The sequence below is a fragment of the Channa argus genome, chromosome 13, assembly GCF_033026475.1.
Source record: "Channa argus isolate prfri chromosome 13, Channa argus male v1.0, whole genome shotgun sequence".
NCBI classification, from domain to species: domain Eukaryota; kingdom Metazoa; phylum Chordata; class Actinopteri; order Anabantiformes; family Channidae; genus Channa; species Channa argus.
Window position 1 is genome coordinate 9,948,817 of NC_090209.1, and position 118,124 is coordinate 10,066,940.

The 118,124-nt window shown below is 39.4% G+C and overlaps 4 protein-coding genes across 19 annotated transcripts; 2 read left to right on the top strand and 2 right to left on the bottom strand.

Annotated features, from left to right (window-relative positions):
- Positions 1 to 437: 437 nt before the first annotated feature.
- LOC137139443 (membrane-associated guanylate kinase, WW and PDZ domain-containing protein 1-like) lies at positions 438 to 84,319 on the bottom strand. Of its 13 annotated transcripts, XM_067526688.1 has the most exons (25): positions 83,562 to 84,319; positions 54,450 to 54,566; positions 33,749 to 33,868; positions 32,120 to 32,308; positions 30,843 to 31,110; positions 30,493 to 30,540; positions 30,161 to 30,240; positions 29,549 to 29,587; positions 28,033 to 28,090; positions 27,703 to 27,815; positions 25,014 to 25,136; positions 24,103 to 24,288; positions 23,117 to 23,728; positions 16,614 to 16,648; positions 13,515 to 13,770; positions 11,617 to 11,708; positions 10,607 to 10,802; positions 10,148 to 10,450; positions 7,652 to 7,855; positions 6,359 to 6,446; positions 6,177 to 6,237; positions 5,292 to 5,435; positions 4,993 to 5,131; positions 4,333 to 4,424; positions 3,358 to 3,562 (listed from the first exon to the last, which is right to left on the bottom strand). In XM_067526688.1, the coding sequence occupies exons 1-25, from the start codon at positions 83,857 to 83,859 to the stop codon at positions 3,506 to 3,508; spliced, it is 3,918 nt and encodes a 1,305-aa protein (XP_067382789.1). In that variant the 5' UTR covers positions 83,860 to 84,319; the 3' UTR covers positions 3,358 to 3,505. The 13 variants fall into 13 exon arrangements, with proteins under 13 accessions (XP_067382780.1, XP_067382777.1, XP_067382778.1 ...); XM_067526679.1 differs by lacking the exon at positions 4,333 to 4,424 and having other exon boundaries at positions 438 to 3,562; positions 30,843 to 31,065; XM_067526676.1 differs by lacking the exon at positions 4,333 to 4,424 and having other exon boundaries at positions 438 to 3,562; positions 29,549 to 29,584.
- Positions 84,320 to 97,759: 13,440 nt separating this feature from the next.
- On the top strand, positions 97,760 to 102,424 carry ren (renin). The gene is made up of 9 exons (XM_067528513.1): positions 97,760 to 98,004; positions 98,419 to 98,566; positions 98,920 to 99,043; positions 99,414 to 99,532; positions 99,646 to 99,842; positions 100,156 to 100,278; positions 100,437 to 100,578; positions 100,686 to 100,784; positions 101,336 to 102,424. Exons 1-9 carry the CDS (start codon positions 97,928 to 97,930, stop codon positions 101,495 to 101,497), a joined length of 1,191 nt encoding a protein of 396 aa, XP_067384614.1. The 5' UTR covers positions 97,760 to 97,927; the 3' UTR covers positions 101,498 to 102,424.
- Positions 102,425 to 104,881: 2,457 nt separating this feature from the next.
- Positions 104,882 to 111,201, top strand: csf1b (colony stimulating factor 1b (macrophage)). Of its 4 annotated transcripts, none has more exons than XM_067528333.1 (9): positions 104,882 to 105,130; positions 106,648 to 106,761; positions 106,869 to 106,931; positions 107,078 to 107,248; positions 107,401 to 107,602; positions 107,684 to 107,820; positions 110,580 to 110,617; positions 110,709 to 110,743; positions 110,923 to 111,201. In XM_067528333.1, exons 2-8 carry the CDS (start codon positions 106,669 to 106,671, stop codon positions 110,740 to 110,742), a joined length of 738 nt encoding a protein of 245 aa, XP_067384434.1. In that variant the 5' UTR covers positions 104,882 to 105,130; positions 106,648 to 106,668; the 3' UTR covers position 110,743; positions 110,923 to 111,201. The 4 variants fall into 4 exon arrangements, with proteins under 4 accessions (XP_067384434.1, XP_067384432.1, XP_067384430.1 ...); XM_067528331.1 differs by having other exon boundaries at positions 104,882 to 105,126; positions 106,587 to 106,761; XM_067528329.1 differs by having other exon boundaries at positions 104,882 to 105,126; positions 106,642 to 106,761.
- A 334-nt stretch (positions 111,202 to 111,535) lies between these two features.
- fmodb (fibromodulin b) lies at positions 111,536 to 116,206 on the bottom strand. Its single transcript, XM_067528328.1, has 3 exons — positions 116,096 to 116,206; positions 115,045 to 115,938; positions 111,536 to 113,629 (listed from the first exon to the last, which is right to left on the bottom strand). The coding sequence occupies exons 1-3, from the start codon at positions 116,124 to 116,126 to the stop codon at positions 113,478 to 113,480; spliced, it is 1,077 nt and encodes a 358-aa protein (XP_067384429.1). The 5' UTR covers positions 116,127 to 116,206; the 3' UTR covers positions 111,536 to 113,477.
- Between the last annotated feature and the right edge of the window lie 1,918 nt (positions 116,207 to 118,124).

Sequence of the window (118,124 nt, forward strand, 5' to 3'; positions counted from 1 at the left end):
TTTTGGTCATTTCGTTTCTCTTCTGAATAATTAAATTTCATTGTAATTTGTTGTTCATCTAATTTTATATCTTTTACCTAAGCCATTTCTAACTAAATTATGAACAATAAATTCAGAGGCTCTGGCCGTCATTACTCCATTGATTATTTAAATGGGTGAAGCCGCAGTGCTTGTAATGCAGTACCTCAATAGTATGTTGTACCAACTTAGCTCTAATGCGGTTATATTTGTTATTTTGCTGAATGTTGTAAATATGTGAACGAGTGACAGATAGTCTCCAGTCCTCAGTAATGTCACACTAAACAAAAAAAGAAAAAAAAATGTGTAGAAAGCTACACAATTAAGTGTGACCATGTCTGGCAAAAAAAGAGTGAAGAAACTCAAGAGCCTCTTGTGAGACATTACTGGAAAATGGCTGTGCAGAAATATGAAAGCCCTTTGAATTTATATGGAAAACTTTATTTGATAATAAAAATAGCATTCACAGACTTCTTTTGATAGCTACATATACATTGTAATCCATCTCAAGGAAAGAAGCTGGATAAGTTCACATCTACTTGTACTTAGACTAATGTTATGTATAGCTTCATGGGTCAAATAAAGCTATGAACAATGTAGTATTTATATATGCATAGTTTTATAAAAAAAAAAAAAAAAAAAGATTGGCCCATATACATGTACTGCTTTCATCAACACAGAGACATATGTCCGGAGCACATTGCAAGAAATAATGCTTGAAGAACACAGACTGCATACAAGTGCTTTATAATACAAAGGCAGGCTAACCATCAAGAGAGACTCAGACCATCAAGCTGTTTCTGATTGACTAAATACAGTCTTTCATTTTAAAATGTCTTTACATACCTGATCCAGGGTAAATCAACATATTCATCAGGTCCATTTCAGATATATAAACACAATATCACATTCCTCACTGCTGAGTTTTTTCATAAATTTCTCTTTTGTACAAGAAAAAGGCAACATTTTATTCCTTGACAGGTTCCTAATGGTTACGTTGGAAAAATTCTTTACAGGTGATGGCCAACAGGTTAACTTCTTAAATGTGTTTTTTTCTTCTTTTTTTAATACAGTACCATGGTGACAACAGTGACCAAACAATGCATTTGTAGTGGCTTACCCAATATATTTTTTGTTCTTTAATGAAACATAAAACAGAGAATACACACAAAACACATTATAAAGCAGCAGTCAGACTCCAGTGGCATGACAGCATGGCTCAGCATGGCAGATTAGTTGAGTTGTCTCCTGTACCAGGACTCTCCATATGTTACCAACAAAACAAACCACATTGGCTCCTTGTGTCAGGACCCAGGAAGGGGTCAGTGCGCAAATGTGGGTATCTTCAACATGAGGACAGGCCTGACAATTAGTGTGGGATTATAGTGCACATTCTTTACTCATTATTCTCACCAACACCTATCAGATAAAGTGATGAAACTACACTTTAATTACACATGCATCTTGCACTGGAATAATTTACATGTTTTTTTTTTTGGTTCTGGTTCGGGTATAATGCAGTCTCATATAAAATACTAAATGGAATTTTTGATGAGTAATAAATTTATATGACTCTCATTTTCCTGTAACTGAGAATCTACCAGAGCAGTTTCACCTATAGTTGAAAGTGAGCTAGACAGTGAGGTACAAAGGACCAGAGTATTCAAGTTATTTTTACACCTTTGCCAATTTTCACACCAGTTATCTGATTTCAGTGTGTGGGTATATTTAGCCAAATGAAGGGGAGCTGCCACATATTTCAAGGATGCAACACAAGTAAGGGTACAGCATGCTTGCTCACTTACAGTGTGCACTTTTACCTTTGTCCTTAAAGGTTTAATGAACTTGCTTAAGATATGTGCCAAATTAAAAATAAATAGTCAGGCAATACAACAAAGTCATATTATTAATAGAAGTTCTAGCTTTACCATCAGAACTTAAATTTAGATTTTTGCCTTAAGTCAAACATTTTTACAGTTCTTGTGAACAATCAGTGTTTTGTGCTATTGTATATTCAGTAAAGCAATTCAGAACGGATAAGACATCTAGAAACAAGTTGAAAACAAGCTTAGTAATTAGAAGTTACCACAACTGGAAGCATGTTTCATACCTCTGAGGGAACAAAGATTTAGGTTCAGCAATGCCTATAAAAAGCAATATCACCGATTTCATATGCAGGCACATACAATACCTTTACTATAGTACAACAACCTCTGTTATGTTCAAAATAACTATAACAATGACAAAACAACCAGTGTGAGCTGACAGAAGGATTGTACTCCTGCTGACTAATGAATCTCTGGATGGAATCACAAGTAGTTAAGTCAATTAAACCAATCAGCGAATCAGTCAACCAAATAAAGCACAAGAGTTAGTATCCTCAGAAGTCAGATTCCAGTGTATGGTACATAGTTTGCACAGATAGAGTAGAGAGTGGCGAGGGGGATCTCTGCTCTGCTCTAGATGCTGAGGTCTTTGGGGCTCTCTTTGTACAGCCTTCTCTTGGGCTCAGGGATCTGGTTTGGGCCATGGCCTACTGCATTATTTTTATGGCCTGTGTTATTATAGGCAGGATTGTTCTTCATCATGCTGTAGTAGTCCTTCAGTCTGGGTGCTGCTGCATAGTTCAGCTCATCCCGGCTGTAGTTGCTGTCAGGGGAAGAGTCCCGCTCCACTCTGTACCTTCTTTCCGGTGTCCCGTTCATCTGATGTCTCTCCTCTCTCCTCTCTGAGGAAGAGTCTCTCAGGAGGTTGCCATTCTTTGTGGTTCTGTCGTATCTACGGCCCCTGGACAGAGATAATGAATCCCCGTTGTTGTTGCTGCGCTCGGGGGTTGTGGCCTCCCTGACTTGCCCAGCCATCTGTGAGTCCTTGAGAAGCCTCCGCTCATAGAGCTTACGTTCGGGAGTGACTGCGAGGAAACCTCCATCATCGTACTCCTGCTCAGGTGTACGATCCCGATTCCCTCGATCTGCTCTGCGGTCCATGGACTTTGCCCGTCGACGATCAGGAGACGAGGTGTGCTTTCGGGTTGGTGAGCGGTCAAGGGAGCCGCGACGCTGCATACGAGATCTCCCATCCAAGGTAGAACTGCTGCTTGACAGCTCACATCCCCTCAGTTTCTCAGCAGCTGCAGCCTTCTTCCCCGAGCTGTCTTTCCTCAGAGTCTTTAGGAGTTTAGAGATGCCGCTCTCCGACTCGGACTTCTTGACTTTGCGGTCTCTGCTCTTCTTGTTAGCACTGCTACTGCTGTTACTGTTGTCTGGAGACCGCTGTCTGGGGGTACTTTGACTGTGATTGTTATTCCAGGTGTGATGATGGTGGGGGTTAAATTGCTGGCCTTGGCAGTCCATCTGATCTGACCCAGCCCTGTCCCTGTTCCTGTCTCGGCCACGCGCAGCCTCCTCCTGGCGTGATGGTTTGTGAAGGTCTGGTGGATAACTGGACTCCAATGAGGTGTGATATCGGCTGTTGGGTGGCAGCGTTGTCACTTCCGGAGTGTTTTGTGCCCCGGGTGTGGGAGGGTGCCCGTCACTGCTGCCGTCTGCAGGAAAGGAGAAGGAAGAGGGAGCTTGTTGACCAGAAACACTTTTATAGGAGGAATTAGGTTTAAGGATAATTACATTTAAATCACGTGTGACATTTATTGCGCTCAGTGGACATGAATTTCCTTGGTGGTTCATGTGAGCTCTTGCATTGACCTGACAGAGGGTCAATACAGAGATTTATGTAAATCATGCATCCCTGTGCTGTTTACTGTGTATCCCTACAAACAATCATGCTGAACTAAGTAGATATCTACACAGAAAGTGCATTGAAGCAACAAATCTCACTTCAATATGTATTCTCTATAGGGCTGTGGGTTGAAACACAAGGTGATGTCAACAACAGAAGTGGGTTAAACACACTGGCAAGTGTGGGGCAGAGACTGTCAATGACACAGCAGGCTCCGAGGAAATAATTCAAAACAACATGTTGAACAACTCAAAGTGCATCATTGGGAAGAAAAAACTAATAAATGGGGTCATTTTGGCTGCAGGTAGCATGTGATGAGCAGTGGCATTAAATTAGTCCAAGTTAAAATGTTTGGTCTGATGCTGGCAGCTGCAGGGGGATTGTACACACTTGGATTCACAGAAGTAAAGTTTAATTCAGGCAAAATGAGACAAAAAGCATGTACACAATGTAAAGACACTGACACGCAAACACAAAGTGGGATGCAGGTAGGGATGAGCTGGAAGGAAGCGTGGATAAAATTTAAAGGGAAAAAAAATGACCGGGAAAGTGGACTGGGACAGACTTTTGGCTACAAACCGTGGTCTGATTTTGGCCCATTAGGTAGAAACAGGGCTCTCCCATCTTGTCATTCCTCACTGTACCAACAGCGAGATGAGGAGCCATCATCGCTGGAGAGAGGAGGAAGAGCCCAGCAACAAGGGACAAATAAGAGAGAAAGAAGGAGGGATAGAGAGAAGACAAATAAAACAGACAAAAGGCTGTTTTACAGTGTGTCGTTATAGAGAGAAGAAAGGGTTTGTCATGAATGACTAGAAAGTTTTATACATTTTACAGAATCAAAAAACATCAGAGGGGGAAACTATCAGAAAAGTAAACCCCAGATAAACCAGAAAATAATGTCCAACAACAAAATGACTAAAATTGTGAGGAGTATAATCCATTAGCAGAACATACAGATCTTGGGAGGGAACATTATTTCACCTATAAAAAACATACTAATACTATGACACTGAGCAATTGTACAGCTTGATCTTCCAGGAAACTATGACAGGTTGCTTTATATTAAAGGATAAGAAAATGTCTACTTGGAGCAACATTCCTGTGGCGCGCTACGCAGATAATAAGCTTTAATCCAGTCTGCAGTTTGTACAGGTGGAAAACAATAAGATGTCAATGTTTGCATCTGCAGTGTCATTTATAGGAAGAGGAGAGAAACATTGCATCATGGTTACATACCATATTCAGGTACAGATCCATCACCCCGTTTGAGGACCAGCCGCGCCCTCCGTCCACCGTTCTTGATCAGTTCAATGGCACGTGAATGCTTCATGTTCTTTGTGCTCTCCCCATTAATCTCCAGGATCTCATCTCCCACCTTTTAAAACAGAGAGGCCATGGTATTATCCCAGCCAATTAGTGATGACTTTTCATTAACAGGGTGTAATAAGGAAACCTATAGACTATCAACCTGCCAAGGTCGACAGAGAAACTAGATGTCCTGTAGTCACATGTTCAGCTTTTAATAGTTTTATTACCCTCATTTTGCCATTTCTGACAGCAGCCCCATCCTCAGCTAGTCTTAACACATACAGGTCCATGTTGTACTCCCGTCCTCCTCTCAGACTAAAGCCAAACCCTTTGTTGTCCCGCTCCAGATCCACAGAGTAGAACTCAGCATCCTGAGACAGAAGGAGAGAGAACAAGAGGAATCCATGGTCAAAGGGGAGTCAAAAGGGGAGTCCAAACTTTAGGACTAATCAAGCCATGTCCCACAAAATCTCCCAAAATGTCAATAGCAATACAGTACTGTGGAAAGCATGAATAATTAATGATACATCAGCCTGTGAGCAGGGTACAGATCACCAAGCAAGGGCAGCACAAAGGCTAGAGCCGAAACTTATATTATATACCATTATTACATTAATAAAAACAAAAGTATGGAAAACCTTATATTAGACAGTACACGTCGAGGGGAGCAACATATTTCTTTGCGTAAAAAAGCAGAGGTAAAATTCAACGTATGACCCCCACCTTAATGGGAAACTGTTATATACTTTCAAAAATATGTACACAAGTCTAGCTTGACAACAATGCTCACTGTAGGTTTAATCCTTCCCCTGACCATCCTGATGCCAGAATAAAGGGGAATTGTGTTCAACACTTTTTGTATATTTTCTTACCTGACAAGCCAACATGTAAAAAATTTATTTAACTTCTCAGTGTAGCTCTCTTTTTATATTCTTCCCAGTATTTCTTCGGGAACTTTCAGGACCAAATACATTCTATTATTTGGTACCTTGGGTTAAAAGAGTTTTGTATAGATCTGATCAGAAGCTTTCCAGTGTATCATGTGTTATGTAACTGATAGTTGCTCATTGCTGTGTTGATGGAAAACCTGTTTTCATTAAAACTGTTCTCACCTGTATTGCCTGAGTTTGTGTTGGAGGGGGGGGAGGTGCTCCTTTGGACTTTGGGTTATTCCTTGAAAAAAGAGAAAATGTATCTATACACGATGCGCTGCATTAAACAATATGTTATAAATAGAGAGCCTAATCGATGCATATTGAAAAAAAAAAAAGAATAAAGATGCTTCATCACTTACCGCAACTCTGCAGACTGTTGAGGTGTGTGTGTGGTGGTGATGGTAGCTATCTTCTCAGCATTGGTCAACAGAGAAGCATTGGAAGATTCTTGTGATAAACAAATACAGAAAAATGTATTGAAAAGAAACAGCAATTAAATAAACTAAAATAAAGAAGCTGCTTTTGGTAAATGTATTTGCCAGTAGCCCTGTTTTCAAAAGCCAAATGTTATTCTCCACAAGACCGCCCACAGGCTGTTCAACCTGATGCTAACAGCCTGTGATGTTGTCACTTGCCATTTGCTCATGCCCAACACTGGCCCCACTGCACAAAAGAAACACAACAGTAAAAAAAAACAAACTATAAAACACAACTTGCATCATTGTTTCACCCATTATTCCAGGAGGATGAAAAACAAGGACAACTGTCTTTTATTGCCTTTCTTTAAGTCCATCTCAGCACTAGCAAGAAAATGGCAGCACACATTAGTTTCCAATGGCACTGGCAGCAGAAGAGCCCTGACTGTTTTTAGCTACAGTAGGTTGACTCAGTCGTCTCAGGCTCCTTACTCACTCAGCCCTCATTACTTGAAGAAATATGACTTCCTTAAGGCCACCTCTCTGTCTTCCTGAGGTGAACAATTTGCTCTTGCCACACACATCTTTCAAGCTATTTAAAATGAGAAAACGGTGGAACAGTAAAAGCCATCTTTCATTCACATTAAAAGATGTTTTCTAGCAGCGAAGCTTGCATTGTGCATGTACACACACAGGCCTGGAAGTTAGTGGACATGTGTGTGTGGGAGTGTGTTCCCACCTCTCTCACCTCGAGTCTTAATTAAGCTTCATTTTCTGTTTCTATGGATGGTTATGCAGCACGACTATGCTCAGTGTGTTATTAGTTATGTAAAAAGGAAATTCACTTTAAAAAGTGTGTAACCTAAAAAACTTCTGTGCTGAGATAGGCATTTCTATTTTATTTCCTATGCTACGCTGAAAAATTAATACAACAGGAGGCACTTGGTTTTTAATCCTTTCAAATGGACAAAATATTGCATATGGGAGGACATCTGGTAAAGAAAATAATTAAAAAGCACATAGTGTAAAGGAGTTGTGGCTAGAGTAGTTTCTGGGGAAAACCTCACCTTACTCCTACTCAGTGACTCATTTTGAGACACTAGGGTTCACACCCTGATGAAAAGTGCTCTTGTCTGTAAAGAGAAGTGGTGCCCTTTTCTTCCCACTACATCCATGAATAAGTCACATCATGCTGCATTATGAAACAGACATGAGACTAGGAGCAAAAAGCCTTACCATCACCCGGGATGATCCTGAGCGAGACTGTATTCCCGGCTTCCTTGATCAGGTTGACGATGTCCGAGTGCGACTTGTTGGTGATGGAGCAACCGTTAACAGCCAATATTCGGTCCCCGACTTTTAGCTTCCCACAGCGGTCTGCCGGGCTGCCCTCAATGATGCGTCCTATTTTGTGAGGCATGGCCACACAAGCATTCCCAACTTTTTTGTTAACATACATGTTTGTTTGAGTTCATATGGTGATGATTTGATTGGCATTTGTTGACGATTTGATTGGTATTTGTTTGATTGGGATTCATTTTTGTTTATTAAAAGGAAAGAAAACAGAAAGGGAAAAAGAGAATAAAAGATAGGTTAATAATCCAAATCACCATATCCCTATTCATCCAAGAAAATCAAGGTGCACATATCCAGGATTAACATGCGCGATAGTGTGTTTCCTAGAAAATGTGGATGTGTTAGCAACATAATTCATTGGTTCTTTTGGGAAATTGTGCAGCCTCTAGCCAATATATGCAGACATGTAGTCGATACAAGCACTGCAAGAAATACAGTATGCATCTGACTGACAGTTTTCAATAGTGCACATCGTGTTTACACAGAAGCTCCAAAAAGACTCTGGGGACCTCCAGTTCACTTCACCCTCCTTCCATTTCACTCCCTGTATTTCTACTCCTTCCTCCACTGCCCATTGGATCTAGTGTTTTTTACAGCATCCATATTTATTACATCACCTCACTTCGCATCTACCTCCCTCTGTCTTGATTGAAAAATGCATAAGCTAAGCACAATACCAACCCCAGGTCAGAGTAGGAGGGGAGAAGAGAGGGGGATGGGGACTGGAGCAAAATGTTTTATGCATCCATGGTGTGTGAGATATTGAATCAGCTAAAGTAATGTTTTTCTCAGGAATGAAAACCATCTACCACTCCTGTAGGAATCCTCAGAGCCATGTGTGTGTCTTTCTTTTTTCTAAAATACACATTCCCCTGTCAGATTTCAGCTCATGTCCCATATGGTTTGAATCCATTAGGAAAGTGAGCACAGGATGCTACAGCACGATCCCAGATCAGCACATGAAAGCACAAAGCCCATTCATCTCATCCACCCAAGGGGAATAATGACGGTGCAGAGCAGGGGAGCAGAGTGAGGCAACAGCAAAAACAACTTCAAAAAACTAGAAGACACTTAGGCAAGGTTGTTGACTAGCACTGTCACTAGTGTCATTATAAATATTACATTAATTGTTGCAATGCATTTTGCAGAGCAACACCATTAGCCCATGCGATCAATGAAACTTTCCCTGGGCAGTCAGTGGTGGTCATGTCTCATCCATTCTTGTGTTTTTGCCTGTGACACACCACAGTACATCATCATAATGACTCACTATACAAGGGACCTTGGCATGACTTTGGTGTTGGAAATTCATCACTTGGAGGTTAATACCAAATTTGTACAAAGAGGACATCTACAAGTCCTCATCAGTGCTTGAGCAACTTTAATGCATGCAATTTTGCTGTTTTGCTCTGATATGTGAACGGTATAGACAGCTATGAACTCTGCTGAGTAGACTTCAATTACATCCTAAATGAACTGTTGAGGGCAGTTGCGAGGCATGAATCTGTGATAAAGCGGATCCTGAAGGAATGTGACCTGTACATGAATGTCATTTTCCCTAAACTCATGATAGCAGGCTTGTGACCTCGGCCTGTTGCATGAAGTACACTGCTATCAAACGGCATCCTCCTGCTATTCACAACATGAAGAAAACTCAGTGGGGGGTTAACTAAAACAATATTGTACTGTGCATTTGTACTCTCCCTGAATGTGTGTCTTTACTGGAGATATCCTTTGGAAACTGTGGCTACTTCATGCGCTGACTATGAGATCAAACATTTGGTGTGTCTGCAAGTCTTGGAATGCACTGTATTTACCGCTTGGAAGACATTGTAAAGACTATTTATAAGCTAAAGGCTTAAGACATTTTTTCTTGCCATTGGTGGTAATGGAGGTTAAAAAAAGTTTTTATATACGACTGCAGGCTTACATGATGTGGATTGTGTGTGCAAGAGTCTGTGCCAACTTGTATTCTGCATTTCATTGCAGTATTCATTTGCATTCAATATGAAATTAAAAGAGTCAAAAAATGTTTTTAAGTTGAGCCTCTATGAAGTGGGTTTTAAAACTGCTTTCAGCACAGTATTATCATCAGTGTTATACGGCAACCTTTGAAGAATATTGCTTTAGTGATTTTGTCATGCTGCTCACAGACAGAGAGTAAATTAATCACAAACAACAGTGTTTTCATGACACTTGCACTCATACAGATTACAAATGCCCAAGCAATCAAAGTGTTGAGTCAGATTAAATTGAATCATATTGATCTTTTTAAGTCAAACATAGTCATCACATAGTAAACAAAATAAATTATTATGTCACACTGAATAGACATCCCTGTCAATCTCTAGCTCTGGCACCATCTGTGTCACTTACCGAAGGTGGTGCCAGCATCAGGCCTTGAAACAGATGACACAATGACAAAACCGAAGCCCTCGTTCTCTCCACGCTGGATCTCCACGTCGTACGGCTGCAGGGAGGCAGGCACCACTGCACTCCCGCTGCCACCTCCCCCACCGCTGCCTATACCACTGGTAGATCCGCTGCCAGAGCTGACAGTGTTGAGCGAGTTCTGGCTCCCCTGGGGTGTCCGTTTACCCTCTGTCAGACTGGGTGCCTGGGTGCTGCTGTGGTGGGAGGAGGCTGGTGATGGAGGAACATCACCTTCTCCTTTTGACACTGGAAGAAGAGAAATGTTTAATTAGACAATTATTTGCACATTGTCTTCACTTTCAACTGGGTAAGTGGCCAGGAGAGAAACTGTGTGCATTAGGCTTGTATTACTTATGTGACAGTGCAAGCACATGCATAACTTTTATTTAAAATTGCCATCACCTCCATATCCGGGGGTCTTGCGTCTGACAGTGAGGTTGACATGGCCCTGTTTGGCAGCTTGTTGCATCAGCTGCACCACCAGCTGGTGAGACTTTCCAACCACTGCTGTCCCATCCACACAGATGAGCTCATCACCCGACCGCAGGCGCCCATCCTCATCTGCAGCCCCGTACTTCACTATGTGCCCTATGTAGATCTGGAAAAAGCAGACCAATGCAATACATGATGTAAGAGATTTGTGTTAATGATGGTATATGATTATGAGATTATGGCTAATTAAACTGCTGTAAAAGAAACCACCAACTAAGAGATAGTGCTGGAACTCAGTGTGACTTATCCCCTTCTGAATTTTAAATTAATCTCTTAAACACAGCAGCATTTCAGAGTCTACCTCTGCATTACTTCAAGGGTTTTAGCGGCTGACGTTCGGCGAAACCAAGAAGGCCAGTGCAGCCTACTGGGGCTGCTGAGAAGCGTGCATGCTGTAGGCATTGTGTGGGTGTGTACACACACCACTGACAGAAACAGGCACACAACTACTGTATTTGGCACAAACAACAAGTACTAACTCCTGTGGGGTAAACCTGAAGCCTGCTGCCATTTTATTTCCCTCTATTCCTCACTATCTGCCTTCTACCCTCCCTCTTGCGCCTTCCTTTTAAGACAAATATATAGCGCACAACCAGAGAGATTGGTGGGTAAGGCCTTTGCTTCTCTTAACAAGCTGTCTATATGATCCTCCTGAGAGCAACAGCTCCAGTTAGAGAGAGAGTGATGTGTTAGGACTTTCTGCTACTCTGGTTTTAAAGGGAGAATAAACAGTAAAGCAGGACAAAAAGATCACTTACAAAATACTAACAAAAATAACATCATATAGAAATTGGAACTATACTAGGAAATTACCATTTAGAGAGTAGTATTAATGAGTGTATATTTAGATTTTAAGATTTTAATTAACAGTTTCGGTAATTTAATGCAAAACTGTTGATAAGTTTGAAAGGGATACTTACAGGCTCTCCGGGCTCATTTCCACCCAGGATACGGAAGCCGAAGCCTGTATCCTTCCGCCAGAGAAAAATGTCCTGCTCCTGACAATCTGGCACTGAAAATACACAAGAGAAACAATGAGAGACTACTATAAAGAGGAACCAGCAAACCCACCAAGATCTGCAAGCACTGCTCAGAGTAAACTGATTAGGAGTATTTAGGCTAATCTCTAACAAGTTACAAATCCACATCCAGTTGTGTAATTACTGATCAATACAGTGTTTGTTTTTCTATGAGCAACCCAATGAAAGGAGGCATGATCATCACCCGCTTCTTCCTTCACCTCAGCACTGCCTCTTAGGGAGAGCAGATTGGCTCCTTGTTCTCACATGCAGACACCAAACAAGGCTACAAAGTCTCAAGCTGTGGCCTCATCAGACTCGCAGACATGCGATCTATAAAGTTACAAAATGCCGATCCCTATTATTAGCCCTCATTTATATATCAAACTTTTGTCATTCACATGAACTTACAGCATCGTTCTCCTGTGTATCTCTCCTGCTTGACATAACACACAACTCCCCACACATTTGCATCTCACCATGGACTGAGCAGACTGTGGAGGAGGACACAGGCAATTTGGTGTCAGTCTGTTCAACCCACAGGGCCATTCTGTGCTGCCTGCTGCTTAGACGGCTGCAACGCAAGGCCAGTAGTGAACCCGTGAGCTTTAGCTCTCTGGTTCCCCCGGTAACTCGCTGGGTGGGAATTAAACTGCTGCGGCCAGACTTGTAATTAACCCTCCATTGACCCATGTCTATTGAGTAGTGATCAAAGTAAACTACTGTAACAGTAAGAGGAACAGCTGTGTGCCATATCGAGTGCCAGGTGAAATGAAGCATGCAGGGAAGCTAAATTCCCAACAGCTCACCCTTCAGTCACACTGTCTTGCCACTAAGATAGTGCTCTTTGAGTTCACTCAGTGGATGCACAGACCCACGTAGACACGAATCTAAGAGTGTGTGCTTGTATGTAGCAGGATGCCCATGAATACATATGAAAGCATAGACACAAAATCTAGGCCTCCTTGTCATTCTTAGTCTCCTTCTCTGCTTCTTGTATTGTCGTGTCTTCGCCTCCTCTCCACGACTCAAAAAGGGGCTGCAGCTCCTTCAGGGGTTCTCAAACATATACCAATCAGCCACAGCTTAAAGCAGCTCTCTCTGGGCCCTGTTAATATTTAATCGACAGCAGTCCTAGATTCTAAAGGCTGTTAACAATTATCAACCAGCATTGCAAGTGCACAACCCAAATGTCTAGCTGGCACAAGCGTATGACAAGCAAACACTGCAGACCTGCCATTTATCAATTCTGATGAGTTTTAAAAGATGACATGTGGCTAAATTCTTAAAGAGAAAGACGACACTGCTCAGGGACACTAAAGGGCTTGAAAAAACTTCACAACCTCCACAAATCAAGGAGGTAGGTATATCAGTGGGAACATCATTTATCTGCAAGAGGAGACATTGCCACAGGGACATAGTGAATAGAGAGATATAACATATGCTATTTATTTTTTTGCAAAGCCTCAAAGAAAACCAGCTCGAATTTAAATGGACAGTAACATGAAGCATATTGCAAAAGGGACCAAATATTTTTTATGCAATGAAATGGACTCTTCTGGACTGGCCAAGCCAATGGCCTGATCTGAGTCCAATCCTAAGTATGCATTTCACTTGGTGAAAGCAAACCTAAAAGAAAAAAAGCCCCAAGAGCAAGCATGATATGAGAGTAATGCAGTAAAGGCCTGGCAGAGCATTATCATGGAAGAAACCCAGCATTTGGAGATGTCTACGGTTGCCATACCAGTCAGCAAAAAAAATCCAAAATCTAAAATAAGACTGAAATAAATGCTACTCACATCGACTTTCGTACATGCTCCTGGACTGAGCCCAGATCTTGAAGGGGTCAGGCTTCTTCTGGAGGGTGAAGGTGCCATCTGCATGGTCCTGAGGGGGCAGGCCTGGCAGAGGTTGGGTGGGGGCAGCAGGAGTGGCAGCCACAGCCTCACTGGGCATGGCAGAGGGTGGGTGGCTGGGAGAATCGGTGTGGGTGCTGCGATGGCTGCACACACTGTGCTGGGAGCTGCTCTGGCTGTCTTTCCTCTCTAACTGGTGCTGGGCGGACAGAAAACACAGAGAGAGGTATATGTGTGTCAGGAATGGGGGTGGATATAAGCAGAAAATGGAGGCAGAGGGCAGAAAAAGGAGAACAAAGTGAGTGATAAGTGAGTCAGTGATAAGGGTGAGATAGAGGGGAAACGAGATGAGTGAGAAACGTGTTGATGGAGGACAAAGAGAAAGAAAAACCATTCAAGGTCATCTTTTTTTGACGTTGCAGTAGAACATCTCTCACTGAAAACATCTGCTGTAGTTTAAGGATAAATAACTTGGTTTCCATGGTTGCTAGTCAAAGAACATTTGAAAGGTGAAGGAATTTCAACGAACAAAGATATTTTCTTTATGCATCCCATGGGTTTTTGTTTATTGAAAGAAAAAAGGTCCTGTGAGTGGAAACAAAATCAAGGTTGGTCTGAACAGAAACTAGAATGTTTGAAATCTGAATTACAAATTTCAATAGCAAAGAAAAATCCTGTTGGGTAGGAGAAAAGTACTGAGAGTATTTTGTTGTTATTCAGTTAATTGAAATTGCTGAAAAACTGGCCAATTTAACCGTGAAAACAAAAAGCTGCTGTTTACACTGTGAACACTGCTGTTAAACCAGATCTGTGAAAAGACTTGTGTCTGGTAGATTACTGTACTTTGTAACATTTACGGCATTTCTACTGTTATCTTTCGATCATCCCAATGTAAACAAAAATAACTATGTTATAAATGTGATGGAGTAAGACAAACAACGGCTCAGTATTTTGATGCCTACAAATTCAGTGACCTGCTACCGAAACTGGACTCCCTTAACTGCGTTTTAGTGTCACTGGTGCCTGAAGCAACTAAACCCCATACACAAAAGCCTTTGTGTTATTTTAACAGAGGGGTGTTTTCTTATTAACTCCTGCTAAAACAATATATATATAGGCTTTAGTGTTTCCCATAGGATTTTTTTTCCCAGCAGCTGCGGTGTCCTGTGCATGTCCACGAGCGTAATTAGCTGGACCTGAATTTACACGTCACCAGAGGAACAGCTTAAAACAACCCCAGAATCGCTCTAGATGGGGTTCTGGTTGTTAGAGAGAAGCTTGAGAAATCAGGAAGCTTGCAAATGTTTCAGAAAATTTGCAGGCTGTTATTGTCCTACTATTGTGCTATCATGCTGATCAGCACTTTTTGGTTTTCTGTAATTTTTGTCTCCTGATTTTGTATCTAGAAAACATAGCTGCATATTTTTTGCAGATGCGCATTTCGAAAGAATTTATGCAAAATAAGCCTTACTGAGGTGTGTTTTCTGCCAGTGAAAACGTGCCAAATGACAACTGAATAATTTCTTTTCTCATATAAATAATAAACCAGTGCACGGAACGATAGAGATGTCATGGCAGCGTCTCCAAGACTCTCACTCATCAGACTGTAATAGACGAAGGGTCAAATATTCCAGTAATGCTTCATAATGAGGAGAACAGCCATGCAAAATTGACTTTTCACTTTATCACCAGAGACTTGCTTAATGGATTGGGACAGCACAGTTTCTCTTGTGTATATGAGTTTATTGTGAGCAGCTATTTAGATTCTGAACTGGAGGCAAAATGGTTGTTCTGGGTTGACACAAAGTTGCATGCAGCGTGACATTTCCCTGACATAACACAGGAGGAAAAACTGGCTTTTTCACAGTGGAAAGTTAATCCAAAGTGACAGTCAAGCAGGGCGACTATTGGGTCCCACTCCTCCCCCCCAAACATTTCCAGCGCCCCCTCCTCCTCCATCTGCCATGCCATGTGACCTGAATAGGTAAAACCCATTACTCTGACTGGTACCATTGTAAACTAATGCAAATCTTAATATCAAGTGCGCAGGGGGTGGGGATGGGGTTATTAATGTCAAGTAGGAGACACAGATTTTATTCCACTCAAGTTGTGGCAATGGAACCCGTCGTTGACTTTGGATGAGTCTGTCAAGGGAAAACGTCCTTCTGTTATAACCCGTAGACTCTCAAGGGTTGAATTAGAGTGTCAGTAATTTAAAGCTGCACTGGCGTCACTTTTGAACCTGTATTGATTTTTTTTATCAGGTTGGGATAGGTCATCATAACGGACAGGCAGCTGCTCCTCTAAACTCGTAAATACTGTAACTGCAGTGTCCCCTGAAAATCCCTCACACTGCTCAGACAACTAGTCTTTCTGCTTCTTTGCCCGTTTCCCCATCCTGTCCTAACCATCACTACTACAAACACATAGCAATCTGTTGCAATCTCTCCTCTGGCTTCCCCACTTTCTCTTCGCTTTGTTTTGAGCTCACTCTGTCATCATTGCCCCCTTGTCCCTGCGTTTATCCATGAGTTTTCATAATAATTCACTACTGTGGGACAAGCCATCTCCACACTGGTCTTCTCTACTCCCTCAATCTCATCCCTTTCTCCTTTCCCTGCATCTTGTCTCTCTCCCCACACCGTCTCTCCACTGTGGCTGTCTGCCCTCCACAACAGCTGGTCACTGTTACACTGCTCTGCCTAGGCTATGCTTAATCAGTCACAGGATGGCAGTGTGACAGGAGTGTGTCTGTGTGTTTGTGTGTAGAGAGAAAGAGGGGGAATATAAAACAAAGAGAAATGACAACACAGAGGCAAGAAAAGAAAATGAAAACAATAAAAGAAGCCCGTGGCAAAAGTCAAAGTGGCAGACTGCAAGGAGTGGTGACAGCAGGATAAAACGGGAAGGTTTCTGAAGCTCTGAATATAAAGCAGTCGAGAGAGTTAGATACCACATCTCTGCCTCTTGTTCTTTAAATAGCGCTCTTTTCACTCAGAGCAAACATGCACACACAAAGGAGGACAAGATTATAGTACTCACCACCAGCTTTGGACTCCTCTTGGCAGGCACCACTCCTGCAAAGCATCGGCAGAGAGACAGAGAGAGCATTAATGACCTGCAGGGCTCTTTCCTTGTCCCGTCTAATCAAAAACTCCACAGGACAAACGGATGGACCCGTTTCTTTTCTCAAAGCAGAATGCAACTGGCCCACGCTCTATCTCCTCCTTCTTCTCCTCCCCTCTGTTGCTTTCTCACCCCGAGTAAAACACTGCGCTAGGCTGTGCGCTAATCTGCTCCCCGTGCGTTGGATCCTGCTCCCCTCAGCACTCTCACCCGTGCTGTTAGAAGACCAGTAACGGATCTATCTGCATTAGACAAGCTGACTGATGCTGCAGCAGCCTTGGACGGCTGGACCAAGCTACAGGTCACCCCCGGATTGCTCACCAGCTGTCTCCAACACCAGCATTCCAGCAGCTCAACTATTAACCACTAAGAAGGAGCTCAGCAGCTTGATATCATATCATATCAAGGGAAAGGCTGAGCTTCTGCCTCACCGTGCACATCTTCTAAGAAACTACAGAGCTGGTTCCCCTCCTCTCCACTTGCCCATTTGCTGAAAGCTCACATTGAGATCTTCTCTCTCTGCCTTTTCTTTTTTGGTCCCACCCCTTCTCTTCTTCTGTGCACCATGACTTCCATCTGTCTGTCTTTCTCTTTCTGTCTCGCTCTCTCTTTATATACCAGTTAACATGGTGTAGAGAGTCACCAAGAAGATCAGTCTCATTTGTGCTAATGAAATATTCATACCTGGAGCCAGTTGTCAAGGGAAGAGGTTTCACAGCATACCAGTGCAGGGAATAATTCACTTTCCTACTTAACTGCACTTTTTAACATCCCAAAGAACTCATTCATGGTGGGGGTTCCACTACCTCAATTATATTACCATATGTAATTACATATTCATTCAGACACCACCTGATTGTTTTGGGTAAGATGTGCCACTTGCCAAGAAAACTAATTTCCCTTCCTGAAGCTTCTTTTCCCGCCACTTACCACAGCACACTATGTTGAGACAAAAATAGACAAATGAATGCATGAACTATATAAGGCAGGATTGGGACAAAGAGTTGCTGTTGCCAAGGCAATCAAGTAGTCCTGTATACAGCAGCAGCAGTCTACTTTGTTGAATATGAGGAGTGAGCAGCAGCAGTGCACCACATTTACATGAATTCCCAACTATGATCCATTGCAGCGTCAGTCTGCCTCATTCCCACTATGAAAACCAATGAAGCCATATTCTTTCCTACAAAATCTAAAAGCTAGCATCCACAGGGAAAAACCTATTGGTAGAGTGAATGGAAGGTCCCAGTGACATTAACACATGCAACAACATTCAAGCATCCATCTCAGACTCTTTCTGCTGCATTGGCAAAAAAATCATTAAATGTTAAAACTCTCTGTTGCTGCAAAGCCCCTCTCTCTACACGATTCATAATTTATCCTCTCTATTTTCCCTTCCCCCCTTTATTCCTCTCTCCCTCAGATTATTGGGTGCCAGTTACTGAAGCAAGTGAAACATCACAGCTGTTGACGTGCTGAGGTAGAAGGTCAGATGTCAATAATATGTGATTCCCAATGCAATAGCAGCTTATATGACCCTGAAGCCCTAAATTACATAGCGTGGAAGGTCAACAGAAAACTTTCACTTTGAAATAACCTCTGAAAATCTTCGAAGTATCAAAAAAAAAATTCATATTAACAGGGGCCAGTAATAATGGTCGTTAAAAATATGGGTGTGCAACTGAAAGAGAACTCAAGGAATGGAGTAGTTTGATTCGAACTCTACATTTATCTACTACATGTGTCAGTTAGATCAGCTGATTTACATGCAGCACATTAAACACAGCTCATTTATATGCATGCATGATGCAGACTCACCCTGTCATTGTGATGCTGATGTATACATGTCATTTGGCGTTGATTGAATCTGGATAAATTTAACATTTATGAGCAGCTGAAGTTCAGTGGAAGAAATATGGGAATTGCATGTTCCTGCACACACGCAACTCTGCAGAGGGATCTCTAAATGCATGCACGCTATACACATTCAATATCAGCACCGGCAGATATGCATGAAGGTGAGCTTTTAGTTATACACACAGAATGAGTTTGTAAAAATACTCATATATACACGCCACATTTACATTATGCAGCGCTGCCATAATCCTCATATTTTTTAGCCTGCTGAAGCTGCTGAATGACAGTAAAGCTCTGCTCATAACCCACAACAGAATGCTCCCCATTAAAGACTCTGAAGTGACACTAGCTTAAAAGGGCGGATTTTTTGTATTACTAAGCAACCTTCTGTAAGTATGGCTAAGCCTCTGTCTATTATCATTCTAAAAAGATAGGAAGTAAACAAATTGTAGGTGAAAGCGAGCAATACTAGCACAGTTACGAATAAGTACATGTACGCTACAGGGAAAAATGTAGAACAACACTAAAGACAGAGAGTGTGGATACAGACATGTAGGCTGTACAACATGTGCATTGTATTAATTGGTAATATGAGCACATACCAATCAGTGTTTCTACCAAGAAGCTTGTAAACATTTGTGTGAAATGTCTTAATTATCCTGCTCTAGATTCTGTCCATTTCTTAACATTACAATATCAAAAGAAAACTGAACAGAAATCACAGATGCACACAACTGCTTTCACCGATGAGCAGCAGAAAAAGTGCCATAATTCAATAAAATAGAGAAAAATGTGTGTTTTAGCTTAGTTATATGGGTTGAAAATGTGGGTTTGAGTGTGTGTTTGTGTGTGTTGAGTGACAGAACTGAAAAAGCTTGAACTACACAAATCTGCAGCACAATGAATAGTCCAGTGTTTCAATATGCTGTAGAAACTATGGCCTTGGTGGGTTCAACCAAAGCCCACACATGAGAGCAAACAGTCCTTCCTCCAGGTTTTCTATATACATTGTTGGACGGTGCACAACATGAGTAATGTTCTCTTTTTTTGAAACCTGCAAACACCTGTCCTTGCTCTACTCTTCCTATTATCTGGCACTGCTTCTCTTAGTTACTCTAAATGATATTGTCATGCTCCTTCTCATCACCACTACCTTAATGTCATCCACATTTCACTTCCTTCATTCTTTTCATTTTCTCTCTTGTATCTGTCTGTCTCTCAGGGGACAGGAGCACTGTGCACCATTGTCATAGCAACAACGATGGAAAGACAAGATGGAGGAGTCATAGCTGGCCTGGCCTCCTTTACAGGAGACCATCTTTGTGTTAAAGAACACATAATGGTATCTTGTAAAAAATTAATGCAAAATAACATTTCACACTAGAAACCTTGAAACTAATTGCAACAACAATAAAAAAAGTTAACAGGTAAACATTCACAAATGAAACTGGTTAGATGCAGTTGGAGAAGGTTAAAGAAGGCTAAGCTGAAAAATTCTTAATAATCATGTAAATCCAAACATACAGTAGATACTTACTGTAGCTTGTACTTACTTTTCCTTTTTAACAACTGGCACAACACAGTGCTTTAGCAGCTACTTTTTTTGTTACCACAACAACTTCTGTAGCTCTTGTCTATGCCTATGGCACAAATTACATGTTGCCACTCTTTTCTTCACCAGGTCCACAACTGAAGCTAGAGAGACCATTTGTTACACAATCCAAAAGATAAAATGTGTCTCTGTTCTCACTCTTTGCACTGTTCTGTCATTGCATTAAAGTAATGGCAAAATGAACTAAAGCCTCCTGCAAATGCCCTGTTTAGAAACACATTTGAATTTTTGTTACTTGTGGAGCTTCTAAACTGATTGTGTATCTTTCAGCGATTAGCCACAAGCAAACAACTCTGACACTATTCAGTTCAGAGTGATGCTTTCCCGTGTGCAAAAAAAAAAAAACAAATAAAACAAGCTTTGTTCTTCACATCATAAAATGCAAACAACTGGATCTTATTGAAATGACTGTTTAAAATATGTTTGGTGCAGTTTTTATACTTTGTATATATACTTTGTTTTTCCATAAATGTAACTTCAGTGACACTGCCTGTGAAAAAATCTTTTACAAAATTGGAACATAACAATAGCATTGGGAAAAAATAGCTGCATATTCGAGAGAAAACAATTACTATAGAAAAGTCATTGTATTATGTTATGTTTGATGTTATGTTTTGTGCCCTCTTTTAAAAACAGACTCTGCTGACACTTAGTCACACTGCACAGCTTGATGAGTCACAGATAAAAAGATTAAGGCTTCTTCTCCTCTAGCAGAAGTCCACCTTGTTGCTTGTCCTCCTCCTTCTCCTCCTCGTCTATGCTTCTCTAAGCCAATCCACCCATATTTGTCTCCTTGCTGAATTTTCAGTGCTGTTCAGCAAATATCACACTCTCCTCTAATCCTCCACCTGTACTTTCAAAAAACATGATCCCTGGGCCTCCTATTTCTCATCCTCTGCTCTTTCCTCTTATCTGCTTTACCTTGCTCCTCTTAGTTCCCATAATTGTTGTTTGTGAATGACGATGTGCAAACTAGTAGCGAGGACTAGAAAGGTCACTACATCATTTTCAGACAGAAAGCCAAGCAAAAATCTCAGCCTTTGTTTTGGAGTGCAGCTACAACTAATGACCATTTTTTAATTGATAATCTGTCGTGTATTTTGGATTAATCTATAAGCTGTTTTATCAATAAAGTAATGAAAAAGGGTTGTCACTTTTTCACAGAGCCAAAAAACCCAAGACAAATTGAGTTAAAAACATAATGGTACCTGACATATTAAAGAATTAACAGATTTCAGCCAGTTTTGAGACTTTTTAAATAATAAAGTACCTCAAACTTAGTGTTAAATATTTTACTGTTGATGGCTTCTACTCTGTGCAACAGCGATCATTTAAGTTCATTGGGCTACTAGATTCTTGCAATCTAAGTAAGAAGAACACAAGAGGCACACAGCCCCTTCATTAGCTTGTGTCATCTATATGAGTCAATCCTATGTCTTGGGAATACAGCTCTCAGAAACATGTTTTAGTGTGTGTGCAAACATTATTCTGTTCTTAACTTTATATAAATAATGTCAGTTATACTTTGTTGGACTTACTACCTTCTCTGCCTCCTACACATTCATGGCATATACCTTGACATTTCTGATACTGTCAGAATTTGGTTAATCTGTCACTGGCTCTAAAGAACAGCTTTTTTGGATTGGTGATCAAAGACCTTACCACAATTTGTCATGACTGTCAACTTCATCTTTGGCAGCCCTGACATGCACAGTGTTATTACTGGACCTTGAGGAATGAATCAACCTCACATTTTAGTCAAACTATCAAGCACCTTCATTCAGATTTTCAGAATGCCGCAGATTTTCAACTACTTTATTTTGACATAACGTTTGTAAGGGTGTTAAATGTTGCATTCAGACAGCATGTGTGGTTTGAGATGATGGCTTGTAGAAAAGTGACGTATCATATTTGCACTAGTGAAATGACGAAATATTTTATGCTTTATTCAGCCCCCAATCTAATATGCTTAGATGTTCCTCTATGTTCTAGTATCAGGAACAGCACCTTCCGTATCAGGTCTCTGATGTACGCACATGCACGCACATACACACACACACACACACACACTCACTCAGGTCCATATTGATGATGACATTACAGCAGTGTTTTTTCCGCAGTAGTGCACAAGGTCAGCTTTTTAAAGGGCATAATTGATGCGAGTCACATATCTCAACTTTCCCCTAATACAGACCTTAAATTTAATTTAGTATCTACACGGATACTTGCAAGTGAACAATTTGCATTGTTACGGCATTTCAGTGAGAAAAGCATTTCACTGTAGGCCATTCCTGGCCAAAAGACTCGTCTGTAAGTGTTCATGAATGTGGTAATGAGCGGGTTAAAGCAAAGAAGGATCCACCATCAAATCTGCAAAAAACATATGCACCTGTAAACCACAGAGTAAAAGCCAACATCAATCAAAACATTACCTTGTTTTTTTTCTAGGAGCAGTAATTTGAAGAATATTCACACTCTTCATGATGCCAAATTATCATAAAGGCAACATAAGACAATAGCAAATGGGAAGACTGAGGTCTATTTCAGCTGCATCTGAATTTATATAGAAGTCACTGACCTAATGTGCTCCTCCTCCCCTCCCTTCTCATTCAACTATCTCACCTCTTTACACAGCATCCCACTCCTTTCCACACTCATCTGCTCATCCTCTGCCATGCTACACAGCCCATCATCTCTTTGTCTCTCCTGGTTTCATCCCATCCAGTCCAAGCATTTTCACCATGCCACCCACTCTCTTACTCCCTTTTCTCTCCTGCTTTCTCATTATCTGACTCTTGCTGTGCCAACTATTCAAGCTGTTGTCTGTTCATCAGACAACAATGCATTATTTTGTGCACTTCATCACACTTCCTCTTACATCAAATCTTGACTTTCCTGCGTCTATTTATCTACCACTGCTGACAAATGCTAGACATCAACATGTAATACATACCTCTTTGCACGAGCATAGTGACCTCACTGCCTCTGGGGCATTTGCTTAGCAGGTCCACCACCTGGTTGTGGCTCATATTCTGGACATTTCTCTTGTTGACTTCCATCAAAATGTCCCCCTCTTTTAAACCCCGGCAACGTGGATAGTCCACTATCTGCTTGACTCTCTGCCCTCCTCCAGTAAGGCTGTCAGCAATGGTGAAACCAAATCCTTTGTCCCCCTTTTCCATGTGGATGGTGATCAGCTCAGGCTGGGTGGCTATGGACGAGGCAAGGGTGACTACATCACTCGTATAACTGTGCGAGCCATTAGACGCCACCTCAGCTGAGGGGCTGTGTGGCCGCGGCTCCCTCATGCCGTTAATGGGTCCAACCTGGTTGGAAGGCGAGTCAAACGTCTCCTGTCCATTGACGATTATTGGCTCCTTATCCAAGATTGCCACTGAGGTCACCAGGCTGGTGTTGGGGTCATCGGGGTCAAAGGGCAGTGGGTAGCCCCGGCACAAGGCCAGATCCACCGTGGAACCGATTGGGATGGATTGAAAGATTTTCACCACCTGAGCGTGGGTGTATCCCAGCACAATGGTGTCATTCACACTGACTATCACGTCACCTACACCAGGGAAAATTATACTTTCAGTGATGAAGTTATTTAAACTAATAACAACTACTTTAACCAATCACAGTTTCCCTACCAAACATAGTTAATATTACACTGTTGGTATTATTTGGTGTTATTTGTGTGATTTATATACTGAAGTTTCACTATTCAGTTACATGAAACTAAAACAACAAAGTGCCTGTGACTCGCAACATGACAAAAGTTTATCTGGTCTCTCACCTAGAACGTGCTGAGAAATGCTTCAGCCTCCTGCTGCTCTAGACTGAATAAGTAGCATAGAAAATGGATGGCTGTATTGCAAGAATACTACAGTGTGCTGTTGAATGAAAACACTGCCCCCTGTGGATGGTGGTTATGTACTGCACCTGTCTCCATCTTGCCATCCACAGCCGCAGGCCCGTCCAGAACCAGACTTTTGATCTGTAGAAACTCATCTGGCTCGTCACCTCCAACCACAGTGAAGCCAAAGCCTCGACGACTCTTCTTCAGTTTTGTGTTGATGAAGGTTCCTTTTAACTCTGCTGGGTTTCTTGTGAAGAAAGGCTTCCCTCCTGCAGAGCAGCAGAGAAACAACTAATATTCTCAACATACAGTATTCCTGAATAGTCCTTTGTAGGTGGTAATGTTATCTCTTATATTCAGATCAGAGTTTGTAAACTTAATTATTTTATCTGAACACTTTGCAAGCTGGGGGAGGTGGGCGAAGGACTTAACATTTAAGTCCTTAGCGGTGTTAAAAATGGCTGTGACATGAAACCATTAAACAATTAATTTATTTTTCTGGATATTAAAAGTGTGGCAGTAAGGGAAACTTGAACTGTGTGATATACAGTTTGTCTAATGACATTTTGCTTGCATGTGTTTGCTTGCCATTTCCATACACATGTACATACAGTACATTCTGCATCGTAGGGCCATTTTTATGAGCACATGCTAGAAAATAGTAAATGGTCTGCACTTATATAGTACTTTTCTACCTTTTGGCACTCAAAGTGCTTTACACTGCTTCTTATTCACCCATTCGCACTCCCAATCACACACACACACTCATACACTGATGGGGGAGCTGCTATTGCAGCGGGCGAATGCTCACTGGGAGCAACTAAGTTGGGGTTCATTGTCTTGCTCAAAGACACTTCGACATGTGACTGGAGGAACTGGGAACCAATAACTGCGAGATTAGTGGACAACCGCTCTACTTTCCTGCGCCACAGTCCCCCCCCCCAAAAAATCAAGCAGTATTAATAGAGTATACTAGTGCTATAAGTATAATTACGTTTAACTCCTGCAGGTCCGGGAGGTAGAGTTGGCGGGACCTGTGGGTCCCTGTAGGTTTCCAGGTGATTTGGAGCATAGTTTGTCAATGGAGCCGCTGCTGAGGAGTGCTCCTCTATCCACTCTGTACACGCAATCACACATGTTAATCTGCAGACACTATGCCAACAAGTGTATTTAAATACCACACTTATAAATAGTTAACAGCAACACACGAACACAAAGCTCAAAGCAGATTCTGACTTGTTGCTTTCTCATCAGCTTGTACTAGATACATTTCTTGAATGTAAGATACTTTTGTAACATTTTAGAATATAAACATGTCTGATTTAAATCATTAGATGTAGCAAAGCAAATACATATATGACATCAGAGGTTAAAGATGAGGGTTTTAAACTGTGACACTGTTGGCATCCATCAAACAAGATGACACTGTGACTGGTAAAACTATAAATAATAGAACATGAAAAAAAGTGACTGTGAAGTGGTTTGGTCGCTATTACTATTTTGTGGTTTAGACATAATCTAAGCTTGATAACCACAAAGCCAATTTAGGGGCTTTGGCGACAATATGGTCAAACAATTATTCACTCCAGAGATCTTTGTATGTCGAACATTGAACATGTATTCCACGTTTTTCAACTTAGCCGATAACGGACTTTTTATTTTTGTCCTTTCTCGGCTTATCCCATGAGTTCAGTGTCGCAACACGGATCATTGTCCGCATGTTGATTTGGCACAGTTTTTACACCGGATGCCCTTCCTGACGCAACCCTCCCCAATTTCTACCGGGCTTGGATCATGCAATAGCCTTAAAACATCACGACCAATCTACTACAGTGCTCTTTAGGTTTTTCTATTTTGTCCCCAAAGTAATGGTGCAGTACGAACTGGGATTGTCTGTTTTACAGACTCCACTAGGTCTTTAAACGTAGCCTTACGCTCATTTTTCTCATAAATGGATTCAGCATTAAGCTCTTCCATATATTCCAAATCTGCCAGTGCGTTTGCAAAATTGGTCAGAAAAAGCGTGATTGAGTTGAGCTCTTCACTCTTCAATACCAAAACGCTCCTAATGACCCTAAAAGCTGACTGGCAGCACTTGCTTGGAAATCACAGTGGCGTCTCCGCCTTTGCACTCCCACTGTATCCAGCAGCGAAACATCGGATCTAAGCTTATGGAGTATTTCTCTGACTGAGCTATTCATGTCACAAAACTCACCAAACAGTTGGTTGAGCTCTATCAACAGTTTGGTTTCCACCAGCTCCGCGCAGCAGTCATCCGCCATTAAACGAAGGATCTTTCTGTTTAGTTGCGCCAGCTGGTCCAACTTGACCTTTCTTGCGTCTATCCAACTTTGCACATCGTTCTCTATGGCCTTAAGACTTGGCTTTGCCTGTCCTTTTTCCACTTTAACTGGATACATTTCTCCTTCAATTACTCGCTGAATGGTAATCCACGTGTTTAGTCCGTGTAAAGAAGGTTTCGTACCAATATATAGGCGATCTTACTTGTATCTGATGGTCATCAGTTATCCACTCCAGAGATTGTTTTATGGTGGACAATGAACATTTCTTGTATTCCAAGTTTCACAATTTAGCCGATAACGAAATAATTCTACAATACACGCTCTGTTCCTCTCAACAGCTGAGCTAACTACCTCTCAAGTAACAAACATTGTTATGCATTGTTTCCTTGACAACCAGTTAAAGATACAAGGCAAACTATAAAGGCAGACATTAAAGCCATATGATGTCATTAATGACATCATCAGCACGCTTATACGTATATTTCTTAATCTAATTAACCTTACAATACAATACACAACATAAACAAAACCGAGGAAACACTGGTTGGACCATACAGTTGCCATTTAACATAGTCTGAATTATGTATTAGCATTTTGGCATTACAATTACTCTGAAACAAAAAACATTTTTTAATGTTAAAACTCCAGAGTTTTTTTTCTTATGATTTTTAAGCGAATGAATGTTTGTATTTATAATGACATAGGAGATAAGCATATCCTCAGAAGTGTAAGTCAACACTGAATATAAAATTGTGAGTATCATGTCTGCTCACATTTGACTCCCAGAAGGAGTAGCCTATAAATTTTGATGAAACTCCAGCAATCAGCAGCTCCAACTGCTGACTATGTACAATACGCCAAATCAGTGTTCTCAAAGTCTATTAGGTCCATTCTTTTTAAAACGTCGTCATGCACCTGGCCCTGACACCTCACGCAGAGTCATTTCCTCTAATGTCTCACTCTGGGTTCCCCTGTCAACTCTCATGTTACTGTTTGAAAACCTCTAGGCTGCAGTACAAATCTTTCCCCACCCTTTTATGGCTTTTAAATGAAATGTTCAAATAGAAAATGATATACAGCATTTATGATTTTAATCACATAAATTAAAACCTAAAACACTAAAGACAACACCAGGGATTGGGCCAGATCTGTTTTAGTAAACATACAGTAGATCATATGGTAATCAAAATGTACATTTAGCAAATAAGTCAGTTTTTCCATAATGTGTTGATGACTTGATTTGAAGTTGAAATCAAGTCACAGCCAAGAGAAAAGCTGACTGGCCCAAACCCAGGAGAGCAGTGGACAAACCAGTACAACATGACACTCACAGACATGAAGAAAGAAAGAAATGGTGCCGTGCCAGGGCAGGAAACGAACCTCGAATATACCGCTCACCTTCTGGAGGCTGCGGCTGCTGCTGCTGCTCCAGGATTTTGCGACGCCGCGCCTCCACCACTGGGTTCTCATACTGAGTCTTTCTGTTTATATGGCTAAGAAACACAGGGGAAGAAAACACAAGGTAATAGAGGCAAAGACTGATAAGAAAAACAAATGACAGTGTGAAATTTAAAATGCGCTGTGTGTATGTACTGTACCGTATGCAGTGAAATAGCTACTGTACATGAGGCCGGTAAAAAGACTGAAGATTTGTCAGAGGGCCTTTTGGCCTATTTTGTTTACCTAAAATCAATAAGCTGATTAACTTACTCTACATAGTAGACCCCATACACTGGGTCATCTATTTTCTCCCATCCTGGAGGCAGCTCTGAAATACAGAAGGCACACAGCATTAAACACAGAAAGACCCTTTACCTTTGATCTTGGACATTAAAAGCTCAGTAAATGGATGCAGTAACTCCCCAAACTATCACTATCACAAAAATACACTCATTTTACTACAATTACACAATATAAAGCCTATACAATTGTTCTGGGTCACATTCCTCTCTTATCCAACATCTGATTTCTTCACAGTTCAGTAAGAGATTAGATCTATTGTGTAATATTTATAAGCATGGTTTGCTGGGACTGGCCATCTTAATGGCACTGGCATTTTACTGGGAAAAATTCTCCCATAAATGGCAAGTGGGTTAAAATGCCAAATGGGATTAAATGCCAGGATAAACTAAATTAATCTCAACTTTATACCATTTACTACTGGACAATGAAATCATTTAAGACCACCTTTCTTTAATTTTGAAAACTTGAATTGTGGATCTGTTAAATTTCTGTTTTATTACATAGTAAAATACAACATTTTGTCACCTTGTCAGGTACAGATGATTCTTGCTGTGCCAGTTGTGCATATTTACCAGTCTAGTCAATGTGTTATGAAGTATATCAGTAAGTATTCATAAACTAAATTATGACCTGAATCACTCTACAGCTTCCTACTGTACAATTACATTTATTCTTCTCAAGACATCTCAAGAAATCTCACAGCAACTGTGGGAACCTCACACTTGTGTGTTTTTTTGTTTGGCTAAATATTCCTAAAATGTTCTGAGGGACATCGTCTCATTTCAATCACACATCTACATATTTTACACACACCTAACCACACTATTCATGACAACAGGCAGACAGATGAAGCCTATTAAAATGACACACTACCTTTAAGAGGTTGGCATCTCAGTTCTCCTCCTCACTGTATTTGATTTCAGGCAAAGACATTAGCTCCTTTTGTTACTGTGAGCTTCTCCCAAGTCCAGTAAACACATTTATAAGAGACTGAGTTTCACAATCAATAATCACAGACTGTCTGCATCTGAGCAGTCAGCAATAATAAAGGCTTACAACCAGACATCTAAGACCTAGTTTGAGATTGAGCTGTCATTCCATTACAGGTTTGCGTGTTCTACCATATAATGGGAAGCAAATGGGCAGCCTACCATTTGCCACTCTGGGAAGCAACACCAAGTAAATATACCAACCTCAGCATTAGATTTTTCAAATGTGGATTTTTATAAATCTGAATAAGTGATCGAAAACTAAATACCCAATCTGTGGGTATGGAAATTGCAATTAAAGGCAGTTCGATAATTTGTAACATAAGTAAACCACACCTACAGTAGATTTGGCAGTAATACGCGTGAGGAATTTAGGCAGTTAGGTTTTGGGAAAACAAGTACAGTTTTGTTTACATTTAACCATCGTGGTAAAACACATTGTGTGTATTCTTCAGGTCTATAATAACCAACATTCAAAGATATAAAAGTCTTACCTAAATCATTCTCCAGGTCTTCCGTATGAATCCCTTCTTCTCCAAGGTACAAGCAAGATGAAACAAAGCAAACAAATGACGAATAGAAAAGAAGAAAAAAACAGAGGGGAGGTGGTTTGAGGATGGAAGAATCAAGAGCAAATAAAGAATGAAAAAGGCAAATAGGGAAACAGAAAACGCTTAGTCTCAAATGTGTGATTAACAGGACAACAAAAAACAATAAATAATAACTAATAACTCTGTAGGCAAGCTTAAGACAGTTGCAGTGTGCCGCTTTCAGCTTCACCACTTGATGGTGCAATTCTGCAGTCTGTGGACCAAAAGCTAAAGTTGTCAGCTGTAATTTGGAACTTATCAAACATTTCTTAATCATATGTCACGTTTTATGACAATAGTTGTGAAAGACATGAAATTTAAGTCACGTACCGGATCAACCAATCAAACTCTGAGAAAACATGTTTTTTTTTTCAATTAAGGAATTAACAACGTCAGCACTGAAAACACATGAAGACCTCCATGTCTGAGACTTCAAGCACCACCTACTGATTCTTAAACCACTACACAGAAGTGTGAATTTATATTTTTATATGTAAATTATGTGTAGCAGCTTACCATCATCATCACAGTCTTCCAGAGGCCTGGAGGCTTTGGTACACCGAGGATCCAACCATGATGTGGTCTTTGTGTTGTGGCTAAGGGCAAACAAACGAGTCAACAGAATAATTTAACACAGGCTGTCAAACCAACACATGAAAGCACAGCAGGGGTGCATGAATGCATCAGTAAAAATTAGAAAGTAAACAGCATCAGCAAGTTAACAAGAGGACAGAAGGCATCTGCTGCAGAGAACACAACACAGGCAAGACAACAAAAATAACCTGAGTTTACTCTCTATTGCTAAACATGAAAATGCAGTAATTCAGTGATAGCAGAAATTAACATACAAGCTCTGAAAATACACAGCCATGTCCTGGTGGTGTGTCTTTGCCATGCTGCAGAGAGGACAGAGAGATGGAGGTAGTCAGGTGATCAGGATGTGATCTCCTTTAGAGATCAGGACATGCAGGGATTAACAGGAAAGCAGTGGTACCCAGAGGACTGTGCAGGTTGGCTAGGCAGGCCTAAAAACCAAATCATGGGGAGACAAGCCACTGGACGAACACAAGGGATAATAGTGTAGGTAAAATACAGCAAACAGCAACTACGATATGAGCCATGATGAGAAATGCTTATTCGGACAGTGCAAACAGTGCGCGTGCAGCAGAAGCCACTGTTGTAGGTTACTGATACATACTCTATGAAGTAAAGTTCTCCGTTCTCTGTGTAGGCCATCTCCCAGTTTTCAGGCAGCGGTCCCAGTGGGTCTTCTGGAGAGACCTGCGGTTCTGCGAGGGTCTGCTGCCCACTTTCTGAGGTGGAGGTGGCCGCATTGTTCAGACCACAGGATGGAGCATTGTCACGTGCGGGGTACGGCCGGAGGATGCCACCGCGGCTCTCGTCCTGGTCATTAGGGTTACCTGCACACAACAAAGGAGAGGGGAAGAGACTACGCACTAAGGATCCTGGGTCACACAACGGGCACAACACGGAATGACAACAAAGAAAGAATAAAACACAGTTTATGTTTCATGCAAGCAAGGAAAGAACAGATGAAAAAAAGCTGCCATGCTCACTCTGGATACTCTACAAAATATCATGCAACTTAGACCTCAACAGTCTCCCAGGACTCCCCCTTCCCCCTATAAGTTTGGCTCCCGCCTTTTCCTAGTGTACTGAAAAGGCCCCAGGAATATGCTAATTCTTAGTCTTTCCCAAATTCTTTTTGAACCCCCCCACCTTTTTTTTACCTCTCCACCCATAAACCGCTTTCTCCTAAAGCTAGCAATCCCAACCCCCATCCCCACTTGCTCCTCTTGGCTCACCACCACTTCTGTGGGCCTTTCAAGCTTGGTCAAATGCTAATTTAACACTCAGGCAGCCTGGCCAGGGGACACAGAAAAGGCAAAAATTCACAGCAAAAAACACCATCTATCACACTCTAAAAACAGGATAGAGCTCAAAAGAGGAAGGATAAGATGGAAAACACTGAAGCTTCTGCATAAAAATCTGCTACTGTCACCTATCTTCTTCTATGCCTGTAAGTAATTGAAAGATGTTGAGAAAATCTTGCCTGGAAATAATGAACACACACATGATGAAAGAGAATTTGATAAGACAAAACAAGTGAAATGAAAGAAAAAGATCCCAAACTGTGAATGCTGAGAGTATAGTGTGTAATGTAGTCCTTCCCCCACTACACCCCTCCTCACAGGCAGATGGCAGTGTTTGGAGGCTCATAGTAAAGGAATCAGCATCACAAAGACATGATGTAACTGCCAGACACCGTACACCAGTGGGGAGGATTACAAACATACACACATTATCTCTTTAATCTTGGACACACATATACAGAGAAACTCCTAAGCAAGCGTCCACTTGAGAACAGAGCAGATACAGAACTACCACACATGCATCGACGAAGAGAGCAGAAGTTAGAGGAACTTCAACAGAAAGGTGGTACAAAGCCCTCACCTGTAAAACTGTTGTTCATTTCCGTGGCCTGGTCGTCATCGTCATCGTCAGCAGGCACTACTCGGGCGTTTTGCATGTCATTGTAGGACTTGGTGCGCTTTGGGGTGGATTGCTGGGAGCCCGCATCACTCAGAATCACTGTCCCAATGATGGGCTGCTTTGGAGGCTTGGGGGTCCCATAATAGTTACCTAGGCAACAAGAAGGACATTAGAATGCTTGAGAGAGAGAGAGAGAGAAAGAGAGAGACGAAGAAGGGAGAATTAGAAACCGAGACAGAGCGAGGTAAAACCAAGCACAGTGGGGGATAGAGAGATAGCAGGCATAGGATCTATGAAACCTCCTAATCGTTTGCTGAAAGAAAAAACATAAAGCTGGCTCACAGTGAGACTACAAATCCTGAAATTTGTGTTTGGGGTTTAAGAGCTGAAAAAAAAAGTAAGCTAAAACAATAGACCAGCAGCATCCAAAATACTGTTTACTTGTCAGTAGTGCAAACAAAGACTTTCAATTTGTCATTGTACCAGTTAAATAATGTTTTTAAATAAAAGAGAAAGATGTGCAGTGATGTCACTGGGAAAGTCAGATGTATAGTTGGAAAAGAAACTTGGAAGAGAAACTTGGGAAACACTTATTTGACTCAGATTGGCACTGGCCAAACAGAAAAAAACAAATGACAGTACTGTGTTGAGTTTTACAAATGTTGGTAGGCAGATTTTGTTGCATTTAGACAGGTAAGCTTTTTCCGAAGCTGACTGGCTATTGGCCATGGCTTCACATTTACTGTACTGTTAAGACTTGCAAATTATTATTTGCTTTTCATTATTAATTATTAAAAGTTATATAAAATAAAAGATTTTTCAAATTAATTTTTTTATAAAATCAAGATTTATTTATAAATCAATAATCCTGTCTTTATTTTCTCGTGTGAATGGCCACGGACTCCCGTGGACAGGTATTTGACATTGTCTGCATGAAAGACAGAAACGTGCCAACACAGAGCAGAACTGGTGCCAAGCAGATTAATGTTGTAACATTCTCTACCACCCCGTGCTCTCTCTCTCTCTCTCTCTCTCATACACACACACACAAATACACACGTTTACACACACAGGTTTGTGTCAGTTTGAGACTTAGCGTTGCACAACACTGTCCTAATCAGAGTGAGAGGGGCAGATGTGGAGTGACCTGCTGTCTCCTGGATGCATCTCCTCCCATCATCATGCACTGCCTAATCGGAATCAACTGAGTGAAAACTCTTACAGCCTGTCTGCATGTAGGGAAAAATAAATGTTGATTGCTGCTATGCTTATCGTATCTGTTGAAAATCAGGACACCTGCGCTATCATGACTAGCAAGAGTGTCAGTTATAATCATAATCATCATCAGTGGCTCAGTTGCTAGAGTTGTCGCCTACCAACCATGGGTTTGGAGGTTCGCCAACCATGGGTTTGGAGGTTCGCGCCCCGCTCTTCCCGACCACATGTTAAAGTGTGTCTGGGCAAGACACTGAACCCCCAACAGCCCACCCTCATTCCCAGTTGTGCAGTGCTAGTCCCAAGCCCGGTAGAAATTGGGAATCCAAAAAAGAAAAAAACTGTTCCTAATCAATGTGTGGATAAAATGATCACCTTCATATGTTCCTATTTCCAGTAGTGTGCCACTCTCCTCAAGTTCTAGGAAGTCCTCCACAGATAGGAAGTTGTAATCCACCCCGTGGACTTCTCCAGGTCTAGGGCGGCGGGTTGTACCTGAGGACAGAAAAAAACAAAGTGAAGTGACTGCTAATAGCCTGAAAAAAATCAAGCAATGTGATCACAATTCACTAAAGGTGGGATCAGATTTTTCCTCCTGGCACAAGAACAGGTTCAGTGTTTTCCTCTCACAACCACCACGCTGAAAGTCTATCATTAGTGTTAAAATACTTTCAGCATCACTAAATTCATACAGCTTTTTGAGCTCATGACCGGTAATAGAAAATGTTTCTAAAGCCGGATATGAGAGAGTTCCGAATTACAGAGGGTGCAATTGTCATTCAGCGTGTTGATTGGAAATAAAGTGACTAGTGAGTGGCGTCGAATGTTATGTCAGGAAATTAAATCTAGGTACACATCTTGAGCTATGTTCCGCTCCATGGGAAACTACTGCCTGCTAAGTCAGAAGATAAATTAAAGGTCACCTTCAGCAATACACTAGTCCAATTATCAGTCCATCCATTTTTGGAAGTGTAACATGTATTGACATAATACAATTTGAGTTGTATTGCTTGTACCGTTATTAATTGCCAGAGCTGAATTGTTCCTGCGACAAGTGAGATGCTAAACAGCTGCGCTTACTGCTTTCTTACGTGTTGTTAATAAAATCTTTTCAGTCTGAGACCAGGACTGTTGTACCAGTGGAAACAGGACACAAAAAACAAAAGTATATTTGACATTATTTTTGCTAGATTTTCACATTAAACATCTGTTTTAAGTATAAATATTTTGTTTGAAATGGTTTAAAAAGGAAACCATCATCACCATTTTTCTTGCTGGCCTAACTGCCCTGAGCCTGATCCCCTATTTGGAGTTAATGATTAGTGACCTGCTGTGCTTTACTTTGTAGTGAAAACACTTTGTAGAAGGAAGCTGAAACCACACAATGGAGACAGTGACTATTGTCTCTCTGACTGATGAGATGACAGGCCAGATGGTTGACGGAGGTTGTAACCCATCTGTGATAAAGACAGGAGGGTTGCATATGTGTGTACACACAAACACACACACACACACACACACACCTCTCTTAAGCAAGACAGGCAGCACACGAAGAAGTGTGAACCATTGGAGGCCAAACAAACTATTGGGTTTCAATGCTGAGAAACAAACAACTTTTTACTGGAAAAGAAAAAGTTACCTCACACTGCATGTACTCTGTCAGAACTGCTTGTCTGATGGTTGAAAGGCTTTAGAAGCCCTCTCACCATCTTCAATCTATCTAAGGGTTGGATTAGGGAGGAGGGTAGTGCTTGTCCATTAACTCAATAACTCAGAGAATCAGACTGTGTGAAAATGTGCATTATGCCCATATTCCATAAATCCAAATAGAATCAATCAAAAAGATGGAGTAACTCCAGACAAATATCACTGTTTGAAAAGCAGAAAAACAAAGAAAGTTCACTTCATCCCTCTTTACCCACTTTAACATTATCACTGTCTTCTGTTCTGGACAGATGAGAAACCTCATGTTTGACACAATATTCTTGCTTTTGCAATTGTTTACCTGACCCTCTCCAATATGCAAGCTCACATTCCATCCCTCAGGGTACATCCATCCCACAAATACATGATAATAAGTCTTTACTGAGCACTGCTCAGTCCTACACCTGCACTGCACTGCATTGCAAAGGCAACACTGATTTTCTTTATCGCTTCTCCTTTTGCTATTTTCAAAATGATACTCAAGATAAATTGATCAGGAGAAGGCAATTTAGTTGACAAGACATAGTGTTCTGACGCTAAGCACCAAAACACATCACTCACATATAGATAAAAACATTATAAATCATTTGACCGTTTACGGCAGAAGCACACAAGCAAAACGCTGCTTTGTATTCACCTCAGTGGGTTGAGATGAGATGAAAGTGAAGTTGTCTGAGAGCTAAAGTCATAGGACTGGGTGGTCCCAGGGTGGGAGATGTTTTTGAGGCTCAGTATGCTCCATTGACGCTGTCTGCTGAGCACAAAATGAAGCTGTTATTCCAGTATATTCCCCACAGTTGAGGGCTCCAAAAGGACGACAAATACTGTTGTGCCTATATGACCTAATACTGAATGTATGTTTTACGCCATCACATGGTCAGTGTAAAACAACCACTATTCTAAACATTTTTATGTTTTAACCATCACACACAGTCGCACTGCACCTGAGCTTCTAGGTTGTGTAACTGGATGTTCTGTTTCTACTCGGATTCTCTGTGATATCTTGCATAATGTAAGAACAATATTTTCAGTACGGTAGGAAAACATTCTCGCTGCATGGCAGAAATCATCTGTGATATATTATGCTGCAGTAATAAGGTAAAATCAATGGGTTCACATCAATGGTAATTTGGTGCTTAGGTGAAATAAACAAAGAAAATGATTTATGATTTGTGGGCACTTCACTAAACCTGTTAGAAACTGTACAAAGTCACCTTTTAAGAAAAAATACTCAACACTGGTTGGTGCTTCCACGTGTGTATTTTCTCTTTTATTATTTGTGTTTCTCGGTTTTCTTATGTCATTGTGGTGGAGGGACAAACTGAAATCTACCTTCAATTCCAGTGTGTTTAGAACTTAACAGTAAACAAAATGTTAGCAGCAACATTTCTTGCTTCTTGCGTCTTGATGCCAGACTTAGAGCATAATAGCAAGTGGGTACATGCATGTCATTAGTTAAAAATCAAAAAGACAACAACAGCTGTGGGTAAAACTGATAATTAGGTCTTCATAGGATCAGTCTGACCATAAAAAAAATAAAAAAATAAAAAAACACATAAATACGAATAGAAGTGACACATTCCTCAGTAGGCACAGTATGTACAATTTGTGTTATAGTAGTAAGGCATATGTGAGTGAAAAATATTATTACTGTTATTACTTAAATCAAAGTCTTAAAATTAAAATATGTTTTTTTTAATTCACTGCATCACCTACCTATATTTTGAAAAAAAATATAACACAAAATTCAGATAGATACCAATGATGTTTCTTTGAAAACCAATGTTTCTGAATCACATGCTAAACTAAGAAAACTGTCAAGTTTAGGAGAAAATGTTGAATACACATCAGCATGACTCAAAGCAGAGTGAGTCTGAATAACTCCAGTGTCCAACAGCAACAGTGAGGTCTGACTCGTCTCCTCGCCATCACTGTGGACAGTCTCTATTCTCTCTGACCAGCGAAACAATGACTGGGCCACACTCCCTCCCCAGCTCTAATGAACTAACTTCCACTGGCAGCTATCAATGGGCTCATTATTTCACTGTGACAAACCAGTTCTGTGCATGCATAGATAGAAAAAGCGTAACACAAGCAGATTCTGAAACTTCTTCAGTTTAGAAATACCACCAAACCCAACTGAAAGTACTGTTTATTAGCATTTACTAAGAGAGGCAGTTTTTTACTTCTTAACTCTGTTGTACTGATAAGAAAACTAATATAGAGCTGCCACAACAGCTAGGTACAGAGGCACAATGACAATACCACAGTAAAACAATACAAAAAAAATACAAAAATGTCACATGTTAATTTTTTATTGCAAAGCTATTGCACTGGATTAGATTTTTTGTGTGCCCTCTCTGTATTTGTTCTTTTGGTGGTTTCCCAAAACTAGTTCATCACAAGTGAAAAATCTTCTGATTGAGCATTAATAGAAGAATTGTGATATTTATTTGAACTTTGATGAAATTAAGATGTTTGTGTTCCTCAGTCAACTTTATTTTGCTTTCAGAAAACCAAATACGACAGGTCCTGGTCGACTTCTACAGGCATCAAATATTCTCTTGTAGAGCCATTTTAGCACAGTGTGTTTTAAGTTTACTAGTGTCAGTAGGCACGATTTCTTAGTATAGGAAATGGGACAATTTGAAATAAGCACAAACATTGGCTTACAGTAAGTGTTCATTACTGTAGCACAGAACTTAGGAAACACCAATTACTTGTCCTGATTGGGGCTCAGTACTGTACAATAAAAAATATGTGATCGCCTCATGTTTGATATGGATGTAATTTTGCAAACTCAAGTGTCCGTGTGGTTTTCAGTCTCTTCATTGTATCATTTTAAATTGTGTTAAGTAGTTCATGTAAATGGGTTATATCTCTCAATGTAGTTTGCATTGTGCATAAACAACAAAACAAATAATACAACAAAAGGGGGGACAGCACAAAGCCATGGTATTATATAACAGCGATAGGCTCAGACTGTTTTTGTGTCCGCCTGTTACAGAGAAGCTTCATGCACATCCTTCAGGGGAAGCAGAAATGTAGGAGCTCTTTCCTCAGTAACCCAAACACGCAGTTCTTCATACTGAAGCTTCCAGGGAGATTTGCAGCAGAGTATGTATTTACTGGTGGTTTGAGCATTTGTCCTAAATCCACCAAATGCTAAAAACCAGTATTACATTTGGTAAAAGCTGGTGAAAGGACTTTAACTAAACACTTTCACAGTTACATTTACTGTCAGTAGCATGTCAAGATTTACAGTTAGTGTGTCACTCAAGTAACAACATTTATTGACAAACCAATTAATCGTAATTATTATAAAAGGAACACATATTCTTATATTAAGATATTAAAGAACTTAATGTCTACCATATATATGGTCTTAGTTCGGCATTATGATTAATATTTTCATTTGTGTTCTTGAAGCGAGTTACATAGGAAGATGTATCTATAACATTCAGGAGATGGTTTAGGGGGCCTGGTGTCTCAGTGGGTAGCGCATCAGGTTGGGGTGCAGAAGGCCGCCAGCTCGAATACCACCTCACTAGGTGTGGTCCTGCCCAGCCATCAAGGTCGACCTTGGTCCCGTTCCTGAGCCCGGACAAGATGGGAGGGTTGCAGCAGGAAGTTCATCCGGTGTAAAAACTCATGCCAACTCAACGAGCAGAACACTTTCCGCAGCAGAAACCCCGGAAGGGACCAATCGAAAGCCGTTGGTCTATTTTGAGTCAGGACATGGTTAGCTTAGCTTAGCAGTAGTCTTGAAGCATAGAGAAACAGCTAGCTAAAGGTAACAATGTCTGCCCACTAGCAATTCTTAAGACCGCTAATAACTTATGCAAAACCATCTGTGTAAAACAGCATAATGCGGTTTTATGTCAGGTTGTGTTGTCATTTACACACTGGTTTATCTACAGAATAAATGAACCTATCAGCATATGAAGGATAACAGGGTGGATATGGTAGATGTGTCCCCCTATACCCCCCAAATGTACACTAACCTATGATAACCACCTGCTGGTTGTAGTGAAATTGCAAATAAAGAAACCAAAAGCAAAACACAGGAAATAAGTATTTCCCAAAATGTCGGAAACCTTTGACAGATCTATGTTTTACATCTAATTACAGTATATTTTTTATTTCCAAATATATAATTAGATAGAGTTATAGATTCGTGCCATGTTTCAGCAATGTCCTGGGTTCTTGTTCAACCTGGGACATTTCTTGAATGTCATACAGCTTCTGCCATCCCATGTTTTCTTTTTGCTTTTCTCTTCACTATCAAAGTATGGCTACAAATGTAGAAGTAATCAATGAAAAAAAGATTGTTATAACTTGTAGATTAATGTATATTACATATATCTGAACAGGTTTAATGGCAATTAATTCAATTTCAGTTAGGATGTTAGTTCAGTTAATGCTGTTGCAAACAGTGTAGCAAGTCACTCAACTGGACTGCATTCAAAATATAGCTTTGAGAAGGAAAGAAAAAAAAGAATAATTTCACATTTAAATAACATTGTCAGTTCCCTTAGTTTTTAAGCATCTTATGTCCCTCACGCCATCTTCCTTGTTTGTATCTTTCTGGCTCAGTATGCTCTGTTTTTTCCCAATAATTGAAGTTAAGTGAAGTATAGTTTTTCTGTTTGTGTCTACACACCATGAGGTATGATCCACTACAACATGTAAATGCTCCTGCTGCTTCTTAGAGGTTACACACCAAGCACTCAATATCCAATGTTGATTACATATTATGCTCTTAAACAAAACACTGTCAATCAGCAGCTCCAATCTGGGCCCAAAGGGAGAAGCGCAGAGGATGCACAGTGCTGCTGTGACAGGGGGCATCTGTTCCAAATGTTTAAAACAGCACAGAGGAGAAAGATGGAGGGAATGAAAGAGGACGAGAACGGGTACAGACACGCGGCACACACACACACACAACAGGATAAACAATCACCTAATGGGCACATGAAATCCCTGGCACAACAAACAGCCCACACTTTCTCCCTCATTCTCACCTCTTGCTGTCTGACAAAAAACACACAATTGAGCAGCTACAGACACACACACACACACACACACACACACACACACACAGGACTTCTGAATTGCTGTGTGTCACTCACACCAAACCTCATATGTCCACTTTGCTCATGTCTAGGTATCATATTATCGAGTCAGTAGCATCTCGCTCACTTTCACAAGAATGAAGCAGGATATGTGCATGGATGTGAGTGTGTGCGTGTGTGTTTTTTTATGTGTCAAGTATTGATCTACGCACTGCTAAAAGAATAAAGTCTGTCCTCACATTTAGCATGTCGCTATTTATCATCACATCACTGTGCCATGGCACCACCTGAAGCGTTTCCATATGCAAAAATGATTATTTCATCAAGACACTTATTTTTCAATAATAAAGTAACTCTACATATTTTACCATAATTACTCCTATCAGCACTGTTTATAATATATAGTTTTTAGTACCTTTGTACTTTAGGTAACATGTAGGTAAAGTGCTTAGTACTTTTACTTTAGAAATAGATTTGCATTGGTGATTTTAGTGCAGGATTTATACATTTTCTGTCAAACCACTTCCCACGTCCTTCTAGAAAATGTTCACATACATATTTTTAAGTCATCTTTTGTTTGTTAACATTTACTGCCATTACAGATCCACACAACGTTACAAATTTATGGTTTTAGAAAGCCATGCATATTGACTTTAGATTACTATCTATTACACGGTCAGTATCATGACATCCAAGACAGACTCCCAACAAACATGTATGTCTATGCATGGATGTTTACAGATTTACAAAATAAATTACTTATCTAAAGACCTAAAGTCCACCAATGTCCAGTACAGGTTCTGTATGTTAAAAGTCTTTGCAGACATCCAGAATGGATTAAAATTGCCTATCTAAGAGTGAAGAACCTTTTTGATGGTCTTATCTAATAATTTCCCTCTGTTCCTCATTGAACTGTCCTCTGTCCAGCCTTCCTGATGTCTTTGGATTCTGATTGGTTGGTCACCTGGTTTGTTTCCCCTCGTGTAGATGTGGGTGGATTTAGTTCGGGAGGTACTGTATATCTGTTTGGGTACCCGTTGCAGGGGTAAACCCCGGCTCCTCCATTCAACTTCTCAAAGTATCTTTGGTTAAGTTCTTCCTGGTGTGTGAACATGTGTTTGTCTTCACTTGTAAGACAGGCTGGATAACGTATACAAAATAAGTAAATGTAAATTTGATGTATTAATGCAACACTCCTAGGACATGCTTAATGCAGTGATCAGAAGACATCCTTGAACTAATGTCACAAAAACATTTAGAATCTTTTATAGCTGTCAATGACCACAAGACATCCTGAAAAGCCATTGAAAGAACTTTGATTTCGAGCCCTGTGAAAATGTCTACTGGACATAAAATGAACATTCATTAGATGTCCTGAAAATATGTTCTGACGTAGGGGAGCTCTTCTGAATGTGACCAGACTTAAAATAAACACCCTTGGCCTTTGGCTGCCTTGGCCCGACTTTGTTAGTGGGAGACAATCTGAAAGACATAACTTTAAATTTAGAAATTTGAAAGAGTCTTTTTTACTATTTCTGAAATGTAAAGAACAAAGAAATAATGGAATAATCAAACAAATTGATAGATTTCATAGATAACAAATAACCTAACAACAACAACATTAATATAAAAGAATGGATTAATTCTATTCCAGTAAGAGTTGTTAATTTATTACTGAAAATCTTGAGGTTACACATGGTTGCAGGTGTGAGCCTCCAAACTGAGAGATTCACAGACTCACAATGACAGAGACCACTAGAAATGCAGATAGAAGAGAGATGGAACATGTAAACACACATATAGTGTACTGAGCGTGGACTATAAATAGCAGGTTGTGGAAGCCAGTTTCTGTCCTCACTGGTAGTTCATAAAAAGCTATGGAGCAGGAGACACGTGTCCCTGAAGTGGCCTGTTTGAGTGTGTGCTATGACCTACATCCTGTTTCCTAATACTGGCCCATTCACTAACTGCTACTGAACCTGCATTAAAATATCAGAGATCTAAGATGGCCTATGTCATGAGTTACAAACACTGGATTTTAAGTGAAGAGAGGCTATCATCTTACAGATGATAAATGATGGTAATCTTTGTGGGCTAATATACATTCAAATTAAATCATATTCAGAACTGTCATGGTGGTAAGGCTTATATTTTAGAAGATGCATGTGAAAAAGATTAATTACACAGAGTCCAGTGTAGCAGCGCCATCACTCAGATTTTTGCAAGTCCACACTGCTACTGCCAGTACATTAAATGAGCTTGTATACTGTACCACGGGCAAAACATTTAGAGGCCATTTTATCTAGCGTCAGAGAAAAGCAGATTCTAAGGCCATCTGGCTACTGAATCTTTTACAATGCACAGGGTTCAACTTTCACTGTTCGCAGCCAAAGGTTTTTAATTAGATTTTCTTTTTTTATGCACCACATCATTTTGGCATGTTATAATAACAAACACTGACCCAGGCCTATTGAAATAAGTACTTTCACAGAGGTCAAGGAAAAAAACCTAAACAGGGTTACAGGGTCAAACATGGTCCTAACTGTACACTGTAATAAAATCCTAATTTTCAGGTTTCAAGAAATCAGGTTGAACTCCAGCCCTTTCGGTTTGGCTCATGAACGCTGATTAAACTGAGAGGCAAACTGTTACCTGTAGAGGCTGACTAAAAAGTTTGTTCATGTAGCTGAGTCCTGAGCGCTGCTAGTGAGACCTGTGTAACATTGTGTGCAGTAAATTCTTAGAAGACTAAAAGGATGAATATATTAATCTGGGACTAATGTTTCAACAATCACTGGATGGATCCACATGAAACTTCATTACATACATGCTTCTATCAGTGTGAATTGTGGTGATTCCCTGACTTTTTTTTATCTCACACCATCATCAGGTCAAAATTATAAAACTTCCAATACTTTATGAAAACTTTTATGAAAACAATAATTTAGAAAACCCCTGGAAAACTAATCGCATCCGCCTGAGCTGTCTCGTGTTCGGCACCAATTAACAAATGTTAGCATGCTTGTAAACTAAATTAACATGGTAGACATAATAAGCATTAGGATCAGCATGTTACCATAGTCAATGTGTGTATGTTTCCCTGAAGTTCGGAGTAAAGTTGTTACAAATCCAGAGCTGCTAGCACAACTCTACACTGTATTGTTGACTATACTATATCATAATTGATATGGCTTATCAGGTAAAAAAGCGTGACGACACGGTTTCCTGTCCTACATATTTCATAACTTTTCTTGAGCAACTAGTCAGGTAGTAAAGAAGCAACTGCAAACTGCAATATTTATGTTATCGCTTATAAATAATAGTTACTGTAACCTTGATTTTATGTTTATTAAAACTCAGCTGGAAAGTGAACCTTGAATCTAGTGGATGTAAACGTACACTGAGCAGTTTATGTATGTATATATTCATGTGCTATAAGAAGTGTGCTTCAAACAATACAGACATGCCCACGAAAATGAAGGGGTGTTTAATGTGCATATTTGCTACTTGTGATCTGTTAAATGATAATTGTTGTGTAACCAAATGTACATGTTGTATTTCTAGTTTTCTGTCATAATGTTCTGGCCTAGCCTCTGGTTCACTTTGATGCTGGAGGTGGAGGTCATGACCTTTTGCTCTGTTTGAGAGCTCATTGACTGCTCGGACAATTATCATCAGAAACACAATATATGTGCCATTATGTCCGTAATCATTACAGTTAAAGCTAATTTAGTCTGTTTGCAAAACAGCAACAAACAGAAAACTATCCCACATACACACACACTACTACCATCACATGCACAACTATAATCACACACCCACATGCGCGCACACAAACACACACAAATCCAGGTAAAAAAGGTCCTCCTATGCATTGACAATAAGCAGTGGGGCTGACAGTACTCCGATAACATTTGATACTCTGAATCACCTTCCTGCTGTTGATGGTCTAGGGAGCTTCCCCTTATTGTCTAACACAGACATACACACACTCGTAGACAATCATCACAGAGACATGCACATTGGTTCAGCCAAACATCTGCTGTTTTTAAACCCTGCTGGTTTTCAGTTTGAGTATGGGGGGGTGGCGCACACACAAGAACAAGCCACTTCCAGCTGACCTGAGAGTGAGATGAGCCTGATGATGGGACTATAAACTGTATAGGGAAATGGCTGTTTCTGTAGAAATTAATTGTGAAATATAGTTTTAGTTTAAACAGACATGTTTCCAGGATAAAAACTGTGTGTTTATGGGAAGTTAATGTTATAAAAACACAAACTAAGGGGTGACGTGAGAATGCATTACGTGCATATCTCAGAGCAGACAGAGAAGAGGAGGGGCAGAGATAGCAAACAGTCACACAGGGAGTTAGCAAGGGACTCTCTTGGGCTTCTAAGCCAATTACCGAAGCAGCATTGATTGAGGCAGCACTTAAAGTCCTCATCTACACAAGTAGTCCCTTAATACACTGGTCAGATGATGGGAACATCTAAACCACAAACTCTGAATAGATTAACATTATGGTGTGAAATCTGTGGGACTATTACAATATATTTGGTGTGAACAGGTGTTCAACTTATTTAATTGAAATAATGTGTCTCTCTTCATTTCAACTTCATGTTTAGGGGCTGAAAGTCTACTGCTGCCAAGATAGTGGACCTGTTTCTTCAGCCGTGACCAGCTAGCCTGGAGAACAAGGTGAGTACACCCTCAGTGGTGTAGCTGTGTTCAATCAGCACTTCCATCCCCCATTAAAAGGATTGCTGGCCCATAATGATTTATAAAGGGGAACAGAGAGCGAATCAATGTAGCGGAGGCCTTCAGATTAATGATTAAACAAATAGCAGCCACACTCCAGATCCTATCAGGGGCTGAGGTGCTGCTAAGAGCACGCCATGCTGTAGTAGGTTCAATTAACTACCATGGGGTTGGAGAAGCATCAGTAAAGAGCTACGAAGTCTCCTCTTGCATCCCACAATAAAACTCTCATTCAAATTCATGCATATATTCAAACGGCATTCAAAACTCACTACAAGCTCGTAGAGTATTTTTGTCAAAGTATATGTACAATGTTATAAAAAGGAGGAACCCCTTTTTGATACCAAATTCATGTTTCTAGAGTTTACATAGATGAAAGGTTTTTAGTTATTCTTCCAAAAATTCAACCATCTTTAAACTATTTTGTTTAAGCAGACTCCTTGTAGGACTGCTCTGTGCAGAGACAGCAATGAGCATTTACCACCATATTTGTTTAGGAGTGCCTGCAACTATTATTGCCATTATAGTCAAAGTATAAGGTGTCCTAAATTGTGTTTCAGTACCCCACGCATCTTACTGGCATTAGAGTCAAACAATTTCAAACAATACCTAGCCCTACATTTATGGAAAGGCTAGCGCTCTTTATGAAAGGGCCGTTTATTTATTTTTTTTTATGTAAAGCAGGTTTCTAGCTGTGATTGTTTGAATAAAGGGATGATGGAGTTACCCATTAAAGAAGGACACAGGACACAGAGGGAGAGAGAGGCCAGACACACAATACTGCTGCTGCCCAGCACAACAGGCCATTCTTTCAGCTCGCGCCACAACACTCCTCACAGCTGAGTCCAAGCCGCTATTCTCCTGCTGTTCCCCCTGTTCCCTCCCCATCTCTCCCCTTTCAGTACGAGGAACAAAAATAAGGGAGGGGAAGGAGCAAGAACATACAATCTGAAGTATCATTAACTGGAAATCGTGTAAAAATATAGAAAATATGGCAGGGTTTTTGTTCTCTTTCGCCTATTATAAAGCACTGTTTTAAGGGGAAATGGCCAGATGAAAATGGGGGGAATAGCTTTCTTATATAGTGCATGAGCAGGGGTGACTCAAAAAGGTAAAAATGCAGGCAAGCTGAAAGAAAAAAAAAAAGGTGAGATGTGGTTGAAAAAGCCAATGGCAGGCACAGGCAATAATGCCCTCTAACAGCAGGTGAGTGTGTTTAAACTTAGCCCCTTACTAAACACCATCTCAGACAAACCACATTCATTTGAATGCATTTACAGCTGTCATCACAGAACAACACATCGCAACTCATCAATACCTCAACACACATCTTCAAAGGAGCCGAATCCCACTGTTGCTTAAAAAAAACAAAAGAGAAAAATCACCTGCCTCTGTATTTCTGCCTCTGTGTGTATCCATCTTTCTCCCCACCCACATCTCTTTCAGTCTAATCCCGGAAGCCAGGGCATAACTCCCAGGAGAAGTAGACGTCACAGAATTACCTCTACACCACAACTGCTGCTGCTGCCGCTGCTTACCTCCCTGCACGTTATTCCACAGAAATATTTAAAATTAAAAATCCAAACAGGCAGAATTCTGCTCTTCCTCTTCCAGCCAAGACACCCATGGATCATCCAGTTGTCTGTGGGCGACTGCTAGCTTCCAGCTTGCGAGCTCATTCAGGCAGGCAGCTAGGAGGCAGCTGCCGTTTTTCTTCAAAGCTCCACAAGCAGAGCAAATTAGAAGTCCAGCCCAGCTTAGAGGCTAAGCCAATGTGTGCTATTCACACACCAGTTCCTGTCTGAGGCCAATGGCTGCAGCCCCACAGCCCCCCTGCATACTCCCGCCCACTGTCACCCTCCCTCCCTCTCATTTTCTCACTCTTTTCTCTTGCTCTCTCTTACTCTCCTCTGTCTTTCTTTCTCTTCTTCTCTTCTCCTGCTATCTAAGCCATAAATATAGATGCTTGACATTACCTAACACATGCTGCCCCCTGATAAACACTTAGCTCTGTGCAGGTCTTGTGACTGAGAATGCTGGGTTAAAGAAGGTTGTAGAGGGCAGCAGGACAGCATTCAGGATACAGGTGATGAAGGGAGGGGGTACAATATCATATAGTTTAGAAGGTATGAGCATAACTAAATATAAAACAGGAAACGTAAAGGCAAATGTAAATAATAAAGGTGTAAAAAGGGACACCTGACAGTGTTCTTTGGATTAGGCAGTCAAGAGTTAGTTGAAGGCTAGATTTATTTACTATGCTTTGACCGGACTAGACAAGAACGCTACCGCTTGATTAGGACCTTGGCAGATTAAGAGGTACTGGCAGACAAAAGGAAAGCTTGTACCTGGCAGTGCAGGCCTGTACCTGCATGGACATGGACTGCTGCCCAGGCAACCTCACCAAAAAACCCAGGAGCTGCCCTGAGGGAAGAAGACTGCAGATTTCTCTGTTTGACTTCACATATTCCAATCTCAGCCATGTGGCCCATGTTGTACCACAGCTAAAAGTTTGAATTGAATTAGATGGTAGGCTACTTAGGTTAGCAGCAGCAGTGGGACCCTAAGAATGTCACTTGTATCTGGGAAATTGGTGAAGGACAATTTTAGACCTTTTTTTAACATGAAGCTAATCTCAATTTGTACCTTGCTACAGATTGTTAATTTAATTTAAAAAAAAAAAAGTTATACTACCTGACGCTGGCCAACTAGCACAATAAAGCGACATTGTAGATTTTTTTTTATTAATGAGAATAGTTATATGTATGGAAAATACATTATCCTTCAGTAAATAAAAAAAATGTAAACACAACTTTCGTGTCTGTATATGATGGTAGAGCCAGCAGATTAGCCTGGCTTAGCATAGAGGCCAACAAGTCCTCCAACCTTTACACCCACAGAGGTCATTTGTCCCTACACTCTGATACAATCATTGCAGGACCTTTGTGGCCATAGTCCCAAATAGAAAAGCAGGCATCTGTGAAAGAAATGCACCCTTTCCACACCAAAATGGTGGATTTCTTTTCTTACAATGGCACCAAAAATGGAAGTTGGTGTAACACTATTTTTGCTAAGCAATCAAAAATGCTTTAATACATTTGTGGTTGGGTGTAGGCACAAAACCTCAAAGTAAAGTGAAGGCACTAAATGAAGATGGTTAAGGTAAGTAAAAAAGCCATGGGGAATCTTAGAAATCACAGCCTTCTGAACATCATATGATGTGTCACATGACGTGTGTCACATGACTAGTTATAACAACAGTAATAGCAGTAGTTCAGAAATGGCCAGCTACGGTCCAGCTGCAGCCCTGCTTATTTTCCAACTACCTACTGCTGATTACCCAGATCAGGAGTGCTTAAATCAATCTTGATAACTGGAGGTGACCACCTCTGCAGTATCTGGAAGTTGAGTCATGTCAATGGGACTTCTCTTTTTTTTAGTTAGAAACATTTCACTACAGTTCCCGTAGCTTCTTCAGTCTGTTCACAGTGTTCCAGATAACCACACCTGGATGACTAAGAGCTTCACTGAAACCACTCAAGCAGTTTCACACTGGATTTAAACTCTGGTCTTCTGTGGAAAATCCGCAGAACAGTAATCCATATCATTTGGATGTTTTTGGCAGCTTGTACAAACACCATAAATAGTTAAATAAATTACAGGACAGTCTCATGTAGACAAGAAGCATAAGGAAACAGCCAGCCTGGATGAAAGATTTAATGTTTATTAATGAGCATATTGTTTTTCAGTCCCCAGTCTTAATGCTAAGCTAATCAGATAATTATTATAAACATTAACAGATTGCAAAATGGACAATAATCAGCTTTTATGGCAACCAAACAAGATATTCAAATATTAAAATAAATTCAATGACGGCAAAAGAAAAGCACTAAAAGCTACAGATTGCTTTGGTTTGTAAAAATCGAAATATGTTTTGTATGAAGCTGAAATAATAATTATTGTTTAATTTTATAGACATCAAATGAGGCCCTGGAAAGAAGACAAATGTTTATCCACAGAAGTAAAAATGACTGGAACACAACAGAAGCCACATGAACACATGTGCACATATCTGATTTAAGATCAGACTGGTATCGTCACACTAACTGCTCTGAGGCATCGAGGCTAGCTAATACTGAGGAGCCACAGTCTGTAGGCTAGCTGGCAGGCACAGTAGATCCACTTCCAGACCATCACAAGACACTCACACAGAGATTAATGTCATAAAAGATTTTATGAATTGGTACAGTTCATTTCCTTCACCTCAAAGATGGGGTTATCACACTTCACTGACAACAAAAGCAGAGCTTCACTTTGCTGCCTGATATATTGTCAATGCCTATAAATAGTGCAGAGGATTAACACCTGCTTTAATCAACAATCCTAAACTCTCCTTTTGTTGTGTGTGGTGGACAGATCTCTCAGGCTCGCAATGAAGAGCTTCAGCTACACATAGCCATAAACAGAGAACTACATGATGCAGCTGTGGGACAAGATAGTGGTTTACCCATCATGAACTGATCACTTTAACATGTCAACTATCTTTTCATATTTATTAGAATTAGATCAAAGAATGATGGTCTTAAAGGCCTTTACAAACACAAGTATTACATTATTACGAGAGACACTTAATATTCATGATCACAGTGGGTGCTCATCAGGACTGATTAAATTAATACCAGGCTCGGAGTACAGTCTGTTCTAAACTGCAAGTGCAAAATAGAGGTTGTGTTGTTGTAAAGGGTAATGTACCATAGGATGCCTTTGAAATAGCTCTGGAGGCGATTGTCAACATAAACGACATGAGAGACCTCAGCCTCCAGTGCTACCTTCCACCTACTTGACAATCACACTGATGGTTAACCAACAAGGAAGTACTGCAGCTCTTTTGGCCTTTGTGTAGTAGTATTCATTTTGATGTTAACAAACGATGTCTGCTTGTTACTGTGTCAAAATTTGGCAATGAATACACTAACATAAACATTAAACATGAAGCTCTCTCTCTCTCTCCCTCTCTCCCTCTCCCTCTCTCTCTCTCTCTCGCAGACAAACAGAAGCTGAGGCCCACTCATCCGTTGTAAGAATGAATGGCCATCATTAGCATGAGGTTCCACGGCAGCACCCTGCAATGCAGCGACACACACAATGGCGAGTGCCACGCTTCCCCCTGCCTTTCCCCAGAGAAGTCCTTTTGTTTGAGCAGCATCTGGACCTGACCTCCATGCATTTGGGGCTAATGACCCCCTTTCTCCGCTCCTTCTCATCTCCTCATCTCTCCTATGCTAACCTCCTCTCAAAAACCTGCTCTGCTTCTACAGCAACCACCCCTCTCCTCCTCCTCGTCTTTCCTCTCCTTTTCTATACCCTGTCCGTTCTTCACACACAGATACCCCCCTCCCTCCCTCTTCTAGCAAATGAGAGCAGCCATCTCCTGCTTCTTGAAAAGAAGCTCTGTGTACTAGTGGGCCTTACACAAAGCCTGCAGGGTGAATTAGAAAACCAAAGAGGAAAAAGCACCAGGGCTACTGGCCATCTGTCCCTCTGGGCTGGACGTGCCTGCTCCAAGTGTGCCTGCCCCTCTCTTCCCTCACATAATTCCCTCCCCTACCCCCACCTTCCCTGACTCCCTTAGCCTATATACACAGCATCCACCACACACTATGCCATGAATACATCACAAGCTTCAGATGGCGGATGGCAGTGAGTGTGGGAAAAAGAAGAAGGAAAGAATAAGGAGCTGCCACTTGCCTGGATGCAAAGTGAGCCAGTAGCCAGCAAATCAAGCCGTAATCCCTTTCTTTGTGTGAGCGGCAAGCAGAGAAATTTGTCTTCAACAATGATTTCCCCAAGATCGGCAGTGGAGTGGAAAACAAGGAAGCAAGGGAGCGAAGGACAGCGAGAAGGGAGGGAGGAAGAGAGAGGAGGAGATGGAGGGGTTAGAGCAGCAGAGGCAGAGGGACAGCAGGAGCAGCTAGAGTGTGACAGAGAGAGACAGAGGAAGGCAGCAACCACCACCGAGCCACAGGGACGCTGACACTCACTGGAGGATTTGAAGTGAAGAGAGGAGAACGACAGAGAGTGGGAGCGGGAGGGAGAGATCAGGTGGGGGGAGGGAGCATTGGTTTGCTCTGTGGCTCAAACGCTGGGATGAAGCCATGATAACCCTCATCCCCAAGCAGCAGCTGTAGACGTGAGAGGGAAATGAATGCCACAAGAGGGCAACTTCTCTATCAATTATGACATTTGCTGCACGTGATAACAATGGCCATCTGTAGCAGCAGGCTGTTGAAAGAGAGGGGGAGCAGGGTGGGCTGACCGGGGGAGGGGGTAACTTCCTATAAACACACAGACACACAGAGAGAGAGAAACACCTCGGCCAGTGGTGGACAGAAAGGCACCTGTTTGAGTCAAGAAGAGGGACAGACGGAAACACATGCTCAGGAGAGGGGGAGGAGACACAAGAAACACAAAGACAAAGAGAAGTGTGGCTTTTATCTGACTGCTTTTGTCATTCTGCCTTGTCATGCCAAGACAATATTTGCATATATGTGTGTGTGTGTGTGATGTTTGTGGGGGAATGACAATAACCAGGAGGTGGCAGCGATAGTAGGTCACCAAGAAAGAGAGAGAGGGAGGGACAAGAAGAAAGAAAGGGAAAGACAAAAGGGGTAAAGTCTATAAACATTTCAATGTTACTGACCAGCATTGCGTTGTGTCCATGGTTTTGACTTTTTTGAGACATTAAAAGAAAATACACCAAAAAATTTGCATCATTACCTAAAACTACTGACTATTAATCCTCACACTGGACACTTCATGAGAATTTTTTTTATTACTGTCAGCAATTCCCATTAAAAGACTACAACCAAACAATCAATTGTTTTTACTCACAAGTAGCTTGCTGTCTGTGTAGCCAAAGCCTTACAAATTATATTTCTCTATGCTACCATTGTTTAAAAACTACAAAAAAAATCCTCAGTGAGCCAAATTGTTTCAGTGGATGACACGTTCCTTTATCATCATGAACGTAGGCACTATAGTGTATTTTAAGTCAATCCCACACACACACCTTCCTGCTGCTGTAAATACTCAATACCGCATAAAACACACATTGACTCCTGTTTGAGTAATGTACGCAAAACAATTACAGCAACCGGCTGTTTTAGCAAATTATTTTGCCACCATAATCACAGACCAGAAACTGGATGCAAGTATCTCACAATTCACTCCAATCATGGCCTGTAGACTGCACTGCTGTAAATAAATGTTGTCCTTTATTAATTCAAAACAATGTTGCCTCTTAAGGAAAACCAGCCAGCAATAATGTTACCACCACAGTGTAATTGGTGAAACTGTTTAATAATATAAGAATATAATTTGCAGTAGACAGGTTTGGTACCTGCACCGCAGGTCCTCTTTGTTTGCACTTGGTAGCTATGAAGCATCAGTGTTAGAAGAATTCAGAGCCTTTGCTTAGGTAAAAGTAGCAATACTAAAATGCATCAGAAAGCCATGCATAAAATTTTTTTACTTAAAAGTAAAGATTATCACATATTAGCTACAGGTATTTGCAATAATAATATAAACAATATTTTACTTCTGAATGTTTGTCATCATTGTAGTTTTGCAAATTTTCCTCATATCTCTAAAGAAGTATTTTTTGATATACTTCAAAAACTCTTTTTGGGAAAACGCTTTTTCCCAATAAAAGCCACCTAAGTAGGTAGAAGTGTATGCTTGGAAATTATGGTCTGTCATTTTAGCAGCAAAGGCCGATATTAGCACTTAGCTCAAAGTATGGCCGTGCTTTAGTACAGCTTTACAAAGCTGTTAGCATGGGTGAAGAAGAAGCCTTGCTCACAGTGAAAGAGATGCAGTATTGCTGAGTTTAGCCAACTTCCAGGACTTAGTGTAGCTTTATGTAAAGTCGTCCTGCACATTATCAGTATTTTCTTCACAAAGAAGCAGATTTAAAAACTATATCATATCTCACTGATCAAAGAGCATTATTAGAACTTTTAAAAAACCAAGATTAGTTGTACAAAGGATTTACATTTTAATTGTTTACTAGTAAACTAAAGACAAACCTCCTGCATTTTAACACAGACTCTGTTGTGGGCTGGTGGTTATAGTGTATGTCCTCTAAAGTTCGTAACAGATGTGCTATGGCTCAAGGATTATCTTGTTATTGTTCAAGACAACTTGAAAGGTTTCACTGAATCTCATGATAACGATAATGTCTACATGACTACCCTTGCTTTTTTGTCCTGAAGAAGTGAAGCTATCCAGCCCACAATTGTTAGTATGAGGTTTTCTAAAAAAGTCTAGAGACATAAGAGGGTGAATGTATCCATTTGAATTATAGAAAACAGCAAAAAAAAATGTCAAATATAAGAAAACAACATAGAAATTCCTTTAATAATCTCCTTACAATACTATTACTGAGATTATTTAGCTTTTTTTATTTTGTCTATGTTCACTTTTAATGTCCAGACTCTCTGTCCTCTGTGCACTTTCCATTGTCCAATGATGTTTGTGAGAGCCCAACATGCTCATCAGATAATCAGGGAGGAATGTATTTTCAATATATCAGAACATCATAATCCCAGAGAGGGCATCGGGGGAGGCTCAGAGAGGCAGATTTAACAGTCACATGGCTGAGTGCAAGGGAAGGACACACAGCCAGAGATTGACAGGCAGAGAGGGGAAAAAGCAACGAACAAGCGAGAAATTAATCTAGTCTAAAAGCTACAATTTATTAGGGAGTGCCACAGTCCAAACAGTTGCAAACAAACAGACAGCCACGCTCCGATCCAGTGAAAGAGGAGAAAGCTGTGATGGGAATGATGATCCTTTGCACATAGGCATATGTTTGAAAATCAAAACAATTCCCCATGGAGGGAACATACACACCCTCTAATCATAGATCCACTGTGCTGCTTTGTTGAAACACTTTAAGCCTCAAGATTTGTAGTCCCAACTCAAGCAAACGACTTCTGAAACATAAACATGGTGTGAGTACAGTAAAAAATGATGTGAGTAGTGCTGGAGTGTACCACCCAACCAACCATTTGTGACGTAATGTAGCCCAGCTGTGGCGTCTGGCACAGTGTTGGGTGTAGGGCTTGAGCCACACTTTATTTGTATGTTCCAAAGCTATGTGAAACAGCTGCAAAAACAGTACTGTGGTCCGGTCAAGCCACGCGTCTTTAATGTACAGTTATACATAAAAACTACATAGTATTATGTTTGGAAAACATCTGTTTCTCATTTTATTAGTTAAAAGCAGAGCTGGTGAGGATTACATTTGATGAAACAAACAAAAACACGTAACAGAATAAGCTGTAGCCAAGTGAAATGGTAGAATAATATTAAAAGGAATGGAACAGATGGAAAATAAAGCCAGAAGAAAAGTGGGTCACTGGGGTAAAGATGAGAAAGTGATACAAACTGGTTAAGATCTCATTCTTCAGCCAGAAATTTTGCTTTTAGGCATCCACCAACACTTTATAATACAAGAACGTCATTTCTTACTCACAAGGCACAGCATGGCGATACAGATTGGCTCGGATGACCTTCTGCAGCTCATGGTCAGGGGAAGACTTCTGAAACCTCAAGCTCAGGTAATGCTTCAGGTCCTTGTTGAGCTTGTGACCTGGAAACAGCAGACAGAGCTAAAGTAAGCAAACTTCAGTGTCAAAAATCCTGGTTGTCTCTTTTTGCCATTTTCATGCTGTCATATAACCAAAAGGTCACAAAAGGCAGTGACATTCCCACTGATTAAATGCTCCTGGATACAAGCGTTTGAAAAAAAAAAACTTTATTTGACTTCAGTTTGATCATAAATGTTATCTTACTTATGGGAGACAGCAATGCTATCATCTCTGTCTTATCCTAATGCTAGAGGGTTTAACAGAGAATTACTAAAGCCATTAGAAATGGTCCTCTGGGCACCAACAAAATGTAGTGCAAATCTCTCTATATAATTTTTATATATTTCAGACTGGTGGAGCAACCACAACAAGGGATATTGCCCTCATTTGTGCCACAAGCACGGAAAAAGAAAATATCACCACCAACTGACAACAAATGAGAAATATAAAGAAAAAAGCAATTTCAAATGCTCTCACATATTTGATGAGAGGGTGGGGGCTTGACTAGAACAGATACATGTAGTATCAAAACAGGATGGTTAGAGAGAAACATGCTGAATGAGGCAGGTTTGGGTAATTGATTATGAGAGACTCTGATTGGCTAGAGTACCTAGGCTTACTTAGCTTCCTTCCAATCAGAGCTGCCGATACCGCTGGCTGAGTTTGAACAGAGCTCCAGCAATCACAATAGGGCCAGATGGTCAGAGCTCACTCTCACGCCAGGGTCTCATTTAGGACCATTTAATGATCTCCAAATATATCATGTCTGAGAGAGCTGGCAAGCACTTCTTGGGGGAGGTGCCACAACCTCCTGTTGGCCTATAATCAAAGCGGATGAGTTTCTCTTGGCTGTGTGCTTCAGGATGAAAGGGTCAGCATGCTGACTGGGAAGGTACTTTACTTAAACAAATTCTTAGGTATTAATAAATGCGTGTAAAGAGTCTTAGTCACTGAAATGTGAAACATTACGGAGGGAAGCAGAATATGTGGGGGCATAGTTGCAAGAGGACTACACTTTATGACGTGAAACAAAACTTCCAACTACATTTCTTACGAATTCAAACTTCTTTTAACAAGATCTAACTCACCAATAATACCAGTCCACTAGCCTGTACAACCCACCACCCAATGATCCAGTTTAATATGACAGATAAAGTTCGGCACTAGTCCTTTATTTTGAAGGCACTAGTCCTTCAAAATGTATTAATATTTTACAGAGATAGGGGAAAATATTTGAAACACAATACTATAAACAAGTATTTTCAAGTGATAACTGAACAATACAACCCTGCAGCACAGTATTCAAAATTGGAAGATTTGGAAAATCTATTTTTCACTGTCACTACATTTTTTTCTATATTAGTACTGTTCCCTAGAATACCTACCAAGGCAGATAGTGTGTTTAGTAATGCAGATTGTTACAGGTTGTTCGAAAGAAAATACCAGATGTATTTTTATTTTCTTTCTTGCACAGTTGGATTTAAAGACCAGCCTCATGTCTACTCAGGAACAAAGCTGGAACCAGATGGTTATTTGGTTATCTCAGCCCCCCAAGCTGGACAATTAGGCAAATCAGTCTGCAGTCACCTGGGCCACCTGAATCCACTAGGAGCAACAGAGACGAGAAGTCCGATGGCTGCAAAAACAAAAGACCTGCGACAGCGTCCAAACACAGACCCTCATTTGCCTGTCAGCCCCTTAAAAGCTCAAAACCATCCAGTAACAAGTAAATTCAGTTAACAAAACTCTTCACACGAAGAAAAGCCATTAGAAATATCCCACTAAGTCAACATCTTTCCATCACCATATGGGACATCTTGTATGGTCAATCTGTAAAAAGTGTAACATACTTTAACAGGGGGTTATGCTCTAGGCTACTTATTTGAGCTGGTCTAAAGGAAGTTCCCAGTCTTTATGCTAAGCTAAGCAAATTGGTTTCAGCTTTATTTTTACTTTGCAGACCAGGGTGGTATTATAATATTCTCATCCATCTCTTAACGAGAACCGGGGGTGGCTATAGCTCAGTTGGTAAAGGCAGTTGCTTACGGACCACAGGGTGAGTGGTTCGATCCCCGGCCCTGGCTATATGTCGAAGTGTCCCTGGGCAAGACACTGAACCCCTAACAGCTCATTCCCCCTCCCCAGCGATGCAGTGCCGGTCCAAGCCCGGTAGAAATTGGGGATGGTTGCGTCAGGAAGGGCATCCGGCGTAAAAACTGTGCCAAATCAACATGCGGACAATGATCCGCTGTGGCGACCCTGAACTCACGGGATAAGCCGAAAGGAGAGTAGTAGGATCTCTTAACGAGAACCCAGCACAAGGCAGTGCACTCAGTGCCGGTCCCAAGCCTGAATAAATGGGGAATGTTGTGTCAGGAAGGGCATCCAGCATAAAACTGGTGCCAAATCAAATATTTGGAAGTGTCCATCTCTGAGAAATCAAAAACATAAATTCGGCAAACAAGTCCTTTAAGGTTGGAGTTGTGGCTGTGGTTGAAATGTGAGTTTGCAGTAGTGTTTGCAGGCTGGGAAGAGTTGCTTTTGGGACACTAGAAGTTGGGTAAATAAGACAGAGCAAAACCAGCTGCAGTGACATCATCATATATCAGCCCTAGCGTCATGGATGTGATGAATAAATACTGAATACTGAAGCCAAACTAACTGGCATCCAATACATATGCCAACATGAATCCCGAGAGACAATCTTGCCAATCCTACTAACACCTTATCAGGTAGACATTTGAAGCATGGTGATAAGAATAATCCATTTATGGTAAGGATAGAATTCAGAAAAGCACCTAAGCTAATATTGTCATGGCCAAGAATGTGATTCTGCTGTGGGACATTTTCTGCCCAGGAGTGGACACACTGGTTGGTCGTCTACTTTGCTGTATTTTTCCGTTTCTCTAAACACACACGCACACAACCCACTGTGTAATTCAGCGCAAGCAAAGCACAGTCAGGTAATCGTTACCTAGCAACCAGCCAGTGCTGACGACCATCATTACAGTCCCTGCTAGGCAAGCAGCAGTCAGATTGTAAAAGGAAAAACAGATACAACAGCGCACACACACACACACACACACACACACACACACACACACACACACTTAAGCTTAACATACATGAGGACCCTTTCAAGTGAATCTTGCTCTATTTCTATGTCCATGCTGGTTTGATTTATATAAACAGCCCCTCATAAAAGATAAAATATGATTGGATCGTTCGACACATACATTAACGTTTGTGTTTATGGTCATGTCAGTTTTGCTGGCTCAGATGCTTTTCCTGAGATAAGAGCCGCTGTCAGGATCAACCCCCTCCTGTGGGTACATATCGCTAGCAGAGGGTGGGCAACCCAGGTGTCGTGCTCCATCAATGAGAAAGTCATCAAATTTTCAATATTTATGAGGATTTAAACAGTGTGGCTCAGAGATTACAATCAAAACACAGTGGGATATCTGTGTACCTTTCACACACTGTTTACCTAGTGTCTCTGTGGTTTCTTATCACTAAACAAATAAAATTGTGTTACACTGCAGTACACTTGGCATTCTGCATGGCAAATTATAAATATCTTGATACTTGATAAAATAAGTTCCTCTTAGGTGCAGAGAGACTGTAAATTCATGGTTTGATGTGATGTATTTCAGTGGTGTCACAGTTGCATGTTACATAAAACTGAGCTATAAAATCAGAAGTGTCCAGATGTATTGAGAAGACATGAGGTATCATCTCAGCTATACAACCATAGCACTGCAGTGCTTCACAGATTTCTGAACAATAAATATGGTAAACTGTACAATGCACCACGTGTACTGAATGGAGGTCCTTGTATTGTACCTAATAACAGTATTGTTACTGGGAATGTGCAGGATGTACTCATTAACAGTGACCCCTAATGCTTGTAGGTCTGTCTCTCCTAAATATATTCTAAAATAGGGTAATATTTACAAAAATATATGCACACTGAGAACATTTAACATGCTGATGCTAAGCATTTATAATAATTATGTTCACCACCTTTTTTACTGTTTTAACAATTCCTTATTAGTTTAAAACACATATTTTGAGGTGTTTGATTAAAATTAAAATTAAAATGTTAACTTGATAATGATGCTAGATGCAAAGCTGAGTTATCAAACTGATTTTTTCAAGCGAGACAAGATGACTTCGCAGATTTGAGTTTAAATCTTTGTAAGGGATTTTGTATAAAGACCCAAGTGAGGAGACGGCGAGGGGAGGTATGATGGCAACAGGGATTTATTGCAATAATGTGGCAAGGTACAGAAACACAACACAAAGTCACTCCTAAAATGGAGGACAGAGAGAGCCCACAACAGAGAACCAACACACTACACCAAAACCATTAATAAAAAAAAAAAAAGACATAAGCGCCAAGACTAGGGATAAGAAAACAGATATAATAAGGGGTTGGAGAACCTAGAGAATGCTAAACGCAGGAGTGAGGGGAGAAAGAAAGACTAAAGCATGACAAAGAAACAAAGGAGATTATTTGAATGATAAAAACTGATTGCAATGGCACTGAGAAAACAGGGGAACAGAATACACTCATACAAGAGGAGAGACCAGGGGAAACATACAGCCTGGCAAATATTTACCAAAATGAACAGTGTGGGCAAAACCACCAATCTGGACCAGTAATAATAACCCAAAGGGCACATACCAAAACCACCAGGGTCAGATTACAATGATAGAATAACGGGTGCACACATACAAGTGCTGAATCAGAAATGACAACAAACAGTACACCAAAAATGTGCAAGAGAACCAAACGGTTTGAATATACAGATGCCAGTAGGGAGGAAAAATAGAATATAAACAGGGGTAAACAGATAACCAAAACCAGCATTAAACAGGCCAAAAAATAAGGATGAACATCTAACTAAACCTCAAATAACCAAAAACTTAACCAACAGACACAGATAAAAAAAATACCAAACATTGAGAGTCCACAAAGAGAAGTCAGATAGAGTGGAGCAGAAACTGGAAAACAGTGTCCAATAGCATAGCAAATGCGGAGAGGCAATCTGGCAGGGGACTGCAAGGGAACAGGCGACGATGAGTTGTCAAGTAGCTGAAATGACTAGACAGGAAGAGGACAGATAGATTACAAAATAAAAGCTAGGAAATAGGAAGCAGGGCTATGGAAAACAGTCTGAGAGGGAAAACAGGAATTAAAGGCAGAGGTTGATCAGAATAGAGGAAGAGACAGAGAAGGAGGGGCAGAGAGAAGGAGTACCAGTATAAGAGTTTACAAAGGGTAGGGTGTTTGAGTGGGTAGTTTAGTGCAAGGATAGCGAAAGGTGAAGGTGAGTAGAGTCCAGTGTCAGATCCATGACAATGTTATGTAACAAAAAGTCACATTTACTATTTACAGCATCTAAAATTTGAAGTGTTTCATGGTTTTCTGTGATAGTAAATTAATAATGTATTGTAATTATTGTAATAATGTAATTTTATGCAAGCAATCGACAGGAAAATTATCATTAGCCGCAGCACTAAAAACATGTCATGTTATTCTGTCATTGAAAATAACACACAAACAGTCTCTAGATGATAAGAGGGAAGATATTCCAAATTTTCCTAGCAATGAAAATAACATTATCAAGGAAAATGTGAGACACCAGGGACATTAAGCGTGTTAGGAGATGTTTCCTGGGAGCTGAGATGTTTGTGAAGCCAGCTGGTAAAAGTGATTTTTATGCTTTTCAACCCTGGTTGAGGCAGAAGAAAGATGTGTGAGGATGCAAGACCCTTGTACTCTTACAGATAGAGCGTGAGAGAAGGAGAGAGATGGGTTTAACCCAAATAAGAGTGGATTATACACATCCTCTATGCCTCCAGTCAGCATTACATAACCTTAAATCTAGTTATGCATCCCTTTCTCATTTTGGGAGGGTGAGGGTGTGCTCTCAAACATCTCAGGAGATAGTGATTCACACATTCTCTCATATATTTCTGTGAGCATGAAATAGCACACACACACATGCATGCGCACACAAGGCTGTGTTTAAAAGATTTATTGGTTTTTATCTTGTACACCACGGTATCAATTAGGGGACATTTGGTGAGGATTCAACACAAACTCTGCTTTAAAAACATGCTGGTCCAATAAAAGGACAGCAGAAACATATGGTATCGGTTCCCTGAAACATCTGTATACGACTGTCCCAAGCAGCTGCAGCCTATAGTGCCACATAACAGCTGTCATAACCACAAGTCACTGCTACTATTTGTCAATCAGATCTATGAAAATAAACATGCCAGGTGGTTGCCATTTAAAAACAGAATGCTATACTCCAAACAGTTGGGGTTTGACCCATCTGATTATGTGTATGTACAAGCGGACAAATTAAATCAACAGCTTATAGAGAATTCACATTAATTCAAGAAAACATCCATGTCAGTTTGTTTGGAGTGTGTTTGTGTGTGATTGGGATTCATCTCCTGTCCTCCAGCTCAACACTGCCCTCTGTGTACCCAAGCCTTTCCACCAATAAATCTGCTTCACACAGACACATTACCATGGCAACCCTGAGTCAGCGGCAAAGGAGATGAGCCTTATGTGGTCATTATGGGCTGCTGCCCCCTGGTGGTGGAGATTCAGTCTATAATGTAGAACATTACAGAACATCACAAAGATGTTGACTCTCAATCCGTTGTGGCTTCTGCGGTTCAAAAATACAAAACAGCCTGAAATACCATTTGCTAACTTAAAAGTGAAGAGGACTTTTCACTATCACATCCACAAGATGTGATACATGAGTAATGTCTTAAAATTTGAAGCATTATTACAAATAAAAGTAACAGTAATTTAAATGAGCTCCAAGTCTGCCAGTTTGCTGCATACAGGTTGATGCTTCATCATTAATACTTTTACAAAAGTAAACTTTTTTGTGTCAATTTGTTACATGCAATGGACTACTTTTTGCTGTCATTGCTGTTTTTATTTAAGTAATTTAAAAAAATGCTTTTTCCACCACTGAAACCAAGGTCTTTGTAATGCACCTATAACTTCCTTGCAATCACCACCAGTTTGACAGGAGACAAAAACAGCGTGTGCAAGTAAACTGCAACTAAGTAGTGTAAGGACTTTATTAAAATGTCAACACAACTGCTTTCTTTCAAGATACAGACCACACATGCAGGTGTCAGGTTATACTGGCCACAGTAGGAAAAATCCTTAAATTATAGCTGATCTCTGGGAGAATGTTATACAGTTAATACTCTGCAACTGATAAGCAACTAATTACTGCAAGCAAAATACATATTATAAGATAAGCATGGTTACGTTAACAATAGAAACATTCAAACTCTTGTTTTATCTCTATTTACAATAAAACCAACTCTAAACAAACATAAACATCATTAAGGAAGAGATAACTTTAACTCCATCCAGCTTCAGGAGTAAGCTCAGAGTGGGTAAATACAAAGGCATCACGAGTCCGAATGGTTGTGCCTAATGGGTGAAGAAGTGGTCAATTCCTGTTGAGATGAGCTCTCGTCTTGTGTGTTAGGCTTGTCTTTGTGCTTTTCTCACACCACTGGAAGTTGCCACTGGCACAAATTAGGTGTTTTACTGAGACAGGTTTCCCTTATTTCAGGACAATCCAGTATTAACTGGAATACACACACACACACACACACACACACACAGACACACACAAATAAGTCTACCTAATAAAAACACCACTTGCAGTGATGACAGCGAGGATTAAGGTGAGAGTAAAAAAATCCTACCGGGCTCAGTCACCTCACTGAAGCACTAAAGTGACCCTGTCTTAGTGCTGACCCTTGCATCACTGCGCTGTCCTCAAAATTGATACAATTGATAAGATGCACTTTATATAAACAATTATTTGTCAATTAAATTAACAATTATATATATAATATTTAATAATATTTATATATTAATATTTTATTTCAATTGATGAAACACACACACACATTATATTATATATATATATATATATATATATATATATATATATATATATATATATATATATATATATATATATATATATATATATATATATATATATATATATATATATATATATATATATATATATATATATATATAAATAAAACATAATAGTGTAGAGGTAGAGGACAATTCATCAAGATGTCCTGAGTATTGGTATTAAGGAGTAGCATTGTTCAAAATTTAAGAATTCAGGGGTAGTGGGGGATTTTACCAGTCTCTCTATTATCACATTACGATTAAGTTGGCACCACTCTGTCCGCATCATTCTGTCTGGTGTGGAGCTGTGGCTCAACAGGAACAACAGTAACACAATTATATACATAAAAATCACACAGTGATTGTCCATTACAGTTTTATTTCATCAAGCCGTGTTCTAAATCTTCAAATTGCCTTTTTGTCCTGATCTCATGCAGCTCCTAAGCCATCTCAGGCTGAAAGCAGGGAGCTCCAACTGAGCACAAAGAAACGGCATTTCCTCCAGAGGACAAATAATATTGTATTTCCTCTGGCTGATTCCAAATAATGGCCACAGACTAGGAACTGGAAATGCTGTTTCTTAAACAGTAAATTCTATTGTTTCAGCAGCTTCCTGTGGGTCTCAGGACATCCCGTCAGTCAACATTGGAGTCTCCAGTTACAGATGAGAGCATTTAACTCTACATTATCTTGAAATATAAGGAGGAGCAATCTGAGAGAGGTGAACACTGGGAGGGATGCAACAGATAAAATGAATAAAATGCTTCTGCTGTCGATGATGGGCTTCAATTGTCTCACTTGGTGCAATAAAGTAGGTGCAATCTCTAGCTATTACACAGCCATTAGCTTGGCTGAGAGGGTTCATGACAGCTTCCACACCCGACGTGATGATAACGATATTTAACATGGCACTGACTTTTTTTATTCTCACATTAATTAAGCACATACACACACTTTATCTCCTGTTCTTGCAAACATATACAGTACACTCACAACCAGCTGCTTCATGATATAAAAGCAGTGCACTGAGCATTTTCGGCACATGTTCACCACTCATAGTTGCCTGCCATGAGCCCTGCAATCAGACTGGCAGGGGTGGAGAGGAAAAAACAACAATCACTGAGAGGTTTACATAAAGCTCTGGACCAGCCCTCTGCCTTCTCTTTCTATAATTACCTCCATGACCAGCCACACCCAAAGTTACTTTCATGTTATTCCCAGTCCAAAGTCTTGTTCATAGGCTTGAAGAACATGGAGAAACCAGACAGTAGCCCTACATAATACCATCAGCAAAATGCTTTACTCCTCTGACATTTCTTTTTAAACCATGTCGAGGCTATTGTTATGTTATTAAATGGAATCCTTTAGCATATTTTAGCCCAATACTAAAAATGGCATATACTTTACATTACTGTTGACCACATCCAAAAGTGTAGCTTTTTAAATTGATGAGAGCTTTCATGAGCTTTGCAGGAAACCAGTGGTTTTAGTGTGGTGGCAAGATTAGGTAACAGAGATTTTAAAATAAAGATAGAGGTTTCCTGCATTGTGTGTCAGTGTACCGCTACTGCTGGATGTGCAGCACAGTTAAAGTGTCTTTAACGTAGGTTCTTTATACCATTTTAACAATTTCTATGTAAAATTTATGTTCTAATTTCCTGGTGTTCTTGCTCGTGTTTTCCAGGGCTTCTGGGAACATATCTACAGCAACAAAACATGTGCAATTAAAGGAAATTGGCCAAAATATGAGCAGAACAGATTTACAGGTGTAGCTCAGCAGAGATTTACTGTGTTCTATATATACTATATACTATGATTTATGTTCTCACATTGCTTTTTGGACAAAATGGAACTACTTTTTCCTTATGTTACTTAGTTAAATTAATACAACACACATCAACAATGGAAAGCTCCTGATGAAGATATATTAAAGTTTACTATTGATAATTATTAATAATAATTTTGCCAAACAATTTCTTAAATATTCGGTTTAAAACACAAAGTCAACTAATTGTTGTATTAAATGGAAACCAGATAATATTTGGCATTTCTGTTTTTAAATTGCCTTAAATAAGCTTGACTTAAGTGATTATCAAAACAGTGGAATAATTTCATGTTGATGAACTAATCTATTAGACAGAGGTTTTATTATTTTCAAGATGTAATGCTTTGAATAGGTACTCTGGTTTTGACAACTGCTCATGCAAAACTGTGTGGACTGTTTATGTTCTGACCCAGTTCTCCAAAGCTGTGCTGCTGAGTCAGACTCAGCAGTGCACGGTGAGAAGACTGGTTTCAAGAAGAGTCTTCAGACAAAGACAGACACACACACACACACACAGAGGCACACAGGCGCACACACGGAAGCGGCAGAGGCGGTATGTTCCGCTCCAGTGCGCTGCATCTGTTCATTGCTAAATATAACCAGAAGAACCCAGGCCTAATGCTCCCACCGCTCTGAGTTACAAGCTGAGTAAGCCAAAGGATGGTGGAAGAAAAAAGGAGCCAGGGAGGAGAAAGAAAGATTGGCGAGATTGAACAACTAAAAGAAAGAGTAAGGCTTGAAGAAGAGGTTTGAGAAGAGACCTTATCTTGATTGGTGTGGGTACCATCCCAGATAAACAAAAAATGCTGCCTATTAATTCTGCCTACACCCAAAAATATTACAACACAGACTAAACATGGACAACTATTCCTGTCAAATACTGGCAAACCACACTCAACATACTCCAGATGGCAGGTTCTCTATTCTTATCCCCATGGGTTCATTTTGAAAGTGAAGGAAAAACACTTCTTCGTGCCATATTTCGAAAAAATGCCCACAAAGCAGCAATTTTAATGTGTCCATTGTATCTTTTTTCCTCCCGTGGGCAACACGTGTAAAAATATCCACGCTTCAAGCAGGCTGAATCCTGCCTGCTGCTGATAGAAAGCATCAAGCTTCCATAACCAGCACGCCATCAGTTCTAACTGGCTGCCTCTGTTAAATGTCATTGCCTGCCTGGCTGTCACACACAAAGGGCCCCTCTGTCATTAAAGTCCCCTCTTTCACAGGAGCCGGTGACCACAGGCGATGAGACCGACACGTCTCCATCCTCCCTCCTCTTCCTCAGAGCCTCAACAGCCGCAGCAGACTGGAACACATCGCACCACAGGAACAAGTATGTCATCACAAGCCGGCTAATATGATGAAACTCACAATAAAGCACAAGGCAAGAAATTACCACATTAGGTTGGCTTAAATTACGGTTTGTGTGCAAGGAGTGGAAGAGAACAATCTATTCCACAGGCTGTAATAACCACTAATTTGTACCTTGAGGGTTGTAAATGAAGGGGCTTCATGTGCAGTTGAGGTGATACACAAACAAACCAGTGGGGAGACTCAGATATCTAGTGGCCTATATATCCTAGTCTCTACAGTGTTAAACTTAATATAATTAACTTACTGTATATGGAACACCCACTTATACAAAAATAGCCAGTCTAATTAAGGGGTTATCCAATAGATATATTGAGCTGTGTGTGAAGGGACTTAGGGGAAGTTCTTCAAATTAATCTGTCATGTGTGAATTTCCTCAGTTGGTTACCAAATAGATTCTAGACCAACTAGAATTATGTGCACTTTAGAAATGCCAGCTTGGTATGTTTGTCATAAGATTTAGCTACTATGGTAAAATAACTTAAACAAGTAGTTTTTAACCCAAAAAGTGAGGCAACATTGCAAAAAAATTAGGTTTTTAGTGGAGTAAAAAAAAAAAAACTGGTCTCAACATAGAAGAAAATAAAATGCATGAGTGATTCACTTACGGAGGGGTGCACTCAAATCAAATCAAAAGATCAGAGATAACATGCAGCAGACTGACAGCTGGGGATCAACAACTGAGATAAGATTAAAGAGAGGTCTTGTTTCTCAGCAGAGGGTCTTGTTTAGATGCAGCAAACCTTCATTAAGTTTGTATCACTTCTGCCTCTTCCAATCTAATCATACTCCCCACACACACACACAAACAAACAAGTTGTGTTTAGTTTAAAAAAAATGATTGATCAGGAGAATAACTGTAAAAGCTGAGATTGGTAAATGAACACGTCAAGTTTGAAGGTAAAAGAAGATGTTGGACCCAACTCATAAAAAACAGCTGACCATTCAATCCAACTGTAAATGTAACAGTAAATAACAGACGTTTTGATTTGAGCCTCTATTTACCAAGCACAGGATGCCACTGTTTCTGCCTTTTGCAGTGTGATTGATTTCTTGGGTAAATCTATCAAGTATCCCCATGGGTGACAATATAACAGATGGTCTGGAGAACAGAAGAGTCTGTCCCTTTTTAAACCGCTGTGTGTAAACAGAAACAGACAAAAATAGACGTACTTTAACCTAAATGTGTCTGTAACCAAGCAGACGCCCAGTGATGAGGATAAAATACAAAAAGACGTTTTGTGCAAATTATTCACTGTGCCTTCAAAAAGATATTTCAAGTGATGCAAACCATGTCATATGTCTCTGCCTCCAACAGTCAAACTACGTCGGATTAAAGTTGAATGTGTGGCTGTGTATGATGTTAGACTGGGGTCACATACTGTGTGTCTTTCACATACCATCAAAAATCTGGCCCTCAGACAGTAAAAGAGCAGATTCTCATTCGCAGCTGGAAAGCACCAAACACTGAGATGATTGAGAGACATTTGAGGTGCAGTATGAAAGGAGATTAAATTGTGTGACAGAAGCAGGAAGAGATAGAGAAGGAAGAGCTGGGTGTAAGGCATTTCAAAGAAAGAGAGATGTAAAAACAATCTGCCTTTCAGCTTCAACCACAAAAATTGGTCACTGCCACTATTATAATAACTGTTTAAAGTAAAGTAGAAATGGGTATTTAAATGGCAGAAAGTTAATCAGCAACAATTTTGATAATTTGTTATGTGATTTAACAACTTTGAAGATTTTTAAAGCAGTATTTTCCAGTGTGGATTATTTCTGGTTTCCTTCACACTTTTTAGTTCTATTTCAATTTAAACTCTGAGTTTTAATTATTTTGATAGCTGATTGTGTCATTTCTTTCTGATTTTAACACTGCACTGAATATTTTGGGGGTTTGGATCAATAATAAGATCAATCTATCCATTATCTTTAACTGCTTATCCCGTTCAGGGTTGTGGGCGGCTGGAGCCTATCAATGCTTGGTTGATTGGCTAATAGGTTGGATTGGTAATCATCCTATATATACATAAACATAATTTTATAAATAAATAATTAATAAATGGCCATTTTTCACAATAGTTTTTCTAGCCTGAATTGTGCAACCACCTCATCTCGTGTGTGAGAGTGACATTACATTTATCTTTGATTTGTTAATCATTTTGGCATTGGGAAATTTTCACAATCTTCTGATATTTTATAGACATGTGCATATTTTCTGTATGATTTGTTAACTAAACTAACACATAAATCTGTGGATAAATCAATAAAAGTATTTGCTAACTTCAGCCCAAATTTAAAAGAGTAAGTTAAAAGAAAGAAAATTGAGAGAGTACGTAAAAAACTGAGAATTGTCGGTGTATTCTGATCAAAGCTTCAGGCTCCCCACTGTTATCTCTGTACCTCCAGCTTGAATGTTTCCACTTATGCACAAAATATGAAAATCTTACATAATAGGATCCTGCGGCACAAACTGTACCTTTGAAAAAAAAAGAAATTATTGATGTTGAATGTCTGTTGAGTGAGAAGGTAATCATGAAATATGGTGACAGTTTTAAAATAAGCACAATAAAATAGATGCCTGGATCAGTGATTATTACATAATCTGAGCAAACATTTTACAAGTTGAGATCAGGTTCTGCTTCCCACTCATTACAATTGTGTTTCTACAGTGTGTAATTGGGGATAATTTGAGTGCTCTAACAAGGCACTGGTTCATTTTGCGACACGAAATATATTATGTCAAGTCCTTGTCCTTGAAACAAGAGCTGTTGCCACCCAAAAATGGCAATTGAAGTGTGTCAGGATGCCGGAAATATGCATAAATGGTCAGGTGGTCCTATTTAGGTCTTAAAATAGCTAAAATAGCTAAGAATAGCTTGTCAAAACAAAAGGTAAAACACCATTAGCTATTCCTTCCTTCCAACATATTAGTGACAAGAAATGCACCACAGAAGCGAGAAGGAGAAGTGAGGAGAAGAGGACTGGATACTGTCCAATAGTCAAGACAGTGCTGAGTTTAAGGTCCAAGAAATGAAAGGATGTACACTACCTTACCAAACATAGCGAAAATCTTGTGCCTGGTAGATTAAGACTATTGGTCAAGATACTATACGTTTTTGACTTATATGATAACATTTAAACACTAACAATGTTATTAGATAAGAAAAAGCACAAAAACAATTGATAAATTATTTCACAGAATGCTAAATCTCCAAATGCTGGAATAACCAATTAAATAATTAATATAATTGTCAATGTCCGCTGCTTCCAGCCTTTCAAACACAAATACGTTGATGGTATATTAAACATCTTTTTGTTTTAGTTTGTTTGTTGAACCAAAATGCAAATTAAAGAGATCAGCTTTAGCTCTTTAGTTCTGGAAAATGGTGATGAGCATTTTTCACCATTTCTGATATTTACAGTAGACCTGTCTTCAATGCTTCCCAATTGTGTTGCGACAAAGGCATCCAGAGGCAGGCCACAGCACATAAAACCCAAGCTAAACTGCATATATATCACAAGAGGTTGAGTGGGAAATATATCGCATTGCATTTTATTTGGGTAAACCAACATTTTTTCTGACACCAACATCCTTTCTGACACCAAATATTTGAGAATTAGTTACCCAGAAGCATTACTTGCACAAGGACTGGCTTCTCAAATTAAAGACAAACAGCTGCCAAAAACACAAATATGGAGTTTTCAGTTTTCAGGACAGTTCCAAGCAGCAAATGCATCAGCAGGTGATGAAAGCGTCAGAAGGGGAGTACTAAATGTTCAAAGTCTGAGTAAGTGCTGCTGCTCTGTTAGAAATTAGTCTTTCCAAAATGGTTGGCAATGACATTTTGTTGTTAATAAACTAAACATGCCAAACCACCAATATCATAACACTCGCTGTAATGTTTTCCAGTCGTCATCCCATTCATTCTTTATCTCAGACTAACAAATGACAAATTACAGCTGCGTCCTATATCTAATCCTGCCCAACCTGCTCAGCACAAAGTATTTCTCCCCTCTGTGCACCCGACTCCCCCGCCACCACACCTCACCCCTCAAAACCGCCAGATGCTGCCAACTTCTGACGAAGAGCTGCAGCCCAAGGTCACTCCCTCCCTTGTACAGAGAGGAGCTCACAAACAGATGGTAACAGAACAAAAATCTCCAGTGTTTGAGTTGGAGGATGCCATGTATGTACATGTTTCAGCTTTAAAAGGACAGCAGCAACGTAGGAGACATTTGCCTTTCATTATCTTGCCTGCTGAGAGTTTTAAAAATATGCTTCTGTCTCTGCTGTTCTTTAAAACAAACATTTCATTCATCTGAAAACATTTCATTATTATGCGTTTTGGAATGATGGTTCACAGATTAAACACACTTGGCTACCATATATAACCTCACAATGAAGCTCTATATTGAGAACAGAGAGAACTAAGAGCTCCGTGAGATTTGAGTTACTTTCAAGTCACGTTCTCCAAAGGCAGCACGCCACAAGATAAGAAACGGAGATCGAGTTACGCAAGTGAAGTGTTCAAAGTAAATTTAGCTGACACCAAAAGCTCAAGAAAAATGTTTCCATCATTACTACGCTCTGTCAAAGGGACTAAATTTACTCTGGAAGTACAGTGATACAGAGACACAGCTGGAAGAAAAACAGCAAGAGATTCAATAGGCAGAGGCATGTGTCAGATTGTGGTAGATTTGAAGATGACTGAAATATTCATCAAAAGGATGGTTCATGTGACATGTTTACCTCCTTATGATCACCAGAAGACATGACTTTTGTACAGCAAGACACATAGTAGACAGATGTGAACAGGCTTCTAAGTAGTTAAGTAGTAGAAAAGGATGTGATTATTGCTGAGATGTCAGTTGAGCTATTGGTTCTATGCTGCTGATCTGATTTCGATTCATGATGCATTGATGCATTTAATATCATTAGTTACATCAGAAACATATTGTACTAGGACATTAAATGTAAATGTAAATTAAATGTATAACTATGTAAAGTCCAAATTATCACACATTCCACCAGTATTTTGTAATTATTTTTAGTGCAGGCAGGACAGAACCTAAAGTCCACTCACTAATTCATCTGCTGTTTGTGTTGATATCAGCCTGACATCTGCAGATAGCTCCTAGCAGTTGCTCCCCAACTGGGACAAACTGAAGAAGTAGAATGAGAGATTTACCATGAGAATCTAGCATGTGTTAACATCCACATCAAGTCCACATGAAGTCCACATCATGACTCAGTCCAGTTCCTACAACCACCTTCATTTAAACCTATTGTAACAACTTTTTTTCCACAAGTATGGATTTTACATACAGTAAAAACATGTAACCAGAGCATACAGATATCAGCCTTAATGTTTACTGATAAAAGGCAAAATCAAAGCTAGATCTCCAGATTTTAGCAATTGATAATAAATCTTGAAAATAAAACTGTTTTTTTGTTGTTTTGTCCATTTTTAGTTGACAGTTAATAAATATGGATTTGACTATTCAATTTTTAAAAAACAGCTTCGTGCATCGTTTGTATATGCCACATACATTCACAACAGAAACTCTTTCACGTTGGCAGGTGGCAGGACTTGGTTTGCTTGTTGTGCCAGTCAAATGAGAGATGTCTAATATCATGCAGATGATTTCCAGCTGTACACACAGCTGTTTACATGCGACACATCAATCACACAGTGTGAAGCTGCTAAAGGCACATGGCCTCTGTGGTGGTGTTGATTTCTTTATTCTAAACCTTTGTCAACTGCTCTAAAATAGTTTTCCTTAATTATTTCGTTTTGTGCACCTTGAAGATTTGCAGAACTTTATGGACTCCAGCCATGACACATCCCTCAACAACACTAATCCCTTTTATTGTTGAAGCTTCCCTGATACTTGTCCAATTCAAACCACCACAACCAGAACAGCCTTCAAGCTTCTTGATGGTAATGAGAATATCAGATGGAGGAAGCCAGCTCCTGCAAAGCTGCTTCCATTTAGATAAGATGTCTTTCTATCTGCCACAACCTGGAGATGACTGATTGAGGAGAATTTGGACACAAACTCTAGAATACACACAGATACACAGAGCTAACAAAGGTGTTTGAACTCCATCTGTTTGAAGTCTTCAGTTTTCTGGTGTCATTTAACTTTTTCACCTTTCCCAGGGTAAAAAAAAATGGGAACAAGCTCATGGGAAACCAGTCAGGTTGGTCCAAAGCACTAAGATCAATGCTGGCTTTGCTTACTGGCCCTAGTCCCTGTGGATATGGTTGTGTTCAGATGCAACATAGAGAAGTAAGTTTACATCTCTACATCAGAAAGATAAACATTACCCAAAGAACTGACACCAAATACACACAGGTTTATACATATTCAAACACTAATATATTTTTTGGTATAAGGCCAAAAACACCACACCGAATTTGAAATGAAAATCATTAAATTCAAGTTTGATCAAGTCAAGGCGTTAATCACATGGTTTTGTATGGAAATGACTAATTCCTCAGTAGTTAACATGTTTGTCAAACCCCTTAAATTATAGCTTAAAGTTTTGTTTGGGGTAAACGTAAGGAACTTTACCAGAATAAATATACAAAGCTACAGTTTGCACCAAATGCTTCTGAGAAAAGCTACTGCCATATTTTAAATACCACTGACTATGACCAAACAGGTACAGTATTTATTGAAAACCCATTTAAACTACCCCACTCCACAAAAATACTATAGGCAAGAGACGAACAAATGCACAATATCTTGAAATTGAGCATGATTAAAAACAAATAAGAAAAGTTCACTTTGGTAGAACTGCAGGGAAACACAAGACATTTGGAAACATTACCTAGAGGCAAAGGAAACTTGTGATTGACATTTTCTCATTTAATTTAATGACCAAAAGAATCAGTGTCAGTTTAATGATAATGCCAGTAGTCACCAGTCTATGAAAGTTATATTTCTTTATAAGTCATAGTTTATTTATTTACCACCTGCAAAAAATTCTATTTAATTAAGATCTAAACCAAACACAAGTCAGTTGTTTAAAAGATTAGATCTTATAGGAAAGGAAAGGTCTTCCCTTTGAAAATAGACAAATGCTAATTTCTTGCATTCTGTAATAGATAAATAGACACTGGAGGGTTTTTCCAAGCCTGAGTAAGTTCACTTCTAACAAAATTAGTTAATCAACACTGTAACACATCAAAATATTAACAAGCAGTGACCTGCCAACAGGAAGCATTGACCACCCTCTTTAAACTCTACTGACGCCTTCAATGTTGCTGTCTAAGTACAACAAGGACAAAGCTAAGCAAATGGTTACTCATAAATTAAATAGACCTTTTCTCAACCAGTTGTTTGTCTTTTCTGGTTCCTTTTAATGATTACAAACTATCTGTAGGAGAACATTTTACAACACAAAGATCAGTGGCTTTCGGGTTGTCCCCACAGGGGTCGCAACAACGGAACATGTCCCGCACATTCATTTGGCACAAGTTTTTATGCCGGATGCCCTTCCTGCTGCAACCCTCCCATTTTATCCGCGCTCGGGACCAACACCAAGGTTGATCTTGGTGGCTGGGCAGGGCCACGCCTGGTGGGATTCGAACCTACAGACTTCTGTGTCCCAACCCAATGCAATACAACTTAGCCCCCCACCAAGTATAAATAATGTTCAGTGTAGCAGTATCTTATTGTTGATATGTGGAAACAAGCACAGATAAATTTCCCCATAGAAACCTTTTTTAATTTTAAACTAACTTAAAGACAGAGAACTTTTAGCAAAATTAGAATGTTTCTAACATGATATTCTATTGGCATCTGAAGAAGGGTGTAATTACTGTGCTTGAAAACCATAACAACAAAACAGACTAAAAGTAGAATTATGATTCATAAGTATAAAACAGAGCCTGTAATGGTGCGTAATCCCTTCCAGATGTGTGAATCTAGGAGGAGCACAGCTTAAAAGTCAATTTATATCCACTATAAAAGACTCTCTTGCAGTGACCGTGAGCCTGTGTGTGTGTGTGTGTGTGTGTGTGTGTGTGTTTGATTGCATTAGTAGGAGCATGTATTAGTGTGTAGGTCGCTGCACATAAATGTTAATGCTGCAGGGAGCGAGAGATACAAGCCAGTTGCAAGCTATAAAACAGTATGCTAGAATGGGTTTCTAAATAATCTAAGTTAAAACAATTACACTTTTGTAGGGCAGATAGAGAAACTCTCAGCGGGAATTTTGCATCCAGACAAAATAGTTTCCATGCTGAAGAACTTTCATCAAAACGGGTGACAACAGCAAGGCAACCACACTTGTAGAAAGGTTTCAGCTTTGTGAAGCACAATTAAATAACTGAGAATTTACATTTTAAACAGGTCACAGACAAATTTCTGTCTAATTATTCATTATTCATCATTTCACACAAACTAAAGAACAGCAAAGGAACAGTTTGGCAATCATCACCTAACAATAAACATTTGTGATCTCATTAGGATTCATTCTGATTACTTGGTGATTGCTTAAAAAAAAAAAAACAAGGGCTGAGTGGGCAAGTGTGGCACTATAGCTCCACTGAGTGAGCCTCACTCCACTAGAGGAAAAATGAAAAAAAGCCACTCAATGCGAGACAGTATGCTGAAGTGTCTATTCTAGATGTGCTCATACTGACACTGTACTCACACTGAATGCACATAAATCCATCTCAAAAGCACCAAGTCTAATTTGCTGGATTTTCCATGCTTAACTACAGTGTCTGAACTCTTACTAAATGTGGCCACACACATCCTGTTTAGTCACAGATCGTTCATAGGAGCTGCTGTTGCTCTCCTACTAATTTGCTGTTCACACTTCAACTTCAATGCAGAGACAGTGTTAGCTGTGTTATCATCATATTTTATTTCTTATTTCTGCACGCAGATGACACTACACTGCTTTAAACTGCATTTTTTTCTCCTTTATCCACTCGTTACTAGAATGACTTGTGACTTTAGGGACATTGTCTTTCTGTTGAGCTTCAATTCACAGGTTCTATGTTAGCTCTTAGATTATTACACACTTTGGTCGTGGTGTGATTTTTGTTGGCCAGCCACTCATGGGGCTGGTGACAGTGGCATTTGTGCAAACCCTTTTTGTAAAACAATTTTTTGTAACCCTTTCTATCCTGGTGAGCACCAACAACTTTTCTTCAAAAGTCTTTTATAGTGAAGACCAAGATTGACTGTAATTTTTACTTTCAATTAATTTACAATCCTAGAGCTATTGATACTTTCTTAGTAAATTTATGAAAAGGTGTATTGTTTGTGTAATTAACTGTGATTAGGCCTGGCTTCAGTTTTATGGTTCATAAAAACAAGGGGATGACTGTGTCTGAAAAAAAAGTGATGCATCCTAAAATCAAACATGTCCAAGTTTGTAATCACAAAGCTAAAATTACTGGTAGTAAACCCAGACAAATTTAATGGTATCTGATTTCAAAGAATGATCTGTGTTGTCTCTGTGTATTCATAAACAGATTAAGACACAAAGACATGTCAAAGACACACAAACCTACTTGACAGGAGTCCTGCTTTTACACCCTATCCATGTTTATTACGGATAATACAACTGATGTGCTCTAGTGGAGGATGTCTTCATGGACATACTGCATGGCTGGGTTTACTATTCAGCATCGCTTGTAGCATTCCTTTCAATCTGAGGTCATTGGTAAACTTTGAGTTTTTCTTTTTTCTTTTTTTTTTTTTTACAGATCAACCACTGTGTTCATCAGGCAGTTAGCATTTAAAGCACATTAGCAAATGCCGTGCTCCTCAAAGAATATCAACAAATGAAGGCAGAAGAAACTGCTGCCAAGGGGCAATGTAGCAACCTACAATAAGGAGAGACATAATCTCCTCAAACCTCTGGATGTAGCAAAAGCCAAGAATGAAGTGCTTAGTTGCTTTGCAACATAAGATCCAGACAGTTCACAGTAAGCTTCAGAATAAAACACTGTGCATAAAATGAACAAGTTCATGCATAAAGAGAGATCTTGGCACATGGCACAAGCCAGGAACTCAACCACTTCTACAAAGAGTATGAAAATGTAAAGATTTGGGGGTCATGTGGAAAGAAAGAAGGTTCCACAACGATGCTTTGATGAAACCAAATGACAATTTGAAAAAGCAAATCGAATACATGAACACAAAGCTTCAGCTTAATAAAAGCTGCTAATGACATATGAAGAACTGGAAACTGAGGAAAAAGCCTTGCTGGCCCAAAGCCTGGACTGGATCCACAAATTTAACAAACTAAACAAGCAGACAGATGACTTGAAGCAAACAAATGAGAAAAAGAAGGACTTAGAAAAGATTTTTAGATTTTCAACAAGAACCTTTAAAATTGGAATCCTTCTATGGCCAATTATAAGTTACTGAAGATTTGGAAAAAGGTTCTAACCACTCATGACAACATTCTGCATGAAAAGCTTCAAGTGCTGGACAAAAAGCTGTAAAAGGAACTGGGCTTAGAGGACAAGAACGGTGTGATAAGAACAGAGAACAATACTCTATACACAGAAATTGTTCTCTGCATGATCAAAATGAGAGACTCTACAAACAACTCTAGAGTGAAAAAGTTATAATCAGCTATGATTCAGAGAAAATAGAAAAAGAACAACATGAGACAACTTAATTACACACCTTGCAAACACATCCAGAAGCTTAATAACAAACTGAACATACAACAAGCTTTGAGCGAATATGCGCTTTGATAAAGACGAAAAGAAATAAACTCAGCAGAAAACACTGTGAAGAGATTCACAATATGAGCATCAGGTGAAGACCTCTGGAAAGCTGAAATGCATTTTATTGGCAAACATTGTTACTGTTGTTTTCTTGTTTTCTTATTGCCTTTATACTTAATAAATATTACTAAATTTCATTAAATCATCATGTAGCCCTGTATAGTTATGGCATTGTTTGTTGATAATCTGAATAAGGTAAATGTTTGATCAAATTTGAGGAGAGAAATTAATTTTCATGTAACACTAAAGCCCTAACAACAATAACACAGATCAATGTCCAAGTTCAGTGTTAATGGTAGACTATTGTTCTTGATTTTAAGATAATTTTAAAATATACAAAAATTGTAAAAAGTAAAAGAACTAAGATGGTATTAAATGATGGTAGCTAAAAGTATTCACATTTTCTACACTTGTATTGTAAACTCTATAGTTGAAACAGGACAAAACACAACAGAGTTATGAACAGAGATTCACTTAAAAGTCTTTTTTTCACTGTGAACAGAAATTACTTTGCTATTTTATGTTCACCCTTCACTATTTAAAAGGGGAAACACACAGCATTCAGTCCACTTTTTAATGTAGACAATCTCGCAAACTATACAACCTCAAAGTACACACTCACCTAGCTAAATAAATGGCTATTCAAACACACTTGGATTAACTAACCTTATCCTAAGGAAGCAAGTCTCCATTTGTTCTCCTCCTGTCCTCCTCTCCTATAATACCTTGACTGTTCTCCCTTCATGTCCCATGCACCACAGAGAGTACTTGGCTGGACCACTGACTATATGGACTAATTATAATTTAACAACAGTAACGACACCAGTGGAAGCTCTGCTACTGTCTAGTGTTGACAGCTAGATTGCAGCTTGTTTATTCTTTTACATTTCCTCATTATTACTTCTTACCTACAGGTTTCTTTTGATGTATTTATTTCCTATTTATGTTGTTATGATCTTTAGTTTGTAGAAAGAGACACCATCCCTGTGGCTACAAGTAGCACAGAAAAGAGGAACTACTGCCTTAGTAAAATAAACACTCGCCTATTGTGCAGTTGGTATTTACATCCCAGTTATTTATCAGTGGGAGTCCTAGGTTAGTGATTTTCTAAAGAATGAATATCTCCGGATGTTTGTACTCCTAAGAACTGAAGGTAATATGAATGACTTATTAAAATTGCAGGTAGCCAGTCATTCAGTTTTTATTTACTGCCATTACACGTGTCCATGTGTGCTGGGTTCATGCCTGATTTAGGGGCTTGTACTTCTAAATGTCCAGGCCACTTTTGATTGACATCGTTCTAACATAGGTAGGAACATTTCTGTCTTCAATCCAAAACAACGGTTTTAGATATTTGACAGTTTGATAATCTGTGCTACAGGCATATGAGGTTTGATGCAAGGCTCAATTAAAGTATAATACAATGTGTCCAAAATAAAACATCATGTCACACATGGAAAAACACTCACATGGCTACAGTTAACTGTATGAAAACAATTAATGTGTCTGGCTACTGAAGCATCATGTCCAAAGTACTGATGGTTGTTTCTCATTACCTGTTTGCACTGTTTCTTTTTCCACCATATGTCCCTCTCACCTGGGGCAAAGTTTCTGTAGTACACTACTGATTGTTCAGGATTAAATGAAAAAAGTTGTACTGCGCCTTTGCTGTTACACTTGTTAGCACCACCAATGCAAAATTCTATTGTCATGTCAACCTCAGTCTGTGGCACATTTTGTGCACAAGAGCATCTGTGCATAAAAAGATAACAACAAACAAAACGGCAGTCTACACCATAAAGCGAGTGAGGAGAGTGCGTGTGTCCACACTGCTCTTGTTAAGTTAACGCTTGACGAGTCACCTCTTTCCCTTTAAATAGCTGATCCTAGAACCTGACTTAAGGTGAATTCATGTTTGACGCAGAAGGTGTCGCAAAACCCTGCACAACCCACAACTACATCATCTTTGCCCCTGCAAGGGCTCTGCGAGGGCCTGGTGTGTTCTGATCTAATTTTTAAAGTCTGCGTCACCCTATCACGCACCTCTTTGTTGATGATTGCCATACTGGTCAGAGGGCACCCCGATCCAATCACTGCCTTCTCCATTGCCTTCCTACACAGAGGTTAAAATAACTAATGTGTTCCTAAAGGCCAAATACAACATAACAACAAAAACAACATTTCCGACACTATAGTTGGAGCTGTGGAGGTTCCGGCCTCCATCCATTAAAAGACAAGCTTTCTGCTTGTCCCTTTAGGAATCGCCACAGTGGAACATGTTCCACAGGTTGATTCGGCATGTGTCTTTACGCCGGATGCCCTTTCTACCACAGCCCTCCCGTTTTTGTCTTGGCTTGCCGCTGGGTGGGGGGATTCGAGCCCGCTGCCTCCTACATCCCAACTCAATGCTCAGCAGCTGAGCCACCAGCCCCGCAAAAAAGCTTCTCATATTAAACAAACCGGCAAAAAAAGACCCCAGGCAAAAAGAACAAGAAGAAGAGAAAAAGCAGTTCCGACAACACAATGGGTCATCACTCCTGTCATCTCTCTATAAACTAAATAATAACAGGGAAGCTAAACCTAAACAAACAAAAGAGACAGATAACTTAACTAATCTCCAGCTCAAACTGACATAACAAACTAAAATAATGAAGCCCTACCACTTAAACGTGCAGGGAGTAGAAAAAAAATCACAAGCTCTGGGGAAAACACAGGGAAGGAGAAAACTACTTACCAAAAATGCAGCTGCCTGTGTGTGTTTTTGCGTGTGTGTGTGTGTGTGTGTGTGTTCTCTCTACTTTCCCGCACTACTTATCTGTCCTTATCCCCTCACCCTCCCTCCACCTGAGCACTGAGGTGTGCAACAGGCTGGGGGAGGAGGGGAGTAGAGGGAAAAGAAAAAAAGGGAAAGAGAAAGAACAGGACACACACAGAGGCATATGTAACAGCAACAACACAAATGTGTTGGGGGGGGCTTGCACAAGTATGAACGCATTGGTAGGCACACCACACACACCCCTGCATGGGAGCTTGTGAATGATTCACGCCGGCAAGCTCGTTTGGGCCCTTAGTACTTCTTCCTGATGTGTTGCTAAAATTTTGCTGCCCCAGCTTGTGTCTAGTGGAAAAGTCCCTTTGCTGTAAGTTACTGTTTCATGATTCCACTCACAGGGTAACATAAAGATTGCTGAGGTTACAGTACCACAAATATTTAGTGTGTTGCCTGGTGTTACGTGTGACAGGGAACACACAACTGGAGATCCAAATCTTGGTGAGCCTTTTGACAAAAATATCCTATTAGTTTATATGTCTGTACACATAAGTGAAAAATCTAATTTAAGTTTGTCTTTTGTTTTCTGCAGGTCTCAAATTGATTTGTAAAAAACTGAACTTTTTAAGTTTCTTATTGCTTCTTTTTCAGAAACAGCCTCTTTCCACCTGTGCACCTCCTGTGTGTGTGTGTGTGTCTCTGATGGATCCTCTAGTCAGCATTCTCTTACAGAATTTTTTTTACCAATTCTTTCTTAAAAAACATAAATAACAAATAAACAAAAAAAAAAAAAACAAGATTGTTTTGAGAAAGACAAATACACACCCCTAATGCAATATAGTCATATGATACTATGTTGTTCTGTTTTTTAGCTTTGGCATCTGCTGTTAAGTCACAGTGTAGGGTCTGCTACATATTAGTGACCCCAAAATTGGTACGAGCTCAGAGACACTTCAACAAGACATGGTAGGCATCCTCAAGGTTTAAATTATTTACCAGATGTCTTCCTAATCACAATGTTAACGTGATTACAAGGACTTAGCAGGGTGATGTGAGAAAGTGAGGGTGAAGGGTGAAACAAGCAAAAGAAAACAAATCTGGGCATAAAATCTGTCTTTTCCATTGGGGTGTACCAGTGAACTCCAGGCCCTCTTAGGAATGCCTGGCATCTAGCACGCTGTCCTAATTCCTGTTGGCTGGGTCCAACATGACCAAGGTCTATTTGTGCTAGGAATAAGATGCGCAGCCAACATAAAGCCCAAAACCTTTCAGGTGCTGGGTGCTCTGTGGTTTTCTCTGAATATTACCTAAAGGTACCTAACTCAATTAAAAAGTATGTTCAAACAATAATCCAAACTACAGCACTGCTTCTTGATTCATTATATAACTTAAGTACAAAACATTTCTCAAAAACTCATACTCTCTACCATCACTACTTACTAGAAGCAACAACTGTCAAGTAATGTAATGATATCTATGGTGTGGTGCACAACCTTTACACCTATACAGGTGCAATGCTGTTAAAGGGTCCTCACTAAAAACAGTCAAGACAAGACTATGACAACAAAACCTTACACCTGTGAGCTAGAGTCAACTGATGATAACAGATAAGAGCTACACTGTTGGGCCAAAGTCCTAATTGGTCTGAAAACGCTCTGTACTTGTACTTTAACCCTCAAAAAATTTCATAACATAAATATAAACAAAGAATAGCGAACAAAACTACGATTATAGAACAATATACAACATAAACCCTGAGAAGGCAAAAAAAAACGACATGTTAAGCAACCACTGAGTGTGTTTTGGGGGGGAGGAGGTGAGAGTTGGAAGGATGGGGTGCATCCAATTATGGTAAAAAGAACAGGAAATAAGCTATTGTAATGTGGCCTGTAGATTGTGCGTCTTAATCTTTTTTTTTTTTTAATTGAAGCTGCAGCACTTGTTGTGGAACACAGCCAATTAAAATACATAACACAGAGTCACACTTCAGTCAAAAGTTAACACAGACACAAGATTCAGCCTGACTTTTGGGGATTATTATTATTTACATTGTCCATTATAAATAAGCATCTACAAAAGTACTTTAAAATAAAAGAAAAACCCTCCAAAACCTACCTGAAAATTATCACCATTTAAAGTTTTCTTCAATGTCAAACTAACCCGGTGATAGTTGTCTGTATTGTCAGTGTGTACAATCCAAACAGAACCCACGAGTAGTCACTTCGGCATATGTTCAGTTTGCCATATTGTAAACAAATGAATGCACAAAAATGTTGTTGCTTAAAGTTTGAATCAAAACTACCGTGTCTCCTTACATCTCCCAAACCCTAGATTGGGCTACCTATACTGGGATTTACTTATTTCATATGCCAGGCCAAAGGATTTTACAGTGTGCATGCACAAACACATTGTGTTTGATTTTATGTACTGTTGTGTAACTAACAAACAAATCATTAATTTCCTTCCAATTTTACAGATTTAAAGTGTTATTTACAGAGCTTAAAAACGTCAAAGTCAAAAGCACAGCAGTGTAACATTCCACCTTTTTCACAGGAATGCTCAGACTTCATCCAGACTGGTTTGTCTATCAGCATTCCTCTGGGAAAGCAACACACCTGTGGGCACTGTAGTATACCACAGCCCTGACCTGCCTAGCTGTGCAAAGTGATAAGGTTTCAGCACTGAGGTGATGTGACCTCCTGTTATAAAGATCCACAGCTCTTTAGAGAGGAAAGGAGAGACATCCCATCCATCCTGCCAGTCTGTCATCTGGACGCGGACAGTTAGATCACAGTCCCTGCCTAATTCTGTATTAGAGCCCACCAAACTATGAGGCACAATAGAGGTTTTGTGAGCTACACATGATACCCCCCTCCTTTAATTACTGCCATGGAAAATCTGCTGACTCATGCAATAAACTAATCACTAGGCCATGAACATGGTTTCAGGATATTCTTAATGTCTCTGGTCAAAGTTTTACAAATTACAAAAACTGTACTCAAATTAAAATCCACAAAGAGTTTTGTAAACATTGTCCCACGGTGAATGCCTGCTCTGATTTTAGGTCAAACAAATGCTTGTCCTGCAAACACATAGCAGCTGTGGTGCTGAGCTCTTGTCCCAGGGGTCGAGACTTCAGCTTCAGAGGTCAAGCGTTCACTGTGAAGCCACTAATGGACATACAGTGGCCTACACCAGAGAGACAGTGATGCTACACTGAAACTAAAGCATGGTTATATAACTCTGTTAATGATTTCCCCAGACAGGAGGCTCCGCAAGCTTTGTCAAATGTTGTGTAAGTGTGTGCTCAAGGGAACAAATGTGAATGTGTGTGGAAACAGATATTTGAGGTGAAACCTAACCAAATTGTTAATTTAACAAGAGCATACTGTGTTTTACTATTCTCTCAGGTACATCCAGATTTGGCTGGGATTAAAAACATGAATAATAATAAAAGGGTCAGGAAAAAACACTCTGGTAACAATGAGAACAAAGTCTGAATCCCTCCAGCCATCTCACAGACAGATGCAGATGCAGCAGACCGTGGGCAATAGGTCAAGCTCATCTAACACACAGAGAGCACTTCCAGAAATAACCCCAGCTGCCCAGGAGCTGCTGTCTCACTCTTACAAACAATGCTGCCCTGACTTTACATAAACACACAGGAAAGTAACTGAAAAATCAATTTGTGAACCAACCCAAAAAAATGCAACATTTTTTCAGGCACCAGTTTCTACGATTACGGTTAGATTGAGATCATGAACAGGAAATTGAATGTATTTGGATTTGGAGCTGTAAGATGAAAAAATCAAAACATTCGAAGATGTCGTCATGGGTTGTGAATGGTATTTAAAAAAGGAAACCAGCAATAGACCCTGTTTGGTGTGACTGTTACAGAAACTCTGGACCTGCATTCACTGTAGCGGCCTGATCTGTGACCAAGTCTGACCCAGAGTTGGTTTAGTCATGTTAGACAAACCAGTGAGGGAGGACTGTCAGTGCAGCTTCATGTCAAAGCCTGTGAAAACTCCAGGCTGCTGTGGAGAGAAGATGAGCAGCAGCACTGCTCTCCTCTGTCCTACTTCACAAAAATCCCCATTTTGTTACGGGCTTATAATGCTGAGCCACATGGCAATTATAAAAAAAAACTTACACTGTGATTTATGAACTCTATGAGAATGTGTGCGTGTGTGTGTGTGTTAATCTCCTTCTCTTTCACATACACACACACACGTGACTTTTTCAAATTGTATAGCTCACATTTCTTACCTTGACGCACAGTTTTCAACCTGACAGGACTATTGCAGCATTGGATCACAGTTAAAATGTCATAAAGAGGTAATCCCGACACGGGCAACCCCTCAACTTCCAGGAGCAGCTCCCCTTCGCAGAGTTTACCCTCCTGATAAACCACAGCATCCTCTTTAACTTGACCGATGAAGGGAAACTCTCCATTCTCCGCTCCGCCGCGCAGCTCCACATTCAGATTCCCACACGCGTCCCTTAAAACCGCGCACTCGTTCAGTTTGATGATCCAGTGGTTCTTCTTGTGAATGACTTTTGACATTATGAATCAGAACAAAATCAAACCTGTTAGTCCTGCGAAGTGGTGTAAGCCCAAGCATGGCACAGAGTCTTCCCCACCAGACAGAAAACTTCAGCGGGCTTGGGTCTTCCTCCAAGCTGGCACATTCTCACCCTTGTCCTGAGCTAAGGAATGCTGCTCCCAGTGTGTAATTATCCCGATGGGTCAAAATCCAGGCTGCTGTTGTTTCCGCATCTTTAGCACCAACGCACGCTCTCATTCCTCGCTATGGGCTTTAATCCGCGTTATTGTTGCCTAGTTTACATCCAAAAACTATCGCCCTCATTAATCTTCTAGTCCTGCCTCCTCCTTTGGAGAGTATGTCCACTTTGTATAACTTTCCAAGTAAAGTCTGCACTTAACTTAAAGTTGAGGGCAGGTTGAATTGTACACACAACCAGCGGCGCCTTTAAGCAGGTAACACACGTTCATCCTATTTGCTCCTGCGCCGGAGTGGGAGAAGCGGTAGAGGAGGGGGCGCATGCGTCCAGCTGCTTCTCCACATCACAAGGGAAAAATCCTCTCCGCCCACCAGCCAGCAAGTGTTTTCAACTAGCTCCACAGTGATATCAGCTTCTAACCTCCCCAGGAGATTCAGCATGTGGTCGTTATTCATAAAAAATGGAGACACACCGCAGGGCTCCGCGCACAGGCGAGCTGCATGTTTAATAATGTTGTTGGTTTAAATATAAACAGCAGGTGAGTCCTGAGGAGCCACGAAGTGATAGGTGAACTGTTCCTACTCGTGTTTTACATGGGTCATGGTCAAGTTTAGAGCAAGTGTTGTAGGCAAATTCAACTGAATTACTATAATAATAATAATAATAATAATAATAATATCTTGTTATTATAATTATAGATTGTACATTACTTTTGTACAAAGTTTAATATGTAATGTACACCTGTGTATATTGATATTTTTTACTTAAGTGAAGCTGAATAAATTCAAAATCCTACTTTAGGAATCAGGAATATCGTCAACACAGTGTAGTTAAATGTACTTTATTATTTCTGTTTAAGTTAATATAACTAATATAACACACAATAATACATCGTTCTTTATTATAGGTTTTGTAACACTCACTTCTAGGCTGTAACATCACAAACAACCATTAAACATGCTTGTGAAGGAAGAAATAGACACACACACAAAACCCTCCTGCAAAAGTATTGACCATTTTTCCAGTATATCTGATATACTGCAGTACTTTATGCTTGTTGCTTAGTCTTTTTCACAAGCTCATATAATATTGCATAGTAGATTTTGGTACAACGTGTCCATTGCATGACTACAGTTTATGTATGTATGTTGACCTGCAATACAAAAGAATGCTTTGTTTCCCTGATTCGTTCATTCTTTCTGTCTGTCTTTCTGTTTTTTTTTTTAAACATAACACTTAAAGATCAAATAGACTTTCTACACCGCCCTAAGAGAAACCAAACATATTAAAACGTGTTACCGTTACATTATCTACAATAATGCAAATATCTGGGATGTCTGCAGTTTGGAAGGGATCAGGTGAAAAACACATGTCGCCGCAGGCGGAAAACAAGCTCTCCGTTGTTCCTGCTTGTTCAGATAAAGCACAGGAACTGGCACTCTACCACGCGCTGCGAGGGCAGTGTCCTGGATGGCAGGGCATGAAAAGTATCTTTCCATCCCATTTCATGTTGAGTGCTGGGAGTGTTCATGTTGACTCAACTGTGTCTAATGTACCTCTCTTCCTTGTTATATACAGTAGAGTATTTGTCTCTATGACCTAGAATATGGCAGCTTTTTTATGTTTTCATTCTGGGATCAACATTAGCTTGAGTTACCTATACCTCTGTGAACACCACATACAAACCAAATCAGACACTGCTAGTCACATGGCATGTGACATTCTCAGCGAGAACTAACAGCTCTATGGCACTGAACAGGACACTATGTGATTTACGCAGTGAGGTGTAACTAGCATGCAGCTGTGTGTACCTGAAAACACATCTGTAATAGTACATACAGTGATGAGTGTTAGATTACCAACCTATGGTAGATACATATTTTATTGGCATTAAGGAAAAACAACTCCCCTTTGGATTCACATGCTCAGTGAGACTTGTAGGGTCTGAGATATAGCTCTTGATTTTTGTATTTTGCTAAGAATTACACGGTCTGACTTTGAGGTGAGCGTTTCTGTGTTTTGGTAAGTGAGTGACCGTTTTGAATGCTTATCACATGTCAATAATACTTTATCTGTAGAACATTGAGGTCTAAATTGTTTGGAATTGGTTTCATGAGCCTTTCCAGATTAATGTGCAGCAACCATTCATTCCTTAAGACCATTGCGTATGTCTTGCCCTCTTGAAATTGTGTTAACACACACCTAAATGCTCCAGACCAGCAAAGTGCCAAAACACCTGGTTTTATAAAGGTCTGTACATCAGCTGATGATTAATGCACGAAGGGCATGAAGTGCTGTACAAAAATGCTGTACAAACAGTAAAGGGTTGCTCAGTATAAACTCAAAATAAATCTACACCACTTTCCCCAGCGATCCCTATGACAAGTCAAAATGTCTGTGGGTTTACTGTTGTGGCACCAGACTACAACAAAACTGTCTTAACAGTTTCTTAATAGTGTCAGCAGTTTGAAAGTGAAGGTGGATTGACCTCTATACAGTAAATGCACGTCACAAACTGGGGCAATGCTAAGCAGAGAATGTAAGGACACAGACAGAGAAAGTGTATCATATAAAAATGTCGGAGCTCCCGTTGTTGTATAAGTAGCCATGCTAATTGCTGCAGTTTATGGTTTCAACCCTGGATGTGCTATTTCTTGTCCTGCCTAACGTCACATCAGTAAATTTCACAACAATCTGGAATGCAGCTTTGGGAGATGTCAGTCAAGCTGAAGTTCTGATGCGTAATCAGGAATATGGGCAGTCCCATTAAAAAAGCTTAGAAAAAATAAAAACAAATGATTTTTAAAATGTATTATTGTAACATTTTATCATCTATTATCTCTTTGTCCCCGGATTGTCATAAAAATGTTACTGTTTGACATGTCCCTACTAATATTTTGAAAGGACAGAAAAGTCTCTCTGCACATTATCTTCAGTTTGTAGCAGCACAGACATCTGGAGATATGAATTCTTAAGAAAATCACAAAAAAATTAATAAATCAAAAGAAACATGTAAATAAGAAGTAATAAAGGGAACACTGATGGATTCTGGGTAACGCTGTTTGGAAGTCGCCATCTAGCTCTTAAGATTGGACATTAGTTACGGTATCTAATTCATGAATAACTAACATTGCTAAAACTGTAAATACATTTTCAAAATAAAAATTTACCTTATGAGTACAGTACTGTAAATTGTATTTTCCCAAGTCCATAATCTTTTCTATATCTGTTTTAAAAGTGCCAAAGGCTTTGAGGAAATAAGTACAAAATAAGGATGATAGGTTCAAACTCTTTTAATTGATTACAGCTTAATCTACAGTGCATTTAGAAAGAATCGCTCAACGTTTTTCACATTTGTGTTATATTACAGCCGTATTCCAAAATGGATTCAATTCATTATTTCCCCCAAGATTTTACAAACAATATCGCATAATGAAAACTTGTTTGTTTGAAGTTTGTTTGAAATCATTGCACATTTATTAAAAATAAAAAATGAAAAAAATGCCAGTAGCAGTATTCACTGCCTTTGCTTAATACTTTGTTGAACCTCTTTTAGCACCAGTTACAGCCTCAAGTCTTTTTAAGTATTATGATACAAGCTTGGCTCACCTTGCTTTGGCCAGTTTCTCAGATTCTTCTTTGCAGGCTCCATCAGGTTGGATGGGGAGCGTCGGTGTACACCCATTTTCAGACCTCTCCAGAGATGTTCAATGGGGTTCTAGTCTGTGCTCTGGCTGGGCCACTGAAGGACAGTGGAGGCCACTGTGCTCATTGGGACCTTCAATGCTGCAGAAATGTTTCTGTACCCCTCTGTGCCTCGGTAAAATCTTGTCTGAAAGGTCTACAGACAATTCCTTTGACTTATTGGTTTGTCCTCTGACATACACTGTTAACTGTGGGACGTTATATAGACAGGTATATACTTGTCCAAGTCATTTACAATCAACTGAATTTCCCACAGGTGGATTCCAATTAAGCATCTCAAAGATAATCAGTGAAAACAGGATGCACCAGAGCTGAATTTTGGAGGCTGTAAATACTTGTGTACATGGAATTGTTTTTGTTTTTTATTTTTAATAAATTTGCAAAGATTACAAACAAACGTCTTTCATGTTGGTATTATGTGGTATTGTTTGTAGAATGTTAAAGAATATAATGAATTGAATTCATTTTGGAACAAGGCTGTAACATAACAAAATGTGGAAAAAGGTAGGCGAAGCAAATACTTTCTGGATGCACTGTACATTTATGCATTGAAAATGACAGATGAGGGATGGAGGGCATGTCCCTAACAATGTTGAAACCAAACCTGCACCCTTGGTAACAGACACCTTGTCTAGTTTTATGAATGACAGTAATTGGCTGTCCAAACAGAGAGAATGCCACAAGTCCAAAATCAATGCACTGTAATTAAATATTAACCAGCAAGTCAAACGTTCTATTGATCTGTCATGGCAGCCAGGAGAATAGAAGATTCTGCAGCAAAGATCTCGCTTTGTGACAAGAGACAGAAAGAGAGAGAGAGCACATTAGGATAGATCAATAGGTCCCATCAAATTCTGTCCATCACCTTGTAAACTATATAAATATATCACATACATATGATGCATTACTAGCCTTTCTAAATGTATCATTTTTTATCAATTAAAATACCACACAAAATTCCATACAATTCAATGAAATGTCCACGTTTAAAAACTTTTTTGAAAAGTGACAGATCACAATTAGTACCCTATGCAGGAAATCCACACAGGGTTTTTGGAATGTGGAATCATAGGAAACAGACTCATGTACACCTGTGAAGGATCAGATGGCTGGAGGGTTTGTTAAATAATGCAGAAGTTGAATCCTCGTATTCCTGATCTCTCAGCAGGACACAGGGCTGAAATCTTGTCTTTTAGAAAACTGGATAGACAGTACAGTTACATTTTATGAGCATGAGTTTATACTGTCCATTCATGTATAAAATGTATAAAATGACAATGTTGCAAAATTATATAATTAAAATACATACTGTAACTTCTGATAAATAAAATCGCTATCATAATTGTCTTGAGAAAAGCTCCTGCCTGTTAAAGAAGATGAAACAGAATCTGGGCATAAGATGAAGATGAAGGCATATATAGAAACTGATCAACTTAAAGACAGCCTCAGAATTACATAGAAAGAGATATCACAGTGGTTATAACAATTACTTTTACTAGTAGTCATTAAAAATTAGGCCATTTGTGAAGCTGTAACACATAAGCCATAAGAGTGGCGATGGGACAGACCCTTATCCACAGACACACACGCATGCACGCACACACACACAAACACACACGCACCTTACATAAGACACACACTTGGCTGTGAGCGTAGAAAACAACGCTCATACTTCCCCTTCAATGGTTCTTAACCATGCAGTACACAACAGAAGCAGACAGTGAGCAACACTGAATTATTCAGGCATACAGAACATTGCAGCAATAGAGAGAACAGGGCTGTTCAGCAAAGCAAAGAACATTCAAAGATGGAAATGTTTGCGGGCGTTGTTTGTTTTAATAGCACGGAATATGATGTATGTACACCAGTGATCAAAGGAATCTTAGTTCAATTATTCAAGAACAATTGGTATGAGGTATTAGTAGATTTCTTTTGAAATTTATTTTGTAGTTCATTTCTTTTCAAGCTTTTGAGTATTTTCCCACCACTACTGCACAAACAAACAAATTTTCTGCTGGCATGCTAACGCACAATACCCAATATCTGATGCATTATATTTGCAGCCATGAGGTTAGTTTAAAAATATTAAATGAGAGTGAATAGTATGACTTTCTTTTCTACCTCTACTTGACATTGATCATACTTTTAACAGGAGACAACTGGTCCAATTTTAGCCAGTGTAGTAGACATACTGCAACAACATGGTCCAATTAATCTTTTCTAATTTCCTTTTAGTTTATCCTTAATGCAAATAAAATGTTAATTTGCTATTTGTTTTCTTTGTTTCCTTATTGAGATCCTTTTAAAAATTGCTTAGAAATGTGCTTTGTCTATATGGTAGGATTATTTGAGGTTTCATATGCATAATAATTGTTAGTATTTAGAAAAAAATTGAAATATAAAAAGGATTTATTTAGCTCAAATTTTAATAATTCATAAAGTTACCACTGACTTGCAACTGTGAAAGATCTCAGATATCTAATCAGTATCTAGCTAGCTCAAAAAGGTGCTGCCCCGTCTTTCTCCTCTCAAATATCAGCTACAGTAACTACAGAAACATCATGTACGTATCCTCTTGAAGCAGTAATTGAACTTTATGCCCTAAGACTTTGCTACATGATTAGTATAGGCATGGAGCTGTCTCTGCTTTCATTTTTATGTTTTACATTCACAGTTATTTTTTTTGTGCCTGTGATTTCAGTCAAATCTCTAAATTTAATGTAATACAACAATGTTTCTCTCTGAGCAGAAATAATGTCCACTAATGTGAAACTGGATCAACAAACTGGATTGACAAGAAGCCAAAAAAAAAGACAAACAAAAGGTTTTGAAAAAAAGTGACTTTCTTTCAGATGAAAAGAGGGAGAGTATTAGCATACGATTTATGAGATGAAAAGCATTTAAAAATGTGAAGCACTGGACTCGTTTGTGTAATTTTTCTTTCAAATGTTTCTGAGGATTTGCTCTACTGATGTGAGGGTCTATTTGCTACTTTTTGTAACAAACAACACAAATTGGAGGAAACTGTGCAGGAAACAGTCTCCTCTTCGTTTGATGTGAGTCTGGAAGCTGCCATCTATGCTCCTGTGCTGGACTACGATTATGTTTCCCACCCGCCAGCATCTAAGAAATGTTAGCTGTAGTGTAATATAATTGGCTTCTACAGAGGAATTTTAACCCATTGTCGTTTTCAGTCTGTTTCGTTGGCTCTAATGCAAAGCTAACCAACTTAGCCTGTAAGGTAAATCTAGTAAGCGTCACAGGCTTAAAGCACAGCCTAAAGCGGAAATGTTACCCATTCGCTAAATACTTCCGGTTTTTGTGAAAAAGGTCTATGGTGGAAAATGCATCCTACAAATCTATGTTAAGCAGATACAAAAGTAGTGTGTGATGAACATTTTATGAAAAAGTTTATTTTGGACCACTTTGGAATGCCTGGATATATATTACATTAACATTTTGCTTTACCTCACTACTTTTCTCTTATTATTGTTAGGGGGCCTGGTCGCTCAGTGGTGGAGCATTGGGTGGCTCCACCCAGCCATCATGAGCAGACTTGGTTCCGGTCCTGAGCCAGAATAAAACGGGAGGGTTGCAGCAGGAACAGCATCTGGCATTTAAAAAAAAAACACATGCCAAATCAACATGCAGAACATGTTCCACTGTGGGGACCCCTGAAGAGACAAACCAAAAGCCGTTGATCTATTCCATTATTATTGTTATTTTTTTTCTTCTTCAAACATTTTATGTTGTCCCAGTATCTACAATGAAACTCTTAAAGACATTAAATAGTTTTTGCTTACTTTTTTCATACAGCCATGCACCAACCCCATCCCTCAAACCTAATAAAACATTTTATGTTTTAGTTAACAGAAATCTTATTGTACTGAATATTTTCTTTGTTGCAAAAGAGTCTGACTAAAACAAAACAGTCTGTCAGAAATGTAATTGTTTTATTACAAACGTAAGGCAAAAGTAAAAAAAAAGCTCTTCACCTTGCACTTGGGAATCAAAGGAAAGAAAAAAAAAGGGAGCAGTACTCTCTTCTACTGGGCAGATCTTTAGAGCAGGACATGGCTTCGGGAAATACTACCAACAGAGTTGGTACAAAGTTGTATTGTAGGAAATGCAGTGCAGAGCACCAACGCACCTATTACAAAAACAAAGCAAAAACAAGGTCTTAGAAATAACTTTGATGACAACAATAGAACTGATACAATGAGAGATTTCCATTGTCTGTGTTCAGAGATGAGTCAGCCCATTATTGTGACTACCACACAGAGGATGTTTGGGGGTGTGAGGATATAGAAGATTGTTGTCCAGGAAGTCACAAAGCAATTAGAGAAGGATGCCTTTTTTAATGAGGATATCCTGTGCACACAATCCCGTCATTTGATGGATTTTGACAGAACACACTGAAAAGATTTAATGGAGTTGGCATAAAGTATATATCGATTGGTTAATTAAATGTAAGGCAGCACATAATAATATTTTTTTCTCGACGAATCGATTCGTTTTTTGATTCATCCACAAATCTATGAGCAATTTTTCCCATTAAATTCTTTTTAAATTTTTTGCTTAATGGCAAAGTCACACAAGACAGACATTTCTCTGAGCATTTTATACAACATGCATCCCCAAAGCTGAGAAGACAGAGAGATTTTTGGGGGGTAAAACATGAACAACAACGACTAAAGACCATCAGCTTCAGCCGCACTCACAGTCATGGTGTCACCATAAACTGCACCCACTGGCTAAAGCCCAGCTACATAACAGACACAACATGCAACAGAAATGACACCGCTGCACAGAACAGAACGGAACTCCCACAATCCCCAGTGCCTCAGGTTCAGCGACCACTCCCCTTGAGTCGCTACAATAATATAACAATTAATTTACTAAAAATAAAATCTTTAAATAATCAATTATTTATATTTCAATATAATAACTTAAAGTATACACTGCAGGGCAATTTTCCTCCCCCCAAAAATAGGCCAGTCTTAACTGGTACTCTGCTGCCAGCGGCCTTCTGCATCCCAACCCAATGCTCCAACACTGATCCATCAGGCCCCACTGTAACACACAGCTCAGCTCTGCTCTGCTTTGGTCTCCACTAAGTGCTGATGGGAAAATCAAGCTTTTTAGATAAGAAATGCTATTTGTGGCTGAATTGATAATTTACAGTAAATTTATCAGACCGTTCATCCCTGAAAGCAGAAACTTTTTCTTTTTCTTTTTCGTTAAATGTATGAGTGGATGGAAAACTAAAGGATTTAAATGTTTTCTTGTCTCCCAGCATCCAATTTAAATTTTACATTTAGTAGTTGGATAATTGCAGGCCCTGATGCAGGACAGCACATGAGAAGTATGGCCTACCTTAGAAGTATCTCCATTTTATAAATAGGAAAAATTATGCACATTAACAACCGCTGCTGCTGGCAGTAAACATTGTGTATTTGACAGGATGCTGCATGTCCATTTAAACCTGGCGATAAGCTTTTAATTACCGGATCCTTCTATAAGCTATAGAATATACTTTCCTGCCTCACTGGCATTGTTTTCAATATTACAGAGACTTTGAAGTATAAAACTTAACTAAAACTGGCTTCAAAAAAAGCTTTGCACTGTGGCTATGCGTTCTCATTTATGGAATTATTTTGGCTCCACGGCTGCCATTGCTGAGTCTTTTTATATCAGCTGGCTGCCATTTGTATATTCATCTTTTGATGCTATGCAAACAGATATGTACACACACACACAAACAGGCACACATACACAAACACACATGCATTGACTATTTATAAAATGCAGGTTCTGTTTTTTTTTTGCATACATTTTAAAATATATGGTTGGGTATTAAATGTGTAAATACATAAGTACACTAGCAAACTATAAACGAATAGCAAGAGATGTAGCTTGTCCACAAGATGTATGAGTACCAATCATAGCTAATTAGGTGATAGATATGTATCGTACATTGCTGGGAGGCTGCTGTTGTTAAAAATGCATATGTCTGATTGATGGATTGGCACATTTTGTTATGTCGCAAACATTAAGTAGCAAAACAGGTCCAGTTGCCATGGCTTCCTATGTGTTTACCAGATGTTTTCTGTCCTTATAGAGTCACCTAATAGGGCACTTTGGGAATTCACGGGACACAGATATTTTTACATGTTACTGCTCACAGATAAACCTTATATCACACACTCACCATGTGTGGTGTGTGATGTTTTGAATAAATCAAAGTGAAAAAAATGAATGGTTGAATTTATTTCTCTGTACTTGTAATCTTAAATCTTGCGCTTTTTAAGGCATTTTTAAATCTCTTGATTTTCTTTATGTCTGTTTTGAAAAGTCTTGTTTAAAGAATTAACTGAATTGAATTAGAATTTTGTTTTTGATGTGTTGACATCTATTTGGCTCCACACATTTCCCTCTTTTGATTAATTTATGTACAATGAACACCACTTACAGAACAGTATAGATTTAAAAGAGGTTTTACAGTGATCACTGACATTGTAGACTGGCATGTTGTGTGTTACTCTTTAATTAATGGTCCAAGGCAGGGAAAAATGGGACAACATAAAAGACACCAGAATTACTAATTTTATTAAACTAATGTTATTAAAGCTACTCACAGTGAAAGTAATTAATAAACCATACTTTACAATACTATTTGTGGTATGAGAGAGGGGAAAGTTCAAACTCATTTAGGCCTGGATAACCTGTGAACCCAGTTTTCCTCACGCTGACTCTGTCCCTGCCTTTGGTGTCTACACCCGCAAGTTTCAAGGTTTAGTGGCTGCCCTGTTGAGCTGGTTGATCATTTACAGTGCTATTTCCAGTACAATTGGCATGGGGGTGCTCAGCTACCCTATGCTCAGTCCTCTTTTACTTTGCCCTCTTTTATTGTTGAACATATAAGTGGTGTTACGGTTTACAAAGCCCATAACTGAAGACGCTTCCTTGTGTAGAACATCAGTGAAAATCTTAAAATAAACAGTGTTATAGACTACATCATCTTCATAAAGTATATTCATTGTTCTTTTCACAGGATTGATTGACTTATATGTATCTATTTACATGTATTTATTGACTACTATATTTAATTTAATCTATTATATAATATTTATTTTATTTTAACAATTTACCCAGTTATTATTCTGCTTATTCTGCACACATGCACACACACACAGACCGAGAGAGAAAGAGAGAGAGAGAGAGATGTCTTCAAGAGCTGCATGTGAGTGGTCTTTAGGCTGACATCCTCATTTTAGTTCGTTCTCGGATCTCTTCTCATTCGTTTTAAGGCCAACGCTGCTCCCTGCTGGCCAGGACAAATACAGCATGTTTAGTTTGTACGAAACCATGTAAAAAAAATTAGAAAATAAATTTATTTAGTTAAATCTGCCTGGAGAAAAGAACTCAGAGTGCTCCTGAGGGCAGATATTATGCTGTCACATATAAAACACGTTTTTATTATCTCCTTTGGTCTCAAATTCTACATTTCTTACCTCCTGTTGTGAAGACTGCCTTGCATATTTTCATACATATTGTCTCCAGATGGATTCACAGTCTTGTCATTTCTAATTTGGAGTTCATTGGCTTCAATTTGAAAAACATAACTGAGCATAAAATCGTTGAAACCTAATTCTTGTCCTTTACATTTTATGCATTTAACAATATGAAGCAGCTACTTGGAAATAAGTCAAAAACATTCAAGCTTTTAGCATTTTAAGCACGTAGCAGCTGGTCAGGATTTAATGTTGAGCTTTGTGGGTTTGGGAGTCAAGCTTGTTTGTTTGAGCGATAACTTCCGTCGAGTCTCATTTTCTTCAAACGACCACTGCTCTTCTTTATATCTTTCTGTTCATGACCGATAGCTCACAACACTGCAAACATCTTACATGAACACCAGCTCTAATGTGAGCCTGTCAGCAGAAACGTATTTGAAGTCTGTTGTATCTTTTTCAACAGCCTAATTTTTCACAAACACATGTTCAGCTTTAGTTTGTTTTTATGACTACAAGGTTTTGTGTATGCTGAAAATAATTTTGGGTACTTCTACATTTCCCATGCCCATCAGTGTTGTGGACTTGCTGAAGATATGGGAGGCCAAACGGGAGTGACACGTGGGCCTCTCTAGGCAGTGTGGGAAAGAGCTGTGTTTAAACATTTAGCCAGGCAGGTCAAGAGTCAGATAACAGACTGCCCCCAAAATGACCCCTTAAAACAAACCTATAAAGTCTAACTGTAGGACATATTAGACAGGTACACTGACTGATTATTAAGTAAAAAGATTTTTATCTTTTTAAGACTATTATCTGAAGAACCCCTGAGAAGATTACACAAAAGTTCTTTTAACTTCTTTCAGGGTAATATTTAGGTGCTCTGGACAACATAACTAATGTGCTTCACTGTCACTGCTCACATCTCATTTCCTGCAGAAGAAGGCAGCTGTTTTTAACTGATAAAGTTCTAATAGCATGTGGACATTATCTGCCCAGCACTAAATGACAAACTAGAAAGGTTAGAACCAAGATAATAGCCATTATAATATAATAACCAGAACAGTTAGCAGCTGGGTAGATTTAAAAAAGATTGTGGTCAGGTTTATATTAGAAAAGTCCACAGTGATCTCAGACACAATGTGTTTGTCTATATTTAGACAAAACTACATCCTACTCCAACCACAACCAAAGTGCTTTTTTGCACTTTGGTTTTTTTGCCTGAAACTAGTAACAGACTAGAGCTGGGAAGACTGTGTAGTAATACATAAAGTGTAACTTCTATAATTTCACGTTGTCATATTGCTGTTTGTGTGTCTTGGTTTGTGTTTTTACTATAAAAATGTGTATTACTGAATTAAAAGAATGGAGACAAAACAACAAGTCAACACAGAGGTCATTTTCATTGTTTTATATATAAGCCGATCATTTGTCCGCATGTTGATTTGGCACAGTTTTTATGCTGGATGCCCTTCCTGATGTAACCCTCCCCAATTTCTACCGGGCTTGGACTGGCACTGCACAGCTGGGGATGGGAAGGGGCTGTTAGAGGTTCCGTGTCTTGCCCAGAGACACTTCGACATATAGCCGGGACCGGGCATCGAACCACTGACCCTCTGGTCCATGGACGACTGCCTTACATATATAGATAGATAAATAGATAGATAGATAGATTTGCACACAAGAAAACAATCATAGTTCTAATATATCTTGTTTTAATACTAAGCTGGAGTAGTACTTTGTATTGGTCACACAACTTCATCCTGGCAGGACAGATACTGTGGGAATCCTTCCTGTGGTAAAAACCCACTGAGAACTTTTACAGAATGATTAGGTGCTAGTCTTGTTGGGTCTGAGCATTGTGGCTAGAGGGGCAGTCCAAGCAAAATAAAACACAACCAAACAAAAACACTGCCAATCTCCTGCACTGCATAATACTCTCAACATGGGCCCCATTTACTGCCAGGGATCTTTATCTAAGTCCTTGAACTGAACCTTCAGATGTGGACGGTCATTTCTTGTGGATGGAAATTAATACTAAAGTGATGCACATGCTGCATTGATCTTTGCCTAGGGAGTGAAAGCCTGCCTGCTTCACAGATAAGAAATTGATGGTATGACATTTAACTCATATTGAGCTTTAATTCCATCATTTATAATGAATTAGCCATTAGGCCTTATAAAGCTCAAGGTGACAAATCAACAGATTACAGAACTGGTCATGTGGAGGACAATCTGCAGCAGTTGAATATTAAAATGCCTTGTAATTGAGACTGATAACAAACTAATACTGTGACAGATCGGGGCATCTTACAGTTTCTTCAATGCTTCTCACAACCCTGCAGACAAGGTGTCTGACCAAATAACGTCAGCAGTCTCTGGAACTCTGCACCCCTGCTTTAGCTCTTTTAAAAGGTCAATGCCTAGAGCTCTCAGTGGGACCAGTTAATCATAGGAGGGGTTGTGTGACCAAGCAGAGCTTGTTTTTTAAGTGGTCTCCTCCAGAGAAACTCCCAACCAGAGTTAGTGGCCCATGGGTGAGCGGGAACTGGTATAAAACAGGGACAGTCAGCACAGACAGAGAGTGGCAGATTTAAAACTGCTTCAACAGGAGAACCAAAATTTACAGCGTTCATCAGAGACCTTTTTTTTTCACCTGCCATCAGAAAAGTTACCATGGCACTACTGACAAATGTTATGATGTATTTGGTTGCTCTATCGTTGACAGTGACCACAAGCTGTGCCTTAAGAAGGTAAGAAAGCATTTTCTTTATATACCTGCCTGAGCAGTTATGATTGAATGTAGAATTGCATTCACACAGTGGAAAACGTGCTACAGCAAAGTTGCGATGGCAAACAAAACAAAAAAAGACAATACCACAAATGTGTTTTATTGGTTCATTACAAAGCAAATGTTTTTAGCCCTGGCTTCACATGTGTTTGAGTTTATTTTTCTGGCTAAACTCTTAGAGTAGGTCAGTCTGTACTTTATTAAAGGTTTGTTGTTATACTAGAATTATGACCAGACATATAGCATGGAAAATGTATTTCACAGACCCATTTAGTAGTTCTTTAATCATCACTTCTGCTGTTTCTGTTGTTTCTTTCATCTGAAAAGGAATTTATTTGCTTTCTTGCTTTTTTCTGCTCATTTACTTTGTTTCCAGAATCACTCTGAAGAAGATGCCATCTATAAGACAGACTCTACAGGAGATGGGGGTTTCTGTAGAGCAGGTGTTGACTGAGCTTGGCCAGAAGAGCACAGGTGACGCCAACAACGGGACTGTTCCCACACCACTGACCAACTACTTGGATGTGAGACATTTGTATATTGTATATTGTACATTTAAAGGAACGTTTCTAATTTCTAGTATTACTCATAGACAAAGAATAGTTTGAAATTCAAATAACTGGATTTTGTATTTTGATCTTGCAGTAAAAATAGGGACTTTAATCCTTAAGGTTAAAGCGACCATCCATCCAAGAGGCTTCATGAGCTCCCTCGGACGAATTTAACATCTTCAACAGCAGCCATTTGCCTTTGCATTAATACTTAAACAATAACACTCAGGAATTTTAAATGGGTATTTCAGCAACATCAACATAAGCTGGCTTAGGAAAGAAATTTGTATAAAATATTAACATTTTTTCTGTGTACTTTCCAATAGACACAATACTTTGGGGAAATCAGTATTGGCTTTCCGGGCCAGATGTTCAACGTTGTGTTTGATACGGGTTCGGCCAACCTGTGGGTGCCGTCGCAAAGCTGCTCACCTTTCTCCACAGCATGCTGTAAGTGTCCACATGCACACGTAGATGCATAACATAGTCAAAATTTTTATGAAAGCAATAAAATAACTTTCATGTCAATCAGCAAGTTTCAAAGTTAACATTATTTTATATTGGTGTTATCAGCTTTTATCATGTCCGAAATATTACTTCAACAGGCATAAAATGCACATAACAGTTACCCAGTTCCAGGTATACACTGCTGTAGCTTACTGCTGATGGCATGTCAGTGTCAGGTTCACTTTCGGCTCTACTATAGGTCTAAAACGAGGTTATTTGCAAATAAAGCGAAAATAGAAACAATATTTAACTTTTAATAAAGATTTTCAGATACAAGTTTGTTTTATGACACAAATGAACTTTGAACTTTTAGTTACTCACAACAGGTACGATGCCTCAAAATCCCAGACCTATATTGAGAATGGAACTGGGTTTTCCATCCAGTATGCAGCTGGAAATGTCAGGGGATTCCTGAGCGAGGATGTGGTTGTGGTAAGATGAAAATAAATGATCTGTAAAATAAAGGGGTTGCCTTATTGGATAAATGCTTCAATGTCCTCTTCCCCAATAAAGCCGCTGGCTTTCTGCTGGTTTTATTACTGTAGGTTGGTGGCATTCCTGTGGTGCAGGTGTTTGCTGAAGCCACCTCACTGTCTGCGATACCTTTCATCTTTGCCAAGTTTGATGGAGTCCTGGGCATGGGTTACCCCAATATGGCCATCGATGGTATCACCCCAGTGTTTGATCGCATTATGTCTCAGCGTGTCCTCAAGGAAGAGGTGTTCTCTATTTACTACAGCAGGTGAGTTGAGAACTGGGTCAACTCACCTCCTCTGGCCTCTATATATGAATGACATCACCTCTACAAAGGAGAAAACCTAGTAATGTAATTAAAACCAAATCTGTTCAGTTTTTTTATGTGGTTATTGTCAAGATTGCCCGTATGGCATATCCACACAAACTCTGTTTTCCTTTCCTCTGGAAACCATCAGAGAAGTGGATTCATCTTTAGCTAAAGAAAGCTATAATCATTAAAGAAATTACTTTGCGTTTTCAACTGTGACAGTGAAAATTTAAACCAAAAGTGGGCCTGAATGCTAATTTATTGTTCTCAGGGACCCAAAACGCTCCCCAGGTGGAGAGCTGGTCCTTGGCGGCACAGACCCAAACTACTACACTGGGAGCTTCAACTATATTGAGACCAGAGAGCTGGGAAAATGGGAAGTTATCATGAGAGGGTAAGATCTTTGCTTTATACCTCATACAGTGTGTGTGTGTGTGTGTGTGTGTGTGTGTGTGTGTGTGTGTGTGTGTGCATGTGTGCATTTAAGCATGTGTGCACACCCATTCAGAAACAACATGTGTTTTATTTTACACCTCTTTTTCATTCTTTTAGGGTTTCTGTGGGGAGGGAGATGATGTTTTGTGCTGAGGGCTGCACAGCTGTGATCGACTCGGGCTCCTCCTACATCACTGGCCCGGCCTCCTCTATTTCTGTGCTGATGAAAACCATCGGAGCACAGCTGGATGAAAGTGGAGTAAGTTTTTACACACGCAACACCATTTCCCACCAATAGAAAAGAAATTGTCTGTAAAAATTCATATTCCTCATCGTCATTATTCATTTATTTGTATTGTTAATCAGTACAAAGTCAACTGTGACACAGTCAAGGCATTGCCCAGCGTCACTTTCCACATGGGTGGCCAGGAGTACTCACTCACTCAGGAGGATTATATCTTAAGGGTAAGAATGACAAATGGGAAATAATTTTGATAAACATGCAGTGATAAAATGAAACTAAATATTTACGCTCATGTATGACTTTAAATCAATTATTTCCATTTTATGTTACTTCACACCAATTATTTTATTAACAGCAGTCTATTTATTTGACAGCTGCACTTACTAGTTACTTTGAATTTGCAAACAAACCAAATGAATAACGTAGAAAATATGATGCGTCATAATGGATTAAAGGCTTTACACACCCACACAGGTGTTTTCAGTTATGAGGCCTGCCCAAGCAGGGCTGCACTAAGCTGCACACTGTAGGATTTCAGCTCACTATATACCGATGTGAATTATAAAGTTGTAACTTTCTCTGACTGAGACAACCACTAAAGTCCTAAAAACCATGTTTTTAGTACAAAATCACAACACAAACAAAAAGAGTACTTTTCAGTTTTTAAGCATATTTCGCTGTAACTCAAGTAGAACTTTGAAAGGAGGACTATTACTGTGTCAATGTAACAGCAACCCATCATTATGAAACGGAGTGGTCTTTGTGTCTACAGCAACCACACACCCAAGGGGATGTCTGCATTGTCACCTTCAGAGGCTTGGATCTGCCACCACCTACAGGTCCCATCTGGATTTTGGGAGCCAACTTCATTGCCCGCTACTACACAGAATTTGACCGTCGCAGTAATCGGATAGGGTTTGCTACAGCAGTCTGACAGGAAATTAAACATCAGGCATGCCTCTGTTTCTTCATCACTTTTATTTGCTGCTTTTGCTTTCCTCCCTTCGTTTGCATTTTAACTCATGATTATAATTCTGTCTTATAAAAATTTTCCACATTTTTGTAAATTCTGCTTTCTCTGCCAGCTGCATTGGGCACCTTCTGAATATGTTTTTATTTATAATTATTTACCAGCGGATCCATTTATGTTTGTGAATCTGCGGATTATAATAGCAGCAACAGTAGAAATCCATTTCTGTATTGCACTGACCTAACAAGAATAAACTTGTTTACTTAGGATTCAATTTGATCAAATCCTGAAATCATTAATGACTGCACCGTTTCTTTCCAAGTCTGTCAAAGGCATTTCGTGGCCATGTGGAAGTCAAGGCTGAAGTTGAAAACAGATTGCTGGAGCAGATGTTACCACCCACAGCAGAGCAGTCACAGAAATATTTGACACTGTTTATCAATAACTGCATGTAAACATTTCATAGTTAGGTAAAAATGTATGTAATGTAACAATGGCCTGCACAGTTTCACACCATCCTTCACTTTTTTCAAACTGATGTTGCCTCTGTACATTGCGGATTTATCTTTAGTAATCAACAGTTACAGTATGGATGAGTGCCTGATATATTTTCCCGAATATTTTCTATCAAATCTTCCCTTTTAGGTTTTTAAGCAGCTTGTTCAGCTTGTGATCCCTGATAAAAGTGTTATTTTAAACCCTAGTTTAGTGCTGAAATCCTATTTTGGGAATCAGTGTAAGGTTCATCATAACAATCTCTGAAAGACAAAGTATTTCTAGGAGTGAACACGTTGCTGTGAGGTGGTTTTTAGACTGACTTGATTAACACAGTTACTCCTGCTTAGTTAGCAGGTAAAGAAGACACAAAGATAGCAAAACAATAAAAGGACACATATTTATCAGATACTCTTGTCAGATCTTTTTGTCTCCTTTTCTCTGAATTGGTCCGGAAATTCCTCCCATGCTGCAATCTAGTGACAGTGGGGATGTCATGCTTCCTTACTTTTACATCCATGAATTGTCTGCTTTAGATTTTTATCTGTTGATAGCCTGCAGTGAGGTGAGAGTGGATATCTCTTTACTGGCATTTTAGCAACAATATGTTCAACTATTGCAAAAACATGTTTCTCAGTATGAGTCAAGAGAACTATTCAGCCTGGAAAGCTGCCCAAACAGCCGCTCACATATTTCCCAAAACCAAGAGATGGTTCTTTAAACATAATCTATAATATGACAAATATTTCTTTAATTGTATCCTAAAATCTTAAAATACTTGCAAAACACCCAATACATGCACAACAAATGGTCTTGGTATTATTTACAATTATTTACTAATTATCATTAGATATTGTCATTTCAAGACATGGAATGTTGTGTAATCTCTTACAGTAGCACTCCACCATTAAACTTTGTCTTTCATTTTAAAAATAAGGCTTTACTAAAATGGTCCTCTGTTGGTAAAGCTACAGTTTCAAGATTAATCTGTCATACACTACCATCGTTTGAGGCTGGAGCTAATGTTACTCTGTCTAAAGTTCTCAACATAAAAAAATGAACCCTCCACCTCTAATGCTCCCAAATTAACACATTATATCCTTTTTGTTTCCCATGCAAAAAAAGTGTCATAGAGGATTTAGTTTCTTTGGCTATGATCTGTTTGCTGTCTTTTTGCCTTTTTTTAAACAGGCTGTTGGCTGAACAAGTTCGACAAACAAGCAAATATCTTAAAAAAAAAAAAGCAAGAATATTTGCATAAAAACAGGAGCACATAGACGCTTCTACTGTGTATAAAAAGCTGATGATTCACCATCAACTCGAGTTATATAACAGGTCACACCATATACAGTATAAGGTTCAGAATCGACCCAGAGCACAATATCTACAACTTTTAAAACTCACAAATATATTTTCCTCTGATTCCTTTTAAAGTTTCATCCAACTGAAATAGCTACTGAGACATTACAAGAAAACCAGTATAATTATGGTTGTTTATTTTACTTGTTGCCAGTTTTCTCTTTTAAATGGGGGAGTTTTTGTTCTAGAAGATTTGTAGATTTCATTTTTGTTTTCATCAGCAGTCTGTGACAGATTTGTGATATATTGTGACTTTTGATCTATCTGACCCTTGGAGTTTCACTATGAGCCAAAATATTTGGGTCTCATGATTTGGTTTTGTTTTTTGAGAGCAGGTGGTGTTTGGAATCTGCTCGTGAATTGAATAAACCTTAAAATGAAACGTGTGACCAAGCAGGACTAAAGGCATTGGTTGTATTTAAATGCCTCTTTGTGTTGCCTTTATCAGCTACTAGTTAAATATCTTTCCAAAAAATCTAGACATCATTTGCTTCACCTCTACACAATTCTAAGTGGTAAAAAAACAAAATGTGTTACAGTAGCTCATGTCGCAATGTTTTCTGACTTCCCAATCTTCTCCATTGTTCCTTTAACCTCAAAGATCCTACTCAATATCAGAGTGTTCAAATCTGATATTTGCATCACCCCTGGCTGTGACATGAGCTACTAGTTTTTAAAATATTTCTCTAGCGCACCAAAAGGTAACGCGAGCGCGGTACACTTCACAGTACAACAGCAATAAATGAGTCAGACACAGATTTAGGAGCTTACATTAGGTTTAGGAATGTGTTCACAATTCAAAGTTTACAAAGCCACTTCCTGTGTTAATAGATCCCAGGCCAAATGATTTTATTTCCCTGTTGGAGTCTGTTGACCGGTTTCGAGAAGAATTTGCCATCAAAAATTGGTTAATGAGAATGTCTCTCTCTCTCTCTCTCTCTCTGGTTAGGTGAAGTATTACAAATAGTAGTAGACATCCACTGTCCCAATAATCCTTAATAAACATGGCATTATAAAAATAGTTTAGGAGACTTTATGCAGCATGTGGTATCGCCTGCTTCCCTCAACGTCTACAGACCCCCGCTGTGATGTGTACATCTTCTCTGTGAGTGCCGAGAACATCTTATTTGTCGCGTTCAGTTTCTCTCAGGTGGAGCCACTCGATCTGTTTTCCAGAGAAAACCTTGGATTCATGGCCACTGGTCAAAACTGCTTTTTTCAGAGTTCATACGTGGAACAGTGCTTTTAATGCAAGTTACGTTCAGTGGAGTTTTAAGAACAAGAACAGATGTTATAGACACCCACTTCAAATGCTGTTGTTCAACTTTTCAAGTACATGTGAAAGATCTTGCAAGTCAATAAAACAAACACATTATCCAGTCAAACTACAACCCAAAACCCCATTTATCATAATGCATCTACACAGACCAAGACGATGCATTTTGTTGAACATAAGAGAGGTGGGAGGTCTTTAAAAAGGGCTGTCTGTCAGCTGAGACAGTTAGTTTGAACTCACTCTGTGCGGGAGGAGCACATCAAGCAATGCTTTGAAGAACAGAGCCACATGACGAAGTGTCAAATTTACTTAACAGCAAATTCCTTTCGGTGGAGTGAAACTGAATATATGAGAAGGATCTCTTTGCTTCAATGTGTGTGACAGAGGAGTCTGGTGTTTTCCATTGTCAAACATTTACCAGATGACCATCCTTGTGTCTTCCCTTATTCAGAACAAAGTCAAGGTAGGTGAGAGCTTTTTCATTATTACTGCTGTAAAAAAACCAATAATTACACACTCAACAACGCATAAGCATGATTGTGTTTGCATGTTAGTTTTAACCTGATGGTTCTATTTTCTGATATACATAGAAATGTCATGAACAAGACGAAGAAATCATGTGATAGATGATATTTGTATCATGTGTTCCTGCATTTGCCACATACCAGCATCATCAACAGTTTTATTAAATTATAATAATTAGATTATGTGCCATCATTGGTCATTAAGTGGGTTCCCAGTTTTTACAATAGAGGTTCAGTTCATACACAGCATCTTGTTTTAATTTAAAAAATCACCTTTTCATCTTCTCTGTTTCAAATCCCACCTTTTTCAGATTATTATGTTTTATTTGCATGAATGGTAAAAACCACAGTGGAACAAGGAATTTTTTTTCTTTTCCTCTGGGTCCTGGCAATCAATTTGCATGCACAGACTGAACAACTTAGGTTCACTGTAAATCATGACACATAATCTGCAAGAACAGAGTTTAGTTACGTAATTCAAAAACCTACATGTAAACATAAAAAGCTTTACAACTTAACAATATATAAGAAACAGACGGCTAAATATGAAATGCATACTTCCCGTGGCTTTGAACAATTATTTTTTGTTTTCTTATACCTTCAAACACACAACAAATATACACATTTTCAGTTTAACACTTTGGTCTTGTCTTGCTTTTTTGTTGTAAAAGCTGCATCAAACTCATAGGTCAAGTGAGTGAAGGAAATGATTATAAAAGAATGCCTCCCAGTGCAGACATTTTGCCCGCAGTGTGAGAAGCATTTGTCACCATGTTTTAATTCTGAATAGAAGGATTTGGTCCATCTGGAGCCCATTTTACCCTTACATTTGTCTTAGTAGCAAGCATCAGCAGCTAGGGAAAAGTCCTCACATGTTGTTCTCCCGGCCATGCTTTGATGGTAGAGGGCACCATTTGACCATAACTGGAACTTATCTAACACCAGTCTAGGTTCCTTTAGCAGTGTTGCAGAAGAGAGGCGCCATGCACATTGCCCGAAACCTGATACTTGGTTAGGACCCGAGTTGAGCTAACACACACATAATATCCAGGGGTAAAAAGAAAGGGTTGTAACTGTAACTGGACAGTTTTTGTACTGCTAGGTGTGAAATAGAAAGGAAAAAATGGGTCAGACGCTTACTGCTATAGTCTAAATCCACAGGAAATTCCATTTACATTAGCTTTAAAGTTGGGTTGGTTAAATATACCAAAAAGCATTTTGAGAATCAAAAGTTTGGGAGGGCTCACTGAATCAGAGACTGTTATGTGGCATTCATATTGAAATGGTTAAGGTCAGGATGCCACAATGGTTGAGTCTTCTTTTTGCTTTTTTTGAATGTACAAGCTACATGAGTAATGTATTACTGAGTAAAGTTTGCATGTTTTTAATTTTGTCTAAGCACTACTTTTGGGGGCGTGAAGAGTTGACACAAAGATGACGTAAAGCTGTGTCAGTTGCAGGTAAACTGTCTGTGTGTGCTTATGTTCCTGAGCTTCTCTCTGACCATGGCTGAGGTCCCTGGTCCATGCAGACACTCCATCACCAGGGAGCACCTGCTAACAGTTAGGCATCTGGTAGGTGTAGATACATCATTAGAAACGCAGCTCCTGAAACAAGACTACACCACATGATATCACACCCTACAGTCCACACTGAAATCTCTTTGTTGTTGTCTCTGCAGATGGATAACCAGTTGAGAAGTGGGTGTTCAATTACTTACACATTCATAGAACGGAGAACTTTGGTAAGGTAGCATTTGTTGTACGGGTTCCTTGCAAAACCTTTGAAGCAAATTCTATTATTATTATTATTATTATTGTTGTTGTTGTTGTTGTTGTTGTTGTTGTTGTTGTTAACTTTTTAATGACCTTGTTCTCTGATATCCCACAGAGCAAATGTTGCTTTGTAAAAGCTGCTTTACCCTGGATTCTGGAACTCCTCGCCACTCACTTTAAATATGGTCGGGGTTCAGTCAATGATGGTTACGTTCAATCCCTGAGAGCGCTCATCCTTAACATATATTCCCAGAAGTGTGTGCCACAGATTAACGAAGAGGTTGAGGTGAGGTTGAGTTGTTTTAGAGGTGTGCTCTGGCAGTCTATTTAGCGTAACATAAAACATGAAAATGTTTGGTCATATTATATGTGATGTGAGCAAATGTCTAGCAATTCTGTGAGTGTAATGTAAAGTGTGTTTCTCTGAACCTGCCACAGGATAAACCAGAAAGTTTTGAGATGCTCTACAGAGGATCTCCTTTAGAGGCGCTGCAGAGGGTTTCAGAAGTGCTGTCTGTTTACTGGGAGCTGGTGACAACAAGTGACACACCAGTCGACTGGCAATGTCAGCACGAATACACTGAAACCTTCAGTTCTACCACAGAGCTATATACAGATTCACCCACACCTCTTTTTACAGGTGGGAATCTTCTGCAGAATTCTGTCATGTATTATGCAAATGTCTGGAGGTAAATTAAGCAACATGTGCCCTTTTTTACAGAGAGTTATGGTAGGAAGTCAATGACAGCCTCTCAGAGAAGATCAGCCAGAGACTTATACAAGCTGGGCTTCATCATCGCCTCGGTCTGCGGAGGACTACTGTTCATGCTTACCATCTACTGTCTTATCACACAAAAGGTACGTAAGCTTCTGTTTTGTTAGTTTCTACATCACATGTACCCTAATAAAGTTTGGCCATGCATTCCATTAATATTGCAATAAGGTTGGCCTTGGCAGCCTTGTTCTGCTCTCTGGGGCACTCCCTCTCACAAAGTGCCAGCCTCCCCCACTGGTAAGCATAACAAAACAAAAAGGAGGCTGGACTTAGTGTTTAAAGCAGCAGCATGTGTACATTTGCACACAGTGTGCGAATGCAAAGAAGTACATGTACACTCTTTCTTCTGTGGAAGCTATTTGGCATCTTCAGCTATTGCTTGAGATTGAGAGACGATTGTGGTTTTTAACTTGCAGAGGCACTACAATCCTTATTTTTCCACACTCAAGCCTATTTCATGATTTGATCAAATTCAACAACACTTGTTTCAGTGCTTATGTGTCCTATTAAATGGACAGAATAGACCAAACTATTTATTCCAGGTAATATATTTAGAGAAATAACATATTAACAGGCTTACTAACAGCACAGTGTTTGATGAAAAGGAAAATAGCGAATAATCTGTGGCATGCTCAATTAACACTTTATCTCTCAGAAAATCAAACATGGTCACATACTTTGCAGTTCCTCACATGCTAACGATAGTTGTAAAGCAATTGTATAAGGAAGACTCAAAATGGTTTTGTGACGAGAGTCTAAAAGTCTGGATTGATGCTAGACAAAGTTGTCCGTGTCTTGTATTTTCTTAGACAGTTACATTTTATTATACCTTGCAGAGAAATCTGTGTTCTGCATCTTACCGAGATATAGGTGCGCTGGGCTGTGGCTAGAGGCTTAGGGAATAATTATAATTCTGATTCCCGCCCATTGGTCAAGCAGTTGCAGGAAGTAAGGTCTTGCTGATGCTCGTTATAATGGGGTGTAATTGTAGTATCTGCAAGAACCTGCAACCTACACCTAGTCGGGTTGTGCTAAGGTCTAAATGTTATATTTTGTTTGTTCCTTTCATAAACATGTTATGTTGATTGGCTGGATTATTTTGATCCCATGAGAGGCAGGGGTCGGATCTTACTGAACCAGTTAAAGATTCTTACTTCAGCATACAATCACATTAGAGCTCCACACGAGTGGTGGGTTAATGGCAAACAAATGGCTCTTTCAAGTCATTGTGGCATAATTCTTCTCAGTATAATCATTACTTTAGGGGCTATTTCTGGCTTTTCTGCCAATTAAATGATATGGTCACACAAACAGTTGTGTGTAATAACAGAAGCTTGTTATTTAAAAGCTGGTAACAGCTTAAATCAGATTTCAGACATTATCAGCCTGACAAGGCAGACAAACAAGGAATATGCACCATGTCAGTGGCCTGTAGTTGGACAGCAGCAGTCTGTGTGTTTCACCGCTAAAAATATCACATCACATTTTGCAGTTATCTCATTTAAGTGTTGGTAGGAGAAATATATTTGCTTTCTGTCATAAAGTGTTCTCTCCTCCTTTAGAGTTGTCCGATTGAAAGCAGTCACGTTGAGAAATCATGTAGAACTGACCGTTCGTTCAAGTCTGCAGTGTTTATTTACTTATTTAGTTGATTCATATTAAAATGCTCGGTGGGATAGATGACTTTATTCACACTAGTTTATTTCTCTCCTTTTTACCACAGTGTCTGGGTAAATGATTTCCTACTCTAAGAACTAAAGTCTATCAAACCTGGCAACATGTCTACAAAAGTCTACAAAAAGATGCTGTATAAGGAAAGGGACCTCTTATATTACTTGGTGTACTTCTGTGACAATTCTGCTTAACAATGGCCATATCAGCAAGCTGGTGTCAGTTGTCCTACTTGCTTTTTCACAAGCTAATTCACACCCACACCACACTAAATCATATTTAACGGTGCTTACACATGAACAATTGTGTTTTAATGACTGTCAGCTGAATAAACTGTGTGATACAGTGCAGGGGGTTTATTGTGTTTTTCAGTATCCCGCCTGTGTAAGAAGAAACCCTGCACAGTCAAGGTCCCACATTTACTTAGTTCAAGGGGATAGGTTAGAAAGAGAGAGATGTGTGTTAAAGAGGGTCAATTATCTATCTCCAACACATTTCTAGGCCAGGATGTAAAGTGTAAATGCTATAAAGTGTCACTGACACATGGAAGCTTTGTACATCTGCAACATTTTGGTTGAGTCAAAAGCTCTATGTCAAAGCTTTACTGGAAGCAAGCCCACATTACAACTGCATCCCGGTCCACACAGTGGCTAAACACACCCCTATTTCAGTTTCCAGAAGCATCTCTTACAAATGTCCGGGAGTCCTAATCACTGCGGCACAGTTTACCTGCAGTGAGAAGAATGTGTCAAAATTGTGAAGAGCAACACTGAAAATATGCTCTTCAAAAAGCCTATCAACTACCAGCCACCTGCTGAGAACCAGGATCCAGCTTTGCTCTACGTACAGGGATGAGATGAAATAACTTAAAGATCATGTAACCAAGGAAATTAAAGTCATTTTAAAAAATAATTTCACTGCAAAACAGTTTTTCAGTGTAAAGCTGAAAGGTGGCTTTAAAAAGCTTGTACTTTACTCAGTTAAGGCCAATCCAGGCTGAGAAACAGCTCGGGTTGAAATGAATTACAAATAAATGGCACATCGTCTTTCATCAATCATAAATCTAGTATATTATTTTCAAGAGATTTAGTTTCTTCAAAATTTAGGACAATAAGCTGTGCATCTATGTCACTTTGGAGGTTTGATTTTAAGTTTTTTCTTTCCAAAACAGAAGACACATAACCCTCACAGATCATACACAAACACAAGGTAAGAATAAATAGAGCTACAAAAATAGAAAATGTTCCCATGTTCATTTAAATCATCTTAATGCATTTGTTTCTCATCTGGATTAAATCAGAGACCTGCAGGATATGGAGATGGACCAACAATAGTGTGAGTATATTTTAAACATACTGTACATCAAAGTGTTATGAACGGTAGAACAGCTGGGAGCTGGCACAGATTAAATGTCTGAAGCAAATGCCTGTGGCAGCCTTAATGTAAAGTATGACTGTAGTGCACATGTGTGTTTGTATTCTATAAATTTTAAGTTCTTTGTTTTCACTCCTCAGGCACTCAAGAGCACTGCAGCAGCAGACAGAGCACTTGTGAATCTGTACATCCTATCTGTCATGAACATGTTTTCATATCGTGTGTATGTGTGTGTGTGTGTGTGCGCGAGTGTGTGTGTGTCTGTGTATTGTATCAAGCTCACTTATTTAATCAGAAGCTTCGCTTTGACTGAGAGCAAAGATGAAACTTTTTTGGAAAAATATGCTATGTATATTGTGTTTATGAATTATCTATTGCAGATATCATTTCAAGTTTACTAAAAAAAAGTTTTATTTTTACACGTTATGTATGTCGAATAATGTGATTCTATTTGCTACCACTTAACCAACTGTTTAAATTGTTGTTTGCCAAACATTTTCACAAGTTATTTATTAGTTTAATGCTATTCAATCGCTGCATTGATAATAAAGCTTAACTATCAATACCAAATCCAAAATGTAATGCTCCCCAGCTGTTCAGGTACCAGTGCATTCAAGAGCACAATGAAACCACATCTAAACAGGTAATGCCCTTATTTAAAAATTCTGGCCACTTTACAGCCTTCATCCTATTTAACTGGGCAATTTAAAATGCTTTGGTCCTCGACAAAACAGGCTTTCCCACTCCTTTAAAAACTGTTTAGTTCCCTTTATTATCAATTCACACTGCTGTCTACTACATGGGCCACATGTCTAAAAGTTATGACCAAAGATTTGTATATCAGGTTTTATTGCAAAACAATATGAATAGTTTCAACACGAAGACTGGAGACTGGCTTGTTGGTCAAAAACACTGAACTGTTATTACTGGCAGAGAGGTGGAGAAACAATCCCAAAAGATGCACATGAACCGCTGCTGCAGCTTTGATATTAAATGTCTTCAGAGGGTGTGACAGAATTTGGTGGGAATAACAAGCTACTACAGTTTACTGACATGCATGCATCACATATAATCATTACTACATGGCAGTGATAAATAACTGTGGGGCAGAGAGAGAGGGTGGGCATTGCATGTGTATTCCTTGCAATCATGACTTTTACTCAAATTTACCCAGTGATGGCCCAGTTTAATGTTTTATAAAAACACATTGCATAATGTCTGACTCTGAGAAGAAATGAACAACACTTAACAAAATAAAACATTTGTATGTGTCTTGGAGAGGACCACAGTGGTAAATCCTGTCAAAAGATTCCCACATGGGATTGTGTGCATGTGTGTTGGCCTCTACCTAATTTCTGAAGAATCTATGTAGGAAGTGGAGTGGGGAACAAAAAATATATATATATATAAAAAAATACAGCCCTGCCCCACATATTCTGTAGAACCGCGCACAGCCTGTAACAAAACATGATCTATAACACACTTAATTTCACAGGCTACTGCTTATCAGTGTGGAAACCACTGTTACACTGGCAGTAATCCATTCTTCATCCCAAGACGGCACTCCATTACAAAACAAGGAAAGTATTTCTATAATTCAATTTAGTGCCTTTCTGCAGAGGATTAAAGGCAGCTGTGGAAGATGAAAAGGCAAGTTGTCTACAACAATAAATATGTAGGAACTGCCTCTCCCAACCTCCTTTACTTTCAAAGACTTATTGCTGCTATAATTACACAGAATCGCTGCCAACATTTAGGTGGACAGATAAAAATGGAAATAGAATATTTTTTGTCAATGTAACAAAATGTACAAAACTTTTCACAAACAAATTATGGCTGTAATATAAACTGAGTGATGTCAATTCACAGGTTAAAAACTATGAAAATAGTTTAAACTGTCCAAATATGACTTAAGCTCTTTGCCAAGCACATGACATATACAATACAATGCATATAATACCAACACATCTTTCAAGTTAACTAAAAAAGGTATGCAACAGTTAACACAGTATATAAAATGACTGTATGATTATCTGTGTTTCTTTTGAATCAACCCCTATCATCTAGACTCTGATACATTAAAAAAGTAATCAGCAGTGTTAAGTGCAGGGAAAGTGGGAAAACAAGCAGGGCTGCAGCTCTGTTTCAGATAAGTTATATAAACAATTGGTCAAATGGTATTAACAGGTAATTAGTAGGTAATTTACTGTTGTACAATATGTGAACAAGTAACCCAGCGAAACAAATAAACAAACAAACAAAAAAAATCATCTGTGCTCAACCTGCTGTTTTACCAGCTTATGCCACATGGTGGAGGCAAAGATCCAAACTGAGTCTGACGATTCACAATGGCAGTTTTTCAAAGGTTCAGCTGCAACTAATTTTTAGTAAGAATATTATTTTGCCAGAATTCTGTAACTGATAATGTAATTACTTTGTTGATCTGGTCATTCTCTAATCACTCTCTGCCACCCATATGCCTGTCATCTGGATATGTGATTATAAAACTGTGGTATTTCCTGTTGACTAATGGTGGAACTGTTTAATCATTTGGAATAAAATTAATAAAGCCCTCATAACACTTTCTTTAAAATTTCCTACATGTTTTGGATAGACAGGACTGTGAATTATTTGCTACAGATGCAGCAACACCCTGGGTGAATGGAAACATATCAGTGGGCGAGATCAGGAAGCACTACACATCAATAAAGGCAACACGCCGCAAACAGTAGGCAGCTTCAGCAGGAATGTCTTTGGCACTGATCTTATTGGCATCCAGACGCAGCATTCTCAGCTTGGAGAAGTTCATCATGTCAGTTGTGCTGCAAAAACTGCTCAGGGAGAACTCTGAATGACAGCAGAGGAGAGAAATATGAAGGGAGGCCACATTTTGTTTCAACACCCACTGTAATAATGCATTCACATCACGCATGCTATCAAACCAACACCATCTTAATAATTCTGAGTGACACAGTGTATTACTCTTGAGACTTTTAAATACTGTGTATTTATGTTTAAAGGCAAAAATATGTTCCCACGTTTCTGACTGACAATATGATATCAATTAATAAACAGTCCTTGAAAAGTTTGCATTATTTTTGTAAACTTTAGCATTTTGTAAAGTTTGATATGTGCTTGAGCTTTGCCTGAAGAAAGTGTCTTTGGAAACCCCCTACTTCAGGGTTAGTAATACATAGTTACAAACAAATCCTGCACTTGCTGTCATCTGGTAGTTGAAATGGTTTACTTTCCTGCATGCTCAGCCCCTACACCCTGAATGCAATGGGCAGCATTACATCACTGTTGGGTGTGGACAAAACTTAAACAAAATCAACTAAAGAAAAAATATGTAGTTTGTAAGTTTTACAAATTGGTACTGCATGCGGTTTGAAGCTGAAGGATGTTTAAATTCCAAACACAGTTAAATAGTGCTTTGGGAACAAACCAGCTAGAAACAGCATAGGTGGACTGGTGCATGTCTGAACTTTAGTTCGAAATCACAGAAACAACTGGAGTGCATTACAATGCGGAAGGGTGGGTTTCTTGAGCTTATTTCAGTGCAAAGATCTTTCAAAGGATGCACATTGTGTTCTGCAGTCAAAAGTTTAAACTTATAACCTCTACCTGTGTCATTAAAAAGTTGTTAAATTTGTGTAGTTAACTGCCCAACTAAATAGAGCAGCAGCATGTGTGCAATTGGGTCATCCAGCCCAATTATTAAAGCTACTTTGGAGTTAGATGCCGCACAACGACACTGTTAGAGAAAGTGATGAGAGAAAAAGAAAACAGGCAACATGCAGGACATTACTTTACTTCAGCAACACGATGGCAGAATCCACTCCCAGGCAATTATGGTAATGACTTAAATCAAAGCCTTAAAACTGAATTACAGTCATTTCTTAATTAAAAAATGTTTATTTTTTGATTAGAAAAAGACTATTACACACATAGGGTGTCCAAGCTTCTCGCTGATTTGTAATCATGTACCAGTATTAGTCAATGAAGATGACATTCCGCTGTACACATAACTTGTGTTCACCTTACTTTTGTGATTTTCCTGCTCCTGCCATGCATCCTGGCACATAACTGAGCTGCGAATCGCATTATCATCTGCTGTATAATAAGACTAAAATATGTCACCATCACATTGCAGTTATTAGCGGAATTATGCATTTCCACTAGGACCTAAAATCTTTTAACATATTTTGGATTTCAGCTACTTTAACACGACATTAAACCTGTTAACATTAAAGCATCCATACCTTTGATCTTATTGGCTTGCAAATAAAGGTTTTCCAAGTTGCTACTGACAACGGGGATCTTCTCCAGTTTATTGAAGGATAGGTCAAGCTCAACTAGCGTGCTGGCATTGAAGACACCGGCTGGAAGTCCTTTATCAGTCAGCTTGTTGTGAGCCAACCGGATGAACTGCAGTTGAGGATACATGGTCAAAAAGCCAGCCGGTACACTCTCTATATTGTTAAACTCCAAGTAGAGCTGCTGCAGCCTCTCAGGGAGGTTGTTAGGGATTTTGTTCATCTTGTTATTTCTTATATCCAGCATGGTCAGAGACTTCAGTCCCTTGAACACACTTCCAACATCCTCTATGTCATTCGCTTGAAGATTAAGGGTAGTGAGGTTGACCATCCCTTCAAACGAGTTAGGCAGGATTTTTGAGATCTTGTTGTGACAAAGTCGCATGTCTGTTATGGATTTGGGCAAGTTGGGAGGCACGAGACTAAGATCATTGTGATCCAAGAAAAGTCGCTCCAGGTTCTTAAGCTTGGTGAAGACGTTCTTGCCAATCTTGTCGGAGTGGAGCTTGTTGTCAAACAAAACAACCCAGACCAAGTTAGTAGCATTGTCAAACACTCCATCCTGGATGCTTGTGATCTGATTGCGCTGCAGGTAGACGTACTTAATATGTGAAGGCACGTAGGGAACATGCTGAAGGTTGCGGTTGTGACAGTACATAGCTGTGGGGTAGGTTGAGGGGCAGTCACACTCTAGGGGACAGTCGTCAGCCTCAGCCTGCCAGCCGGCGTGCCGCCTGCGCCCTCGCAAATGGGACAGCCACTGGAATTGGCTGTGATGCTGACTGAAGCTCAGATCCACTGTTCCCATTATGAGGAGAAGACCCACTGTCCACATGGTCACTGATGAAAAATCAATTGAAAAAAAAATCATGTAAAAATGAAGACTTTTTGTTGCCACATGAAACCAAATCTGTAATCTTTCATCACATTAAATAGTTTGCTATTAAGACTGAGACTGAGCTTCCCTCTCTACTCCACTCCGCTATAGTGTACCTACCAGTTCCCTGATGACAACCTTCCTTGCTCATGTAGCCTGTATCTTTCTTAGACTGAGTGGAATACGTTGTTGGTATAGAGTAAGTACCCCCCCTCTCTCCAAAGCTGCAGCCACAGCCTCAGCCAACCAGTCTCATTAGAGCACATACATTTTTCCACTTGCATGTAGAACCTACACTATCACCTCCAGCCATGTCAACATCAATCCCATCTGTAAAACAGGATAGACATCTGCTTTTTAACAACCTGTTTTTCCTTAGTGTGTCATTCCTTATCATTAGCACAGCCACTCCAGGTCTGCCCTGCTGTTTACTTTCATGGAGTGGAGGGTCTGGAGAGGGTTAGGGGTTATGGTATTGAAAATTTAACAAACCAGAATAGACGCTGTAATTACTGGCGTGTTAATTCCCATCTAAAACTATGCAACTTTTTAGAGTTCAAAATCAAACTATATGACATGCTGGTATGGTATAATCAACATACTGTATTTACTGTATGTTTTGACACGTACAACGTATAACAAACCAATTATTTGTCCACAAGTATTCAGCTTAAGCATTATTTCTTTTTTACCTCCTGCATGCCTTTGGCATTCACTACTTTTGTGAATTATAGTTTCACAGCTGAGGAGAAAGTTAACATATGTTTGAGCTGGCGCCAGCAGACAGAAGAGCATCATTATCCTCCTGGAAATTATCTTCAGAATGCCTCTCGCCATATACGTCTTCCGCTGGAGCAGGAAAATTGGAGGCAGAGTTACAGAGATTAGGCTTTTTTTCCCTCCAATCTCTATCCCAACCACTTTGAGGAAGTAATTTGAATGTGTTTAAAAAATAAGTCATATAGCGAGTAATAGAACTTAAACAACCCCAAATTAAATCTCATTTAAGAAGAAAGGAAACCTGAGGATACACAGATGGGACTCGTTTACACACAGTGCTTGGCAGATTTGTAGTCACAGGACAACATTCTTGGCCCAAAAACTGCCCAAAACTAAAACCAAATATGTCACAGTAATTTGGCGTGATGTTGCAATTTCCTCTGTTTATGAAGTTATGGCCATCATTGTGTTGTAACTGTGGTGTAAACATTAATTTAAAATTGAAATCCCTCTGCGCAAATTTATGCAAAGTAGCAGTTAGTGTTAGTAATCTAAAAGTTTTCATCAAAACAACTTTGACGCTGTGTTTATCATTGACTTATGATCAAACACTGTCCAAATCTCCATATAATCTACTTCACACAACAAACTTTAATATTTTATATCTGGCAAGACAGCTTTGTTTTCTGTGTCCTGGTGAGAACATGTGTGTGTCCGCGCGAGCGCGTCAGAAGTACTGTATTATTAACATTATAGGGACTTAGTCCTGACTACACTGACTATACTGTGGAGACACAGGAAAAAATCATTGCGTTTCGCTGTGATCACTTGGTTTAAGAGTTTGGTAGGTTGGTAGGTTAGGGTAAGTTTCCAGGAAATGAATGGAAGACAGTGTGTAATGTTCCCTGAAGTTATGGAAACCAGATTGTGTGTCTATGGGGGTGTGGGTGTGTGTGTCTTTGAAAAATCAGAATTGAAACAGGATGCAAAACCTGAAAATACTGTCTCATAATTAGAGCATTATGTTTAATTTGAAACATTCTGTGTGGGCGTCAATTATTCATAGATCCAAGTGCAGCCTAAAAAACCCATATAGTCACATTTATGTGACAACACACAAGACATGTTCAGCCTGAAGCCGTTCTGCTGTTGTGAGCTGTAAAACAAGGTAAAGTTGAAATGATTGTTTTGAAATAAGGTGAGGTAATTAGGTAATTTCATAAGAAATTACACATGGGAGAGATTATGATAAAAAAATATTGATTTGAAAGAGATTTGTGTATTTTCTGCATTAGTTTAAAATGAGAAGCTGTGAGAGTGGTTATTTTTGTGCATGTGTCCAAACTAAAAGACTTTAGTTTGGTACATGAGCCCAATTGCTAGTTTAAACTACTGCTGAGGGACAATAGGGTGCTATCTTGTAATATAT

Bases quoted from the DNA above. Each gene is read 5' to 3' on its own strand.
- ren (XM_067528513.1), top strand. From the start codon at position 97,928: ATGGCACTACTGACAAATGTTATGATGTATTTGGTTGCTCTATCGTTG. The intron at 99,533-99,645 runs GTAAGATGAAAA...TTATTACTGTAG, and splicing joins TGAGCGAGGATGTGGTTGTG to GTTGGTGGCATTCCTGTGGT. The intron at 99,843-100,155 runs GTGAGTTGAGAA...TATTGTTCTCAG, and splicing joins TTCTCTATTTACTACAGCAG to GGACCCAAAACGCTCCCCAG.
- LOC137139443 (XM_067526674.1), bottom strand. From the start codon at position 83,859: ATGTCAAAAGTCATTCACAAGAAGAACCACTGGATCATCAAACTGAAC. The intron at 27,816-28,032 runs GTAAGTTAATCA...TGTGTTTCTTAG, and splicing joins TATGGGGTCTACTATGTAGA to CCATATAAACAGAAAGACTC. The intron at 25,137-27,702 runs GTTCGTTTCCTG...TTGCGTGTACAG, and splicing joins AGGTGAGCGGTATATTCGAG to AGTGGATAGAGGAGCACTCC.
- csf1b (XM_067528329.1), top strand. From the start codon at position 105,085: ATGACCATCCTTGTGTCTTCCCTTATTCAGAACAAAGTCAAG. The intron at 106,762-106,868 runs GTAGGTGTAGAT...TTGTCTCTGCAG, and splicing joins TGCTAACAGTTAGGCATCTG to ATGGATAACCAGTTGAGAAG. The intron at 107,603-107,683 runs GTGGGAATCTTC...CCTTTTTTACAG, and splicing joins ACCCACACCTCTTTTTACAG to AGAGTTATGGTAGGAAGTCA.
- fmodb (XM_067528328.1), bottom strand. From the start codon at position 116,126: ATGAGCAAGGAAGGTTGTCATCAGGGAACTG. The intron at 115,939-116,095 runs GTAGGTACACTA...ATTTTTCATCAG, and splicing joins AGGTTGTCATCAGGGAACTG to TGACCATGTGGACAGTGGGT. The intron at 113,630-115,044 runs GTATGGATGCTT...GCTGTCATTCAG, and splicing joins GCAAGCCAATAAGATCAAAG to AGTTCTCCCTGAGCAGTTTT.